Source organism: Barbus barbus, assembly GCF_936440315.1.
Source record: "Barbus barbus genome assembly, chromosome: 31".
Classification (NCBI taxonomy): domain Eukaryota; kingdom Metazoa; phylum Chordata; class Actinopteri; order Cypriniformes; family Cyprinidae; genus Barbus; species Barbus barbus.
This window is the reverse complement of record NC_136759.1, coordinates 9,801,208-9,945,386: the sequence shown is the minus strand read 5'-3', so window position 1 is coordinate 9,945,386 and position 144,179 is coordinate 9,801,208. Positions and strand designations below refer to the sequence as shown.

Below are 144,179 nucleotides of genomic sequence, written 5' to 3'. Positions count from 1 at the left end.
ATATGAATTAAAATTTCATGGAATTTTTTTGTAGTTATGTAAGTTTTTCTAGTTCAGTTCTACAGTATTTTTTGTGAGTTGTGTTTTTTTCAAATTCTTATACAGGCATCACCTTATACAGTCAAATGATTAGAAAATTCATAGAAAATAATTGAAATTCATTGTTTCGAGAATGTAGGGACCCTGGTTATTACCTTTTCTATTTTAATACACGTACCCTGTTTTTCCCCAGGCTCTGTGGTTTGACCTCAATGGGTATTTAGGTTAGAAGGCTTTGGGTAGTGCAATCTCAGCGAAACCTCACTGACATTTACCTAACAACACGCATGGAAATGGTGTCACATCAAGTGCACAGCCTTCATCCTGTTTCAGCACGAGATTAACACATGCTCTTCATATCCACAGGTAATAACAAGCTTGGAGGGCAGGACTTCACCCAGCGTTTGCTGCAGTACACCATCGAGCGAGTGCGGCAGCAGTACGGCATGCCTCCTACTCTTAAAGAAGACATCCACCTCCTCCGACAGGCCGTGGAGGCCGCCAAGCTCAACCTCACTCAGGAGCCTCACGTTCACCTCAGTGTTCCTCTTCACCTGCAGAGAACAGGAGCGAACGGAGCACAGGAGGAAAAAGTCCTGTTTCAGGAGAAGCTGACACGGGAACTCTTTGAGGAGCTGAATGCAGATCTCTTCCAGAAGATTCTGGCACCCATTGAGACGGTCCTCATAGAGGGCCATCTAGAAAAAGAGGAAGTGGATGAGGTTGTCCTGGTGGGAGGGTCTACGAGGATCCCCTGCATTAGACAGCTCATTAGTCAGTACTTTGGAAAGGAACCAAACACCTCAGTGGACCCTGACCTGGCTGTGGTGACCGGGGTAGCCATTCAAGCAGGCATCATGGGCGGCTCTTGGCCTCTCCAGGTCAGCGCAATTGAGATTCCTAACAGGCACCTTCGTAAGACCAACTTCAGCTGATTGGTTGAGAGACTTAAACTGCTACTTGGGCATTTGTCACGTGACTGCTATGTGCCAACAAACCAAAAACCGGTTAAACGATGTGCGTTATATGTTTTTGCTTCCTTAAACGCATTAGCTTTGCAATGAATTCCTGATTGGGCCAAACACAATGGTTACTGGAGCATTTGTACTTAACGTCTGGACTTGTTGACCCAAATTAAAATGTATACATTTATCTTAGCATTGAAAGAATATGTTTCCCCTGTTATCTTGAGCCAAGTGGCTGCTTGGGACCATATTGGTTAGTTTATTGCCATCTTTGTGCCTAACTGGTACTAACTGTGCAATAAGTCTTTGACAACTGGTTTTGGCAGGTTTAATGATGTTATATTCAGGGAAGCAGCTGTTTGTATATAACTGAATAATCATTCCAGTCTCAGCTATTTATTTATTTATTTATTTTGCCAAGGCTAGTTGTGATTTCAGCTAGCTGTTTCTGTCTACTGGAGTTTTGCTTGTGCCTTTTTAATAATTGCCACAGTTAAATGTGTACCGTAGACTAAGCATAGTCTGATTTGTACTTTATTTTTAAAGACTTGATGTCTTTTTTTGGAATGGAGTTGAGTATTAGTAAACCATAATACAACCTGCCAGCTGTTAAATATAAATAATTTTAAATGTACCAGCATGATCAATGTGGTATTTAGTTCAAGTCTTCAAACTGAAGCTTTTATAAGAATGTGAATGAAAAGATATTTAAATGTTTACATATATTTGTGTTTAGGTTCACATTTTTCTGCATATTAAAAAAAAGTGAAGTATAATTACCCACATGGACCAAAAAAAAAGATGTTGCTTTTTGTGTTGACCGGTCTTGTTTAAATAATGCTAAAAGCATAATATTAGAGGTGAAAATACTTTTTGCAAAGTGTGAATATAGTTTAATGCACTTCACATATACAGGAGTTCAGAACATTGCACAAAATCAAGTCAAAAGGGAAAACAATTATACATTTATCAGTGTCAATGTATATTCTGTAAAAAACATTGAATTCTATTTTTGTACAGTCCTGTTCCATTTCATTTGTTGCATTATGCACAGAACCTGGTTTGTGTGTGTGATTAAAGTCCTTTAACTTTTGCTACTGTGCAAAGAAAAAAAAAAATTGATCGACCTCTGAAACATCAATACAAAATAAAAACATCAAACAGCACAATCGTTCAGCCTCGTCCTCTGTGTGACAGCACAAGCCACTGTAAACAATGTCACATCTCACATTTACAATATTAAGTAAAGGGTCAGGACATCTCAGCAATGGGATGCCCTGTACAAAATATTTAATACATGAAAAGCTACTCAAACAAAAGGATTGAGGCTAAAATGCCAATGTAACAGTTTAAAAAATAAAATAAAAATCACTGAACAATATTCAAACACACTTTTTATTATAGGACAGTGTCCGAGTAATATTGCGCAGCACTGAAACTCCAAGCCAGCTTCCTTTATAAACAGTGTTCAACTATACAATACAAACTCAATTTTGGACAGACCCTTTTTCATGGATCTTTAAGTTTTGGTTTCTGTAATCCACAATTTCGACCTAACTAGGGGATTTTTTTTTCTTTTCCTAAATTAAACCACAGACATGTATGCCAAACATAAATATTCCATGTAATCTGGCATACCTACCAAGACGATAAGGCTGGGTGATTTCCTTCCAAAATAAAACTGAACCACATGCTAAATAGGTGGTATATTAAATACAGCAAATATATCTTGAAGGCTAAAGGCAGGCACTCTGTAAACACCTGTTTGAACAGAAGGCATCATTAGACTGTGAATATCACACCAAACCAAGGTCTAGAAAAAAAACAAAACAAAACTGGCATATTATGTTATACTCCACATTGGCTGGCTATGGAAAATTAGAAAAATAAAATCCCCAAAAACCGACAGATAAAATCCACTATATTATCACAGGCATGCTTTCAATACGAAGCAAGTAACGGGCATTCCAGGATCCTCAAGCGTTACGTAGGGGAAGAGGCCACAGATTTGGTAATAGTCAACAGAAGAACCGCACTTCCTACTTCTCTTTACTGTCCAGAATTTAAAACAAGCAACTTAATAGTGGAAGAAAAAAAGAATTTTCTGTACACGGGTCCATCAGAAACAGTAGGCTAAGAGTTGAGTCAGTAGTTCAGAGGAGACACCACAAGCTTGATCAGGATGTGATGTGATTTTTTTTGTTCCATGAGTCAATGAGCAACGTCTTAATTGGTGTAGTAGTTAAATCCATTTTCCGTATAGGGTTCATCGCTGGTGACTCCGTTGCTCACCTCTGTGGAATAAGACGACAGGAGGCAATACAAATTATACTAACGCCCACAATGTTTACAAGACCTCCCACTATGACAAACCACAAACCAAGGATCTTCAATCATACTGGAGATATACCGGCTCTGTTCCAAACCCTAGTGAGCTGCCTACCTAGACCGCACTTTATTAGGCATCACAGGTGTGAATCTAATATGAAAGCAGTTTAAAACAGTAAACCGCATACTTTTTCAACTATATAAGATGGATTTTTGTCTAGAAATCTTGGCCAAAGTCAGCATTGCACATTGTTTACAGCTAGTATAATTGTGAAAAGCAATTTATTCACTGAGGATATCAGAGATGGAAACTATATTTTATTATTACAATATCAATAGAAGAAAAAAAAGTTTCATACCATTTAAAAAATGACAATATTTGTGTTTTTGTGCCGAGTAGCGGATAAATTCATTAGCTTAGCTACATGCTAACGCTACTTTCAACAATCAACTTTCAATAGACAAGTCTCTCATATTCAAGATGGCAGACAAAGTTGAAGGAAACAATATTTCATTCAAAACCTTTATTCAGTAATAATCAATAGAAAAGTTCTTGATAAAATATTTCATTCAGTATTTATGTAAACTATCATTCCAGTGGGTTTTGGTTTAAGAAAGAGTCTTTTTTTAGCAAAGATGGGTGGAATTGATTAAAAGTGACACTAAAGATTTACATATACACTAATTTCTTATCAATGTTGAAAAGAACAGAATTCATAAGAATGATTTCTAAATGATCATGTGACACTGTAGTCTGGAGTACTGAAAATTCAGCTTTGCCAAAGGAATACATTTAATTTTAAAATATATTCAAATATAAAACAGTTATTTGAAATTGTAAAAATATTTCACAATATTACTGCATTTTTGATTATATAAATACAGCCTTTGGTGAGCAAAAGAGACTTTTTTCAAAAATAACAACACCCATTTCAAAAAATTTTAAAAATGGTAAGGAGTGTGTGTGAGTGACTGTTTACTAAGTTTACGCCTGTATAGAACATTTCAACTCCGTCATAAGGTTCAATAAATTAATAATACTTTTTATGGTAGCTATGTAGTTTGCACACTTGGAATAGAGCAGTGGTGAAAAAGCAAACTGTAGCTTTTAATTTCACAAGACATTACTTCATGGACTGGTGTTTCTGAGTCTGACTCATTCTGACGGCACCCATTTACTGCAGAGGATACATGTGAACAAGTGATGTAATGCAAAATTTCTCCACATCTGTTCCGATGAAGAAACCTATCTACATTTTGAATGGCCTAAGGGTGAGTATATTTTCAGCACATTTTCATTCCTGGTGAACTATTCCTTTAAAATAAATACTAAAGTCCTTCAGATTTGAGTCACAAAATGGCGCTATGAGCTTTTATAACTTCTTAGTAAAAAAAGAGAAACAATGTGGAGTAATACATGATATATTAAAAACAGCACCAGTATTTGATTGACCAATCAGAATCCAGGATTTCAGAGCACAGTGTAATAAGCTTACGTATAGCATTCTCATACACACGCAATATGAGAAACGTCAAAAGGATGTGGTTAGGTGGCTCTTACCAGAGAAGATGAGCTTCTCCTTCATGATGTTGACATCTCTGCTGGATCTCCTGACGGCTGCGCTCAGCATGATCTGCTCTGGGTTGTAGCTCCGCATCCCGCTCATTCTCCACCTGTTATCACATGCATACACAAACACGTACACAGACTGACCTTAGTGACATATCCAAACAGAGCTTACATTGATACTGCTGACTCCGCTAATAAAATCATTAATCTCACAGTGAAATACTAATGTAATTGGTAGTCTATGATATATACAGTGTTTACACTGCCTATCAAAAGTTTGGGGTCGGTGACTTTTTTTAAAAAGAAATTAATACTTTAAGAAAGGATGCATTAAATTGATCAAAAGTGATGGCAAAGACTATTATGACATTTAAAATTAATCTGTTCTTTAAACCTTCTATTTATCAAATAATCTTGAAAAAATATATATATTAAAGCTTCCACAAAAATATTTAGTTACTGTTTTCAGAACTGATAATGTTTCTTGAGCAGCAAATCAGAATATTAGAACGATTTCTGAATAATCAAGTGATACTGAAGACTGGAGTAATGTCTGGATAATATATTTTAATCCGACAACATCGTCAAAACTGACATTTTGGGGTGTTTTTTGGTCCAAAACAAAAGCATTTGAATTAAACTGGATAGTTGGTAGGAATATAGATAACCTTAACCTTAAAAGCAAGTTTCCATATAAGTGTAAACTGCTTTTGTGGGGGAAAAGCACTCTTCTGCAACAGTAGAAAATTATTCTCTGACTGAAACAAAAGCCAATTGAAAAACAATCTTTAACTGTTAGTCATGTGATTGACACCCCCTAGTGAATGACTTAGCAAAACCCTCAAGTCTTTCCACATTATGTACCTCAATTAAATATTAATTATATGTTAAATGATAAGCAGTGATATTAAAGTGTAATCGTGTGGGCTGTGGTTTAGTGAGAAGAGTTAGTAATAGCATTGACAAAATACAGGTAGAACGAAAGATCCAGGCAGACAGATTGAAACAGGGTTATACAGAGATAGAAGGGCAAGAAAGGGAGATATACACTGGCAGCATGGGCCAACAGCGCTGACCCAATTACCTGATCATGTGATAGCTGAGAGATGCCAGAATGCAGCAGAGAAGAGGAGCATGCACATCAGGCAGAGAGCAAGAAGAGGAGGAGGAGAGGTGGAAGAAAGGGTAAAAGAGTAAAAGAAAGGGAGAGAATTAAGAGGTCAGTTCAGAAAAGCAGATGCAAATGTCACTATGCCAAGTGCAGCAAACCTAGAGAATCCAGAGCCCAACATAACAGTTTTCAGTTCACACATTTACCAGTGATGCTGATCTCCAGCATTATGCAAAACAACATCAACGTAAACGCATTTTCTTCTTATCCTTCTTTCCTTCTCTTTCACGCTAGAGGTAATCATGTTTCAGGATGCATTAATATTTTGTTTTGCAAAGGTCAAACTGAATTTCCAATGGGAGGCTGTATTTGATTACATCTGATGAAACTACAACATATTATTTAATTGTGTGAAACAATCCAAGTGAAGTTATTTCATATTTATTTACTAGAATTTACAATCTAGATGTTTTAGGAGTGACTTTAAACAAACTTTAGCTTTCATTACTACAACATTAAGAGTCATATTTTCTTTCACACCAAAATTGTACTGCAGGTGAATTTAAGCAGTTAAAAATATTCAAGTTTATGTTCACACAGAACTTAAAATGATTAAATTTCAAATGACTTTATTAAAACATTTCTTTAGTAGAATAAACTAAAAATTTGCATATAGATACTAGCTTTCTATAAACTTTTTTTTTTTTTTTGCTAATACTTTGTTCATAATGTACACTACCGGTCAAATGTTTTAGAACAGTACGATTTTTTATGTTTTTTTAAAGAAGTCTCTTCTGCTCACCAAGCCTGCATTGATTTGAATGAATGAATGAATGATGTTTATTATTATTGTTATTATTATCAATATTTATTAACAGTTTTTTTTTCAGGATTCTTTGATGAATAGAAAGATCCAAAGATCAGCATTTATCTGAAATAAAAAGCTTTTGTAACATTATACACTATACCGTTCAAAAGCTAGGAGTCAGTATCTTTTTTTTTTTTAAGCTAACAAATGATAGAAATTAATACTTTTATTTAGCAAGGATGCTTTAAATTGATCAAAAGTGATGATAAATACATTTATAAATGTCACAAAAGATTTATATTTCAGATAAATGCTGTTCTTCTGAACTTTCTATTCATCAAAGAAATATGAAAAAAAATTCTACTCAGCTGTTTTCAACATAATAATAATAATAAAAAATATTTTTTGAGCAGCAAATCAAAATGAATGATTTCCGAAGGATCGTGTGAATGGAGTAATTATGCTAAAAATGCAACTTTGAAATCACAGGAATAAATTACATTTTAAAATATATTCAAATAGAAAACAGTTATTTTAAATAGTAAAAATATTTCACAATTTTACTGGTTTTTCTGTACTTCAGCAGAAGAGACTTCTTAAAATAACATTAAAAATCTTACTGTTCTAAAATTTTTGACAGGTAGTGTATATATCTTGAAAGTTTTTTGTTAACTACAACTAATATATATATATAAAACCAAAAAAATGTATAGTAATATTAATAAATACTAGAACAGTATATAAATAATCCAAAAATATCACTGAACTAGGTCTTACTTTGAATAAAACATTATCCCTATAATCTACAGCATACGTCAAAAAAAGTGGTCACTTACTTCTGTAATATAAATATTCCCACAACTACAGCAAAGGAAAGGAGATCAGTAGAGATCCATATCAAGCAGTACTCATCTGGACTCTAGAAAAAGCCACAAACGTTAATGAGGCACACACACCACTAGATGGCGCAAGAGAAGAGATATTACAGCCATTGCTTGATTATTTTTTTGACCATTAATTATAAAATATAAAACACACTCATTAATACTAGATTAAATAGGGTAATATTATCAACATTTATTATATAAAAATGACGATCTCAATCATGCATGTTTATCATATTTTTAAGTTATATTTGAAAAAAAAATTAAAGGCAGTATGCTTCTCAATTTGAATGAAGGCCAGAACAGCAGATGCTGACCAATTATATAACTTGGAAAAGCATGACGGCTCTGTACCATTGCTTAATGAATAATCTACAAGCAGATGAGGGTTCGTACCATGAGCCAGAGCGGATAGTGCATCTTCCTCAGCACCTGCGGGGCCTCGGAGGAGACGGACGGAACCCCACTGCACCACAGCAGGGAATACAGCCACGGCTCGTTCACCGAATACAGAGTCAGACTGATGTTGTTCTCATTAAACAGCCTATTAAAATAAACACACAGAGATATATGAATAGCTTTTACACACTTGACAGCGCAATTACAGGTTTTTGCATTTCCAGTTCATTATACTAGTGGCGCAGACACTCCAGCTTTTGTTCCGAAATTGTCCTTTATTGTGTAATGAAGGTGTTGTAAGCAAGACCAGGTGTCTGTAAATAGGGCAGTATCCTACCGGACGTCCTGCGCAGAGGCCTGGTTGTAGCGCAGCAGGACCCTGCTGATGCCTTTATGATGGAGTGTGTCGAGAGGCAGCTTCTGCACAGATGTCTGCTCTAAACCTGGAGCCACGTTCCTCACCATCTCCCTGTTACTGTCCACCGTCCACATCACCTACACATAACACACACACACAAAAAAAGTTTAAATGCGTTACATCTGACATTAAAGACTGGAGTAATGATGCTGAAAATTCAGCTTTGCATCACAGGAATAAAGTCTATTTTAAAGTATATTAAAACAGAAAACCACTATTTTAAATTGCAATAATATTTTACAATATTACTGTTTTTTTCTGTATTTTTAAACACATTTTAAATGCAGCCTTGAGCAGAAAAGACTTTTAAAAACATTTTTTTTTTAAATCTTACTGATCCCAAACTTTTGAGTGGCAGTGTACATAAAATATTTTGTTTTTTATAAAACCTGATTATATTTATACTTTTTATGGCCTAAATTAAAATTAAATTCTATTAGCCTGTAATGTAAATCAATGAGATTTTTATAACAGTATAGCAGACTAAAATAATGGATTTAAATATCAGTTGTCACTTTGTATCTCCCAATAATATGTCTTAGTAAGACAATATGTAAATATGATAAGACAATTTTATTATCAGAAAAAGTCTTACATATTTCTTGCGTGACAGTATTATTAAATGCTTGGTTTTATGTTGAAAGCTTTGTAGTTTTTATTGTAGATGGCAAAACATATAAGGCAATGCATTACAATGATGACTGAGAGATCATAATAACAAATTTACATTCCTCTAAAGCAGGGATACTCAAATCTGGCTCGCGAGATCCACTTTCCTGCAGAGTTTAGCTCTAACCCTAATCAAACACACCTGAGCATGCTAATCAATGTCTTCAGGCTCATTAAAAAAAAAAAAAAAAAAAAAAAAAAAAAAAAAAAAAAAAAATCACAGGTAGGTGAGTTTGATCAGGGCTGGAGCTAAACTCTGCAGGAAAGTGGATCTGGCGAGCCAGGTTTGAGTATCACTGCTCTAAACTAAGCATGATGATTTATGCAATTAATATTAGTCACAGCTAGGGGGCGCTACTATACAACCACATAAACCGGGAACAGATTTGTATCCTGAATCCTATCCCTGAACACATCTATTTCAACCCCTGACCAAGGACAATGAGATTTCTAGTAGCACATCAAACTGAGCATCACTCCCTCAATACTGACCTGCTGCTGTGGTATTCCTGACCTCAGAACAGTGTCCAGGGTGAGGTTGACCCAGTCGTGGTGGTGGGGGTGATTGGCCAGCGGTCTGCGCAGAGTGAATACGGCTGAGCTCTTTGACTTAGCTGCTAGTTTCAGCATCTGCTCCAAGCTGCAAACTGTCTGGTTCCCAACTGACCAGCGCTCGGATGTTGACATGTACTGCACAGTCCAGAAGGGATCATCCTGCGTTCAGTAAAATCAGTTAGTCCAGTTATATGCCGTTATACATACATATACAATAATGTAAATGTAAAGTCCTAATGTTTTGCACCGAAAACAGCTATAATTAATTTTTATGTAACCTTTACATTAAATTAAATACACTGTTTTTGTTACTGTACCTTTAAGAATTCTATGTTAATGTGCTGACATCATAACTGTGACATTTGCGTAGAAATAAATTTTCATTCAGAATTTGCTAGTAATTTTCACAAATAATTACAAAGAAATAGCAAATACCACATCGATTTAAACATGAAATTTCGAAGTAGAAAGACTGAAGTATTTTCTTTAAACATACTCTAATAATATTTATTTACAACTTTACGAAAATTCATTTTAGTGTAGTACATTGAACTCTTATAAATGTACTCTATAAATCTAAAAACACTCTTCAGTCTTACTATAAATAGATCTACATTACTAACACTATTACATACTATTTCAGCTGTACTGTAGACATAGTTTAGAGCCAAAATGGCCCACACCTTTAGAAACCACTGGCCAGCATTCAGCGAGCTCAAATCAGTCCAGTTGAAGAGTGAAGCATCATCATACTGTCTGTCTGGGAACACTCTTCTCACGTTTGTGGTTCTCCTCAGTGTCCGGTCTCTCATGAGGAACGGCACACCATCTAGACTACAGCCGAAGCCAGAGTTACACAGCAGTATATGTGATTAGACAGCACTTAGACAGCACCTGAGAAAATGCTTCCATTAGGGCTCAACCTGCCAGCACTGCTGGATAATATTCAATGATAAGACAGAGAATAAAAGTGAGGAGCTGACTTGCGCATCTGAAAAACATCTGAATGCATTTACTGAATGGTGGGGCTGTTGTGCAATAGAAGCAGTATTATTGCAACTCATTATTATTTATTTAGCAGATGCTTTTATCAACCCGCAGCCTGAAGTTAAATGCCTTACAAGAGCTATATGGTAGTACTTTGTGAACCACTCACTCTAAGGATTAAACCTTTAGGTTACCAGCCAAGATATTTAGCCTCTTAGCCACCCATTTAATTTTAACCCAACCATAGTAACATTTGGCATGAAACAACCAATCGCAAAATAGTAATGGCCCACAAGACTTCAATTTCAAGCATAGTGTTTCTCACAATATTTAACTGACTCCACTGACTAAAATATTTTTTTGGCAACACAATGATCAATATGGATGATCATGAGAAAACAGCCTCCAAATTTTAACCATTTTATTGTTTAAATGCTGCAATTTTATTTTAGACTAAGGGTTTGTCTAAGGAATACTTACAGAAATTTGCCTTTTTGAATAAGGTACGATTTGATTTTTATGTAATATTTTATTACATTATAAATCAATAAATTACAATTATACGGTCCTATATTTTAATATTTAACAATAATTATAATAATTTTATATTTAAATATAAATATATTTAGAAATATGTAAAAACAAAAAGAAAAAAAATACTCTAGATGAAGATGCTGTTCATAGAGTGTTGCTTGTATTTGTATACACAAAAGAAATAAGAAAAAACAACTAAATAGATAAGAGATGATATCTCAGTCTAAAAAAGCCTGAGTGATAACTGTCTTTAACCAAGATAAATTACAACCCAACAGATGGACAATTTCTGCTCCATTATCTAAAGATGCGTGTTAAGCAGGCAGAGTAGATTATAGCTTAAGGGGGCCTCTTTAGAAAGTCTTCCTGTATATCCCAGTGTTCAATTACTATGCACCCACTGGGCTAAGAGACGTCACGCCACCCTCTCATTACAGCAGTCTCACACAGCCACACAAGGATTCACACTTTGAAACACACACTGCGTCCACATGGCTCTGTACAACCTATTGATTGAACTGTACCAAGAGGAGGAGAATCAGACAGAATAAATACCTTATGGTCACATCTGCCTCCAACCCACTAACATTTCTCTGCAGTGCTCTGTTGAACGATAGGAGAGTGTTCTCTGGAGCGAGCTGAACAAGAAGGAAAAACACAGAATGTATATTTATTATGTTTTATATAATTACATAAAATATAAAAAAATATATAAAAAAAATAACATGTATAAATATTCATTTATTTAATTATTTTAGGTGTGTAACTGGACTCTCTATCTTCAAGCATGATGTAACCAAAAAAAACATGGAAACAGAGAATAACATATTGCATATTTGAACCCTGTGGAGTTCAGAATGGAAAGATCTTTGTTAAACCAAAATGTGAGACTCTTCTCACCCTGGAGCGAAGCAATAGCTAAACCTCTTTCTTGCTCTTTGGATATAAATCAATAACTCATCTCATGAAGGTTCACTGAGTGCTTGAGGGCCAGACACATCCACAATCTACAGCTCTTCTGTGGTTCATGCTTATGCAAAGGCATGCAAGCAGCAACTTGAGATCATCTGTACACTGCAGGTCTAGATATACTAGTCCATGTGACATCAATGCAAAATGAAGGACACCTCGTTTGAAGCACGAGAGGAGAGGAGAGGAATATATTAGGATCAGTATGCATGTGTCTTTGGAGAGCACTTATGGTTATCGCATTTTTGAATTCTGGCTTTTAAAGCCATGGTGGTTGATACTATACATACGATCTCCAACCAGCGCCTGCGGTGTTGTAAAGGCTCGTGTTTTCAGTCCAAGTTTGGCTGTTTACAACTGTAGCTAGGAGTGGTGGAGGACAATTACGGTAAGTTCTTCCAAAAAAAATTGTTCACTAATAGGCTAGCTGAAATGTTACATAACACTACTGCTATAGCATGCCACCCATAGGAATGATGGATGATTTTATTATTAATTTTCTTTCTCAATTATTTTTCTGTAGCTGTATTTAGAGGAGGACCAGCTTTTCCCAGAGGAAATTAGGCAAATTTGTTTTCACAGGTGATTTTCATACAGAAAATATACTTCTGATAAAGCTAAACCCATTTTTGAATAAATAAATCTAAAAATGTATATATTTATATATATATAGACAGATAGATATACAGACATGTATTTATTATATATAGATAGATAGAAATGTATTTATTATTAAATATAAACTTAAATGTAAATACAAAATTATTACATATAAATATTAAATATACAAATACATACAAATGCTGATTTTGACTACAACTGTACAAAAACATTTGCATTTTTTTCTGTGCTGCTATAAAACAGAAATAACATGCACACGTTAAAAGCGTATTTGCCATTTCAGAGCACAATACACCAATGATACACACGGGTGTACTGAAAACCCTTCATAACCACCAAACCTTGAACAACGCCTACACAGAGATTCGCAGCGGCTCTTTCCTGAGTTATATTTAGCTATGGACAAGCCAGGGAAAAGAAATATGAGAAAGACAAATGGAGGGAGAGAAAGAAAGAGAGAAAGATAGTGAGGGATGGAAAGACAGAGGAAAGAGATACAGGCACAGAGAGATGAAGGACCAAACTGCCTCCAGCGATTCTTGATGTAGCCTGAGCTTGATGTAGCATCTAGGAAAGACAGGAAGTGCACAGCACAATGTTGACAATTTAGCATCTCACCATTGGAGCTCCTTGATGGCCGATGATGGTGGGTGCTGCTTTGAGACTCCCACGCTCCATAATACAGGGTGAGGTGATTGACAGCGGAATGAAGTAAAGTGTGAGGAGAACACTCAGGTAGAGGAGGAGAACCATCACCTGAAACCCTATAGAGAACCAACAACTTGGTTATCTGAAGTTACAACTCCGGCACAGCTTCCAAAAAAGCCTTTTTAAGGCATACACTAAAAATGGCTATAAAATAGCTTTTTGAATCAGTTTGAATGGTGATCACATGTGTTATGTCATCTTTGTTGCAAAAGCTAAGTAGCCTTTTATTGTGGCCAGCCTAAGGCACACCTGTGCAATAATCATGCTGTCTAATCAGCATCGTGATATGCCACACCTGTGAGGTGGATGGATTATCTCTGCAAAGGAGAAGTGCACACTAACACAGATTTAGACAGATTTGTGAACAATATTTGAGAGAAATAGGCCTTTTGAGTACATAGAAAAAGTCTTAGATCTTTGAGTTCAGCTCATGGAAAATGGGGGCAAAAACAAAAGTGTTGCGTTTATAATTTTGTTCAGTATATATTTAAATAGAAAACAGTCATTTTAAATTCTAATAATATTTCACAATATAACTGCTTTTACTGTATCTATTTATCAAATAAATGTAGTCTCAAATGTCTGAATGGTAGTTTATGCTCAGTGTATAACCCTGAGGAATGAAGAGAAAGTCTTCTGATTAACTAAATAAGATAAGCCAGTTAAATCTGTGCTTAGTTGAATCAGATGAGCTTGGGAAAAGTGAAATGAGGAATCAATAGCAGTATATTAATTTTCCCTCTAATGCTGCAACATGAAGCACCAGCACATTGAGCTAGTGGAGATAGTAATGTGTCTCTGTGTGACAACAGGAATGCATCAGGAAAGAGGATTTCTCTGTGTATCCCTTTAATAATTAACATCTAGTTAATAATGATGCTTAACAGAGACTGATCTTTAAGCAAGGAGGTGGATTCATCTTACTGGTTTTCTCTGCTCGTGCCACCTGTCCAGCCACCAGCCAGGCCAAAGCGGTAACAGCAGCTAAAGCACCAATGTGCAGGAAAGGACCAGTAGCCTGAAAACAAACAGAGCCATTAATTTGTGCTTAATACACAAACATACAGAGAATAAGATAAATGTGTAGACAATTTAAAAAAACCTTAAAGGGTCTGTAGAAAAAAGTAACTTCGTTGATAAAGCCCTCACACACAAGAGAAACTTATAGCCTAAAGGTATACCTTAAAAAGCACTATTTAAAAGTTTGGAGTAAGATTTTTAAATGTTTTAAAAAAAATCTTTGCTCACCAAGGTTGCATTTACTTGCTCAAAAATACGGGAAGAAATGGTAATATTGTGAAATATTACTACAAGTTAAAATAGCTGTTTTCTATTTTACCATATTGTAAAATATAATTTATTCATTTGAAGGCAAAGATGAATATTCAGCTGCCACTACTCCAATATTCAGTGTCACAGGAGTTTTTAGAAATCATTCTAACAAGCTTCATTATGTTTTTTTTTTACATTTCAATGTTTCAAAACAGTTGAGCTGCTTAATATTCTTGTGGTAAACGTAATACTGTTTTTTTTTTTCTTTGATGAACAGAAAGTTAAAAAGAACAGCATATATTTTGAATAGAAATCTTTTGATCAATTTAATGCATCCTTGTTGAATAAAAGTCTTAATTTCTTTGGAAAAAACTCTTACTGACCCCAAACTGTAGTGCAACTAGCAATATGTATATAGAAATTTCCCTGACATTTTAATATTCTCCATATCTGACTTTTGAAATCCCTAATATTTTCAGGTTTTCCAGGACTGTGGGAAACACGACATCTAAAAAAGCATACCTGAAGAGAAATCCAAACTACATCCCATTCCTCTCCCCACATCTGAGTGACCGATATCACACCAATAATTGTAGTCAGCAAAGCAACTGTCACACCAATCTAGAGAGAAAAACACAGACCACTTCATTCAGTTTCACTTCATTTTATGCAATTCCATTTAATTTATTCAGCAAACTACACTGAAAAAAACCAGCACTCCATTTCTATTCATAAACAAACAGGAAATACTACTTTAACTCTGCCAACAGGGCACAAGGTGTTTGTGACAATGTGTCAAGGTTAATTTGGTTTGTCTCGCACAAACGGACAAGCTTTTCTTTTTCTATTCTAGGAAAAAAGCGTTTCAGAGGTTGACGAGTACCTTGTGGAGCCAGTGGAGGTTTAACTGCTGCCCAACAGCCACATGGCACAGGGCTAAAATCTGGACCGAAAAAGACAAATATGACATTCAGTGAAAAACTGTATGACTGTTTAGAATGGTTTAGATGAGGTGATAACAGGGGGAGGAGCTAAAACATCACAATAATGCTAAATGGTGACATCTACACACATGTCTGAGAGAGATTGTTAAAGCACTAATGGTTTTGGAGAGGTTTTAGTATGCAAAACCACAGTGCAGTATCACTGCTACAGAGCAGTTACAACTCACCATTAAAAATGTAATATAGGTGAAACCAGCTGCCGTAGCGGCCAATATGGAAACGGTTCCATCACTCCATTCCCCTGAACGGTTATATAAAAACCTGTGGGAGCACAACATCGAGAGAAAAAAAATGTTAGCGGTTGATTATTCAGCATTAGAATTCCTGGTTGTCTTATGTTCTTCATAATGGTCAGACTGCATTAAGGCCTAATCAAATAACCAAGCCCCTGAAAAACAAACAGAAGCTACTAATCTTTTGACTGGCTACACATTTCTCTTACTCGCTTTTATGAGAGCTCAGGATTATATAAGTATACTTTTCCCAAAGAGGTGGATGACAGAGGCATCTGTTTTGCAAAAAGTATCATCTGCCTAGTGTTTATCTTTGAAACAAAGGGAGATAAAACACATGAGACCATAGGGCACAGTATCAAGGTCAGTATTAGCTTTCTTCAACATCTAAACTCAGCGGCTGTGATCAGAATTGAACACTGGCTTGTGTTTTCCTGAATACTACGCAGTAAAATTCTCTATACTGTTTAGTATTTTATAAAAACGGTGAGTGTAAAAGTACATATTATTCCTCAATATGTTTCAAACAGTAGTACGCTACATATGTTTATCACATGACATCTTCACATACATGTTTAATTTAGAGAGAAGCATAAAGCAAGATAAAAGTGAAATAAGAAAAGATCAAAATTGCGTAGTATGCAATTAAAAATTAAATTAAAAAAATTACCTTTTCCAATCTGATAAACAGAAATGGCTGAATATAAGATAGTCTTACTTTTGTAATTCTTTATTGGTCACACTTTATTTTAAGGTCCAATTCTCGATATTTATAAACAATTAACTATGACTTTTGTCTCAAAGTTATTAAGGTAGTTGTTAAGTTTAGGTATTGGTAGCATTAGGGATGTAGAATATGGTCATGCAGAATTTGTTTTGTGTACTAACACAGCCAAAATATGAATAATAAGCATGCTAATAAGAAACTAACAGTGAGAGTAATAAAGTGTTAATTATTTTTTGTAGAATTTTTTTATTCAGCAAAGATACATTCAATTGACCAAAAGAGGCAGTAAAGACATTTATAATATTACAAAAACATTTTATTTTAAACTTTCTATTCTTTAAAAAATGTATCAGTTTCCAAAAAAATAATATGAATTGCCAACACAGTAATAAAATATATTTAAAAATAATTGTAAAATAAATTAAAACAGAAAACAGTTATTTTAAACTGTAATAATATTTCACAGTATTACAATTTTTTCTGTATTTTTTTTATCAAATAAATGCAGCCTTGGTGAGCAAAAAAGACTTCTTTCAAAAGCATTTAAAAATTCTTACTGATGCCAGATTTTCGAATAGTAGTGTACAAAACACACATGTACTTATATACTGCAGCAATAGTAGTATGTTAGTATGTTAGACTGAGCCTAGGATCAGAATGGAAACATGGGGCGGGCAGACTATAGATCACCCATAATCACTCCTTCAGAATTGATTGGCTAAATGCAGCTCAGTGGGTGGAGCCATATCAAGGGTTTGCCTGCTAGATGCATCCCCTGTCTGATCACAGATTCTACATGCACAGTCCCTCAGGGCAATAACTGGAGATCGTTGTGAATCAACTCTCTTGTCCTCTACAGTAACATCAAGGACACATGTACCTCCCCTGAGACCGTGCGGGGGGGAGGTGTAGGCCACAAAAGGGAGGAGAGAAGTGACATTGAAAAGAAAGAGAAAACAGGAGATGAAAGAATTATAAAGATCAGGAGAAAATAACCTTGAAGGACAAAGCAAACAATGGCTTTCATTGTCACGTTGTTTATAATGTCCTCAACCAGTTTTCCAGAGCGTGTGGCTCCTGGAAAATAGAAGATTATGTAGCAAAGGGTACTGTAAAAACGTCAGAGCATGATTTTATAGCTAAACCACAAAGGTTATTTTAGTTTAATATTACACAGGATTATGCAGATATATGTTATAGTTTAAAATGATATATAAATGAATAAATATTATATATTATATTAAAGTAATATATATTATAAATGTATGTTTTAGCTCTGTATTTTACGCATACTACATTTAGTATACAAAAGTGAGCAACAGACAAAAGAAAACATTGCATTTGGTCCTAAATCCCATAATCCACTCTACTCAATTTGACCTTCCATTTAATGTTTAACTACAAATATCAACATCCTGCATTTTCAACATCTTTTTCTTGACTTATTGTTTAATTGGAATCACAAAAGCTAATACATTTTGCATTCAAACAACAACACTCATCTTATGAATCATTTGCATACTGCATACTGTTTTACATACTAAAAGTACTATGAAGTATGCAGTAAGCTATTCCGTTCTGAATACTAGCCAAAACAGTCCAGTCTATCTATTAGAATGACATGCAATCTGTTCTATCAGAGAACTTTCCATGAACTCTGGATTACTTTGCGCGTAGGATTATGCCAAATTTGTTTTTGGGAAAGCTGATGAGTTTCTTAGATACGTCTCTTCACAGAAACAGAGATTGTGGGATCGTTGATGAAAGAGTGTGATTTTATAAGGCCTACTCACCAGTTAAACTCGCTGTAGTCATTGTGGGCCTCGCACCAGAAGTAAAACCATACCAGTAACAAGGAGAAAGTGCAGAAGAGAATGAAGGACCATAAACACTCCCACTGGAACAAAGAAACCCAACAAATAAAAATTGTTTAGTTAAAAGTTCAAATAAATCCGTTACATAATTTGTCTATCGACATGAGTATTATTAAATGTGTTGGTGCCAGCATGAATTAATACGGTCACTGTGAGAAACCATGCCAAAAGATAATCTCAAGAACAATTATTTCAAAATACTGTTTAAAAATTGAGTGAAATTTAATATAGAGTTTTCATAGTACCTCAGGTCATGACTGCATATCACATTAAACTCAGTTAATATGAATAGAGCTGCTTCAATAGTGAGATCTGCCTTCATCACAGATTCATTAGGGAAACATTAGTTCTGGTCTCTGCAGGGTAAATGAAAGGGCCTTTCTGTTGCCAGCATTCAGCTCTCACTTTCTCAACTAAGTCAACTAAGAGAAGCATCAAAAATGTACAGGAAATACAAAAACTAAATTTACTAATCCAAAATGTAGATGTGTTTGTTTCTTCATCAGAACACAGAACAGACTTTTAGAAATGTAGTAATACATCACTTCCACAAGTAATTCACAAGCCATTAACTGATGGACTGGAGCTGTGTTGATTACTTGTGGATTATTGTGATGTATTTATCAGCTGTTTGGACTCTTATTCTCACGGCACCCATTGACTGCAAAGGATCCACTTGTGCGCAAGTGATGTAATGCTAAATTTCTCCAAATCTGTTCTTGGATAGCATGAGGGTGAGTAAATTTTCAGCAAATTTGGTGAGATAATTTTGTAGGCTACCATGTAAACCTAGTACATACAGCCACAATGCTATTTGTTCTCCAGTTCAAATCTTCCAGTGACTAAAACTGGCTCTCTATTAGCATTTCTCACACACAGACAGTCAAGTATTCCAGAATATTTTCTTTGAGATAGAGTTTCTTTTTTAGCATTTCACTGGCACTTCCCACACATTTTGTTTGCACATATATAAAATAACCAATGTACCATGAATAATGGCCACACTTAAAATACCATCATTTATTCGGCTCAATGATGACCAATTTTTTCTTCTTTTTTTTTAAATAGTGTACTGTCTATATGACACAATGAAATTGGGTTTGTGGATTAATGAAATGGCTAGTGTGCAATTCCATAAACCATGAAAAACAAATAAAACATTTATTTTTGAATAAAACTAATGTTACTATAATTTCATAGTCATTTTCTTAACGGTTTTCCTCTTTAATCCATCCTAGGGATTTTGTGTCAGTCCTGTATATGGCCAACAACTTCCTCTAACTTGATCCAACTTCCTGCACATGATTTGCATAAGCTTTTTTAGTTTTGGAAAATTGACTAAAAGTGGACATAAGATTACAAGTATAAACCACCCACAATAATAAAACCCATGACCAGTGTGGTTAAATCAAATCCAATCAAATTCTGTTAAGAAAGATTACACCTGGTTACATAAAGAAATTCACGGTTTGCACTGCACAATAAAGAACATGAATGTCGACAACTCTTATTTAAAAAAAAAAAAAAGAAAAAAGAAAAAAAAAGAATGAAAACAGCAGGTAAAAAAAAAACGGTTTCATTCAGAAATTAATGATCAGTTAGGCTCACAAAAAGCAGTTAGAAAGCATGTATTAATTCTTAAGCCCCATCATCCAAAAATGCCTAAATATAGATGCATAAAGAGGATTATGGGTAATTCTGAGAAGAAAAAATAAATTCTCCTAAACCTGAGATCTCCCACCAGCGTCACAGACTGTCTGAATGCACCAAATCAATATCACACCATAAAACAGGTCAAATGTCAAATGCAGTATTGTTTTTCCAAATGATTTTTCCAACGACTTTAAAAATGGCACTAGACTGAGAACAGCAGAAATGTTCAGCACTTACATCACCTGTCATTACCACAACAGTACAGTGTTGGTGGTTGCAGGGCATACGATGCCATTATCTGATTGGCTTTTAGCATGATGCTAAGCAGTTGCTAGGTAGATGCTAACAAAGGAGCCCCAAGTTATGATATGGCTCAGGTCCCTTGTTCAATGCAAGTGTTGTGATGTCCAATATTTCAATGGTTCATGGCATGACTTATCCTTCATAACCTTGAACAAACAACCTTAACGAGATGACAATAGTTCAGCGCATGGATTGATAAACATGGCTGTGTTTTTGGCACTCATGTGGTTATAACAGCTGAACAGATTACCATGACATCATCAGGGCCAATGAGCAACAAGCAGCATAAATCTTAACAGGACGGATTCAGAGCAGAGCGGCAAACTGTGTCTCCTCTAAACGAGAACATTATCTCATCATTAAGCCTCAAAAAGCTTATTTTCAAAAGCCTTGTTTCATCCCTTCCCACTGATCTGAGATGACAGCATGACTCCACCACTTACCAAAGTAAACTCACTTTTTCCTGAGTCGAGTTGAATTTGTATTGTGCGTCTATGACAGCGTTTCAAATGTCTGAACCTCGAACGTCTCGTAACAAATCACAGAGTTATCACAGAAACACTTCTATGAAGAAAATCAAAGTAACAACTCTCTTTAACACGATCCCGGCAAAGCTCTGCATGGCACATTTGTTTTAACGCTGTAAAGACTCTCGCTAATTGGTTAAGGTGGGGTGAAATGGCATGGTTACAGTGGCTGCCTTTAATTACCTTCATTAATTTAAATAGGCTTATCTGCTGCTGAAATATGGGTATGATAACAATATCTCAGACTAAGATCTGCCAAGCACTGGCTGCAATTATAAAAATTAGCCAACAGCTTTTTTAGCATTTCCTGAGCAAAAAACCAAGCCAAGCTGAACCACTGCCCAAAAAGCATCTTTTCCTTGGAGTGCCTTGACTTTGATGCCCCAGAATCATATAATTTATTCATACTGTAAGTATTTGCCGTGCACGTCTGCTCCCTTGAGGCACCAGCTGGAGTTCAAAATCCCACTGACTGCTAAATATCTATTCCACAGAGCCAAAGGGCAAAGAACACGGGGAGGCCAGCTTCCCAATGTGAGAGAGTGAAGGAGAGGCAGTGGGTGGAAGTGAGCGGATTGAAAAATGGAAGTGGAAAAGTTAGGGGAGTAGCTGAACAACGTCCTTTCATAACAGTCCCTCAGCAGTAAATCCCAACAATATGCAAGGTGCAAAATCAGGTTCCATTTGTACAAAGTGGACTGATCTGGTCTGGAACAGATGTCACGTAATCCATTAACAGAACTTTTCAAAGAAAAGATGTTTTATTCATAGAGTGATTATACTGGTGTACAGTAGCACCTTTCGATATGTGACTACACAATTGAAAATAAAATGTCACTGGAGGTAAACTTCAGGTGGAATTAAAATGCAGCTGTATAACAAGGACTATGCAAAAATGACCTTTACTAACCCTACTAGTGCTTAGAGCTTTTTGGGTTAGTTAGATCATTTCTACTGAATAGACCAGTTGTATAGTGGTGTGTGATGTACAGTAGGCCTACAGTACATTCTCATAGTGTTGGTATTTACATAAGGGTATTTTTGGTCCTGAAAGTAAAAGGGTTGGACTGGATTATTTGAATATTCGTTCGGTGGGTTGGCATTCGATTTTCAGTTTTGAGATTCGAACATCCTTTTTTTTTTTCTCTCGAACACCTGGCATCCCCCGCGAAATGGTTCTCAACTTGTCCGCCTGGCTGAACATCTGCACCAGCAACAGACCGTTCACCGATGAAAGACGTTCATCATGACCTATAGCATGCATATATGAGCCTGCGTCTATTATGAGCGCGCTTGCAGCACATCTACATTTGAAATAATGAACTTAAGCGCGCAAAAGACGTGACATGTGAACGGACCCTCTGCTATTACAAAACCGAATGCGATGCATGCGTTTTCTTTTTGTCAACTGTCCCGAGATGCGAGCGAAAGTCTTTGGTCAGCGTGCAGTAGCTCTTGTAGTGCAGACGAGATGCGCCTATGTGAATCCGCTTTGAGAGAGTGAAAGAACTGCGGTCAGGCCAGCCTCCACTTTGAAAAACACGGTCATTCTAGCCGCCAAGTTATTTTTTGGTGCGCGCATATACTAGGCGTTGCGGTAATAGCGTGTAAAAACTCAGTACAAAAGGAAAAACGATCTCAGGCATTCATTTATTAAGCCAGTTTCTCTGTCAATAATAAATGAATGAATGAACGAACGAATAAATAAATACATTTTAAATAATACACATTCAAAAAACGGTCTGATAAAATGAAAATGACTTCAAATGTTGAGTAATATTAAAGGTACAATTTCCAAATAATATGAAAATAACTGGCTGATGAGAAATAACAAAATAAAAGCCTTTCATTAACTTGCATATAACCATATTTATCTGTAAATTCCCATAGTTATAAAAAGAAAACCTCCCTGTTTCCACAGACCAGTTTCAATTCAGATTAATAGTCCACTGCCCCAGGGTGTCACTCAACCAGTTTCAGGACGATCTGACGTTGCAGTACAAAATAAAAGCCCTCCAAAAACTCATATGACCAGTTTTGTCTTGGATAGCTCTAAAAAGGAAACTCTTTCCACAGAACATTTTCAATTCATTTTAATAGTCCACTGCCCCAGGGTGTCACTCAACCAGTTTCAGGACGATCTGACGTTGCATTACATAATAAAAGCCCTCCAAAAACTCATATGACCAGTTTTGTCTTGGATAGCTCTAAAAAGGAATCTCTGTTTCCACAGAACAATTTAAATTCAGATTAATAGTCCACTGCCCCAGGGTGTCACTCAACCAGTTTCAAAACGATCTGATGTTGCATTATATAATAAAAGCCCTCCAAATATCATAACCTACATGCTATATTCAATAAATTTGTTTGCAGGAATTTCCCTCATTATAAAATCGAAAGCTGCGGGAATGAGTAAAACTATGCGATATACACAAATTCAAGATCTGATTAAATATAACTATTATACAGAGATTTGTGAAATAAAATTCCATGACTTTTACAAAACTTTTCCAGGCCTAGAAATTGCTGTTTTAAAATTTCATAGCTTTTCCAGGTTTTTCATGACCGTACGAACCCTATAAAAGCAACTGCACGCTTTCAATCACTAAAGATTGGTCCTCTCCCTCCTCTAATCACATGCCGGATCAGTTACCCCGCTTTATTCCGGGACCTCTCAATTTACAAATGAAGCACTGGGCTACCTTATTAAAAGTATTGCTCTTAACAGACCTGTGTGTGTTTTGTATCACTGGTGCAGTGCCCATCCTCGGAGCATATAAGCCCTGCCCGCGTGTCTATTAAAAGTTTATTAATGATTAATGTGTCGCGTGTCCATATTGCACCAAAATGCAACACTGCACTCCCTTGAGTTCACAGCAACACACCTGCCACGCGTGAAGTCATTGGATGAACGGTTCTCGACGCAATAAAAATGCACAGACAGACAGACACACAGAGATTCCTGCCTTTATTAGAGAGAATAATATGTTCAGCCCCTCCGTCCGAAGCTTCAAATTTTGTTCTTTGTTTTTCTCCAATGTAAGCATAACCTAATAATCTGAATGCTGATAGACAGGAAAAAATTAATTCTGACAAGAACAAGCATTGTAGGTCACCTTGTAGGAAATGCTGGCACTAGATAACATACCCATAGATAAATTCAAAGAATGCTGTAAACATGAGCCCTGAATGACTGCAGCAGCACTGGAGTGGAGAATCTTAAAACAATGTCCTCCTAATGTGAATCCAAGTAAATGAAGAACATCGCAATGAACAGATTACGATGTGCAATACAGCGTCTAGAGAACAGAATGTAATCACAGACATAATCTGTATTCCTGAGGGATGGCAAGTGTTTAAGAGCCCCAGTCTGTTGCTTATGTGGTCTAAAGATGCATGTACATGTCTGTGAGTTTCTTCCAATCGACTGGAAATGGCAGTCTTCAGCTTGAGGGAAAACACTGATTGGGTGGCCTCTAGCTGAGTCTGTGGTGGTTTTGTATATGCTGTAAACAGGTGCACGGGTAGAGTCACCATCTGTCATTTTCAGTGCATCATCCAGAATTTTCAGTGTGAACACACTACTCACACTATTTATACTACAAATCGCCATAGAATAGTGCATAAGTATGCGATTTGGGATGCACCTAGAGACATTTCTCAAATTATCTTTTTTTAAGGAAAGGACTTTTTTTTTATGTTCCACAGTACTTCAGGTTGGACATGAGAGTGAGTAATTGACAGAATTTAAATTTTGCGGTGAACAACCCTTTTAAAATGGTATTTTTAGGGATGCACCAAAAACTTGAATGCCACATGCACAGAAACAGTAATATATTTCCAAATTTAGGGTATCAATATAGGGCATCATCAAGGTAGTTTTTTTTCCAAAAATTTTTTTTAATTATTTTTCAAAAGTAAACTAATTTAAAAAAAGTTTGCTAAACACTCAAACACTTGCTATGCTCATACTGCAGCAGGATATGACAATCAGTCCTGTTTGGAGGCTTACTATGGCTATGTTTATAGACAAATTTGTTATGAAAGAGATTGACAGCCACATTCTATAAACAGTGACTCACATCGAATTTTAAGAGTGACTGCAGTTGATGTGTGCTGTATGAATGGAAGCAAAGTCAACAACTAGCTGTACACTCTGTCATTGACGCATGTGTACCACACATATGGCAAGCCGATTTGACTTTTATTCATTCTCAGGATATGAATTCTTGATATCAACAATTCAGTTTAAATGTAATTACTAGTTAAAATGTTAATTCTTGATATCAGGAATTAGTTTTCCAGTAGTAACAATGTTAATTCTTGATATCAACAATTAAATTTTCACTAGTTAAAATGTTAATTCTTGATATCAACAATTTAATTCTTGATATCAAGAATTAAATTGTTGATATCTGTAATTGTATTTTCACTAGTTAAATGTCACCATAGGCTGCCATTCAAAATCAATTGTTAATATCAAGAATTAATTTCTTACTATTTGAAATTCTAATTTCACATATCAGAAATACAATTCTTACTAGTAAAAATGTCTATTCTTGATATCAACAATTTAGTTCTTGATATCAACAATTTAATTGTCACTAGTGATAATGTTAATTTCTGATATCAAGAATTCAATTGTTGATATCAGAAATACATGTTCAGATATCAGAAATGAAATCTAATTCCTGATATCAAGAATCAGCATTTTAACTAGTAAAAACTGAATTGTTGATATCAAGAATTCATATCCTGAGAAGGAATAAAAGTAAAAACGGCTTGCCATACCACACATTGTGATTTACTACTTTCTGTCAATCACGATAGAGCTGTCAACCTCTCTCAGATGAAAAAAAACTTTGAGAAAAGAGGGGAACTGTGTAAGTGTTTGGGTAGAACCTGAGAGCTTTCAGCAGCATCTTTTTAAAGAAATTAATACTTTTATTTAGCAAGAGTGAAGAGAAGAAAAAAAAAAAATGTATCAAAAATATTAAGCAGCACAACCATTTTCGAATGTGATAAAGTCATTTAAAGTTATCTTTAACAAAACTACTGTTTTAACTGCATTTTTGTATCAAATAAATGCAGCCTTAATAAGCATCAGAGACTTCTTTCAAAAAATATTTTCAAAATCTTACCGACCCCAAACTTTTGGACGGCACTATATATAATGGATCATAGTTATTCCACTACATACCGGTTGCTGCTGGTATTGTGTTTTGTGAGCTATATGGGTTTGCACAGACCACACAGGGGCTTGTGGGAGAAAATGACACTCCTGGACTGTAGTGGACTGTCACGTGCTCTTTGTGTTGGGATACGTTAATGGAAAAACTCTCAATTATTACTGAGGAGGGATCTCTTTTCAGTGGAGCCCAACTTACAGCTTAAACAGGAGACAAACACACATTTCTCTCACAGACATACACACTCTTACACAAAGACAGGCTTCATATAGAGTAATTCAGCAGAACTACTAGTCATATTAGAGCACTGTACACCATGCTCTACTGGGGTTAATGCCACAAAGGCTTTGTATTGAGTTTGAAATGCCAAACAGAATCTCTCTGCTCAAATGATTCCACAGATTGAGTCTGGAATCATGAAATATGGATGCGCTTCGCATCATCCCTGGTCTCTCAGCTCAGAGTTTGGTATGTCATATGAGGGCGAGACCTGTGGCAGGATGAGACAAAGGTCAAATTTTTTATGTATGAGTAAAGACAGCATATCCTGTTTCATTTAAGAGTGAAAGGAAACTACATTAGTTGTATTCATTAAGAATTGACACCACAGTGCATTCTGGTCTGGGTAGCTCTCTCTCTCTCTCTCGCAGACAGCTGAACAGGCTGTTTCTGTGGACAGGGTCAGGCCTCCCGCTGCGGACAGTCAAGACTGAGCCAAAATCGCTGACAGCACAGTACAAGCAGCTGAGAGCCAGAGAACAACAGGAAACCAGGGCAATGGCTTAGGCTTCTTTTGTGGAATTAAAATGGAAATATACATCTTATCTGATACAGCTTTATATTATAGTAGGCATTGATCCAACTGCACTCTGATTGTAGATGTGATGCATATTTCCATAGTTGACTCACGTTCTGAATCCGAAAAAGGTTAAAAAGCAAGCTCATACACCTACCCTGAGCATGGTACCATGAATGCCAATAGTTTCGACTAGAAATACTACAGAACTTTGATATGAAACAGAAAGGGATGATTTTCACATGCAATTATCATGGTATTCACTATAAGGCATTTGAATACCATAGTACGTCAAAAAATGGATAAAGAAATAAATACACAAAAATCACAGTATTATCATATTACCATGTTCAAACTAAATGTATATCTATCTATCTATCGATCGATAGATAGATAAATATAATTATTAATTATATTGAAAATTTTTATATAAAATGATTAAGTGTGTGTGTGTGTGTGTGTATATACACACATTTCTTTACAATTATATATTTTATATTATATATATATATTATACATTTTATATACATAAAAAACACTTTAAAATTATATTAATTTAAATTTTAAAATATGCATGCAATTTAAAATTAAACTTTTTTTTTCTTTTTCTTTTTTTTAAGTAAAAGTAAAATATAGTTCATGTTATAGTTCATGGATTCTTTCACCCATTTTATTGTCTGCCAAGCAAAAAAAAAAAAAAAAACCTCAGATCCACTGGAATAGTTCCTGCATGATTTGATTTCTGTATTATGAGTAAGCACCAATAAGAAAGGATGTACTTTAAAATGAAGTTTGCAAATGATTATCGAAGTTACTCCCAGACAAATTCTTTAGAAATTGATGTAGTTTCCCTGGTGCTGTGTGATGATCCTCCTTTCATTATCGACATGCATCTGTACTGATAGGCCTCCAACTTTATCTTGGTTTCTCTGACAACCATCTCTCCAGCTCTCTCTTAGCAACATGAACACGGTTAAAATCTGTGTCACTGTTTTTCAACACAAAGTCTTCTCCTTTCGCTTGCGTCTCATCTTACAGCCTGATTCTCTGACAAGCAATTGTGTCCTAGCTCTCTTCTCCCACAGGGACCTTTACGGAGTACACATCTGAAAACAGTAATGCTCAAAGGCAAAACTCCCTCTGAAGGAAAGCAAACATTAATAAATAAACCTTCAGGGATATTTGATTAGCAAAATTTAAAAAACACTGAATGAAAAGACAGGCCTATATGTTTTCCATTAACACTTGTGTGTTTATGAGCCACTGCAACTATTTGGAGAGACCATGGAAAAGGGAATAAAACTAGAGGATGTTTATTAGCGTTACACTTACAGTGGCAAATGAAAGGGTATGTACAACATGAAAGAGCACACATTCCCATGACACACACAAATTCACAGCCGCTATTCTAGCTACATATTCCACTAACGTAAAAAATTATACAGACCTGCAATGCTTTGATTAAAGTCTTTTACTAAAGCAGAACATCCTCCTCATGGACTCTTGGACTTGCTCACTGCATTAAGCAATGAGGATAATACCATTTATTGGCAGTCTGGAGACAGCTCTTTCAACACACATAAATAACGTCACAATTCCCCTGATGCTCAGCGCATGTCCTTTAATTAAATGCAGGGAAGCAGTATCCTAGACAAAAAGTACTTTTATGCTTAAAAGACTGATCGTTACTTACTTATACTTGACTCTATTGAAGCAGATGTGAGCAAACCCCAATCAAAAGACCCTTAAACAAAAGGACTCAATTTCTAGAACATCATTAAATATAGTAAAATCAGTAATGAATTGCTTCCATCTCACTTTTATGTTTTATTACTGAATAAGGTTGGTAATTCAATATGTTTACAGAGCAAATGTTGATTCAAAATACACTAAGAACATTTTTAAATGGCTGGCCATGTGATCAGATCTTCAGCTGACCTCTTAATGACCTGGAGTTCCTTAAGCTTGTGTTCTCTTATTGACACGACATCATTATGTCTATGCACAAAAAGACAATGACAGATGTTTCACATTGATCTGAGTGACAAATAAACAACACAAGGAAACACAGAGTTTGCGATCAGTTCATGAATTTCGAACCCCATACTGAACCGTGACCCTTGACTAATCGAAACTTTGATCTTCTCAAAATAGTTTTCTTGGAAACTATGACTCAACATGTGACCCGATTCATTTTCAATCCTAGTTAACCTACACATTTAAAAATAAAGCTTCCAAAAAGCGGTTTTAGTAACTATGCAATAGAAGAACCATTCTTTGTACAGTTCTAAAATAAGCTTTTTTTCCCTAATGTGAATAATATTTTAATAATTTGAAGAACCTTCCATTGTAAAGAACCTTTTCCACAATAGAAATGGTCCACAAATGTTAAAGGTTCTTCATGGAATGTCAAGAAGAACCTTTATTTTTAAGAGTGTATTATGCTTTCAAAACCATATGCATATGTATAGGTTGTTACTTAAACGTTATGAACCTAAGTGGTTTTCTAAAGGACTCCACACAACAACAAACATGCTGGATTATTACAGCAAATGAATCACTTATGTGATTCAGACTCTTTTCAGTCAGTTCTTTTATTGAATCAGTTAAAATAACTCTTTATTGGTTTTGAATCAGTCGGATCATTATGAAAAGACAATGTTTGCTTGTTTGAAAAATTGCATTTTGTTGGGACAGTGTGAACCTGCCATAAATACGGTTCATGGAAATCTGTCCCGAAACGCTTCACATCACAGCAAGATGGTTTGGCGACAGGACAACTCACCTTGGTGGTGTCATCATGTGACCGCTGGTAGCGTTTCCAGCGGCATCCGTAGATCCCGGTTAGACATGACAAACACAGCTGTCTCTCATAGACCTGTAATGGTTGATGCTTCACCATGCTCCTTCAATCCAGACTCCAACCCGCCTCACTATCATCCCACTGATCGCCAAAGACCCTGTATAAAAACACACACAGAGCACTGCATAAAACAAACAGCATATTAGCATTAGCACCATGTGATACATCAAACGGCTGACACATCCATAAATCTTATGTGGGGAGCAGTGAAGAAAGAGTCGATTTCCAACATTGTCACTGCTCAATGTCATTCCAGATCCTCTGAATATAGCAGATGCACAATTCAGACCATTCAATTTCACATTTTATGCACAAACTTTGGTTATCAATGTTGAATCTGCCGTTCAAAGGTTTAGGGCCAGTAAGATGTTTATTTAAAGAAATTAATAATTTTATTTAGAATGCAATAAAATGTTAAAAAGACGTTTATACTGTTACAAAATATTTCTATTCCAAATAGATGATGTTCTTTTTAACTTTCTAGTCATCAAAGAATGCTGAAAAAATCATTTATTATGGTTTCCACAAAAGTAGTAATCGGCATAACTGTTTTCAACACTGATAATAATAAATGTTTCTTGAGCAGCAAATATTAGAATGATTTCTGAAGGATCGTGTGATACTGAAAACTAGAATAATGGCTGAAAATTCAGATTTTCCATCAAAGGAATATTAACAGCATTAAAACAGCATTTTAAATTGTAATTATATGTCACAACATTAGTTTTTACTGCATTTTAGATTAAAAAAAATACAGCCTGGGTGGGGATAAGAGACTTCTTTCTATCTGTGGATCCCATAAACACCTGAAAACTGCCAGCGTAACAGTAGTGGACCCTCAACCGTTCTCGCGTTCATGTGTACCAGTCACCAGATCGGCACTGTGTCTGTCGTAATCATCGCTGAATTGCCCAAGAGAATAAATTCATCTTCTTGCAGCCTCAGCTCGGAGATTTTCCCCTGCTTATCAGTCTCTGTGAGCGAGGGACTAAGCCTCTGGAACCCTTATCAGAGAAGCCAGGGCGGCCTTGGCATCAGCCAAAACACTGTCATCTAATGAGGCAGCTTTTCATTTGCACAAATCCAAGCACTGTGAAAAAAAAGCTGACAGAGAAGTGCTTTCACTGTTGTCCATTGTAGGATTTCTGCTACAAATCTGCTTAAAAAAGTTTAGAATTTAGAATTAAAAAGTTATATTTAAGAAATTATGTTTAACATACAAGTGTTTAAAAAGTTTGGGGTCAGTCTTTAATTATTTATTTTAAAAGAAACAAACTGATAATTTTATTCAGCAAGGATGCATTAAACTGACCAAGAGTGACAGTAAAGACTTTATTTATTAAAGAATCCTGTTTTCAACATTGATAATAAGAAATGTTTATTAAGCAGCAAATCAGTATATTAGCATGATTTCTGAAAGACCATGTGATACTGAAAACTGCAGTTATGGCAGAAAATACAGCTTTGCATCACAGGAATCAATTACATTTCAAAATTTACTAAAATGGACACAGTTATTGTGTAATAACATTTCACGTTATTACTGTTTTTACAGTATTCTTAATCAAATAAATGCAGCCTTGGTATGCATAAGACTTGAACCCAACCCCAATCTTTTGAGTGGTACATTTTCAGAAAGTTAAATGAAAACTTGCAAAAATATGACATAGGCTGATCCATATGGAAATAAAGTTCAAGAAACCAAGTCGTGTTGACAAAATACACAAGAAAATTTTCCAAATTAATCTCCAGTCTGCCTCTCATGAGGGCTCCCGTATTTATAAGCATGGCACATCATATCTCTGAATACCTCCTTTGCTTATCTTTTCTAAATGAATCATTGCAGAGTGTACCCAAACAGCAATTAGGGACATCAGGGACAGAATAGGGACCACCAGCAGTCTTTCATGTGCATTACGCTGGTGGGTGGTGTATCCAGCATTTAGAGGACCCAACAGAGCAACGGGAGTTAGTTTACGTCACCAAGGTCTCATGTGAATGCCCACTTCAAAAATAACCCAAAGGCTCATGAAAAATATTAGGATAGATTCTTCCATAGATTAGCTGAACAGAACAGGCAGCACCACAGTTAACATCACCTAATTTCAACAACAGTGATGAACTTGCAAAGGCTGCAATGTTGTATTAGCATTAGCTAATCTGCTTTAGCAAAAACAATCCATGTTGTTGGACTTAATGTAAAATCTTTTTAGCTCAGCTTTTACAATGACAGACAGAAATACGCTTTTTCAAGGGTGGGTTATAAGTCATAAATGACTTCTTACATAACCAAAACGAGTTTCAATGAGCTTGTGTTTCTGTAAATTAGCTGTCACTGTTAGTTCCTGCACTCCCATGAAGAGAAGAGAATCCATTTTGGAGAACTGCTGAATAATTAAGCATCTTCTGTATTTACTGCTGTGCGTCTGGCAGATCTAGGAGGGGAACGGTAATCTATAGACCAGGTGGCTTAATTATGGGTTAATTTGATCTGGTCGTGCCAGACATGGCTGACACCAACTTTTTACATTTTTAATGTTTGCATGCCAGGAATATCTATGTAAAGATGAATAAATCATTATGTATCCATTTTATTCATTAAGATCCAAACATTAAATGGCACAACAAATAAACACAAGCAGGAGGTCAAAATAATTATGATTAGTCATTGTTGTTATGAACTAGTAATGAAATGCAGCCGTCAGCTGTTCCTGGTGTCAACAGAACTCTCAGAAAAGGAAAACATGCTATTACACAAGACCACGGTCAAGTCACATTGCAATAGAAAACTCTACAGTCTCTTTAAATATAACAACTTTTTGCTGGGTCACCAGTTCATTTAATTATCAGTTGAAAGGGAAAAGGTAAACATGGTTAAGCACTTGAGAAGAAAAAAAAAACACTTTTTAGAAATTTTCAGTGAAATTGTGCATGGATTTAGAATATACCCTCAGAAAATGAGTCTCACATCTGCATAAAATGAAATGTCTTCCAGTAAGGTTCAAAGCCAGTTTCTGTCAATTGACATGAAACTCACTCAGACGCAGAAGGAGTTTCACGTCTAGCTGTACCATATTTTTAGGGCTCTGATATGGGTGAGAGTTTAGGAATAATATTATCTTTTTCTGCTGCTTCATTTCCTATTGAAACGGTTCAGCAGTTTGCATCTCAGATTAGTGTAAAAGGGAAAGGTTGACTTAAAAAGGAACCTCCTATAGCAAAAAAAATCCTCAGTATCGTTGACAGTCTCGAGGTGTGGTCACAGTGAAATTTAGACTAAATTTTGTAGACAAAAAAAGTTTCATTGTCAATAGCGTAGCAATGCATGATCCTCGTATAGAAGTTACTTTCAAACCAAGCAGCTTTTTCTTGGTCAGTGTGGCATATCTGTGTGACCATCTTGAACCTGTTGTCAAATCTGCTTGGGATTCTTCGCCCTCATGTGAAATTCCCATTTGGTGGATTATTTTTAAAATATGATTTAGTTGAATAATGCTAAAATTGACCACACCTATCGGCAGAAAAGGCCTCTGTGGAGTCAATCTACTATTAGCGTCTTAAACATGTTTACTACATACTAAAGGTCAAACTACCAGTCACACTGAGAAAAAGACTAAAGAGTTAGACCATTACAGCCTGGTGACAAACTAAACAAGCCCCTGAGTCATTTAAGATGTCACTGCATTACGAGACATTCAAAGTAAGCTCAGGCAATCAAGGGCTCCTCAAACTGATGCACTACAAATGACCACCATCGGCCCTTGACAAGTGAAGAGGCAATTGCAGAAAACGATAAAAATTGACTCTTTGCCTTAGGGAAAAGTTGCAGATATTTTTTTGCTTTTATTCAGTGGTCAGATGTCAAAGCTGATCAATTTTCAGGACAAAGGTGTTGCATTTATCAACAGGAGGAGACAAATTGCTTTTTTATAAGCTCGTCTTCACTTGTATCAGGTAAAATATTCCCTTTAAGCATCTGTTATTCCATCAATCTGAACTGGAGCAAATTTCTCCTTGAAGAATATTTTGTTTAATATCCTTGAAATATTTTGTATAATATCCACAACACCATTTGTACTGTTAATTACCAGAGAAAATAATATTTATTAGCATGAAGATTCAGCATGAAGACAATAACAAAAACTATTTTACAGCCCAGCTGGCATTTACCTAGTCTAAATCATGTTGTTTTTATTTTAATACTAAACCACAGTGACTAGACGATGCACCATAGACAATGTCCTACATAGAGGGGTGGTGTTGATGAAGATTAACTCATATTAGCAGGTTGTTTATGTCTGACTCCCTCCTAAATGGAAGTGTTCCAATGCTGTGTCAGCGCATTGGAACACTTCCATTGGAAGTTTTTGCCTACTAAGCAAACCGAAAAGGATGCATTAGCTCTTTTTGTACAATGAAAAACTTCTGTGGTTGTGCAATGCATGCTACTTCTACCCATCAAAAAGTTTTATTCTACTTCAAGTTTTATAACAACCCTACTTCTCAATGATTAGTATATAAACCTTCCTGGAAGAGCTTGGAATTCATCCAATATAGTATAGCCTCCAAACACCGTACTAAGACCACGTCCGTAACCAGGGTTTTAAAATTAGTGAGGTCTTGGGTGGGGTTAAAGGGTCACTCCACCTCAAAATGAAAATTTTGTCATTAATCACTTACCCCCATGTCGTTTCAAACCCGTAAAAGCTTTTGGATGAAAATCGGGAACTTTGTGACTGTTCCACTGACTGCCAAGTAAATAACACTGTCAAGGCCCAGAAAAGTATGAAAGACATCATCAAAATAGTCCATCTGCCATCAGTAGTTCAATCTGAACTTTATGAAGCGATGAGAATACTTTTTGTACGCAAAGAAAATAAAAATAACGACTTTATTCAACAATCCGTTTCACCGTCACCGTAGCGCCATTTTCGAGAATATACGCTGGACACAAATAGCGTATGCTGGTCTGTGTCAGCCGCACCACACTGATACGTCTTCTACGTTCTTTACGCTTTGATTTGAACGAAAACAGCATAACCATGTGGTGCGGCTGACACAGAACAGCATATTTGCGTCCAGCGGATATTTAAAAAAAATGGCGCTACGGTGACGCAGATGAGACGAATTGTTGAATAAAGTCGTTATTTTTATTTACGTTACTTTTCTGGGCCATGACAGTGTTATTTACTTGGCAGTCAATGGGACAGTCACAAGCCTCCTGGTTTGCATCCAAAATATCTTAAATTGTGTTCCGAAGATGAACGAAGCTTTTACGGGTTTGGACCGACATGGGGGTAAGTGATTAATGACAAAGTTTTCATTTTGGGGTGGAGTAACCCTTTAAGAATTGTGTTGTAAGGCAAGGCAAGGCAAGGCAAGTTTATTTATATAGCACATTTCATACACAGTGGTAATTCAAAGTGCTTTACATAAAAGAAAGTGAAATAGACATTAAAATCAATAAAAACATGGAAATAAAAATAATAAAAACAAGGAATTTTAAAATGATATAGAAAATGATTTAAAATAAATTTAAAGAAAATGATTATACATAAAATTTATTGCAGTCAGTTCGGACATATAGCACAGTGCTCATTCAACAAATGCACAGTTAAACAGATGAGTTTTGAGTCTTGATTTAAATGTGGCTAATGTTTTAGCACATCTGATCTCTTCTGGAAGCTGGTTCCAACTGCGGGCCGCATTATAGCTAAACGCAGACTCCCCTTGTTTTGTGTGAACCCTTGGTATTTTTAACTGACTCGATCCTCTCGATCGAGTGGTCTGTTTGGTTTATATTCAGTGAGCATATCAGCAATATATTTAGGTCCTAGGCCATTGAGTGACTTATAAACGAGTAAAAGTACTTTAAAATCAATCCTAAATGTAACTGGAAGCCAGTGTAAGAACCTGAGGACTGGTGTGATATGCTCAGATTTTCTGGTTCTAGTCAGAATCCTGGCAGCAGCATTCTGGATGAGCTGCAGTTGTCTAATGGTCTTCTTGGGAAGGCCGGTGAGGAGACCATTACAGTAATCCACCTGCTGGTGATAAAGGCATGAACAAGTTTCTCCAAGTCTTGATTGGAAACAAAACATCTAATTCTTGCAATATTTTTGAGATGATAGTATGCTGATTTAGTTACTGCTTTGACATGACTACTGAAACTAAGGTCTGTCCCCAGAATCAGCCCAAGATTTCTGACTTGATTTTTAGTTGTTTGACCCCTAGAGTCAAGGTATGCATTCGCCTTGAGAACTTCATCTTTGTTTCCAAATGCAATGATTTCAGTTTTCTCCTTGTTTAACTGAAGAAAGTTCTGGCACATCCAACTGTTAATTTCATCAATGCATTGGCAGAGGGAGTCAATGGGGCTGTAGTCATTTGGAGATAAGGCTAGGTAAATCTGGGTATCATCAGCATAGCTGTGATAGGCAATTTGGTTCTTCCTCATTATCTAACTTAGTGGGAGCATATATAGGTTAAACAAGAGCGGTGCAAGAATTGAGCCTTGTGGGACTCCACATGTCATGGCCGTCCACTTAGACTTATGCTCTCCTATACTCACATAATAACCTCTCCCTTCTAAGTATGACCTGAACCATTTGAGTGCCATCCCAGAAAGCCCGACCCAGTTTTCCAGTCTCTCTAAAAGTATGTTATGATCGACAGTGTCAAACGCAGCACTAAGATCTAGTAGTACCAGCACTGATATTTTGCCAGAATCAGAATTGACGCGAATATCATTTATTATCTTAATGAGTGCTGTCTCTGTGCTGTGATGTGCTCGGAAACCAGATTGAAAATTGTCCAGGTATCCATTTGACTTTAACTAGTTGTTCAGCTGATTAGAAACTACCTTTTCAATAATCTTACCTATGAAAGGAAGATTTGATATGGGTCTATAGTTGCTCAACATGGTGTTATCAAGATTGCGCTTTTTCAGAAGGGGCTTAACAACTGCAGTTTTAAGGGAGTTTGGAAAAGTCCCAGAAAGAAGTGAGGCGTTCACCACTTCTAAGAGATCAGCTTCTAAACAGTTAAGCACATTTTTGAAAAAGGATGTGGGAAGTGTGTCAAGATAGCAGGTTGAAGATTTAAGGTGCTGTACTATTTCTTCCAAAATTTTGTTATCAATTTCTTTAAAAACACACAGTCACTTCTTTTTGAAGTTACGGTCGAATCTGTGTGACCTCTGCATAACTTGAGGATGTGCCAATCTCCTTTCTGATATTATTGATCTTCTCAGAAAAGAAGGAAGCAAACTCATTGCATTTGCTGTCGGAGAGCATTTCACTGGGAATCTGACTTGGGGGGTTTGTCAGTCTCTCAACAGTCGCAAAAAGAGTGCGGGTGTTGTTTAAGTTACTGTTTATAAGGTTTGAAAAGAAAGTCTGTCTAGCTGTGGCTAGTTCCACATTGAAAGCATGAAGGCTGTCTTTATAGATGCTATAGTGAATTTCGAGTTTCGTCTTCCGCCACATCCGCTCAGCTTTTCTGCATTGTCTTTTCATGCTCTGAACTGCTGTTTATTTTCGCCAAAGTGATTTCTGTTTCCCCGTCTTCTTGCTGACCTTTATCGGGGCAATATCATCAATAACATTCTTAATTTTTGAGTTAAATGACTCCAGGAGAAGATCAACAGAGTCTGCAGAAATGCTTGGTGTTAATGATATAGCCTTCATAAATAGCGCACTAGTGTTCTCGTTAATGCATCTCTTTCTGATAGAGACAGATCTAGATTCAGTGGTGACTAAGATCAATATATCAAACAAAATACAGAAGTGATCAGATAGTGCTACATCCTTGATTACAATGGATGAGATGTTTAGACCTCTACTGATGAGTAAATCTAGAGTGTGTCCACGATTGTGTGTGGGTCCGTGCACATGCTGACTCAGGTCAAAAGTGTTTAAAACAGTTATAATTTCTTTTGTAGTTTTGATTTCTGCATTATCTATGTGAATATTAAAATCCCCTGCAATAGCAAAACAGTCAAACTCTGAGGAAATCATTGATAACAGTTCAGTGAAATCATCAACAAAGGCTGGAGAATATTTTGGAGGCCTGTAAATAATGATAAACAGGGTGCGTGGAGCACCTTTCAGCACAATACCTAGGTATTCAAAAGATGAATACTGACCAAATGACATTTGCTTGCACTGATAAACATCTTTAAACAGAGCAGCTACACCTCCACCTCTCCTAACAGTCCTGCAGACACTTATAAAATTAAAGTTAGGAGGGGCTAATACTTAAAGTTGTAATAACCCCTATAGAAATAAACTGAAATTAGTTCAAATCTTTTGTAAATAAGATAAGATAAAGTTGTAATAACCCCTATAGAAATAAACTGAAATTAGTTCAAATCTTTTGTAAATAAGATAAGATAAAGATATTGCTAAACTGCAACTTCCCACTTTATTAACTTTCTAAAGTGTCAAATTACGTGAAAGTGACAAGTCCATAGATGCTTATAATAGCTGGATCTGGCTGCGATCTCCCTCACTTAAACTCAACTCTCTCAAGCCTTGTTTACTCCACCAGTGTTTCACAGTGATTATTTTCATACCAGACCACGGAATCTAAACATTCTTGTCTAAACTGAATTATACATGCAGACACCCATATAAGGAGTTTTAAACAACAAATTAGTCATTCAGAGAACAAATTTTATTTTTGAACATGAAAAATTTACCGAGGTCTGGACCTTGGTGACCTCATAGCTGGCTATGCCTAAGACAAAAGATTTAGCAACTTCAGGAAATCATAAAAGAAAGACAGAGATAAATCAAGGACATTTGCAGGACATTTAACCTGTGTAACCAGTTAAACCTTTTTAAACCACAAAACAATTAAACAACCAGCATATCTGGCGCCCAGCATGGGCAAAAATATATAACAACTAGTGAAAGACTGATATTTTGACCAGGATATACTGACCTTACATTTTCCGATTTTACTCTACTTTCTATACGTCCGTATTGCCATCAGTCATTAAAAATATGTATTAGTTGATCAGTAATCAAAACACTGAGAAGTACCTACTGTCAAAAGTAGATCTGACAAAGTTACACTGACCGCAAGAGCTTTTTTAAAATATGCTTGGTTGCTATATTATTTATGGAAAAACAGCTCAAGTGCAAATAGGCTTACTCTTGGTGACAGAGCTTTGACAAAAGCTCCATGTTTGATTGATTTCAGACATCGATCTATTTCACCCAAGGATTCTGAAAGAAAAAAGGTGTGTCGACTTCACAGTGCACAGCCCACTCAGAATGCTAATGAGAATGACAAAATGCTGATGTGGAAATCCGTTATTTCAGAGGGTCCAAAATGCAGACATAGCAAATTTATGACTGTGCAGTATTTATGCAGTGTTTTCAAACCTTTTTAAAGGCAGCTCATGAAACAAATATTGCAATGGAAAATGTTTATGTGGCAACAGAATATGTTGCTTGTGAAGCTCTGGGCCAATAAGTGACACAAATGACATATAAACACCCAAGTCATTTTTTAAAAGTCATTACCTCACATCAGATATGAAATGAGCCTGAAGAGAATGCATGGGGATTGCAATCTACACTGGCACAGAGCAAAAATGTCACCACAATCAAATTGTATGGAGAGGGAGGAGAGGCCACAATTCTTCATAATGTCAAGTAAACAATGGACCTCTCTTACTGTAAGTCATATATGTCATGTGGCCAGGTCCAACATCATTTGTGAGGACTGTTAAATAGATGTATGAATCAAACTATGGCACGTTTTGAATCAGATGCTTTAATTGTCACATTCTAATTTATGCAAAATGTTAGTGCAGGTAAAAATTAACTGCATTATTTATTGATCAGCTTGGGATGGGATTTTTGAAAAACATAAACTGTAAATTACACTGGTTTTGTGAATACTTTATTCCAATTGGTCAAACTCAAAATTAAATTGTAAACTGCACCATTGTCGTTTGACAACATACTACTTTTGCATATCAGTCCACAATTTCTTTTTTTATTTTTTTAGTTGCTAAGATGACGGATTGTTGTAATGAAGCAAAAATAAGTTGAAGACATAAAATTAAATTTTCAGGGTTCTGATTACCCTGTCATGGTTTATTTTGCGATAATGACTGACTGTACTTCTTGCATTACATGCCATTCCCACTTGTTTCTTATATAAGAGCTTAAACGGGAATAGACTTTGAAAGTGGAAAAAAAGGCTAATTTAATCTGTGTTTTTTTAATCTTATTAATTAAAAGGCTGGTTTAGGGACACATGGCAATCAAAAACAAATAAGCAAGTCCTTCATTTCCTACTACTAAATGACTAATAGACTGCCATGCCATGACAGCTATCATAATCATGATAAACCACTCATGATCGGTGAGGGTATGAACTGGGTCAAATGTCCGATGAGTTTCCTTGTTCATTTTTCACTGAGGGCTCTGTCCTCTTGGGTAGAGAGATCAAGCAAATAAGTTTTTGCAGGCCAAGGAGAGGACATCTTCACTGGAAAACCACAACAGAATGCTGAGCCACGAGCATCTAAGGAAGACCTTGTTGTTCTGATTGATCGAAGACACTGTGATAGATTTGAGTTAAATATAGTTCCTTTCCTCTATTATACAAGCTACTGTAGCCTTGAACACGGTCGTTAGATGCTGTCATTTTTCCCACTTGATGTCTTTTTAGAAGAAACACTTGCTGTCAGGACAATGTGATTTTTATAAAAAAAAAACCCAAAGGAAATTATACAATGGCTCTAATTAAAATGACAATTTTTTTTTTTTAAATCAACAGGCTATTAGTTTGTGAATTGTGAATAAGACTAATTTATCTGACAGCTAGTTTCAGAAAGCAAAATTCAGCACCATAAACTGGAACCAATTAAAAGTAGGCATTATTTAGCAGTTTGTGACAAATGACACAAAGCACTTTTCACAGAACTACCTTCGTTTTACAATGCTAAATGCCCATCAGTGTAATTATAAGGCTAGCAATATAGTATTACAGACGCCTCCTTCCTCCCTGACTGGAGACGATCTATGATTTAAAATGCCACAGATGAGAGCTGAGCTGCGTCTGTGGACTTAGGATATTTTAGTTACAATCTGACACTAATTAAAAGCAGCAGGTGGTGCCATTTGGGAAAAAAAAGTGAGACAGTAGAGGAACAAAAGCCAAAATCATGACTGACCTGCAATACACAACATATTTTTTCCAACACAAGTCTAAGCAACAACATCCAAAAAGAAATTTGCTCAAAGATTTTTGAAATGACAATATTACAGTTTATTTTCACCATATCAAGTTAATTTTAACATATGGGAAGCTCTTCACACATTTTGACACATGTGACCCTGGACCACAAAACCAGTCAAAAGTGTCACTTTTTCGAAATTGAGATTTATGCATCATATGAAAACTGAATAAATGAGCTTTCCGTTGATGTGTGGTTTGTTAGGATAGGACAATATTTGGCCGAGATACAACTATTTGAAAATCTGGAATCTGAGGGTGCAAAAAAAATCTAAATACTGAGAAATTCCCTTTAAAGTTGTCTAAATGAAGTTCTTAGCAATACATATTACTAATCAAAAATTAAGTTTTAATTAATTTACGGTAGGAAATTTACAAAATATCTTCATGGAACATGATCTTTACTTAATATCCTAATGATTTTTGGCATAAAAGAAAAATTGATAATTTTGACCCATACAATGTAGGCTATTTTTGGCTATTGCTACAAATATACCCCAGCGACTTAAGACTGGTTTTGTGGTCCAGGGCCACATATTACAATCTATTAAGTTATTATGATCCAGATTAGCTCCGTTACAAAACCTAGTGAGCTGCCTAGATACCTACTGCCTACATAGACAGCTGATGCCATCCTAGTCATGTGACCTCATCAGCAACTCCAACATTTGCAATTATGATACCATTTTGCTAAACTATTGAAGTGATACTCTAATATGCATAAGTGTATACACACAAATAACAGATACAATTATATAAATTATATAAAAATAAATAAAAAAGGCATTAGTTTCCTTAAGATTTGCATTTCAAACAAATGCTGTTCTTTCATTGAAAGAATCATGAAAAATGCATCACAGCTTCCACAGGGGTTTTTTTTTTCAGTACTGAATGAAATATATAATGGTTTAATTTATAATCTACATTTTTTCACCTCAAGTTTTGGAACTGTGCAACAGAGTGCATTCAACAGTCATGTTTAAACAAAACAATCTCTCTAAATACAGATTTAATTACGAGCAGAAAGATCAAAGATGACAGGACACCCAACCTCACGACACATATCATTGTGCTAATGTGGAACAGTGCCATTTTTGAAAGATCAAACGTGGTTAATTTAATGCCCCATCATTTATTCAGGAGAGTAATGGAGCTAAAGACATAACACTGCTCAGTGGTGTTCTTTAAGTAATCATTCCTCCTTAGACATCTACTTGACTGCCTGCAATCGACCATCATTGGTTCGAATTTACTCCTATGTCAAGCTTTTCCAGCTGTGTTTTGAGAGCCTTTTAAGGCTTTGTTCAGACAGGCAGGAAAAATCTGGCATATTTTTTGGCATACTGGCCAAAAGAGTCCATCCAAAAATCAATCCAATCCAAAAATCCAGATATTTGAAAATGGGTTCCAATATGTTCAGAATGAATTACACTTATTAGTTTTACAAAAACAAAATTAGTTGCAATATGAGCAAAGCCTTGATGTTAAATCTCAAACAGGATATTTTCAGGATATGTATTGTTTTATCTCTAAAGCAATTCTCAATGCAAATGAAATCCAAATCAAATACAAAATCAGCGGACAAACTTTGCCATAAAAATATTTTTGGAAAAAAAAGATCTTAAAAGAGTGAGACAAAATGAAGGACTTCACACCTCCTACACACAAGGGACAGAGCAAAACGAACAACAAACCAGGATAAGCATACTGTGCTCAGATGGCTCCACTCACTCCAAACAGAGGGATGCTGAGCTTGGCACGTTCTCCATCCAGCTGAACCCGCTGCCCTCCTGAATGTTAATGCCGAAAGCACAAGAATAGCCTAATGGAGTAGTTTGCAACAATCCCTGGTGATTAAGTAGTTTGCAACAATCCCTGGTGATTAAGTCCAGTGCACTGGTGAGAAGAAAGTAATTCTGGATCAAACTTTAATCATACAGTAGGTGCTGAAACATTTCCCTGGAAAACCAGCACCTGACAAAGGCATCTGAGGCATGTAGTCACAGAGGGAACATTGTTCTGGCTGAAACGAAGGCCATCAAAGCCTTAACCCTTCCTTTGCCACCTGAAATCTCAGAGGCAGTAAGCACAGGTGGCATCTGTTTGATTGATCAACATACAATACATGATCAGTTCATAGTTTCAGTCATATGACTGGTGCAGAGACCTTGAGGGCAAAACAGCCATTGAATTACCACACAGACCTGTCAATTTTGGGCACCTGTCAATGTACAGCACCTTCTGCAGTATTTTAATAACAAAAAAACAGCAGGAATTAACAGATATTAAAGATATCCCTATCTTTTGCTGTAGTGTGTCAGTAGGAAATCTGTTGCAACATCTTCAAGAAACCTACCTGCAAAGCTCCCTGAGAAACTATGCACAAGTGCACCTAGGGCAAAAGCTGCTTTAAACGCAATGGATGGTCACACCAAATGTTGATTTAGTTTAGTTAATAGCGGTTAATTGATAGAGAAAATCTATTTATGACATAATTTTTTGACAGCATTCTCATTTTACAGACCCCTTATGCAAACATAAATCTCACTGAATTATTACAATTAATGGCAAAATGAATGTTTGGAAATGTAAACTGATATTTCCTAGTAACATCCTACAGCAAAAGATATAACTGACTTAAAACCATTTTTAAATGGTGAGTGTTCTAATAATTTTGACCATCACTGTATATATATTTTTATATTGTGATGTACATCTGAGTGTAATGGATTATCAAAAGTGAAAAACAAGGAAATGGCTGTATGCATTAGTTGTTGTTTGGATGTCGAGATGAGGGCGAGGTGTCAGTATACACTTTATTGATGATTCACTGTATGTGATGTACAACCAAACAGATGTGGCCAGAGTCCACTTTTTCTGTGGCGTCACTTCTGGGAGTATTTTGTTCCATTAATTTTTCGCTTTAGGGATTTTAAAAAGGTTTTGCTAAACCATTATAAGCCATGAAGCAAACCGACCAGCTACGAGGTAAATCACAACATTAAAAAAAGTGCTTCATGGGAGCATGGTTCCCTGCCGAGCTCTCTGGTGGAATTTTCTTCACAGCATCAAGGATAATGTACTTTTTCACCTTGAATTTCATGTTCGTGTTGTGTTCATATTCTTGGCACATCTACTTTCCATATATAGCCTGCATCATTAATAAGGTGCATACTGAAATTAGTCTTCTAATATCAGGTCGTAGTACAGTAGTACTTAGTACAAACCTGGTAAAAAAAAAAATAACTGGCAGGCAGTGGAGGAAAGTCTTGTTTTGCCCACCAGGTAGGCGTTCCTATGAGGGTCTAACATCATTTTAAAACTATGAATAGATGTGTAGCAGTACGCCTCAATTTGTTTACTGACTGATGATATGATGCAAGCCAGTACTTAATCTTCAAACACTACATCTCTGCTTTGCCTCAACCTGTGCTCCAAAATTAGCTAAATTTGACAACCTAGTTAAACATGCCATAGCCAATAAGGCTTACAATTCATCTAAATAGCTGCTATTTAGTAAAGAAATCCTTACTGATCCTTACTGCTTTAAGTAAATTTCTTTTTAAGTTAAAAATCACCCAACATCAAACGCAATGAAGGTTAAAGGTGCCCAAGTACTGAAGCGGACCTCATCAGATGCGGGCTTCTTAAGAGGGTAGACGTCATTTGTTCCACTAATGATGCAACGCTGTGCTTCGAGTCTCAGAGTCTCGTCCATTATTCCTTGACATGTGGGAGAGGGGTGTGAACTAATCAAAGACAGCACATGGCTCAGCTCCCACAGGACTGACAATAATAATAGGTCATCTCACAGCATCACCCGGCTCACTTACGATAAGGAGGGATAATTCAACGTTACACCCGCCACGCTAGATAAATGAAGACTGTTTCCTTAGAGATGGGCAACAGTGATTCTTGTTACTCAGCTAACAAATCTTTATTCTTCAGTGCAGATGAAAGCTTATGTAAAAGCCAGTATGAGTGTGTTTCACAACATGCAACACCAGCAATGGGTTCATTTTTAACTTTTGGTCTGGTTTTGTTTCTAATGGCATTTAGGCATGTCAAAAAAACTGGAAAATATTTGAAAATATAAAAAAATGTGACTTAAAGGGAAAGTTCACCCAAAAAAATTAATTTCTGACATCTTTTACTCACTCTCAAGTTGTTGCAAACCTGTATGAGTTTGTTCCCCTTTCTGTTTAACACAAAAGATGATATTTTGAAGAATGTTGGTAACAAAACAGTTGACATTAGCCATTGACTTTCATTGTGTTTTTCATACTATGGCAATCAATGGTTACCGTCAACAGTTTGGTTACCAACAATCTTCAAAATATATTTTGTGTTCAATAGAAGACATTTGTACAGGTTTGGAACAACCTGAGTGTGAGTAAATGATGACAAACGTTTCATTTTTGGGTGAACTCTCCTTTAACTGGTAAATCGTCATTGATATCAAACAAGTCAAGCAGATTACAAGATTAAACGAAGCAAGATTATCTGGCTCAACAACCAGTAATGCAGGTTATGATTGTACGGATTATATAATCTAAAGTGATTTACCCAATTAAAACATTTTCCTGGATCAACATCCTTTGTTGGACCTACAACAGCGTTTCTATTAATGCTGACTGATTCAGTGTTAGTCAAAATATGACCAAATTTCATGTAAAATAATTAACTTGCCAAAACCAGAGTAAGCCGATATTCTGGTTTCTTGAAGTTTTCTACTCAACTTTGAGGAGATGCTTACTGCTTAATTTATTGTGAATATGGAAATTACATGTAGGCCTACAGATAAATATCTGTTAATGTTCGAGCTAAGCAAAATGTATTTTGGCGTTCCTTGCACAGTATGCAAAACCTACTCTTAAAAGCTCTCACGTTTTTGTGACATACTTGTAATGTGTAAATCTTTACTAAAAAGACTTAAGTCTAATGATAATCCTAACGAAAAGTGAGAAAACGCCATACTGTTGCTATGGTTACAACGCGATTCGTGTTATGAAAGCTTTTACTGACCTTGTAATCTTTTATAGTGACTGAAATATTTGAAAGCATGAAACCCCCTCGAACTTTTTGTTTCACTTGCTGGGGATTTTGAAGACCCCTACCGCACCCTGTCAACTGCAGAAAACCCTCTGCGTCCTTGACTGATTGCCTTTTAATATTAGCCTACATAAATGATTACATTAAATTAATAGCCTTATATTAACTTAATACCACACATTAACATTTAAACTGTTCATTCACCATCTAATGGTCATCGATTAAACAAACCATTTACAGAAGAAGCAGGTCACAGGTGACAAAATTCATAAAGAACAAGTTCTTACCTTATCTAGACGCGTTTGCCCTGTTCAGCAAGTGAACTTTGGAGGAACGTTCCCTTCCACACCTAACGGGACAGGTAACCAACAACTGGCACAGCAACTCAACCAAAGGATATTAAAAGAATATGAAACCAAATTAAAAGGCAATCTCACTGGCAGACACGACAAGCATATTTAGAAGCAATAAAAAGTGTCTAAACTAAAAGAGCAAGCTGTTTGTTTGCTCGGCTCCAGGCGTTCTTTGTGTTGTCAAACGAGTGCTGTACCTGCGCTTGTGCCTATGAGAGTGAGACACTAGTGCTGTGCCGATTGCTTATGGGCGGGGCTGATACCATGTGGGCGGGGCCAAATTATGCTCTGTCTTATTGTGCTCCCTACTGACCAGTATGTAAAGGATAGAGACAATTTTTTTTCAATGCCGAGCTTGAAATACAACATTTGTTATATTTTAGTGTATTTAACATTTATTTGTACATTACTTGTCAAGGATGAAACCACAGTGTGCACTGTGCATAGTTTAAAAGAGAATTTGACCAATATAGAGCTAGAAAATCCATACATTAGTGGATTTTTACGAAGAATCCTTATTCAATTTTATTCAAACTAAGACTTTTAATGTTATAGGCTACTCATATATACGGTTATTTCAAAAGTTCGATCTTTTTCATTTTTGTTTGTTCACAAATTAAATTTTTTTAATTAAAAGCCATTTAAAGTTTCCTTCTACTCGTGAAAATAAATAAATAGATAAATAAAACTAATAAATTAAATTGTGCTTTCAAATGAATAGTAGGACATACTGCATTAAATAGTGGCAGCAAAGAACCATACGACTAAAATCTAAAATACAGCTGAAAAATATTTTTATATTTTATTATATTATTTGGCCTTTAGGAATCATTTTTGAGAGGGAAAACAATTATATTTGGAAGCCTTGGAATGCATTTTAACGTTTAATTAAGACTGATAAATCATCATACAAGCAAACTTTTGTCATCCCCAGTGCTTTTGTGTGTGTGTGTGTGTGTGCATGTTTATGTGGTTTATGAGGAAACAAATTTGTATAATGACATGGGTATGACAGAGGTATTACAATATGAAGGTGGTTTATGAGGACACTGCCTATGTCCCCGTAATTCAAAAGGCTTAAAAAACATACTAAATGGTGTTTTTTTGAAAATCTAAAAATGCACAAAGTCTCCTAAAAATGCACTAAAGCTAAGTTTAGGTGTAGGGTTGGTGTAGGGCAATAGCACACACAGTTTGTTCAGTATAAAAACCATTACGCCTATGGAGAGTCCCCATAAACCACAAAAACCAACATGTGTGTGTGTGTGTGTGTGTGTGTGTGTGTGTGTACGTTTGCTTAGGTTGCAGCAGGATAATTGCATCCCCTGACATTTCGGGCCCTGTGAAAATAAAGTGGACACCTATTCTCTGATCAGCTGTTGGTCACAGCATCCAGCTGCTCAGATATCTCCAAACTCCCATATTTGTCTTTTATACTTGTGAATAGCAGTCATGCATGTTTACTCATGAGATAGTTGTCATGAATCTGGAGTCGGAAAGGTGCTGTTTTCAAAAAGGATAATAAACAAACATTTTGAAGTACTGAACTCCAAATTAAAATTGTATTCTGTTTAATGAAAGAAAATGAAAGGAATAGACTACCCCTAAATTTAGGAAAGCCATCACTGCTCTGTTTGATCGCCATCTAGTGGTCAATGCTGTGAACAAAAAGGTGGCAGGGTGAAAAAAAAAGTTTGGAGTTATGCAACTTTTTGTTCCTAATTCAAGAGAAAGGTTATCTGAATAATTACATCGAAACTTTAAACATACCAAGTCAAATCTCGAGATTAAAACCTTAAGAACTAATCATCATGCTTTCCATTAGTAAAAGTGACTTAGGTCACAGTCAATTACTCCTTGATCCACAATGACTAAACGTCTGTTCATTAATGCAACACACATAGGCTCAGATATGTTGAAGGGCATTGCTCCTCATCAGCCAGAGCAGAGATCGTTCTCCCTTTAGTCATGACAGAGACAAAATCATACTTAATATTTCTGACTTACTGTGCAAATGAACTGTCATACTTGTTGGGGAGGTTATGCCTATACTTTGCTTTTATTTTCCAATGACATGCATCTTACGGTGCTATAAAAAAAACTTGTCTGATTACTGCGCCCACCCTAAAAGATGTTCATTGTGTCTTGCAAAAAAAGGACTTGTGCCTTTTAAAATAAAACTAAAGAGGGGTTGCAGATCAGACCAACTACAGTATATGATGGAAAATTCTGATTGCTGCAGTGGTAAAACAACACAATTACATTTGTGATTTATGAGTTATGTGAATTCCGGTATAAATAAACTAATTTGTTTTGCACATAAACCATTTATAAAACCAACAGTACCGTAAATTGTTTTTTCTCACTAAATTCTCTTTTTCTCACTTCTTAGATAAGGAATCAAAGACATGCAATGCTGCACTAAGTTACATCAGCGTTTTAGAAGTAACTTTGCTCACATCTTACATCATACATGTTTGGCACAGCCCCCAGCTCAGCCCATAACTCAATGACAGCTTTGTGCAGATTTTTTTTTTGCAGAAGTTCAATGAACATATATGGATATATTCTTAAAACATTTTTAAACAGAACAAAAGTTTGAGTGGTGTGCCACTGTAGCAAGTAAGACATCTGCCACATACAAGACTGAAGTCTTGGGAGAACTGAGATGTTTAAAGATACTCTCCGGTAAACAACAGGTTGCCATTTGCAACAGAGCTACATGTTTGGACAACACATACCACACACAGGTGGTTAATGCACAAAACACATGCTTTTGTGCTTATAAGACATTTAGAAATTTAGCTAATAAAAATATGAACTTTTTACAGCAATTTTTTTTTTTAGCTTTTTATGGAGCTCATTTGATGCACATTTGACGCACAATGGACGCATAGAAAGAAAGAAAGAAAGAAAGAAAGAAAGAAAGAAAGAAAGAAAGAAAGAAAGAAAGAAAGAAAGAAAGAAAGAAAGAAAGAAAGAAAGAAAAGGCTTGTGTTTCACTATTGCAGGGGACAGAAGAAAAAAACGACTTAAAGAAAAAGTGTATATTCAAAAGAGCTCAAACCAATAGGCTTAACAAAACAAAACAAGATTATAAAATTCAGAAAAAAATACTATATTAAGTTCAGTAAAATTATAAAAGTTACTTTCAAATGCATATAGCCATTCCTGCACCACACCCACAGCCTGAAAAAGAATTTACGCTTTGACGTGGCAGTGTTGGGGGAGGATGTGAGCTTGGGGAGCATGTCTCTACATCCCCCCACAGATCTAGAAGGAATGTTGACAAAGACAGAAAACTTTGTGATTATAATGGTTACTTCATATATCCTGGGGTCATTTATGTGATTTATCGACAAACAGTTGTTTCAAACTTTATATTTTAGCATAAAATGCACATTCTGTTCTGCAAAACACTGCCAACTCAGCAGAGCAAATCTGGGTTCAGTGGTCAAATATAATACAGGACAAAACATTATCATCTTCCATTACACATTTGATGCCAATGTATACAATTTTATATTTACGACTCATAGTTTAAATGAAGATGACACTAGTTTAATGGCAGAGATTAACTGATTTTTTTTGCAGATTTCAGAAGGCTTTAGGACCTTGCAGAGGCTGAATCTTGTGGTCATTGGATCCAGAGGGAGGGCTCTCCCAGCTTCCCTAGGAAATCCAAACATCCTCATTTGAATAGCCCGGCTCCAGCTTCTAGAAGTTTCTTTCCTGGAGTATAAAGGCCTCTGCTTCAAGCACTCTGCAGCAAAGCAGCATCTGGGAAAAGAAGAAGAGAACATCTGAGAAAAGAAGAGGAGAACATCTGAGAAAAGAAGAGGGGAACATCTGAGAAAAGAAAAGGAACACATCCAAACAGCTTTCCAAGGTAATTATTGGAAAAAATGCTTTAATTTCACAAATATTTATTTGGAAATATTATATATTTTTTTGCTTGCATGCTGCTACTGCACACAGGGTCAGAGAATCCTCTTCTTTCCTCTCCTGCTTTTCAGTCTTTTGCATTTTTTAAAATGCATTTACAGGCAACTCAATCCAAAATCAAGTATAAGGTTATTAATGTTTTTGCTTTTGCTTTTTCCCCCAAAGAAGAAGGGAAAAAACTTCTAAAAAATGATATATTATATATATATAACACCTACAGGTTAGTTTACATGTTAGGTTCTTTTCAATGATGCATATTTTTTTTCAGATTTGTGTACATTTTTTTTATTATTTTTTACCCTATATTTAAAAGAGAGAGAAATCCTTCCATTCGGGAGTGATTTTATGCTATCACTTAATCAGTACTACCTCTGGAATTCAGATGTGGGTCCGCTGTGGAAGTTCTGAGTGGTCAAAAGTTTCCACCATAGATCTTCTAGCCAATAAGAAGAGGCTACGTGTCTTTCTTTCTCTGTTTGCATGCAGTAGCAACAGACTTCTGCTCTGCTACTTCTTACTTAACCTTTGCTTAACTATGAGAAGAAGAAAGGAGTTCAAGTTTTTTCTGCACATTAACCAATGTATATAAAAATATTTTTGTATAGATTACCCAAATACACCTCTTGTCTTTCAGAGTGAAAATCGCAATCGTTGACAACTATGAATATGAAAACATATCAAGGTATCCAAGATGTTAAAAAGCAACAAAAAGCAATATGTGAATGAACAACCATTGCTGACTTACATAAGCTTCTATCTTGGTTTTTAGTGAAAAGGGACACATAACATCTCACAAGCTTATTAAGCATAGTTTTAAATCACACTTTCAACATGCAATGTAATCTCTATATGCAGTATAGTGTTTTAATATGTAATTTAAAGTGATTTGGCACTTTTCATAACTGTATAAAATGAGCAGACTCACGTTAAATAGTGCATTCCCGTCTGATTAGTCATTGCCATTGCTTTTGTTTAACAGTTTGACCTAGAAAACATGGCCTACAGGCTTTATTTCTGTAGGTTAAACTATTAAGGGGGCATACATTACAAAAACCTAAAAATTCAAACACAAAATGATTTAAATCTCATATAAAACACAAGATCAAGGAATTCACTAAGCAGCCTTTTGTTTCTAAAACAGACACTGAAACATATTAAATTAAATTAGTGAAGAATTGTTTAATTTGCACCCAGTATCACTTGTTGCCTCTTTTCTCTTCTAGGCTTTCATTGCTACCCAAAAATACAGCAAGCATGTTGGTTTCCAACCTCATTGCTCTGTGCCTTTTGGTTGTGGCTGTGTCCGGGGAGGACAAAAAGCTGAGTCCCCATGCAACCTCCATGGCAGACACCAGCAATAACCTGGCCTTCAATCTCTACCACAATATTGCCAAAGAAAAGGATCTTGACAACATCCTCATCTCTCCTGTGGTGGTGGTTTCCTCTCTGGCAATGGTTGCCATGGGTGGCAAATCCTCCACTGCGTCCCAGGTGAAGAGTCTCCTGAAGGCTGACACCCTGAAGGATGACCATCTGCACACAGGCCTGTCTGAGCTTCTGACTGAGGTGAGAGACCCCGAGGCCCGCAACATCACGTGGAAGATCAGCAACAGGTTGTATGGCCCCAGCTCTGTCAGCTTTTCTGACGACTTTGTCAAGAACAGCAAGAAGCACTACAACTACGAACACTCGAAGATCAACTTTCGTGATAAGAGAAGCGCCATTAACTCCATCAATGAGTGGGCTGCCAAGTCAACTGACGGAAAGCTGCCAGAAATTACCAAGGATGTGAAAAACACAGATGGGGCTATGATCGCCAACGCAATGTTCTTTAAACGTAAGTATTAAAATTAAGATGTCATATAAATTGCATTTAATTTTTCATCCCGGACGAACCCCCAATTCATATTTACTTGAATAGTTCCTAGAATGTCTGTTTGAATTACTTCTAAATCATTATATTTTATTAAATTATATTCACACAGATCTAGTCACCCTATCCTGACTTTTATAGATAGGATGAATATTTACTTGAATAATTACAGGAATCACTATACAAATCATATTTAATTAATAATTGTTAAATTCTATTTAATTATTGATCTTGGCAGGCCCCATTTTTCATGTCCTGTTTTTTTATGTTTTGTTATGATGGATATTTACTTTTGACAGTTCCTGAAATGTCTATAAAAAAATTATACTTTTATTAAATCATATGTAATTATAGATTCAAAAATAGTTGCCAATTGTTATTCTGGATTTTTCCTCTTTTTTTATTAATATTTAAGTATTAATTTAAATTATTTATCCTGAAGAGAGCGAGGCCAAAATGAGAAACACAATACTTACTAGAACGCAAACGTAATTATTAATATCAATGGCTTATTTCTGTTCCACAGCCCACTGGGACGAGAAGTTCCACCACAAGATGGTTGACAACCGTGGTTTCCTGATTTCCCGCTCTCACACGATCTCTGTTCCAATGATGCATCGCACAGGTAAAACCAACAGCTTGTTTTCAAATCTCTTACTCAATATCTTCTATACCTACAAGTGAACTTAACAGTATTTATCTTTACCCTTTACAGGTATCTACGGCTTCTATGAAGACACACAGAACAAGCTGCTGATGGTCAGCATGCCTTTGGCACATAAGAAGTCCAGCATGATTTTCATCATGCCCTACCATGTGGAGCCTCTGGAAAGACTTGAGAAGCTGCTCACTCGCCAGCAGCTGGACAGCTGGGTCAGCAAGCTCGAGGAGAGAGCGGTCGCCATCTCTCTGCCTAAAGTTAGCATGGAAGTCAGCCATGACCTTCAGGTAAATAGCAGATTTTTGCTATATAGTAACTATATAACCACTTCTAATAATTTCTGCATGATATATGAGGCTCTTTTCTCTTGATTTGCAGAATCATCTTGCAGAACTTGGTCTCACTGAAGCTGTAGATAAATCTAAGGCAGACCTGTCCAACATTTCTGGCAAAAAAGATCTTTACCTCGCCAATGTCTTCCATGCCTCTGCCTTGGAGTGGGACACAGAGGGAAATCCATTTGACGCCAGCATTTATGGTAGCGAGAAGATCAGGAACCCCAAGCTCTTCTACGCCGACCATCCCTTCATTTTCCTTGTGAAAGACAACAAGACCAATGCCATTCTTTTTATTGGCAGGCTAGTTCGGCCTAAGGGTGATAAAATGAGAGATGAATTGTAACTTTTAGGCTATTTGAATTTTCTGATGTTTTAAAATGGTATTGTTGTTATTAATGATTTGAATGTTTCCTCATGTGGCCATTCCGATGGATTATCTGTGTATGGACAATCTCATTGAACCTGTCAGTACAAAAACATATTTTGAGACTGGTTATAAACATCAGGAGCAATGCAATCCAATAGGTGAAGAATTAGACCCCTACAAATGCAACCAGAGATTTGACATCAATTTGTTCACGTGTATTATTTAATCAGACACTATGCTTATATTAAGTGTTGTGTCATTGATGTTAAGCTGTGGTATTTAAGACTGTGCTTGTAGAACCGCTATTTATGAGTATGCGACATCTATGTAGGTTTTGCCTTATCTTTAATGTTTAAAGGGAAAAGGTAGTCCTATTGAAGTGTTTCTCAAGCACAGTTTGTAGGTTTCTATGATTTCACATCCATCCAACAAAAAAACTCTTGGCTCCTGCAATGATACCTGTCTCCAGTTTCTTAGATGTTATGTTTAAATATGTCTTTACCATATAGTATCTTTTGAGAAAGTGTGCTTATTTTTTCCTCCTTCGTTTCATTCTGTTGTATGTTTTTTTTTCTCCAATAAACTGAAATTTATGAAAATATATATTGTCCTCTTTTTTATTTAAATAAATGAATAAATCCATAAAATAAATGAAAACATAAAATTAATAAATCCATAAACATAAATGAATAAACCCATGAAATAAATGAAAACATAAAATAAATAAATACATAAAAAAATATGAGATCTAAAATAATACATAAAACAAATAAATAAATCTAAAATTGAATCAATTCTATCCTGAATAACTGACAATAACTAATAATGACAGATAAAAGCACAGCACATTGTCACTGCTCTGTCATTCCTAACAGTTTAATCCCAGTCATTCCACCTGGTTTGTTGTGTCAACCCTCTGTGGACTGGAATGTGAAGCTTTAGCTGTGTGTTTATTCCACTGAGGGAATAAAGTGTCGTCTCACCTCCTCACAGATTTCCCAGACACCCTGCTGTCTTTATGGCACCATAAACCTCTAAACCACAAAGAGGAGTTTTGACATGACAAAGTAGCTATTTCCTTTCATACCAGCAGATCCATCCTGCAGGCTGAATGAGCCAATGAGTGGACATATACAATAGAAGGATTAGCAGCTGGAGTCAAGGGTTAGCATGGTGAGATGGGCAACTAGAAGAAGCTAAGAAAATAGTCAAAGAGGAAATCGTCCCAAGATAAATAACCAACTTGTAAACCTTGCCAGGATAACCCATAATGTAACATGCATAATATTTATAAAATGAAAGCAACTGGTTTAAGGATTATGATTAAAGAGAATACTGAATGTATGGTATCAATGCTTTGGGTTGATCCACAGAACAAAACCTTTATAATAGGACCATCTTGTGGTAAGTAACAAAACTGCAGAAAAGACTTCAGGTTCTCAAACGTTTGGTCACCTTTGAGAAATGATTGAGAATAAAGAACAAACCAAATACAACTTTAAACTTTTCGACACATTTCAGATTATGTAGGGCCTATATTTACACACCACACACTTATGGCACAACACCTTTTTTACTTATATTTACTTTAGGCTAGCTAACTATTTACTTTTATTAAAAAATAATAATAATGATAAAATAAAATTAGCTGTCATCGCTTAAAGCTAACAAGTTGCCTAACAAATTAGTGTCGCCAATTCTGCTTAAATACTGTGCTTGTAGCTACTTGTGAAGTTGAAGTCCTCACTTAACAACTTGTTTGCAATATACTTACGTTTTTAAAGTACTTTGTGTTGTAAAACAAATCTTTGACGTTAAGTATACTTTAGTTTTTTCATAAATCCAAAAATATCGCCATATTAAAACCAAATAGGAAATAATCTTGAGGGGAGCTGAACGCAAGTGTTCATCAAAGTGACAAGAACAATGATGATTGACATCGGTAGTCTTAAAAAAATGGTAAAACTTAAATTAACTTAAACCTTTAACAATTTTTCTAACTGCTGCTTTTCTTGTGTAACATGTACGCCGCTAAGAAACCCTGAATGACTCCTCTGTTTTGAAATGATGGAAATTATTTACATTATAGCCTATAATGTAAGAAGAAACAAAAAAAGCATGGCAAAAAATGACTTGTTCAACTATGTTATTGTCTGTATGGAGCATCAGAACAATTGCTAGCATGAAATTGAACTTTTTCTACTGCTATCCTTATCAATACAATTGCTCATGAAAAGTAACAATTATAGTACAATATCGTACAGTACGTGCACATGTTTAACAGACAATTAAAAATGCTAGAAGTGCAAACCTGAACTATTACAGAGAGGCCTGTTGAGATCTGACTGGCATTGACTCCCAGAAAATGAGATCAGTCAGAAAAAAATGCACTCAGACTGTGCTTGATAGGTTTGATTTACAGAAAATGCAAGTTATCATTTCAAACAGCTTATGTAAGGCAGTCAATCCCTCTCAGACAAACCCAGCCTACATGTTTAATACAACTTAAACTGCACAGCATCTTAAACATTTCACTTTATATCCAGTACAAGCACATGTGCTTCATCAGAGAGAGACAGGACCCTTTATTAAACTGATTAGTCTGATTTCATATGTAATTGAAAAGCAGCATCAGTTTTGCCCTGTTTTCTAAATATATTGCAAGGTACAACTAATAAATATGCTGCATAGTATAAATAAATATCTGCATAAATGATCAGAATTCACAGAATTATTGCATTCCATTTTGTAATTTCTCTTAAGCATCTTCTTACTCAGCATAAACAATCATATTTTCACAAGTCCTTACATTTGCAATCGCTTGCTATAAACCAACCTCAGTCGATTTGGCTTTTGCATAAACATTGCTAGAATATCCCATTTGGTCTGTGCAGCAGATGTCCACTAAGCCTTGCCAAATCTGATTATGTCACTACATTGTTTTTGGTTAGAGAAGATCAAAGAAAATCAATTAAAGCTCCACCATGAGTAACAAATATGTGAGAACACAAAATGCGAAACATCTGTGAAAAAACCCCCAAATGTGAAGTCGCCTTTGGTACGAGACGCAAACTGAGCCACTCTGTTACCAAAACAGAGAAAGTGTGACAGTGTTAGAATACACTTTCACTGACTACTTGTTCTTCAGCAGCCATTTCATTAGCGCTGTTGTTTCTGCTGTGCTGGGCAGAGTCGGATTAGACAGACGACAACCAATCCTATTAAAGTAGTCCTTGTAAGCTGCAGTGAAACACATATGCTTGTGTTGTCCTTTGTTTCTCTCCCATGCAACTTGTCATGTGTCTTTCCTTCTTGGTCAGTTTTAACATCCTTGGGCTTCTCAGATTTTGGGCTTGTCCACTTGTCTGTTGGCCTTGCGAAATAGTAACTTTATCTCCTCAGTCATCATGTCTTGCCATTTAACTCTAAAAGATGAGAAATAATTTATAAAGTTATCAATGACAACAGAATTGTAGATCTTCTTTTTTGGAGCTTGGTAAGTAATGCATTTCACAAAAACTGCAACAATACACAACATGCACAAATAATCGGATAAGCAGAAAGTCCAACACCACAATAACCACCATCACAGCTCAAATAAACCCAACAGTAAACACCCTAACCAAATGACAAATACAGCACAGCATGCAAGGTACTACCTCCTTGCAAATGTCTACAGGTTCATGCCTTTTTCTCAGCTTTCCTTCTCCTGTAAGCTTCAATGTCCTCAGGTTTCAAACCATGGTTGTCTTCCCTGATGCATAAATCCAATTATCCAATCCGTAAATAGTATCCCATTCAGAAGTACAAAGAGAATTAATCTAAACCACAAAATTAATCTAAAAGTACAATTTATTTGGAAAGTGGTGCAGTAAAATACAATTTATATTTAGTTAAATAGATCTCAAAATAGTTAAATAAAGTGCAGTATAATAAAAAGGACACTGCTTTACATTAAATGCTAGTTCATTTACCTATCTATATGTTTACTTATATATATATGTTTGTGTGTGTGTGTGTGTGCATGCAAAATTTATATTTGTTTAAAATAAATGGTAAAATACTATTAAATTCTTACCCTGGTTTGATCTCTGGTGGTTTTGGCAAAGGCTTTGTAAAATTAGACTTTCCAACAAGCCAGTATGTTTCTTCAATGCCTTTCCCCTAAAAAAATAATAATAATCCATAAACATGAATAAAAATGAAAAATATCCACAGTAAGTTACTGCAAATGTTTGGGGGTCAGTAAGATTTTTTAAGGTTCTTGAAAGAAGTCTTTCATGCTCACCAAGCCTGCATTTATTTTATCAAAAACAGAGAAAAAAATAGGGTTTTGTTGTTGTTGTTGTTGTTGTTGTTTTTTTGCTATTTTAAATGATTGTTTACCATTTCAATACATTTTTAAATCATTCTAATATACTAATTTGGTGCTGAATAAAAATTCTCACATTTAAAATAGAAATCTTTTACATTATAAATTTCTCTAATGTCACTTTTGATCAATTTAATGCATCCTTGCTGAATGAAAGTATTATCTGACCACATATATTTGAACGGTATTATTATGTTAGTACCTTAAGCTCAGTTTGTCCTCGGACTTCTATTTTGTAGCCATCGTTCAGTGAGCGGAGAATATTCACTGTACTAATGTTCACATGAATTCTGTAAGCTGAAGGAAATAATGTTTATTGATGTATCTTGTCATTACAGTACATCATGGATTAGTATATCACAAAAATATCTGAATGGAACATACGCAACCCTGTAGATTCCATACGAGAGGCGGTGTTGACTGTGTCTCCAAAAAGGCAGTATCTAGGCATAGTTAGACCCACAACCCCAGCAACACACGACCCTGGACAGAGAAGAAACATGATAGGATGAGGGAAGAGAAGTACAAATTTGGACATCAAAAGCTTACATGAGCATCACAAGAGGGGTTTTTTCAGTACCAATAAGTGGATGAAAACAGCTGGAGATTGAGAGCTCACCTGAGTGAATGCCGATCCGTATTCTGACCGGAACTTCTGGCATGTGCCGCATCTTGAAGGAGCCCACGGAGCTGAGAATGTTCAGGGACATGTTGGCGATCTCGGCTGCGTGCTTGTTGCCGTTCCTCTTTGGCAGCCCAGAGGCCACCATGTAGGCATCTCCAATAGTTTCAACCTGTGATGAAGAAGAGTTAACTGGCTTTTCATGGAAATCAATTTCTGTTCGGTTCACTCAGACTTCCAAACGTACCTTGTAGACATCGTGGCTGCCAAGCACAGCATCAAATAGGGAGTAAAGGTCATTGAGCAGGTCTACAACCTCAATTGGGTCACTAAGGGATGAGATGGTGGTGAAGCCTATAATGTCACTGAAGTAGATGGTGACTTGATCAAAGTACTCTGGCTCCACGGTGGCACCGGTTTTCAGAGCTTCTGCCACAGAACTGTGAATGAAAATTGACATGAAGCTTAATTTGACATAGATGTTGATCCAGGAACATGTCTTACTGGAGAAAATAAAATGAAGTTTGTGAAAGGGTGTGTTGGTGTATGAAAACGTATACTCACGGAGGAAGCATCTCAGCCAGAAGCTTCTCTGTCCTCTGTTTCTCTACCTCCAGCTCCTCTGTTCTTTCCCTGATCAGATCCTCCAGGTTAGAGGAGTACTGCTCCAGCATACGCAGCATGGAGTCAATAATATTGGTCTTTTTGCCCTTGTTGATGAGCTTGAACTGAGAACAGAAAATAAGGAACCATTATCACTGAATATAAGAAAAAAATCAATATATAGTTGTTAGACCTTTGCCAAGAAACTTTAACGAAAGTGTTTTTAATGTAAAATTTGGAATTAATACAGTGAGTTGGGGTCAGCAAGATTTTTTTTATAGACTCTTATGGTCACCAAGGCTGTATTTGACTAAAAATTAGTATGTATTTGATTACAAGATACAGTACATCAGTAATATTGTAAAATATGTTAACTATTAATGAACTTTAAAATAACTTTAAAATAAATTTAATTTAAAACTATTTTAATATATTTTAAAATGTTTTTTATTCATGTGCTGGCGAAGCTGAATTTTCAGCAGCCATTACTCCAGTTTTCAGTGTCACATGTTCCTTCAGAAAACATTTTAATATGCTGATTTGGTGTTCAGATGTCAGACTTTCCCTGCATCCCAATGTACATACTATCCACACTATTTGCTCTAAATAGTATTGAAAATTACTACTATCACATAGAATTTAGGATGGATAGTATGCACATTGGTACGCAGGTTATGTTTCCCTGTGTCTTGTGTTTCCACATGCTCCCTGTGTTTCCTTATGCCCTTATTTGGACTTCCTGTTCCTTTTCTCGTTTGGTGTCATCATTAGTTTATTAGTCTCCAGCTGTGTTTCCTTAATTATCTAGTTTTCTCCTCATTTAGCTTTAGTTCCTAAACCCTGTGTTTCCCTGCCTCTGTTCCTAGTCTGATCGTCATTCTGTGTTTATCTGTGTCTCCAGCGATCCCTGTGTTTGGTCAATAAATATCTGAGTTTGTTGAAGTTCCTCGCCTCCTCGGTCCCTTCTCCTAAGTGTAGTGTGACAGAAGACCGGACCATAATTCAGTTACCTCTGCGCTGTTTCCGCCCGTTTAGTTTTTTTTTGTTTCCCAGTTTTCTCCCATGGCATGGATGTCACCACTCGATTTGCTGCCTGTCGAGATCTCCCTTTTTATGATTATGCTGGGGAGTTCAGTAAGCTTGCGACGGCGTGGGATGACACCACGCTGAATCGCCTGTTCTTGCTTGGGGCCAATTACCATCGAACCGTGAACCTGGGAAGTGTCCAGGCCCGAGCCAGAACCAGCCCGACGTCGTCCGTGGCTCCCTCTAGCACGCTGCCGCTCGCGGCCAACGCAAGCCTGCCATCTGCGGGGAAATTAACGCCGCCATCCGTGGGAAAATTCACGCAGCCGTCTGCGGCTCTTCTAAGCCTACCGTCCGCAGCCCTCCCAAGCCCACCATCCGCAGACAACGTAAGTCAGCCACCTGTGGCCAACCCCAGCCCGCCGGCAGGGAGTATGGCAAGCCCGCCAGTCACAGTTTCCTCCTAACCTGTGCCCGCTCCTCGTCAGCGCTCTCCAGGGCCAGTCCCTCCAGTGTCCGCAATTCCAGAGCGCCCCCATGAGCCCACGCTTCCAAAATACCAAATGCCATTCCTTATTTGGTGTCATCATTGGCTTATTAGTCTCCAGCTGTGTTTCCTTTATTTAGTTTCTGGTCTGATCGTCATTGTGTCTCCAGCGATCCCGGAGTTTGGTCAATAAATATCGGAGTTTGTTGAAGTTCCTCGCTGCCTCGTTCCCTTCTAAGTGTAGTGTGACATCAAGTAACATTTCTTGTTGTTACCAATATTTTTGTGGAAACCATTACTTTTTTTTTTTTCTCAGTATTCTTTGAATACAAAGGTCAAAAGAACACTATTTGAAATGCTTAATCTTTTGTAACAAATGTTTTGGTCACTTGATCAGTTTCATGCATTCTTTTTGAATAGGAGTATTTATTTAAAAACAATCTAAATATAATACATCAAATAACACAAAATCAATTTTATGCAACAATGGAATACAATAAACAACAAAATACAATGAAATAAAATGACTGGCACAATATACTGTAAAATCATTACACAAAGTAAGCAACATTCTAAAATCTATAAAGTTCCTTAGATCCTATGTTTGTTACTCTGTTAGCCAATGCACTCAAACTCCAAAAACAACTACACTAAACTCACCTGATCAAAGATCTGCTCAAAAGGAGGCCTTCTATCAGGGTGTTCACTCCAGCACTGCTTCATTAACTGGATGCATTCCAGTGGAGCTTGATCTGGAGCGACAGTGGGCCTGCACATAGGCGGAGGTTTCTTCACCTTCCTTATTATCTCTGTGGATACAATAAACATGCTGTTGCTTATAAAGAGATGCCAAATTTCACTTCTAATACCTGCCCAGTTACTGTTGTAACACCCTGTTTAACTGGTTTGTCAAACTAACACTGTAAGAGAAATAATATTGTAGATTTTCTTTATAACCAACCTTCAGCAGACAAACCGAGCATGCAGTACGGTGTTCCTCTGACCACCACTTCTTGAAGTATAATCGAAAAACTGTACACATCTCCTTTATAAGTTCCTTTCCGTGGACTTTCAGGGTCTCTGAGGAATTCAGGAGCCGTCCAGAATAGATCTGAGAGACAAAGAATTGCCTTATATTTTTGTTTAATATCAGAGAACTGAATGGAGATTTGCATTGTAAATAAAGCTAAAGATTTTATAAAAGTAAACACCCATACCCTCTGGAGGTGGGGTCTCCTTTGGAGCTTTCTGGGTCTCAAGAATCTCATTGTATCCATAATCAGTGATCTTTAAGACAAAACGTCCATCTACTACACAATTATTAGACTTCAGGCGCCCATGAGGAAATTCCCTGTGGTGAAGATATTTCATGCCCTATTGGATGGGGACCAGAAACCAAAGACAGACATTATAAATGCATTGGAAAATGATCTGGAGATCACTTTTTCTTTAATTAATATTCATTATAATGTTCAAAAGTACCTTGATGAGATCCAGCACTAAAGAGGATTTAAACATCCAGTCCAGTTTGACATCTTCATTGCGAAGGAGATCGTGTAGACTCCCCCGAGAACAGTGTTCAGTCACAATAGCAAACATGTCACAATCGGTGAAGAACCCCAAAAATAGATTGACATTTTCATTCCTTAGATCCTTCATCTGGGAATTATAAAGATGATAGGAAGTGTCACTCAAAGAACAAGCTCATACCAAACTGTTAGTTTTAAATGAAGTGTTTTGAGCCAATACCTTGGTGAAGATCTTAGTGGTGCTCTGTTTAACCTCCTTGAAATGTCCCTCCTTAAATTTTTTTAGCCACACCCAGTCGCCCTGCAAAGATCAAAATGATTTCAACTGTGTCAAGTTGAAAAGACATGTATTCACCTCATATATATAAATACACATATAAATCACCTCATATACAGCCACGTTTGAAGTTTCATGTGTTGCTGTTGCCATGCTATTCATAGAGCGGGAACGTTCACCTGTGCTCTTTTCCTCAATGTAACTTTTTGAGTCGCTAAGATCCTCAAGGGTGATTTTCTGTGAGAAAAGAGATACATAGAAAATATAACATTTTCCAAAAAAAAAAAAAAAGGCTTAATGTTTAAAGAAAGCAGTTGGTTGGGTGACGTATACCCTCTTGCTCAGCTGAGGGTTGATGAAGGTCAGGTCCTCAAGCGTAAGCAGGATTCTGTTGGGCCCTTTGATCAGCTGGATTTGTTGGATTCGCCTCCTACAAAGATCAGACAAGATCACACACAACTTCTTGCACCTTCTATATATTCATGAAATGAAACAAATATCATAGGATCTTATCAAAACCACAGCAATATTACCTTATGAATAGAGTTAGACCCATAGAACCAAGAACCATAATGAGGACAATCACAAACGCAATGATGACATATGTTATTTCCACACCTATATCACAAAAGAATAAATTAGTTAACAAATACATAGCATATAAGTTACTAATTATATATACAATGATATGCATCAATTAACAGTCATCATATAAAAATTTCATATTAAAATGTAAATTATGGCTTAATATAATAATAATAATAATAAATTATACAGTCATGATGTGACAGTGACAATAATTGTATGAAAACAGCAATGTCATTTGTTAGCGTGATTAAAAATATTACCGTTTAATTTTAATTATTAAATGTAATTGTAATTAATTCGTTTTTTGAAATTATTTGGCTTTGAATAATAAAAATAACAATTTTTAAAATTGATTATTTACAACAAAAAAATTCAGCATAAAGATATTCATTTTAAACTATAATTTAATAAATATTTCTTCACAGAAAACTTTTCTTTAAAATATTTCTTCAAAGAATAATAATAAAGTTTGATGTGGATCATTAAAATAAAAAAATATTGAAGATAAAATACCAAGTAATATTTCTTAAAATTATTTTAATTTGAATGTTATTATTTGAATAATAATAATCATAATAATAATGAAGGTGGCTTTTAAGCAGAAAAAATACAACTTTTAAAAGTCAAATATCTGTTCCTCATTAAGTATGCTTTTGTGTAGGTTTGTTGTACCTCCTGCGCAGATGGCATTGGGGTCAAACCAGCAGCTGGAGTCTGAAGGTGGAGGTGAACCTGCAGGGAAATTAATGTACGTGCCGGCGAACAGCACCTTATCTAATGTCAGGTTCACATAAAAGCAACGATACAGTTCAGATCCCCAGCCATCAGTGTCTAAGATCACGTAGTCGGTCTGCCCATTCCCTTGGGCGTCCGTGCGAATCTTCTGGTTGAACCCGGAAAATGTAATGTTCCTCGTGAAGGAGGCCAGGTTGGACCCGGAGAACCACTTACCAGCTCTTCTGGTGTTGTGCATGGCCTTGGCAAGGAGGTACAAACTGTTGTAGATTGTACCAAAGAGCGGAGAGACCTGAAATGTAGCAGAACCTTTTAATATAATGTTTTATACATGTGTACAAATAAGACTCGTAAATATTTCAAAGTGCACCATGCACACCTGCTCTGGCTCTTGTGGCACCATCATTTCTCCGAATCGTTTGGCCATATTGTACGCTTCGTTGAATGACATCAGGTCTGACTCCATGGTGATGGTGAGTACAGCGTCGTAGGCTTTGCGCAGTTTGGTGTTGTTTTGCAGTGGGAAGTAGGTGGTGTTGGTGTAGGGCAAGCTGTACAGGAGGGTGTCGTACGGTATAAACACATACTGGCCATTCATCAATCCCATGTCATAAGCCTTCATCAGGAAAGACGTTTGTTGATCTCCTCCAATAAGCGCTGAGTGCATGCACATAATAATGACTGAAACACATGAAAAATAAATTTATTTGTGTTGAATCATAATTTAGAAAATATAATGTACTTTGTACCTAAACATAAAATATTTTACTTAATTTTTAAAAAGGAAAGTTTCACATAAATATCTTTAATTGAGCAACAAGTAGTGCATGCATTTACACACAGGTTTAAATACAAGCTTTTTTGTTAGTTTGTTAAAGATAAACCTCCGTTTGACCATTGTAACAAAAGAGAGTGAAATGATGAGAAATAAAGCAAACTTTCAGCTGCCATCTGTTTAATCAAAATATATATGATCTATTACAGGATTTTGAGTCCAATTATAGCAGTGGTTTTTGTATGTTGGTTTTAAATTTTCTCTCTCTTTAAAAAAGTATAAATATATTAGTATGATAATTCTAAATACTGTATAATATATTAAGTACACACACACACACACACACACATATATAATTAAAGGTTGACAAGGGAGAGTTGTCATGTTTCTTAAATTTTAAATGCATCCAATTTATTAATCATTATTAATTGCTTAAAACAATGGTTTGTGCTTTGATATGTTGCCTTTCACATTTTTTCTGTTTCCTGAATTGTTTTGTAGCGTAATCTTAAAAAGCATTCAAGGTCTGTCTTTCAGAAATACTGAGAAATACACATTGACAAACATTCAAAGTATATAATCATTTGAAAAGAACTGTAAATATATTAGTATGTATTATAATACATTTAAATATACAAGAATATATACAGTAAAGTGTAATTATAATATATAAATTATAAAAAAAATAATTTAATTATATACTGTACAATTATAAATAATAAAATTATAATTAAAAAAAAGTGAAAGGAAAGTTTTATATTAAAGTAATCATAACATTTATTGGATAATACAATTGTTTAAGATTTACATGATACCTTTTGTTTTACTGGTTAAAATTGTCATCTTAAAAAGTCTATACAGAAATTGACCTTAAAAATATTGAGAAAAATGTATTGGAGCAAAAATCTCTTAATGTTTATGCAGACACTGCAAATCGATGTGTCCAAAACACTTTACCTTTTATCGCCCCTGCGTTTCTTATGCTCAGCAACGTGTTCTCCAGCATGGTGTCATTGTTCCCCATGGACACAACGATGCCAACTGGAAGCCCCTGGTTTCTGAGAGCACTAGCCAATTTGGCAGCTGTGTCGATCCATATATCCTCATTAGAAGACACGATGGCTATGTTAGCCAAGCTGAAAAACCTAAGCACACTGAAGATCACCCGTGTCGGGGACGGTAAAGTTCGAGCAAATGTTGGGTAGCCCTGGATCCGGTCTAACTCATAGTTAATGCACGCCCATGAAAACATAGACTTGTCCCAATTCTTGCCCATGAGCGCCGCAGCATTGCAGTATCCTGGATTTGAAGGGCCTACAAACGCATCAACCGTATTCTCATATTGTACAAATGAGGTCAAGGCTTTGGAAGTCTCGCAAGCCTCTTGAAGGATGACGAAGTCCATCGTACAGCCCAGGTCTAAACCAAAATCCTTGTTTATGCGGCCAACAGCCAGTCTGGATGCAATGGCAGGAAGTGATTTAGCATAATAAGGGTCACAGTTCCAAGGCCCCAGGACGCCTACTTTGAAAATTAGGCATTGGACACAGCATGGAAATGTCAAAACACCAAGAATAATCCATAGTGTAATGCTGTAAAATGGGAGCGTAGAGAGGCTGTGTCTGCTCCGGAGGACGGGGCAGCAGAGGTAACTAGATAAGTCACATAAAGCACCTCCGAATAGGAGGTGAATATGTTGCATTGTCCTCCGTCAGAAGACGTTATGAGAGATGGATGTTACAAGGAGATACCTAGAAAACAGAAGATTTGACATGAACTGAAGTCATGGCACCTGTTGATCAACTATAGGCTTATCTGTTATATCCACAGCTAGGTTGTATATTTTATGAACAGTGTAATCAGTTCATCTCACCAAAGTTGATCAAAGTAGTTCGAAGTTAATTAAATTTAAAATTCACTGCAGATTGTCAGAGTTGAAACATACGATTCTATCTAAAAGATTAGAACATAGTGGATCTAGAAATTACATTAAAGTTTTGTGACAAGGGGTAAAAATTTATTTTTGACAAGTTAAATATTTCATACACAGTTTTATCATATTATTAACTGTTAAAAATAAAACAGGATGTTGGAGTGATTTTACAAGAAAATAATACTTCAGTCTTTCTACCTTTACATTTCATGTTTATTTCAATGTGTTACTTGTCATTTCTTTGTAATTAATTGTGAAATTCTTTCACTACCAAATTTTTTGATGCACTACAAATGCAAAAAGGAGTAAATAAACTACACTTATATTTATGCTAGTGAACAAACTGAAACACATTGTTACATAAAATGCAATTGAGAAACTGAACTTACCATTATTTATATGGGCCTCTTGATGCATGAAAACATCTCCACAAACTTTTACCTCTTTCCTCCAGTGTTTTCTTTAATAACGTAGATTTATATCCTTCATATGGTTAGACGGTCATCTTTCACGACGGTTTTCCAGCATCAGTCACGCCGTGGGCATAAACAAATGTTGAGTAGGTCTCAGATCACAAACAAGAGTTTGATGAAGCTCGTCAGTGGTGTTGAGAGATTCAACTTCAGCACCCTGGAGAGCTACTTAATGCCTGCAGTCATCAATCCAGGTGCCCTTTTGCACCTTCACAATTCACACCTAATGTTCAGTAACATTTTCCAGCTTCGCTGTTATGAATATTGCAGTACAGCTACTCGATAGTGTTGTCAAGATTAGTTAGCCTAAATGTTTTACCTTATTTCCTTTACATCACAGTTTCTGAAATCCTTGACGAGCTTGAAAATAATTAAATGCATCCTTATAATCAAATCAAATAAAAAAAGCGATTTGCGTTTTATATATATCCACTAAAAATGATCTAGAGGCCTAGATGTTTCTCTATTCAATGAAAGTCCTTTGAAAGTGACCCGTGGATGAATCTAATCCATACTTGGTCAGGGACAAAATAAGAGGATTGCAGACATACGTTGCCGCTTCAGATCCATCTTTACTGACTGAGCTAGCCATGAAAGCAACTAATTACTTTTTAGACAAACAAAGGAAATAGAAAATAATTTTAATGCGCGTTATGGTGTACAGTCATCATAAGCATAAATTGCACACTAGGAAGACATCTTGATGGGCCAAGAAGAGTAATTAAATGCAATGAACCAATCAGATAATGCCATATAGTCATTAAATTCCATTAATTTTTGCATATATATATGTATACACACACACACACAACTTGACACAGTGTTGAGAGAACTCTGGATTGTTTGTTTGTTTGCTTAATTATTTACATAAGTCAAATACATTTTCAAACATGTTTTTAATATGTATATGTGTATGTATATAGACACACACACACACACACACACACAGTACATACATGCAAACCAAGTTACATATGCCAACATATATATTGTGACATGTGTCCCGGGCACCTATCAGCGTCGCCCTGGCTACGAAGGAGATGCACCTGCTCCCAATCACGGCGGGCTGATCGAACCCAGCTGAAGAGGATCAGGAGAGGGCTACAAAAGCCGCGACACAACAGACGCTGGGGAGCTACGACTCCAGGAAGAAGCCGACTAATGTTGTGTCTTTCATTCCCACAGAAATCATTTCATTTCATTCCCGCCACACCAGCACAGGACACGGAGCACCCTGCACTCAGCCGGCCGGCAACCTTGATCACCGAGCACTGGGGACGGACATCAAACACGTTGGCACTTCCACCCATGACTTTTGCCTCAATAAATACACCCTCCGGGGTCTTTATTGCACTGCAACCTGTCGGTGATTCTTCAGCCCGTTACACTGGTGGAGAATGCGGGCAGATTGCTGAAGAATCACCGACACTCACCAAACCCCGTAACCACAATTTTTCTCCTGTTTTTTCTTTTTTTTTTGGATTTATCGTCAGGCGGTGACTCCTCCCCAGACATGGAAGAGCTCCTAAAGCACCTGACGGAAGTGAGCATTCAGCAGCAGCAAATCGTCGAGCACATGGCGGCGCGGCAAGGGGAAACAGAACGTGAGGTCGCCACTCTCCGCGTAGCTGCTGCCCAGCGGGTTCCGCTACCAGACCCCCGTGTCCAGGCCACCCAATTCCTGCCGAAGATGACCGTCCACGACGACGTGGAAAATTATTTACAAATGTTTGAGGGCATCGCTGCATGGGAAGACTGGCCACGGGAGGAATGGGCGCAGATTCTGGCGCCGCTGTTAACCGGTGAGCCTCAACAAGCTTATTTTGCGATGCCCGTGAGACTGGTGGATTCCTATGACGAGCTGCGAAAAGAGATCCTGGGTCGCGTGGGTTTGTCCCCCATCTCCGCGGCGCAGCTGTTCCGAGCCTGGGAATACAACAGCCGATCGCCAGCCCGCGCCCAAGCCGCCGAACTCTCCTGCCTGGCCCACCACTGGTTACTCGCCGGGGATCCCAGCGCCGCCCAAGTGGCAGAACGCATCGTCGTGGATCGGTTTCTGCACGCACTACCACGCCCTCTTCGGCAGGCAGTCGGTATGCGGAACCCGCAAACCATGGGAGAACTAGTCGAAGCTATTGAGTTGGGGGAGGCGACGCAGCGATGGGAGGCTGGGGAGCGAGCACCGCCTTTTCCCCGGAGGGTGTACCAGGAGCGACGCTCGCCGGAGGGCACCCAGCGCGCAGTCAGTAGGCCAGCGGTTCCCGGCGCGCAGGAAGAGCCAATGCCCACCGAACCACCATCGCTCGCCTAATCGTGCCTGGCTGGCAGGCTGTGTAGTGCACCAGGCACCACCGCGGGAAGCTCCCCAGGCTGAGGTAACAGTGAATGGCCATCCATGCCGTGCTTTGTTGGACTCGGGCAGCTCGGTGAGTTTAGTTCAATCCTCCCTATTTCTCCCGCGGGCGGGAACCAAAGCCCGTCTACCTATCACGTGCGTGCACGGAGATACACGGAGCGTGCCGACACGCCAGGTCACCATCTCTGCAAGCCCAGGCACCTGGCCCGTCAAGGTGGGCATAGTTAAGGATCTGCCGGTGCCCATGCTCCTCGGAAGGGACTGGCCAGGGTTTGAACAACTGCTGGCCGCGATCACACAGCCTGCCAGGCCAGCCGGGAACCGCCAGAAGAGAAGACCCACCCGAAGTCCCCGACAGCGCCCCGTCCTCCTAGCATCGGACAGCGCACAAGATGGTGAGTCCCCCTCCCAAAATTCTAACCCCTTTTATGATATCTTCCAGCAGGTTAGGGGAGGGGGCGATTTCGCGAAGGAGCAGGTCGGGGATGATCGGCTGAAGCACTGCTGGAAGCAAGTGAGGGTGATCGACGGGAAGGATGTCCAGCCGCTACCTCATCCGACCCCTCACTTTATCGTTCAGAATGGCCTGCTGTACTGCATTGCACAGCGGAGAGGGGAGAAGGTGAAGCTGCTAGTGGTGCCCCGGTCTAAAACAGAAACCGTGATGGAGCTCGCCCACGCACATCCTATGGCCGGCCACCTAGGGGCGCAAAACACAGTCCAGCGAATCAGAGATCGCTTCCACTGGCCCGGGCTGGACGCCGAGGCCAAGCGGTTTTGCCAGGCCTGCCCGGAGTGCCAAAGAACGTCGCCACGAACCCCTCCACCCTCTCCGCTGATCCCACTGCCCATCATTGAGGTGCCCTTCGAGCGGATAGGGATGGATTTAGTAGGGCCGCTGCCGAAATCTGCCCGGGGACACAAACACATTTTGGTCATTGTGGATTATGCGACCCTGTACCCCGAAGCCATTCCCCTGTGCAAAGCGACGTCCAAGGCCATTGCCCAGGAGCTCTTCCTGCTGTGCAGCCGGGTCGGCATACCCCGTGAGATATTGACCAACCAGGGCACCCCCTTCATGTCCCGGACGATGGCTGACCTCTGCCGCCTCCTAAAGGTAAAACAGCTTCGTACCACCGTCTACCACCCTCAGACCGATGGGTTGGCCGAACGATTCAACCGGACGTTGAAGCAGATGCTCCGTCACGTGGCTGCGGACGACCATCGGAATTGGGACCAAATGCTGCCGTACGTCCTCTTCGGCATCCGGGAAGTCCCCCAGGCCTCCACCGGATTTACACCATTCGAACTCCTGTTCGGGCGACAGCTCCGCGGCCTGCTCGATGTCGCCAAAGAGGCCTGGGAGCAGCAGCCAGCCACCCATCGGTCCACGATCGAGCACATGAGAGAGATGAGGGAGAGGATCGACCGCATCATGCCTCTCGTCCGGGAGCACCTGGCCGTGGCCCAAGAAGCGCAACTTCGTCACTACGACCGGGCCGCCCAGCCACGGGAGTTCCAACCCAGTGATTATGTCTTGGTTCTCGTCCCTACAGCAGCCTGTAAATTCCTGGCAAGTGGCAAGGCCCCTACGTTGTCATGGAGAAGGTGGGGCCCGTGACCTACCGGGTACACCAACCCGGACGGAGGAAGGAGAGTCAACTCTACCATGTCAATCTCCTAAAACGCTGGAAGGGGACGAGAACTCAGGTGGCTGCCCTGGCCACCGTAACTCCCGTGGTCGTTGACATCAGTCCCCACATGTCGGCCGCCCAGAAGACGGAGCTCCAACATCTGGTCGGTCAATTCTCTGATGTGTTCTCCCCACTACCCGGGCGGACCTGTGTTCTCCAGCACGACATCCGCACACCACCAGGGACTATTGTGCGACAGTGGCCCTACAGAATCCCAGAGGCCCGGCGACACGCTGTCGAGGAGGAAGTTCAGGAGATGCTGAAGTTAGGAGTCATCGAGCCCTCCCGCAGCCCATGGTCCAGTCCAATAGTCATGGTCCCAAAACCGGACGGCACCCTCTGGTTCTGTAATGACTTCCGCCACCTAAACGAGGTCTCCGAGTTTGACGGATACCCGATGCCCCGCGTCGATGAGCTGCTAGAACGGCTGGGGAGAGCCCGGTTCATATCCACCCACGACCTCACCAAAGGTTACTGGCAGGTGCCATTGACGGAAACCGCCAAACCAAAGACCGCGTTCTCCTCCCCCAGTGGCCACTGGCAGTACCGGGTTCTCCCCTTCGGGCTGCACGGGGCCCCAACCACCTTTCAGTGGATGATGGACATCCTGCTGAGGCCCCACAAGGCGTACGCAGCGGCCTACATCGATGTCGTCATTCACTCGGAGACCTGGGAGGACCACCTGGAGCGGCTCCGGAGGGTGCTTCTCGAGCTGCGGCGGGCTGGGCTCACCGCCAACCCCAAGAAATGCCACCTAGCCCTGCCCAAAGCAAAATACCTCGGCTTCCAGGTGGGCCGGGGTCTGATCCGTCCGCAAGAGAAGAAGGTGGCAGCAATTCTCTCGGCCCCAAGGCCCACCTCTAAAACACAGGTACTTTTTGGGGTTGGCTGGTTATTACAGATGTTTTATCCCTAACTTCTCCTCCTTAGCGGCGGCCCTGACAGACCTGACCAAGAAGGGACAGCCAGAGAAGGTGAAGTGGGGACCCAGCAAGGAAGACGCGTTTAAAAGGGTGAAGGCAGCGCTCACCTCCGAACCGGTACTGCGCGCTCCCGACTTTAACTGTCCCTTCTTGTTGCAGACGGACGCATCCGCAAATCACACCGGGTTGGGAGCCGTGCTGTTCCAGGTGCAGGACGCTGAGGAACACCCAGTAGTCTATATCAGCCGAAAGCTATATCAGCAGAACAACGATACGCGGCGGTGGAGAAGGAGGCGTTGGCCGTCAAGTGGGCAGTCCTGGAGCTGAAATACTATCTCCTAGGCCGGAAATTCACCCTCGTCACCGACCATGCCCCATTACAGTGGATGGCCCGGGCCAAAGACACGAACGCTCGTGTGACCCGGTGGTTCCTGGCGCTCCAGGACTTCCACTTTGACGTGCGACACCGGGCCGGGACCGCCAACGCCAATGCGGACGGACTCTCCCGCCTGTGGGCAGCTTTCGCAGGTCTGTCAGGGTTTTCCCCTCCTCCAGCCCCCACCTCCCCCCTCGCTCGGGGGACCAGGACGACGCTTAGGGGGGGGAGTGTGACATGTGTCCCGGGCACCTATCAGCATCGCCCTGGCAACGAAGGAGATGCACCTGCTCCCATCGAACCCAGCTGAAGAGGATCAGGAGAGGGCTACAAAAGCCGCGACAAAACAGACGCTGGGGAGCTACGACTCCAGGAAGAAGCCGACTAATGTTGTGTCTTTCATTCCCACAGAAAGCAGCTGATCGACCAGACCGCCACACCAGCACAGGACACGGAGCACCCTGCACTCAGCCGGCCGGCAACCTTGATCACCGAGCACTGGGGACGGACATCAAACACGTTGGCACTTCCACCCATTACTTTTGCCTCAATAAATACACCCTCCGGGGTCTTTATTGCACTGCAATCAGCCCGTTACACTATTTCAAGAATTACAGTCTCCAGTCAATTAAATCTTCACAAATATCAAAATGACTTTAATTAAAATATCTTTAATTAAAAAATTTAAGAAAAAAACCCTACATTTTATTGTTATTTTTATGTTTTTGAGCTCTCATCTTCAGGTTCTTATTTATGGTTGAGCAAGTTCTCAGCAGCCTCCACCTCGCCATGGAGACCCCTTTGTGCATGAGCGTTTATGCAGTGTAATTAGGCATTTGTTTGGTGTAGCTGTGATAGGCTCACTTCAATTGAATTTGCACAAGGTGCATTGGGTATAATTAAAAAGTTAACGAAGGGCGCTCCCTTGGATGATCCCTAGAGTTCTCTTACATTTGCCTGCGTCAGTTAAACCTTGTGTTTTGAGAACTCGTCTGAGGTCTCTCTGAGCTCATTTGAACTATTAGCACAGTGTTTATGGTTTACAGAGAAATACGAGCCCAGGTAATGATAAAACATTTTTCTTGTGCTCAAACAGTTTTACTGTTTGATACACATTTTCACTGCATCTCATTTGCTGGCTATTAAAACTTTAAATGGTTGCATAAGTCTTGACTTTCTGATGGATGACTTTTGGGATTTCTGATGTGCTTGAGGAGCTTAATGAAGCTGGGCATGGGTGCAGGCCTGTGTACATTTGCCTTCAGGTTACTGTAGAGATTTGGTGATATGTGCAGTGAGAGTGAGAGAGCGGGAGGAGGGCGAGAGAGATGTGCTGACCCATATCCAATAAGCCTCTGAGCTTCTTAAATTTTACACCTTGACACCTCTACCCTATAACCAGAAACAGAGGATGCAAACTCAGCAAACAGCACCCAAAGCACTTACTGGTAATATTACAGCACTCTGTACTCAATAACCAATTCTAAAGAAAACAAACCAAGTGTTTTCATCTTTGAAAAATGTACAGGGTTTGAATTGACATCTGTATAGATATTATTAGTTAACCGCTGCTCTAGATGCACTTAATATACTTTTTAATGTTTGTGTTACAATTAATAATATTTGTGAATAACTAAAATGACTCTCTTCATTTAAATGTTTTCAGGCTTCCTGATGACAACTATTTTAGTTTTATTGTACTGCCATCAAGTGGATGAAAAAAAATCTGCACTCTTTTAAACATGCAAACTCATTCATAATCAACAGATTAGAGGTTGTTTTCAGTCCCTGCATAATCATCGTCATCCTCTTTCTTTCCTACCTGAAAACCATGAGCCAATAATAATATGAATACAAATAATATTACATGCATCTTTCGGTCTTTTTTTATTTCTTAATTTTAGTAAACATTTACCATTACAGATGTAATTTAAACTCAAGTTATGACTTTCAACATTAAATTGTAGAATAAATAAGATTATCGTGAGTTTATATGTTAACATGAATATATTAATCGATTTTATACTATTCGAGTTTCTACAGACTAATGGGAAAGTACAAGATTAATCATGATTATATTTATTCTGTTGTTTGCAGTCTTCATTTTTAACAGTGAAAAACAATGTGAAAAACACTATATAAATAAATTTGATCTAAACTGGAAATCTCTCTTTTCAGTATAGAACCCACTGACACACATCAAAACTTTCTTTTATTATTAGGCTACTATTTTTATTATAGATTTTTCAAAATGTCGCAAATACACAAATGCAACAGGAACATGGTGCATAAATAATAATTAAAAAAAGAGCATCTTCTTTGTGAATGTGCATCTGTAAAGGCCCTACAGGGCTGTTCAAACAGTCAAAACAAGAATATTTGTTATGGTTACACACATAGTTATTTTTCACTCTAGACTTGTCCTTAGGCATGCCTTTCCTTTATTATAAAGTAAATATTTTTCAGCTTTATTTTACTTCAGTACAGCGACAGTATAAAAGCTATTGTTTATTTATTTAATTTAAAAATAAAAACATTAACATATTCGGTTGCACTTAATAAAGAATTCAACCCCCTCGTATACATTTAAATGTTCTGTAGTGTTATATGTTCGCCGCTAGAGGGCGCTGTTTGATGCTCGCTGCGTCTAGACGCTGGTGGGCGCGGATTATCTTCAGTGAGTGAAACTCTAGACGAGACTGTGCTGCTTTGCGGTGGCGTTTTATCGCTCCATCTTCTGTGGCCAGTCTGTAACCGACAGATCGACGAAGTCACAACCAAGACAATACCGCAAACGTGCTCATTCTCCCAGGATATGACAATCCCTAAAACTGAAGTCTTTTCCGATTTTGGCCTGGAAAAGTAAAAGTTCTCCGACAGACGAGTCGCGACACATGGTAAGTTTGACGAAAAAGAAAAGTTTTCTCCTGTAAGTTATCTCACAAACGTGTCTTACTGTTGCAGTTTGTTTATATTGCCTGTTTTACTTGACAAAATCAAAATGTATGCTGATTGCTTCATCCCTAGAAGTAGTTCGCGTAATGAAAGACACAATGGAAAAGTAACGTTATGACTATGTTTTTTTTTAATTATTATTCTGGTTCAGTGAAAGTCACACATTTGTTGAGCATTGTTAAGTTTTTGCATTTTTTAGCTGAATACAGATGTGGATCAAACCGTCAAAGCAGAGATTTTGTCTGTGTCTCAAAACCTAGTGAGCTGCCTACCTAGACAGCATGATTGTAACTTACAATGATATTACTGTAAATCAACCAATATTGTTTTGATAATTATTTCTTTAAATAATCGTGCATTTTATTTCTGCTGTTTACAAAATAAGTCAAACATATTATTAAAGAAAAAGAATATATAATGGGGTCATATGCATGTAAAAAAAAAATTACTATTTATTATTTAGTCTTTAATGTATAAATTAATCTTTGTTTTGGGTTCTATTTGACAATTGTTTTTCACACTTGAATGTAATAATGTTGTATCCTTTACTACTGGAGGAAGAAGCATTAGCATTAAGTTCAATGCTTTAGACACCCACCAAATGGTGCCATTTGTCAGTAGACTTGAATAAAAAAAAAGCAGCCAAACTGATTGTCTCTTTACCATTTTGGTGGGTACTATACCCATCAATAATGGTACAATGAATGTTTACTTATGACCCACAATCTATCCCTGTCTTGATATTTTTTTAACTTTTTTTTCTTCTAAGGATCACAAGTGCTTTATTGCATAAGAATGAGATAAAGCTGTGTGTGAGCTTTCTAGGATATGGGTGGCAACCTGCATGGTGTCAGCTCTACTGTTGACAACACCCATAAACATTTTGTTGAGTACTTTGATGCATGTCTCTAGCATGTAATTCAAAAGTTACGAGCTACTGTGAAATTGGCATCACAAAAAGTACCTGGCATTCAAAAGTGAGCTGTTTGAGACGTTAAGCTCCCATTAAATCTGACCCCCCTTAAAGTACTACATTCTTTCAGCTTTATTGGATTAGGATGTCTGCAAATTAAATTGGTTAAGAACTGACTTTAGTTCTCTTGTACTGTAGTTCTCGTTTGGCTGTGTTAACTGCAGAAGGCTAAAGTAAGTTGAGAATGATCTGTGATCTAATAGACCGTTTTCATGCAGACTCACGAGTGAGTCTCTCAGACTCACTGAAAGGGAAGGTGTTAGGGTAATTTCGCACATTTAGGAGAAAGATAAATGGTTTAAATATGTAGCTGTTAACCACTTACAGCGATTGCTCTTAAAATACATTCCACTTAAGCCCGGTACACACCAAGCCGACGGTCGGCCGTCGGGCAGTTTTTGTTCGTCGGCCGACGAAGTCTTCTCAGTGTGTTCCACGGCGTCGGCTGAAGTTGGTCCTTGTCGGCTTGTTTTCGGCCGATTCGACATGTTGAATCGGCGTCGGGGCTTGTCGGTCAGTCGGGCCATCTGATCATTCTGATTGGCTGTTCAGCTGGCGAACCAGTGGCCGAGAAAAAAAAACCCGGAAGTGACGAAGTAAACGACGAAGTCAAGAGGGAATACACAGAACGCTCATTATTTGTTTGCATTTCTCATTCCGATACGTGAATATTTAAAAAAGATATGGCTGTCTGGAACGAGGCAAGTGAAGATGAATTGATTAGCATGATCCAGGAAAGGCCATATTGTAAGCTGATTTGTTAATATGTTATGCACAGTTGTAATTTACATTATAGTTCTTGCAGAATTCTATGTAGACTTTAAAGTATCTATTGATTTTTTTTCTTCTTAAATTTTGAAAATCTTGGATTTTTTACTGATTTTAGTATCTAAACAGATTTTTTATCATATTGTAAGCTGTATTGTAAATATGGCATGCACAGTTGTAATTTATATTATAGTTCTTGCCGAAATCTGTGTAGACTTTAAAGTATCTACTGTTTGTGTTCATTTTATATCATTGCCTTGTAGCTAATTTTTTGCCCATTGTACTGCACATTGGAAAATAAAACACTTTTGACTTTGGGTAAAAGGTACTTGCATTCACAATTCTTTATGTAAAAAAGGATCACAAAACACAATTTTGTAAAAACCTAACCTTTATTTAGCAATGTCACACCATCTTCATAAAACAGAAACCAAGGTTTTTATCAAAGACTGGAAACAAACAAGGTTGTCACATGCTTATAGTTTGCCCCACTGAAAGGGCACTGCACCAATGTCTGAATTAAAATACTGGCACAGTTTATCCCTGAGCTGTTTGGCGTGTGTTGTACTGTTGGTTTAACCTGTTAAACTGAACAGGAAAAAGATGAGCGAAATTTTTAAAATCAGAGGTTTCACCTAACTCGAGCTCGCGACACCGGTTCGGGAAAGCCCCTTGAGCCTGTCTCTAGAGTATCCATGGTTTCACCCATTTAGTGCGCTTTCTCCGTATTTTTCGCGGCCGCTTCTTCTTTTCCTCTTCAACAAGCAAAAGACCAAGGGCTGACAACGCCAGTGCCATTTGCAACGTGTCAGACATTTTCGAAATATCAAGATTCCGTCTGTGGTGAGCGAGATTCTGATCTGATTTCAGGCACATTTGTTTATGTTTTGTATCCCTTTAGCTCTTCCGGTTTCCGGCTTTGAGTAACAAACACAGACTACTGCCACCTGCTGGTACGGAAAGGAATTTCTTCTTTACCCAGGCGCAGAAGGACGTGCTACTTGGCCATCGGGTGTCGAGCGTCGGCTTGGTGTGTCAGGGCAACTTTGGACCCAGACGCTGCCGAAGTCGGCAGACGTCGGCCGACCCAGCAGTCTGCTTTCGTCACCACTAGTTTCGTCGGCGTTGGCTTGGTGTGTACCAGGCTTTAGACTTTAGGCATTTTAAGAAGGGATTTTACGGTGGGAGGTGCACAACACCTGGAGAGTTCATAACCCCGTCACACGGGCAGATGTCTACATAGGGTTACTTAGAAACATGCAACCACAAGCTTGGCAGAAGATTCCATGGCACCAAATTCCATTCTTTTTGAATGTTCTAAAATTGTTACAAATGAGTAATCAATCTGATAATACAGAATTAACTGGTGGGGGGAAATGTGGCAGAATATCGTTTTTAGCTGAGACTTTCTCTTAAAGGAATAGTTCACCTAGAAATTAACATTTGCTGAATGTTTACTCACCTTCTAGCCAACCAGGATGTGGATGAGTTTGTTTCTTCTTCATAACAGATTTAGAAAAATTTGTCATTGCATCAGTTGCTCAACCATTGGATCCTTCTGCAGTGAATGGGTGCCATCAGAATGAGAGTCCAAACATCTGATAAAAACACTAATAATCCTCAAGTAATCCACATGACTCCAGTCCATCAGTTAACGTCTTGTGAAGTGAAAAACTGCATGATTGTAAGAAACAGTTCCATTATTTCGATGTTTGAATCACTTTTCCTCCTGTGGAAATGTCTATCCCCAGTTGTCCTCTCAGATCAAAATCCACTGACTTTAGAACTGTTTTGGACCGTTTTCTCTTGTAAATGGTTTTTGTGGATTACTTACAGAGGATCCATTGGTGAGCAAGTGAAGTAATGCAAAATTTCTCCAAATCTGTTCCAATGAAGAAAAAACTTGTCTACATCTTGGATGGCCTGAGGGCAAGACAATTTTCAGCAAATTCAAATTTTTGGGTGAACTATTCCTTTAAACTGACGATCTGTGAGAAGAGAGTAGGACTTGCAGTTTGAGAAGGAACACATCTGCTGTCTCTCTTTGTCACCAGAGCAGAAAAGGAAAGACATGTCTGAGCCTATAGGTCTGTGTCTATATCCCTAACAAATACTCCTATTTAAGCAGATTCATCAAGTTGAAGTAGCGTTTGGTTGTCATACATATACATAGATTATGTGTGTGTGGGGGTGTGTGTGTGTGTGTGTGTCTGTGTGTGTGTGTGTGTGTGTGTGTGTGTGTATGTATGTATGTATGTATGTGTGTATATATATATATATATATATATATATATATGATTAATATGATAAAGTAATGATTTTGCTCTTTGATTTCTTTAGCAGTCATTAAGTTATTTACAATTTACATGTGTAATTCAGGTTTATACACACGCACACACACTACTGTTCAAAAGTTTGAAACTTTCTTCTTTTTTTGGAGAATGAAGAATTTTGTTTAGCAAGGGTGCAACATAATATTTAATCAAATAAAATAACAGTAATTCAAATAAATGCTGTTCTTTTGAAGTTTCTGTTAATCAGGAGTCCTGGAAATATGAATTATGATTTCCACAAAAATATTAAAACAGCACTGTTTTCAACACCGATAATGTGAAATGATGCATAAACACCAAATCAGCATATTTCAATGATTTCTATTTCTATCATGTGACTCTGAAGACCAAAGTGATGACTTTTTATTGATATAATTTATATTGAATAATATATTGTCATATTGAATAACCTGAATTACAAATTTGAATGTGTTAAATTATTACAGAATTTACTATAAATGATTTAGATTTAGACTGACAACTTTTATTATTCATTTATTTATTTTACAAATAAACCTGATAATGAAGATAATATTTTAACTTAATGTAATATTTTCAAATACCTGTTTGTATAAATTAAAGCATCAAAGTCTTTGAGTTTCTCAATAGTCTTTAACTAAATAATGTGCTAACCGTTCTTAAATTCTCCATGAGAAAAGCTTTGCACCCTTCTAATCATGACAAGTTGTTGCTGTAATTAAGAGAGTCAAATTTAATAGGCTCTTTGATCATAAGAATTAGGTCAAATCCTTTGAGTGTGCGTAAAAATTAGGACTCATCGAGTTGCACTAGAAGAGAAGAATATTTATACTTTTAGCGTAACGGATGAATAAACAGACCCAGAGGACAAGCATGTACGTGCAGCTGTAAATGATTGGCTGCATAGATTTACACAATTACCATATGTAATGAGCAGCTGCTAATCTCGTCAAACCTTTCAAAGACCCCTGAAATTGGTTATATGGTTCATTTTTGATGATAACAGGGTAGTTATAGGAACTCCGCTATAGGAACTACTAGTTATAGGGAACTAAAGATGAATTTTATTGGTTCATTCTGTTTTGGGACTTTTATGATTGTGAAATTAAACCCTGCACTGTGTGTTTTTGTTTTGTTTATAGCTCACCATGGCCACATTGCTGTGTCTCTTCTTCTCTTTGCTTGGCCTGGCTGTCATGGGAGCGGTGAAGAACTGCCATCCACAGTGTCGGTGTGAAGTGGAGAGCTTTGGCCTCTTCGACAGTTTCAGCCTTACCAAAGTGGACTGCAGCGGAATTGGCCCTGGGAACGCTCCTGTCCCCATCCCCCTGGACACGTCCCATCTCGACCTCTCCTTAAACTCCATCACCTCCATCAGCGACTCGATGCTCTCTGGACCGGGTTACACCACCTTGGTTAGTCTGGACCTGAGTGGCAATCTAATTTCACATGTCAGTCCCAAAGCGTTCTCCAAACTTCGCTACCTTGAGACGTTGGACCTCAGCAATAATGCTCTTGAGGATCTCGGCAATGGCTGCTTCACCGGTCTCCCTCTGGTTGAGCTGGACCTGAGTGAAAACCGATTCAAAGAGTTCAGTCTTGATCTCTTCACCACCAGAGCACAGGATGTACCAATCATGGTGGACCTGTCACAAAACCTTCTTACCTCCGTTTCCAGGAATACCCCTGGCCATCCATTGAACATCAAGAGTCTCGTGCTGGCAGGGAACCAATTGAAGAAGGTGCCGATGCTTAATGGGATCCCACTTCAGTATCTGAACCTGGACGAGAATCTCATCTCCAGCATTGATGCAGGGACATTTGTTTCGATGACAGAACTGGTTCACCTGTCTCTCAGCAGCCTGTCTGACCTGACCCTCATTCAACCAGGTGCTTTTAGAGGTTTGAAGAACCTTCAGGTCTTAGACTTGTCAAACAACAGCCAGCTCAAGACGTTGAGCCCAGATGTATTTAGTGGACTCATCTCTTTACAAGAGCTCAATTTGTCCAATACTCCAGTCACACCATTATCAAGGACCGTCTTTACACAGATGCCAAGCATAAAGAGCATAACTTTAGGTCCAAACCTGCATTGCTGGAAGACACACAAGCAAGGACAGTTTCACAGACAGATTGGACAAGCCAAGCCTAATGATATACTTACCTGTGACAATGCAGGAATGATCTTATGAGCCTGAAGTGCCAGGAAAGACTCCTTTTCTCATCACTGTGCCTTGTTATATCTCATAAGATCTTTATTTTTTGTAAGTCAAGATTGCATCATATTTGCACATACTATGCCAACTAAGGTCCCTTATTTCACATGTGTTCATCACGTTTAAGCACGCACAGTACATCGCAATGACTCATGCACTTTAGTTACCACATTTCTGTTCTTCTACTTAATATGTAACCTGAGATTTGCGGTGTGATTGTCAGCTCTGATGTGATGTTTTTTTTTTATTAAACACTAACAGTCTTAAAGGTGCGTAACAAACACTTTGTACAAGCACACCAGTGTTGCAGGTCAATTTAGAAGACATGGTGCCTTAAATAGTAATTCATTTAACTGTAAGGATTTTGGAATTATACGTTTCTAATGTTTGGATGCCCCCTTATGATCAATTTTAAATGACTGTGATGGGCAATACAATTTGGTGTGTTTAATTTAGGTGTTTTACTTGGTTTAAAATGGGAAATTTTTAACTGAAGCACAAAGGAATGGAATTTAAGAATTTAGTTGTAATTTATTAATTTGTCAGTGAAAAGTTTTCCTAATACTGAACCTAAAATATGATTTGCAAACTACAATTTTTTTTTTTTTCTACACATCACTCAGACTGCTACTTGGCTGAAATGTAACATGAGTTCACATCTCATCTTTATAATTCCTAAATTGTCATTTCACAGATGTTTACTTGATGTTACTCTGAAATTTTGCACTTTTTATGAGATTTGTATGGATTTAAAAAAAAAAATGCATGATGATTGTTCATCATGTGAGCTGAGGTATGTTTTATGTTTGTACAAAATTTTACTCCTAATAAAAGATAATCAACTTTACACATAACAGTGTGTTTATGTTCAAACATGCGATTTAATGCTCATTTCCCCAAACTGTATCAACACTTCCAAAGTTAAGCCAGGGCTGACGTGTCTTTCGGCACATTCGGCAGTGACACAGTGCATTTAGTCATAATACAGGCCTCGCTAATGTGGTTCTCTTCAGTTTAACACATTCAGACAGCCATGATTTGTTTATAAAAAACACACTCAGTGTTTTCTCCCACACTTTAATTTTTTGGTTTTTTTTTACAAGAATAAGGCATTATCCATTTGCTCAGACTAACCATGGACAGCAGTTCTAGGCGAACAGAAGACTTGATGGCTGAATTGGAACAGATGACTTCAGCCTGTCAGGTTTTAGACTTGTAGGCCTCATAGACCGAGTATTCATATATCCCCTTAGCTGCTCTGAATTATTGCCAAGATCCAGCTCTTTGAAATTCTAGGAGACTAATGCCAAAGACACATCCCCCCTCTTCTTTTCTACACAAAAGCTTAGTGGAAAAAAGGTTTACTTAACGGCTAAACTTTCTCTTCATCAATTCTGCACTCTCTGCCATGCTCAGGATAAATAAGTAATGTAAATAAACGCGGGCCAAAGAGTAACAGCAGTCAATGAATGTTATCATGAAATCCTTCTAAATATTAGCATTTCCTGAAGGAAATTGCTGTGAGGCAGCAAAAGAATCGCTTTAGTTCTGTGTAAATAAAAATCACAATTTAGTTTGCAAGTGAAAGAAAAGACAATATATAAGACCAATTGCAAACCAGATATAGGGAGGGTTCATGCGGTTTTTTCATGTAAAAACACCAGACGCATGGCATGTCTAGAGACTCATTTTTAAGTGGAACTTTTAACATGTGCAACAGACAGGCGTCCATCATGCATGTTTACATAGAAAAACTGCAGACGCTTTTAAACATAAACGTGTTCTGTGTGAATGATAATATTGCTGCTAATTTTGAAATGTTAAGATTCTAGCAATCTCTTTTAATAGAAGATATTCAGTGTTTATTCTAACATTCTTTGAAAAATTATAGCTTATAAAAAGCAAAAAGGTGGAGTCGTTGATTTCTTATTTGTTGACATTGGTAAGTCAACTGTACTGTAGTAACTTGCTTAAATCCAAACAAACCAGCATTAACCTTTATTTTTCGGTTAACATTGCACATAGTCACAATGAATTGCTAAATTTGATTTTTAGATTGCTTATCTTCCTTGTCTTTCATGAGCTTCAACTTGCCTTACCATGTGAGAGGTTGCACTAGACATGATGATGTAAGCAGTTATGGGACACAGTTCATTGGGTTATGAACTACTGTGAATTCTCCTACTTGTGTGTACTATACTGCATGTAAGCCATCATAAATCTATTAATGTCTCATATCACTTGTTCTCACTTTAGATAAGGACAGAAATGAAATGGGCCTTAGGTGAACCATCTGATATGGCATAATCAATCCAAGCCACAGTTCATTAGGGACAGAGCCAATGTTGACATAAAAGCCCTTAAAAAAAACCTGTCTCCACTTGTAAACACCAACAAAGTTAAATCCTGTAATCTTAATAAACCCTCTCAACCAGATTTCCAGTGTCTGGTTAATTCAAGGTTAAAAGTTCAATATTTATAGCTAGGGCAAAGACATTGGCCCAATGCCAAACACCTGACACAAACTAAAAGCACAAGGGAATCGATACAGAACGGGCAATCACATTTGAGTCAGATTAAAAGGGTTCAGTGTCTGGAAACAGAACACAAACAACAATGAAATGAAGCCAGAAAAAAAAAAATGCAACCATGGTCACATTTCACCTATAAAATCTCATGAATTTTTCATTAGAAAAGCATTCTTACTATACCAGTGCTCGTTTCAGACAGTGTGCTGCTTTTGATGTCCAATTTGGATTCAGAAAAATGTGAAAATATGAAAACTATTTCATAGTTGCAGGTTTAAAATTAGTCTTGCGCAGAAAAACTGCACTACACATAAAACAAGCCACATGATCCACTCCAACTTCTTGTTTTTATACAACGTGTATGATTCACATCATATGAATTTATACAAAATCCCCACTGTGCAATATTGTTTTATTTCCCAGGAGATCAGGTTGTGTACACAGTGCAAATAAATTAAAGTTCTCATGTGCTTCTTCGAATAAACAAAGGCAGGCCTGTAATTATCCTTGGCTGATATCTAGTTGATCATGCTGTGTTTTTTTTTTTTTAAAGACACCAAATAAGCAAACAACATCCTTCTCTTGATTTCACATCCTTAAAACAGTATGCCAAGTTTTTTTCCTCCTCTAAATATTCAGTATGGAAGCCCATTTCTGCCACATGAATAATTTAATCTCATAATTCTGACTTTTCTTACAATTCTGACAAAAAGTCAGTTTATATATCTGAATTGAATGATGATGAATTTTTTGAGAAAACAGTCTGAATTGTGAAATAAAAAGTACACAATTACTTAAAATGGAAATGGGCTTCCATACTTGAGTGCGAGGCAGCACACAGAAGTTTCATTTTCAAGCTGCTGCTTGAGTCATGCACAGTACAGTTGTTTTCATTCCTTTTTGTTAAAGACCCAGCGTAAGTCTCACAGTATCAGAAAACCAGCACAATAGAAGCTCTCACACATTAATACCGCGTGCAAGAGAAAAGCTTTATTGTGCACCAGAATAGACACCCCAGGCTCTGTGTTCACTCGTCACACTCAACCGGGTTAGTATTTTGTGTCAGAACAGAAATTTGATGTAGCTAAACTCCCTTGAGAGGTGCTGACCACCTAATGATGTTTTCATTCCATGTAATGCATTAGTGTAATACCATCAAACACTTGTAATTTTTTGCATACCTCTGTAGCATGGATTCAAGAAACCTCAGAGGGCCTGTTCTCATCACTAGAGAAAAAAAAGAGCCTTGTTGCACTTTCAGTGAAGGCTGAGGACGTGCCTACGGAGTAATCTGATCATGGCGCAATCTGTACTGCCAAGAAACCATCCTTTCTTGGGACTGAACCATTCAGAGGACACTAATCTGCCTTTTCATTTGTGAACAAAAATGATTTGTACAGTACATGGCTTTGAGTTGAGCTAATTCCTTTGTCCTGTATGACACAGTATGCATCAAAAACATGGACAAAATCGCCATTTTAGTCAATTATACACTGTTGTTTGCTCCTGAGCACAGACCTGTCAGTGTTAGCTTTTACTTATCTGCTTTAAACCATGTGAGTTGACCAGCACGCACTCATTCCTGCCCATTCCTGGGTGGTCAATGCCCAATTTCCTGTTTTGACTGATAACAAAACGAATTGGAGATCAGATTCACTTTCAGGCCTGTAAAAGGGACATTTACAAAAGTTCTCCTGCACGTACAAGCTTATATTAATATGACTCAACTAAATGGTTAAATGATTTTGTTAGCACTTGCGTAACTTAGGGTTGGTGTTGTACCATGGGCTTTCCAAGAAAAACAGATATATCCTGAGATTTTAAGCCCACACTGACGTCCTACACATCTGGTTACCATTAAGGTCCGTTGACTCAAGTTACTCGCTGCAGGAAACAATCGCACAGCTCAAAAGAACCTTCTGGGGGAGCCTCCCTTTGCCAAAATGCTGCCCGAGCCTCATTTGTTTCTTCAAGTGATAGTTCACCCAAAATAGTCAATTCTAAACCTGCATGACTTTCTTCTTTAGAACAAAAAAAAGATGATATTTTGGAGATTCATTCCATATTACAGTTAATGAGCATATTTGTCACATAATTAACAGAATACAGGTTTGGAACAACATGAGGGTGAGTAAATAATGACAGATTTTTCATTAAACATTTGATTAGGGTTCTACTCAAAGGATCTGAATCTGAAACCTTAAACTCTGAAACCTTAACATTCAAGGCTCCTTTCTAGGTCGTATGGATTTGACTTGTTTTAGAGATCTCTAAAGTAAATTTATCAAGTGTAATGTATTGCATATCAAGACAATGTAAAGATAATTTGTCTTAAAGCAACAGAGCAGCAGCAGCAGGTTCTATTTAAGCTTGGCTTTTATCTGCAGCAGCTGTGTAATTGCCTGCACATGCCCCTTTTTTGCCTCAACCATAGGACAGATTTCCCAGCTGACTACTGAGAAACTATTTTACTTTGAGCACCACCTTGTGGCTATACGGCAGAAACCATGATTTAAGTTAACAAACTTCTCTTCTTTTTCACTGTCAGAATGCCATATAGGTAACACTTTACAATAATGTTCATTAGTTTAAATTAATTAACTACATTAGTTAACATGAACTAAGAATGAACAATACTTATACAGCATTTATTAATCTTAGGTAATGTTAATTTCAGCATTTACTAATGCATTATTAAAAGGCAGCGGCTACTTGCACTAAATGCAAATAACAATGGATTCTACTATGTTGAAATAGCAAGATTTTCTGCTATGTATACTACTTATTGCAAATGGTGGCAATTATCTGCACCTCAGTATTTTAGTACATTATAAAACTGTACGCAATAATAACGTATTGAGTGTAAATTAGTTTTAATTCTAATTTTTAAATGGATGCCAGCTTATTGGGACAATAAAGCCCTCCCTACACCTACCCTAGCCCTATCCGATACTTTTATTTGCAACTTTTTGATTATTTCCTTCATTTTTATTGAAAATAAATGCCTTTCTGATGCAATATGAGACTTAAAAAGGGAGAAAAAAAGGTTCGAAAAAAAAGGCTCGAACTTGAGTCTATCGCATCAAAAAGCACGCGCCTTACCATCTACAGTACCACTGAAACTGATGCTGAATGAGCGTCTTTTTTTAACCCAATCACACGTTAGTGGGTGGAGTTAGTGTAAATAGCCTTTGTATAATTTTATAATTTGCCAATGGAGCAGGAAAAATATTTATAGGCCTATTCTATATTTTCTCAATGTCTCTACTTTTCCTTTTTTCTTCTCACATAAATACATCTTATTTTAAGAATGTTCAGATTTGAAGAATCTGATTGTATTTTTTTTTAAATACAATCAGTATCTCATAGTATTTTTCATATAATTTTTTTGTATCTCATAGTATTTTTAAAAAATACTATGAGATAATAAAATTATTATTGTTATTAGTAGTAGTAGTCGTAGTATGGTAATACAGTCTAAACAGCATAAACATCAACAGAAAGAAAATTAAATATCGACTGCATTAAAAAATAAAAAATAAATGGGGGGAAAGCCTTTTATACCTGTTCTTGGTTGTTTAATTTCCTTCCCAAAGTGCCCAATGCAAAATTTGCCATATCACAGCTGGACAGACCACACAATCACATTACAAGGAAATATTCACATTTTAGCAACATTTGTCTATCTAAATCCCAACATTTTTATCCTAGTCTCAGTCCATTTATAATGGAATGTCACCAGTGATTGGGAGTGAAATCCCCTCTCTAACAGGAAGGATATGATATAGGTTTCGCTCTAGCTTGTGCAGAGCTTACATTTCCTTCCTCAAATCCACGCTTACAACAGGGCGGGAGTTGCAGTGAATAAAGAGAGTGGGTGTTTACAGAGATAGGAAGAGTTTAGAAAAACTTAACACACCTTTTTGTTGTTCTGTCCCGGAAACTTGACAGAAAAGTCGCCTGTTGACTGTAAAACTCTTCCGAATCTGTTCATTCGACAGATAGTATGGAAATAGCATAAAGGATGAAAAGAGCAGGTGTTTCTTTACGTTACTGGCATTTTTGTGTATCTTAAAAGGTAAGTCACTTCTCAGATTCATAGTTAAAGCTGCCACACTTTCAAAAGCACTTAAAATAGATGTTTATTTTCATGACTCTAAATAATGTTTTATTTAGACATTCACAATATTCTCGTGTTATAGTTTCCGGTTTATGTTAATATTTTGTACAATTTTCTTGTTCACGCGCGTCTCACGCGATTTCAAGTCACTTCAAGGTCTCCATAATAAGACAGTTTGTACAAAGTCCAAAAGTGCTTTGTGTAACAAAAAACTCTCTTCTCATTTCAGTATGTGAACTGTGTTCATCTGTTCGAGCAAGTCGTGCTACAAAGTTTGTGGCGGAGGGCGGCAGTCTCCAGTTGGGCTGTGAAGTGCAACACTGTGGGCTGGATGGCTGGACTGGAGGATGGGTTTTCCAGAAACTGGACACAGTAGGATTTACTCCCCTCATTCCCTCTGAACGAATCGAGATGTCCAGTTCCAGCTCAACAGCCAGTAGCACACATCTGTTTCTCTACATTCACAACATCAACCAGTCAGATGCTGGAGCTTACAAGTGTTTGATATCCTGGCCTCAGAATACCACTAGCAGTGGACATGTAACACAAGTTATTGTGACTGCAGGTATATACATATGCATGCTGTTGGTTTGAAATGATTAAAATTTTTGGTTTCATAATTTGCACACAACATATTGTTATAATGAGAAAGTATCTATCTTTATTTTTGGCCAGCAGCAGCAGCAGACTCATCAGGCAGAAGCCTCTCTCATAGATTCCTGCTTTGTTTCGGTGCCTTGATGTGTTTCCCTGTTGTTTTGGGATTTGTTTGGTGTCTCACCAGGGATCATCTTCCATCACCACCACCCCCTGTTCCGCCTCGCCCCCGCACGTCCTGTAAGATTCAACTCCATATTCTGCAAATATGTCATATATCAGTCAACTTAGCCATTTTTAAATGTATAAATTTGATTTAATCTCAAATTTAAATTATAAAAATTTTAAATTCAGATTTTTCTTGTTCTAGTTGCAGCTAGTAAGTATCTCAGTATATTGTGTGTTTTGATAAGAGTCTGATTTGTTTAATCAGTCAATATGATCAATTTCTTTACTTGTCATTATTTGTGCAGTTGGTGTATGCAGAAGTTGCCATGAACGATTCAAGGTGGCAGACTGATCATCCAAAACAAGCGTCTGAGCCCACTGTCTATTCCTCTGTGCGTTTCTCCTGAACACAAAGACATCTTGCATTTCTATCTCTCATGTGGCTGTGGGTTATTTTCAATACCAGAGCAAATACGACTGTAAACATAGTGGCAGTACAGTTGCAACGTTAGACTGCAAGATTGAAAAGATATCAACTTGACTTGGCATCCTTCGAAATGTGAATGCTAGCAATGTTACTCTTTGATTTAATATACAGTAGTTGTAAAGCCATATGAAATGTTATTGTTCTTCCAGATATGTCTGTATAATGTGTGCATTTTGTATATAAAATGTCCTTTTATTTCAGGAGACATAGCTGAGAAAATTGCATTGGACTCATACTTCAAATATTTTTCACAACAGACAGGTATTTGACACAAAATACATTTTATTTTTTATAATAAATTCTTAATGGCACATACCATAACCAAATATACATATACATTATCTTTTAAATTATTTTTATTTGACTCTGTGTATTTTTTTTACGTAACATCAATAATTTTTAAAAGCAATAAATTATGGCAGTACAAACATATATGCTAACACATTTTATGTCAAAGTTTGTCACTATTGTACAAGAATATTTAACTCGCTCTCTGCAGTCTAATGCCCTCACTAATGAGTACCGCTGAAAACTAACAACTGAATCATGAGGAATGAGGAAAGACACATATGTAAATAAATAGCACATAATTTCAAAAGAAAATCCTTCAAAAATGATTCTGCCAGCCTTAACTGAATAACAAAGCATTTACAAAAAAGGACCCTTTTCTACATCCACAAGTCTGAAAGTAAGAAAACATGTTTATGTGTCTGTGCTTTCTCAAGTGTGTTTGAGAGCTCGAAATGAAATTTAGTGAAGTATATAATTTCATTTTTTAAGTTAAACTGTGCAAATATATGTTCAATAAAATTAGCATTGAACAAATATACTGAAGTCTTTATTTAGAGAACTACAGGTACATCTAAAAAAATTTGAATATCATGAAAAAGGTCAATATTTTTTGTCACTCATTTCAGAAAGTGAACCCCATATATTATATAGATTCATTACACAGAGTGAAATATTTCAAGCCTTTATTTCTTGAAATTTTGATGACTATGGCTCACAGATAACGAAAACCCGAAAGTCTCAGAAAATTAGAACATTACATAAGATCAATAAAAAAGTATATTTTAAACAGAAATATCAGGCTTCTGAAAAGTATGTTCATTTCTATGTACTTAATACTTGGTTGGGCCTCCTTTTGCATGAATTACTGCATCAATGCGGCGTGGCATGGAGAAAATCAGCCTGTGGCACTGCTCAGGTGTAATGGAAGCTCAGGTTGCTTTGATAGCGGCCTTCAGCTCATCTGCATTGTTGGGTCTGGTGTCTCTCATCTTCCTCTTGACAATACCCCATAGATTCTCTATGGGGTTCAGGTCAGGTGAGTTTGCTGGCCAATCAAGCACAGTAACAACACCATGGTCATAGAACCAGCTTTTGGTACCTTTGGCAGTGTGGGCAGGTGCCAAGTCCTGCTGGAAAATGAAATCAGCATCTCCATAAAGCTTGTCAGCAGAAGGAAGCATGAAGTGCTCTAAAAGTTCCTGGTAGATGGCTGCGTTGACTGTGGACTTCAGAAAACACAGTGGACCAACACCAGCAGATGACATGGCAGCCCAAATCATCACTGACTCTGTAAACTTCACACTGGACTTCAAGCAACATGGATTCTGTGCCTCTCCACTCTTCCTCCAGACTCTGGGACCTTGATTTCCAAATGAAGTGCAAAATTTACTCTAATCTGAAAAGAGGACTTTGGACCACTGAGCAACAGTCCAGTTCTTTTTCTCTGTAGCCCAGGTAAGACGCATCTGATGTTGTCTCTGGTTTAGAAGTGGCTTGGTAGCCCTTTTCCTGAAGACGTCTGAGAGTGGTGACTCTTGATGCATTGACCTTGATGCACCAAGTGTTTGAATCAGCTTTGCTTGACAGTATTCTCAAGCTTGCAGTCATCCCTGTTGCTTGTGCACCATTTCCTACCCAAATTCTTCCTTCCAGTCAACTTTGCATTTAATATGCTTTGACACAGCACTCTGTAAACAGCCACACATTTCAGTAATGACCGTCTGTGACTTACCCTCTTTGTGGAGGGCGTCAATGTTCATCTTCTGGATCATTGCCAAGTCAGAAGTCTTCCCCATTATTGTGGTTTCAAAGAACAAGAGATACCCAGAATTTATACTGTAGGCATGGTCATTAATTGAAACTCAAATGTAAATATTCTAATATTTTGAGATACTGATTTTTGACTTTCATCAGCTGTAACCTGTAAACCCTTTTACTTTACATGTAATGAATCTAAAATATATGAAAGTTTCACTTTCTGAAATAACTTTTCACGATATGCTAATTTTTTTTAGATGTACCTGTAAATGTATGCTAAAATGAACAGCCAGATTTTACTTAAAAAAATTAAATGTGTTTTCGCCATCCATGAAATATGTTTTTTGTTAAAACCTTTCCCCATTACCACAAATAAATCATGGCAATCTTCATCTTTGGTTACCCTTGGGAAAGGTGAATTTGACCTTTCGACAGAACTCAATCCTCAGCAAAGCATAGTTCTCTATAGTATTTTAAGGCTTAGACTGATGGGCGATGTGCTACAAGACTACAAATGACCCGTAATCTCTGCAAAAGACTGAGTACAGTACAGGTGCTTATAATGCTATTTTGTAGTCCGTATCTCTTGTAACATTTAATGACTGAGCACTCTTCAAGTATTTCAAGTGGCTGTGTTAATATTGAGCATCTGTCTAGAAAGCAATTGCAGTTAAGCAAGGACAGTTTTCAACACTTGTTTGAGCACTACATTTAAAATGTTGGTAAAACAGAGACATTTGTTGCTTTTTCTACTAAGACTGGTGTTCATTTCTGTCTTCTGAACCATGTTTGTGTGTTTGTAGAATCAGTTCTTACAATAGTGTTCAGTTGTGTTGTATTATGTTGAACAGTGATAACTGTTGCGTTGGCAAGAGAAAATGGTCCCTTTTTCTTCCAATCTAAAAATCCATTCAAAGTCACTGCCTAGAAAGACAAAGAACAGACACACTGGGTAAACTATATAGTTTTAAAAGTCCAGATTTAATAAAGTACATATAACATTAAAATGGGGATAGGTGAACCCCTTTATTTTCTTTTGATCTGACACCAAGTACTATGTATAACCCAAGCGGCAACCTCCCCGTCTCTCTCTTGAAACCAACACGGAAGTGAGTTAAACTGCAATTCGTTGACTGGCCGCTTGAGGCTGGTGTCAGAAGTGAGTCAAATCTGTATCTCCTCCATGTTAAAATGCCAACTTTTACAGCAGAAAAAAACGTGTTTACAGCCTGGTGTCTGAATGTGTTTTGGTCTATACAGCTAATTTTGCCCTTCATGACAACTGTGAAGGGGGGGGTGAATTTTTTTATAACTCATCCGTTTAGTTGATTAATCCTTAAAGTTCTGCATAATTAAGGGTGTGTCCACGTTTGAGTGACAGGTGGATTCCCGCTGCTGTGGTCATTAGCCATGTGTCTGCTGTCTGTTAGCCGTCACGTTACCTCAGCTAATTTATCGTAAAAATAAATAAATTCCAGCCACGAATCTTAGCATTTCTGCCGTGTTTGCCGTGTCGGGATTATTTCACTGTCATAATGACTTGCTGTGGGGTTAATTGTATTAACAGATCGTCCCAGAAGAAGCCTGGACTACATTTTTTCCGGTGAGTGAAATTCTAATATAAATTAATTTATTCATTTTATTTCGAATAAATTATTTATTATTTATAATTGCATTCGCGTCGAGGTAGGTGGGCGTGGTTTCAGCACCAGGCACCTCAGCTCCACCCAGGTACCGCTTCTTTGCCCATTTTCGTTTATCCGGGAGTGACGCGCTGCCAAGATGGCGACGGTCGGCTACGCCCACTTTAGGCTTCAAAAACGGTCTTCAGAACTCTACGGGTGACGTCACGGACACTACGTCCATATTTTTTTACAGTCTATGGTATAACCACTATTTCTGACACAAATATAAAAACAGATATATTTATTTTTAAATTAAATTTTAATTAATTTTGTTATTTGCTTTTGTCATTTTATTAGTTGTTAATATTTCTATTTAGCTATATATTATTAGCTATAGGCCTATATATTTTATTTTTTGTTTTAGTCATTTTAGTATTCAAACTTATTTAAGTTACTTGCCAAAACAACATTTTCATCTAATATTTATTATTTATATATAGTAACAACACAGATGAAAATCCTTTGTGATGTCTTAGAAAAAAAAGGTAATTAATTTAGCACCATTTAACATTCCTTTATTAGCATTAAAAGGGGCTAAACTGGAAATGATGACTCATTTATTGCTGTTTATTTATTAACAACATTTCAGTTTTTCTACTTATTCTGGTGAGTAAAAGGATAAATAGTTACTATTATTTATATACAGTGGGTACGGAAAGTACCAATATACTGTATATAATATATATATAAATATATATACTGTACTTACTAACAAAATTTATTTTTTCACTTCAATCCTCGATTCGGATTAATTTTTATGCTAAATAATTAAAAGGTAATAAAATAAGTACCAAGAAAAACTTTCGATTTATATTTTATGCAAGTTTGTATTTCAAGATGCATCTATACCTAGCTTAAAGATATGTAAATACAGTCATATGCAAAGTACCTTTTGTCCATGCAGTGTCTTCTGACCTAATGACCCTGAAAGAAAAGGGAATGGTTATTCTTAGTAAATTAATTCCAATATCATTATTCAGCTTACAAATGGAATCAAATGTACTGTTGCAGACTTATGATAACAAATGAACTTGCACTTCAAAAACCAGAGTAACATACACACTGTTATCATTTCAACATCACCATTGTTGATAATCTGATCTACCATAAAACAACTGACTTTGAAAACGTTTTCAGAATACGCCCTGTCAATATTAAAGTTATTCAAGTACACAATACTTACAGTGGAGTGGCTCAGTTTGTCAAAGCGGAATTTCAAGTTTGACCTCGGTGAAGTTTTGCTCTTTCCATCTAAGAAAAACAACAGATGAGATTGTTTTTGTGCCAAATGCAAGCATTTGTGTGTGCATGCAAGTATACTCATGTTTATGCACATCTCATAGTCACAAATATGTGGCCACCACCTTTCAACTGATGAGCTATAACTATTTTAATTGAGAGTCTATTTCAACTATTACCAATTTCCTATTAATGGTTTTAATGACAAATGTTCAACAAGCATATATAGGTCTGGTTTTCAAGGGTTCAATTACTTTTAGCCAAATACTTGTGTATTTTAGTAAACATTTTTAACATTCTAATATTCAACATTTCTAATTTTCAAGTAATAGTTCACTCAAAAATAAAATTTTGCTGAAAATGTTGTCACCCTCAGGCCATCCAAGATGTAGATGAGGTTGTTTCTTCATCTAAAGAGATTTGGAGAAATTTAGCATTTCTTTACTTACTCATCAATGGATCCTCTGCAGTGAATGGGTGCCGTCAGAAAGAGAGTCCAAACAGCAAATAAAAATCACAATAATACACAAGTGAACCACAAAACTTCAGTCCATAATTTAATGTTGTGTGTAGCAAAAAGCTGCATGTTCAAATCCATCATCACATTTTTAACTTCTGTAATATCCATAATATTACTTTGTTCAGTTAAAAAGTTGTCAGATCTGAATGACGAGAGAAATATGCAGATCAAGCACCAAAACAGTTCTAAACAAATATGTTGGTGAGCAAGTTATGTAATGCTAAATGTATCCAAATCTATTCCAATGTAGAAACAAACTAATTTTCATCTTGGATGGCCTAAGTGTGAGAAAATATTCTGCTAATTTTTATTATTGAAGTTTTTCAATATCTATCTTTTATTTCATCTTTATTGCAATTACAGAAAACAGTGTTCTAAAGAACTAAAGATTAAATAGTTCCTATCCTCTTTCAACTATTACCAATTGCTTATTGATAAAATATGTTGATTTTCAGGTGTCCACTTAGTTTTGGCTGTTCAGTGTATGATTGCTTCAATTTATTTTTATTGTGTATGATTGCTTATTTCACCTGTGGGACTGCGGCACATGATCAGCGGCGTTCCGGAGTTCTGGCTTTCCACGCTGAGAGATGGACTGTACACAGATGAAGCCGTGGACGGGTGACAGCTCTACAGGACACAACACACACCAAATGACAGTCTGAGTGAACGGCAGAGGTAATGTTGATACTAGTTCTATCGCGATAGATTGTCCTAGAACTAGCTGTGCTGCAGTAATTAGTCATATTGACAGAAGTCAGGCTGAGAGGATCAATGCAAAGGGCCATTTAGTGTGTGATGTTATCTGCAAATCAGCTGTATACAGGAAGTTTCTGAAGCATAATTGAATTGTTTTCATAGTGACCGTTGTTTTCAAGAGAAAGAAACACACTGCAAAAATTATTTTCTTAATCATCTTAATCATTTCGTCTTTCTTTCCAATAAAAAAAAACATTTAAACCACCTAGATGTGACTGAAGCATAAGTGAATTGTTTTCACAGTGAGTTTATGTGAGGAGCTTTGCTAGAGTAAGAAACACACTGCAAAATCATTTTCATAATCATTTTGTTGTTTTCCATCTTAAAAAGAAAAATATAAACGTCCTTAAAAATGTTTTACTTTTCATTTGTTCCTTTTAAAACTCAAGTTGTCAAAATCCTGTTGTAAGCATAAACTTCATTAAATGTTGTTAGACTTACATTAAAGCAAAAACATCCAGATATGTATTTTGTTTTTGTTTTTTACAAAAAATATTTTGTAACAAAATACACAGCAATTCAAAATTTGGGGTCAGCACATTTTTTATTTCGTTTTTTGAAAGAAATTAATACATTAATTCAGCAAAGATGTTACACTGAAAAAAAGTGATAGTAAATATTGTAACAAAATATTCTATTTTGAATAAATACTGGCAGCTGGCTTATGATGGTTTCCAAGACTAATAATAATTTAGCATATTAGACTGATTTCTGAAGGATCATGTGACACTTAAGACTGGAATAATAGCTACTGAAAATTAATCTTTGCCACCACAGGAATAAATTATATTTTAAGGTATATTACATTAGGCAACTGTTATTTTAAACTAATAATATTTTACAATATTTTTTGCATCATCATATTATGCTAAATAAATGTACATGCAGTACATTAAAAAGTACTAAATATACAGTCATGGCCAAAAATATCGGCACCCTTGGTAAATATGATCAAAGGTGGCTATGAAAATTAATCTGCATGGTTAATCCTTTTGATCTTTTATTTAAAACATTCACAAAAATGTAACCTTTCATTGGATAATACGAATTTAAAATGGGGGAAAATATCATTATGAAATAAATGTTTTTCTCAAATACACATTGGACACAATTATTGGCACCCCTAGAAATTCTAATGAGTAAAATATCTCTGAAGTATATTCCCATTCATATTCACAATTTTGAGCACTCCAGGGTGATTATTGTTGAAGAAATTCATTTTGGTTGATTTTAAATGATTTTCTATATGCTCATGAAATATAGTGGAGTGTTTCTTTCTAGTTTCTTACCATGAGTGGAAAAGTACAGCTGCGAGCTTGTAACCTTGAGTGTCTAGAATGTGGATATAAGGTGGAGGAGCACACTCCCCGGGTTGTCGCACTCTGCAACAACCCGTGTGTCTGTATGACTGTTGACCTTCTTTGCAAAGAATAAACCTTTTTAAAGACTACTGAGTTTGTCTCTTACATGGTGAGAGTGATTTTTAACTTGCCACGACATTATGAACATGAAATTATCCAGCCATGGCTTCCTGTTTCACAGAAATATAAATAGGAGGGAAAACAAAGCCCAAATTCCCTTAATCATCCATCACAATGAGAAAAATCAAATAATATATTTCTAATGTGCAGCAAAAGATAATTGAACTTCACAAATTAGTGAAGTGGCTTTAAGAAAAGAGCTAGAGCAGTGAAAATTCCCATATCCACCATCAGGGCAATAATTAAGAATTTCCAATCAACATAAAATGTTACGAAACTGCCTGGAAGAGGACGTGTGTCTATATCGTCCTAATGCACAGTGAGAAGGAGAGTTTGAGTGGCCAAAGACTCTCCAAGGACCACAGTTGGAGAATTGCAGAAAATAATTGAGTCTCAGGGTCAGAAAACCTAAAAAAAAAAAAAAAAAAAAAACTGTCAAACAGTACCTACATCACCACATGTTGTTTGGGAGGGTTTCAAGAAATATTCTCCTAGCTCATCCAAAAACAAACTCCAGCATATTCAGTTATCAGACACGACTGGAACTTCAAATGGAACTGGCTTCTGTGTTCAGATGAAACTAAAAAATTAGCTTTTTAGCAGCAAACACTCAAGATGGGTTTGGTGAACACAGGGATAAAAACGTACCCCATGTGTACAATGAAATATACTGCTGTATTTTTAATGTTGTGGGCCTATATTTCTGCTGGAGGTCCTGGACATCTTGTTTAGACACATGGCATCATGGATTCTATCAAATACCAACAAATAAAAAATCAACAAGTGACTGACTCTGTTAGAAATGTTATAATGGCCCATGTTTGGATCTTCAACTGTACAATAATCCAAACACAAACCTCAAAAACAACACAAAAATGGGTCACTGAGCACAAAACCAAGCTTCTGCTGGCCATTCCAGTCCTCTGACCTGAACCCTGTAGAAAATGAGTGAGGTGAACTGAAGAGAAGAAGCACAAACATGGAGCTGTGAAACTGAAGGATCTGGAGTGATTCTGGATGAAGGAATGGTCTCTGATCTCTTGTCAGGTGTTCTCTAACCTCATCAGCCATTATTGGAGAACATTTAGAACTGTTAAACTGGCAAATGGAGGTTTCAAAAAGTATTGAATAAAAGGGTGCCTTTAATTGTGGCCAATGTGTTTTAGAGAAAAACATTTATTTCATTATATTTCCCCCCATTTTAAATTCTTATTATCCAATGAAAGGTTAGATTTTTGTGAATTTTTAAAATAAAAGATCAAAAGGATTAACAATGCAGATTCATTTTTACAGCCTTCTTTGATCATATTTACCAAGGGTGCTGATATTTTTGGCCATGACTCTATATATATATATATATATATATATATATATATATATATAAATAACACCATAAGATCTTACGCAGTTTTGCTTCTGAAGTACTCAAGGTTTAAGGATGCTGAGATAATATATACTGTTACTTTTTTTTTTTTTTTTTTGCAGTGTGTCTCTTGAATCTCCTGAAAGGTCAACAGAGCTCTTCTGTCTGTGTGTGTAAGTATGTGTCACCATTTCCAGCTCCTCCAGTCCGTCTCCCTCCCCTGCTGTGCTGCTGAAGCTGCTGGTGCTGGAGGAGGATCGGGAGATTGAGATATTAGCTCTGCCGCTACACTCTTTCAGCTTCACAAATGGCCTGCAGGACCAAACCAACGGGACAGAGATTACACAACAGAGATCCATAGTTTTTAGTTTACTGAAGAACTACGAAGGAGACAGGAATACCCTTTAACATACATTCTAAAAGTGAAGGTGCTGGTAAAGGATTTAAAAATGAAGCCCGACGACATATCTGATTCATCAAATGTCAAAAAACTCCAACAGTGCACTCACATCTTCTGTACCTGAGGAACTGGTACTGTGAAACCGCAATGAAACCCACCTCTCTTTATTTGGGCAGATCTCTGGTGAACTTGGATTGGAGGACGTCTCTGACCTCACATTCTGTGATTGAGGTAACACTTCTGTTTTTTGGTCACTATAAAAACACAGAATACAGTTTATGCTTTTCTGAAATACTGATGCACAAAAATGTATATACATACAGACACATTCAGCAGTCATTACTCCATTCTTCAGTGATCCTTCAGAAATCATTAAAATACACTGATTTGGTACTCAATTATTATTGGCACTCGATTTTTTATATTTCCGATTATTATAAATGTTAGGATTTTTTGAAAGGATTCTTTGATGAATAGAAAGGTCAATGAACAGCATTCATTTGAAATAGAATTTTTTGTAACATTAGGAATGTCACTTTAGATCAATTTAATGTATCCTTGCTGAATAAAAATATTAATGTTGTTCTCTCTTTTTTAAATCATGCATATCCAGACTTTTGAATGGTAGTGTATTAGTTTTCACAATAATTATAATAAAAAAAAAGTTAAGCAGAAAAACTGTTTTCAACACTGATAATAATAAGAAATGAATCTTGATCAGCAAATCAACATATTATCATGATTTCTGAATGATCACGTGACACTGAAGACTGGAGTAATGTATAAATTGTCTGTATATTTGTTTACCTGTGAGATGGATGTTTCTCAGTTGGACTTTCTGTGCTGGAGTGCAGTCTGGGGAACAGTCCAGAGCGCCGCTTTACTGGACTCTTTAAAGGAGATTTTGCAGACAGCGCTGGAGGCTGACAAACACAAATATCACACTGCTGCACTGCTTTATAATAATAAATGACTTCATTATGTTTATACACTGGATGAGATAAGAATTTAATCGGAATAAATAAAAATAATGGAAGTACAGTGAAGGTGCTCTTGGTGCACTCCATGCTGTTCTGCTGGAGTCCTCCACCGCTCACGCTGGACGGGACCCCTGCCGCCACTCCAGGAATCTTGTGTTTATGAGTCACCATCGTCTCCATAGAGTGGCTCCTCACACGCATGGCCCTCTGACAGAGGAAGAGGGTAAGAGAGGAACAGAAAATGCTAAACTGTACAAAGCATGAGCACAAATATATTTGTATTGGCAAAAAAGAGAAATAAGAGCTTATGTCACAGTTTAAGGCTTATATGTGCATTATTTATATTAGTTGGTTAATAATTGATCGTAAATGACTTATTTTATTACTTTTATGACATTTATTTTTTATATTAGTCCTAAAACTACCTATAATAATGATGATGGAGTTTGAAAAATGGAACTGTATTACCATGAACAACCAGTAGGTGGAGCTACACACCAGCTTTATACTAAAGCCAAAGGTCAAAGAACAGTTAGAAAGCACTATTCTGTTCTATTTTATTCTGTTATTTCTATATTTTTTGTCACATTTATATTTTTTCTTGTAAATTTACAAACTTTGCTACTTAAAAAAAAACATTTTTAAATATACATTTTATAATATAATATAATCATTTCTTCAATATGAAATTTTACCTCTTAAGAACATTTAAACTATTTTATATATATATATATGTATATGTATGTATGTATGTATATATATATATATATATATATATAAAATAAAAAAACACAATAAAAGTGAAAAAACTTGCACAAAGGTACAAACAATCTATGAAATAATCTGGGAGTTTTGTGTTGTATACATGTTTAATGTGCACTGGTCATCTGCATCAGTTCGGCTTGGTAATGATACGCAGTCACAGCTGCTATGCAGATCAGCACTGCAGTGTATGTGTGTGTCTGCAAACCACCCCACACACACCTCCACCCTGCCTGAAAACACCCACACACAGCAAAACCATGCATATGGTCACTAACACACACAGGCCTTCTAAGAGCTTAGTCCAGGGCATATTCAGACGAACAGAATCATATGCACACATACAGACAGACAGACAAGTAAACAGGTTTTAAAAGGTTTTGGGTTAAAGTCTCTTATGCTCAACAAGGCTGCATTTATTTGAGATCCTGTAAAATGAGAAATTTTGTGAAATATTATTACAATTTAAAATAACTGCATTCTGTTTTAAAATATTTTTAAATGTATTTTATTCCTGTGATGTCAAAACTGAATTATTCTTCAGTCTTCATGGTCACATGATCCTTCGTAAATCATTCTAATATGCTGATTTGCTGCTCAAGAAACATTTCATATAATTACCAGTGTTGAAAACACTTATGCTGCTTAATATTTTGGTGATACGTTTTTTTCAGGATTCTTAGAGGAATACAAAAGAACAGCATTTATCTGAAATAGAAAGCTTTTGTAATATTATTTGTCTTTGCTGTCACTCACATCAAGTTAATGTATACTTGCTGAAAAAAGTATAAATTCTAAATAAATAAACGTACTACTGACCCCAAAATGTTAATTGGTAGTACATATTGTATAATATTTTTTTATTTCAGAGGGAATTGAAATTACTTCACTGAATAGAACAAATGCAAAGAGCAACAACATTCAGTAAAATCTTAAATTCTCTGGGATTTTAAGTGGTCGAGGACAGGACATCTCACCTTAAAAGACTCCAGCAGCCCTCCATGACCTCCATTTTCTAGCTTTTCTTCATCTGTGGTTGAGTCCAGTCCTACTGTGGCCTGTGTCTGTCTGTGCAGTTCATCGTGAAGGTTATCTAACAATGCTGCCCGTGTCCTCTCCTGTCTCACACACACACACATACACACACACACACACACACACACAAAACGACAGATGATAATGCAGATAGGCTAATTAAAGCAATAGTTCACCCCAAAATGAAAACTCATTATTAAATAATGACAGAATATGAATATTTTGGGTGATTATTCTTTAAAATTTAATTGTTTTTAGTGAATCGTGGATCTCTGGATTTTTTTCTCACCTCTAGCTTGGCGAACTTGTCTGACTTGCAGCATGCATTTTCTGCGTTGATCAATTTTGTCAGGAGAAATTCCCGGAACTCGGGACCCTGGGAAAGAGTTGATCTCCATCATCTCATGATACAAATCATCATCTCCTTCAACATTTAACGGAAGAAATCTTCTGTATTACCTTCTTAAAGACCGCAGGGTTTGGAAGAGGGGGGCCGAATGGAGGGACATCCTCTCTGGCTGTGACGGACACCTGTGAACACCGATCGATACCGCAGATCAGTGGGATTGATGGGATTGATGGGTATCTTGAGTAATTCAGAGAGGTGTTTGACAAACCTTGTACATGGTGTGATCAGTGCAGGGGTTTTCCGCCTGCACTAACACATAGGCATGAAGGAAGTTGGATGCGATAATATCAGGAACGAATGGTGTGGGCTCTTCCTGGAAGACGGCTGCGACAATGTCATTGCCAATATGTCTCTTCCTCTGGAGCTGAGAGAATATGGCACAAGAGGAAAATATTTATAAATGTAATGGATTCGCCAACACAATTGAATTTAATCAAGATAAACCTACAGGGATTATATTTAAATATAGTTTATTTTATTTTAATTTGAAATTAATTGAATTTAATTCATTTAAAACTTTTTTTTTTTTTTTTGCAATATGAATTTCGTTAAGTCAATTTTTCCGTATTTTTTCATTTTATCTCCGCAATTTCAATTTCAAACAAATAAATAAATAATGGTAGTATCTTAATTAATCATTTGATAAATACAATTTTATCAAAGAATTGATTGATAAAAAATGTGTGAAGAATTGCAGTCAGGATGTTTTTTTTGTTTGTTTTTTTTTGTCCATTACAGCAATTAAGATTCGGAAGCAACATGAAGACAATATTTTTTCCTGGTTGATTTTAGAGTGAAATATGAATATAAAGAGTGTATAAAATCCTTGGGAAAAAATACATAAATAAAACAATATTACAATAAATAATAAATAACTACAAAATATTTAAATAACAGATATTAATTTAATTTTAAAAACAAATTAAGTAAAATTTAAATAATATTTACAAAATCATTTTGATTATTAAACATTAAAGAAACACACCTGCTGAATGTCTCCTTCTGTAAAGGGGAGTTTTGTGGAAACGTGAAACATGATTTCTCTCTGACGGAACGTGGTATAGACAGATTCAGATCCAGTCTGCCCATGAGACACATCCAGACCACCTCTGAACCTGAGCAGCACAATATCACACACACCAGTCAAATTAACTCTGCAGAAGCACTGCTTAGGCAGATCAGTCTTGATTACCGAGAGCAGACTTCCAGTCAGAATCATACACAATGAGTAAATTAAATATAAATTATCCACAAATGCACACTTTGAATATTGTTTAATATTAGAACAAGCCTTTTATGAGTGCGCAGGTGAACCTTGGCAGCAGTTTTCAGAGCTTAATCTCCATCTCTCACCCTTTAAAATCCTGCAGTTCAATATTGTCTCCTAAAACACTGAGGAATTCCGTAAAGGCTGGCGTCTCCTCATTGTTCCCGAACAGCTCTTCCTCTGTCGTCTGATGTGAACAGACAATCCCAGTGGGAAAAAGAGAGGGAACTTCAGTGAAAGTATGTACAATGAAGACAACAGCTCTAGACTGACTCTCACCTGACCAAACTTCTGATAGATGACTCCAAACTTGAAAGTGTTGTTCACTTCGTGCTCATCAAAACTGATGATCAGTTGCGAGGCCTTGGGCAAGAGAAAACAGAAAGTGAGCGAAAGCGCCTGCAGGGGTAAATATGTGTGTCAGTGCCTTTCCATAATTCAGACGTTTGTGTTTGCCATGCCTGACAGACCATGCAAAGCCTTGAGATGGTCAAGGCTCCTCTCAAACACACTATGTGGCTCAGGCATGCCAGGCAGTGTAAGGCAGATGGATTTGTGACTCCCCCAGAGCAGAGGCATATTAATTCAGATGACTTGGGTACTAGGGTGAAACAGAGCAAAGCCCAGCCCTAATTTCACCCTGATGCCTGGAGTAGGTAAGTCACAGATGGAGTGAGAAACAGAAATGCTCACCCTAGGGTAGAGGACGGGGTTGAACTTCAGACCTGTGACGTCATCGCAGAGCAGCTGAAACACACAGGACACATCTGATGTGAACGGATCTCACATCTTTTGAGTGGATTGAGAGAAGTTCAAAAGAGGTCTGCTAAGTACTTGAAGTCTTGAGAGACTTTGTGAGAGAGACTTTTTTTGAGAATTTGTCCTCATACACTTCAAAAGTTTGACTGCAGACCTACATAATGCGATTGTAGTCTATTAAGATGCCTTTATCTGGATAAGTTTTGAATCCTAGTAGCTTTTACTGCCTATGATATCCCACAATCCTATTAGGCTTAGTGCTCAGTTGAAAGATATTTAAATACTGTTCAAAATGTTTTTTATATATATATATATATATATATATATATATATATATATATATATATATATATATATATATATATATATACACACACACACACACACACACAACGAAAATCGAGAATTCAGCTTAAATTTGAGTTTTTTGTCCAGGGGTAGAAAAATGAATAAACAGCTTGAATATTCAATTTCTACATGTGTGTGGGAATTAAATGCCCCTTTCTGCTGATTGGTCAGCTGAAGATCAAACAATGCCATCATCAGTTCTTTCACAGTTTTCATGCAGCAGAATAATAGTCCTCATCTTTTTTTCATCAAACAAACAGACTAATAGTAGCTCGACACAACTTGTACCGGTGCAGAGCCTAGACAGGGCTTTCTTCTTTTAAGATATAAATTCTATTTTTTGCATCATTGGGCATGGCAGGGTATGCTATGATGGCTACCCTACCCTGTTTGTTTAATTAAGTAATTAATTAATTAATTAATTAATTAATTTGTTTCAATATAAATATTTTAAACACTAAGACAAGAAGGAAAGAATAATAAATTGGCTTGGGTATATATAGGCCTATAACATTCACACAGGAACTGTCATTCTGACTGACAACCGGAGATCGACAGATATTAAATAGCGTACTGTTAGAGATTTATAATGTAGTCTTGTGTTTTATTAAAATTGATTATAATTGATATCTCAAAAGGATATGCACTCGCACACAGGACTATTTTCATAAAATGTAATAACTTGCCATTTCGGTTTGTTTCTCACCACAGTATACCTTCAGAATGCTTGGAATATACGCCACGAGATGCATATAATTATATTCATATATTGATATGAATCCGTTTCAAAAAAATAAAGTCACCATTCTCTGCCATTAAATTGGCAAGTGCGAGCAGGACATAAGCCTTTAGAACAACATTAAGGTGAGTAGCTACTCTAGTTCACAAATCAGTTCCAATAAATTGCGATGGGTTAAATAAACTCAATAAGCAGACAGACGTGACTACAGTCAAGCACAGACCAGTATTAAAATGCACAGGAAATAAGCAGCAGTCATAAATAAAGCAGTTTAACATGTAGTTTAAATTAATATTGAGTACTGATTGATGTTCACTTGGACGAAAAACTAAAATTTAAGCTGAATTCTTGTTTTTTGTTTTTTGGAGAAAAATGGAAAAGGAGCCGTTTTCTAATTTTTATACTTTCAGTATTAAATCAAAAAAGGAATGAACGAATGATACACGGATTAAATTACATTTGAAAACATATAACAAGAGAAATCATTTATTTTTAAATATTTCACAACATTGCTGTTTTTACTATATTTGTGATTACATGCGTAGCCTTGGTAAACATAAGAGATGTCTTTAAAAATTTTGAAAACGTACTAGGTTACGTATGTAACCCAGGTTCCCTGAAGGGAACGAGAGCTGTGTCCGAAAACGCTATGGGAACGCCTTCAGCGTGACCACACTTTGAATATCACCTGTAATCAGTCAAAATAGAAGGGCGAGGCGTCACGGGCGGGGTCACGTCACGACCAGGAAGTATATAAGCATGTGCGGTGGAGCCGGCGTCAGCTTCAAGTCATGAAGCAAGCGCTGGCAGGGATGCCGGAAGTGTGGCTACGAGACGCAAACTGCGAGCTGCGTCCGAAAACGCTATGGGAACGAGATACCAACGCCGCCAGACTGACAAGTCCCTGCCTGGTGTCAGGACGAAAGGACGGAGGAGCCTGGAGTGGCTCGGATGTCAAGGTTATAGAACCTGGTGAATGTCAGGGGCGTGGACCACCCAGCAGCGTTGCAGATGTCCTGCATAGAGACACCTGCCAAGAAGGCCTTGGAGGCCGCCACACCTCGTGTTGAGTGTGCTCTGACTCCCAACGGCGGGGGATGCTCAGAGGCCTCGTATGCTAGATTAATGGCATCCACTATCCACCTACTAAGAGTGGGCTTCGTAGCAGGAAGACCCCTCTTAGGCGGACCAAAGCACACGAGCAATTAGTCTGACTTTCTCCACAGGGCAGCTCTGTGAATGTACGTGCCCAGTGCTCGCACTGGACACATACAGTTGTGCCTTTCCTGGTCTGGCTCCCTGAAGGGAGGAGGACAGAAGGCCTGGAGTACGACTGGCTGTGGTACGACCGTTGGAACCTTCGGCACGTACCACGCACGGGGGTAGAGAAAGACTTTCGCCGAACCGGGCGCAAAGTCAATACACGAAGGGGCCGTAGACAGGGCCTGAAGGTCACCCACCCTCCTTAGAGAAGTGATAGCCAACAAGAAAACGGTCTTAATGGTGAGGAGTCTGTCCGATATCTCCTCAATAGGCTCAAAAGGTGCCCTGCACAGAGCCTCCAGTACCACAGCCAGGTCCCACGTGGGGACACGTGATCGTACAGGCGGCCTGTACGTGTAAACGTGTAACTAGGGGGCGTCTACCCACTAGCTGGCCACTACTAGGGGCGTGGTATGACGAAATAGCTGCCACGTAGACCTTAATAGTGGAGTGGGTTACCCCTGTGGAGAAACGGGCCTGCAGGAACTCCAGGACTGCGCGAATCGGGCAGTTGACTGGGTCGAGCTGGCAGTCTCCGCACCAAGAAGTGAAGAGTTTCCACTTCAAGGCGTACAGTTTCCTCATGGAGGGAGCTCTGGATTGGAGGATGGTCTCGACAACCTCGGTTGACAGACCGGAAGCTATGAGTTGTGCCCCCTCAGAGGCCACACCCACAGCTTCCACAACTCCGGGCGAGGGTGCACAATGGTGCCCCTGGCCTGTGAGAGGAGATCTCTCCTGATTGGCACCGGCCACGGGGTGCCGTCGAGGAGAGAAATCAGGTCCGAGAACCATACTCGGCCCGGCCAGAACGGCGCTACTAACAGTAGACTGACCTCGTCCCAGCGCACTCTCGCCAGAACTCCCGGGAGCAGAGCGATCGGGGGGAAGGCGTACAGACGAAGCCTCGGCCAAGTCTGTACCATAGCGTCCAGTCCCAGAGGAGCTGGAGGAGCTAGAGAGAACCAGAGGGGACATTGTGCTGACTCTCGAGTCGCAAAGAGGTCCACCTGTGCCTGGCCAAAAACCTTCCAAATCTGCTTCACCACCTCGGGGTGAAGCATCCATTCCCCGGGCCTCGGCCCCTGTCTCAACAGGACGTCTGCTCCCACATTGAGATACCCAGGAATGTGCAGAGCTCTCAGTGATAGGAGCTTGCCCTGGGACCACACAAGGATCTGGTGTGCCAGCTTGTACAAGGGCCGCGACCGCAGACACCTTGGTGGTTGATGTAAGAGACCACTGCCGTGCTGTCGGTGTGGACCAGCACGTGGTGACCTCTCAGGTCTGGGAGAAAGTGCTTCAGTGCACGGAACACAGCTAGGATCTCTAGCCAGTTGATATGCCACGTCAGGTGGCGACCACTCCACAGACCGCGGGCAGGGTGGCCACTCATGACCGCACCCCAACCGGTGAGGGAAGCGTCTGTCGCAAGCGACACGCGGCGACAAGGAGCTCCCAGCACCGGGCCCTGAGACAAGAACGTATGTACATTATTATTATTCTTTAGCTTGGGTTGAACAATTCATTTTTGCTTAGATGGAACAGCAGCTACGCTAATCATGTCTCTGCTTGTCTCTCCGTTTCTGCCGGAGTTACAGGAATTACAGAACTTCAGTCTGGATCCAACCATTACATGATCTGAGATGACCGAACACCTGAGATGGAGGATCAGCGCCGGGAGATGGCGTATGTGGCCCTGATCGTAGGCGGAGGCCAGACACCTGGATGAGCGCCAGAGACAGATCCCCATTGAGGACCCCGCCACTTAGACAGCCATCGGGAAAGACCACTGGAACCAGCTGAGCCCTTACAATCTGACTTGCTGCAGTTTGGAATTGAACTGCTGGTTTGTTTGGCCAGAGGAGAATTGGCCCCCCGACTGAGCCTGGTTTCTCCCAAGGTTTTTTCTCCATTCTGTCACCGATGGAGTTTTGGTTCCTTGCCGCTGTCGCCTCTGGCTTGCTTAGTTGGGGACGCTTCATTTCCAGCGATATCATCGACCTGATTGCAAAGACACTATTTAAACTTATTGACACATTATTTTCCTTTTTTGATATTGTGCAGTTGCTTTGACACAATTTGCATTGTAAAAAGCGCTATATACGAACGAAACCACGTTGGACGCAGCTGCCATGAGCCCAAGCAGCCTCTGAAACTGCTTGACAGTGGATGGCTGGCCCTCTCGCACTCTCATGACTGCCGTGAGGATCGACTCGATCCGACCAGGGGTCAAACGAGCCTGCATCGTGGTCGAATCCCACACCACGCCTAGATAAGTGGTTCTCTGAGCTGGAGAAAGCCCACTTTTCTTGGCGTTTAGTCTTAACCCCAAATCTTTCATGTGGGCGAGAACGACATGTCGATGCCGAATCGCCAACCGCTCTGATTGAGCGAGGGTCAACCAATCGTCGATATAATTGAGTATGCGGATGCCCTGCAGTCACAACAGGACCAGAGCCGCATCCACACACTTGGTGAAAGTGCAGGGTGAGAGTGCTAGGCCAAAGGGAATCAGAATCAGAATCAGAATCAGAATGAGCTTTATTGGCCAAGTATGTTTACACATACAAGGAATTTGTTGTAGTGACAGAAGCTCCACAGTGCAACAGAAAGACAGTAACAGGACAGGACACAGGTAATGAAACAAAATAACAGGAAATAGCCAATAACCAATGTACAAAGCAGCAAAAAAAATAAAAAATACACAATATATAATATATAATATAGGCGACTATGTATGTACAGGTGAAGTATGTGCAAATTAGAAATGAGAAAATAAAATAAGTGAGTGTGGTGAATGGATAATGTATTAGTTGTGTGTTCTACGTTTATTTATTGAGTGTTCATGAGATGTATTGACTGAGGGAAGAAACTGTTCCTGTGTCTGGTCGTTCTGGTGCTCAGAGCTCTGTAGCGTCGACCAGATGGTAACAGTTCAAAGAGGTTGTGTGCTGGATGTGAGGGGTCCAGAGTGATTTTACCAGCCCTTTTGCTCACTCTGGATAAGTACAGTTCTTGGAGAGTGGGGAGGGTTGTACCAATGATTCGCTCAGCAGTCCGGACTACCCTCCGTAGTCTTCTGAGGTCAGATTTGGTAGCTGAGCTGAACCAGACAGTTATTGAGGTGCAGAGGATGGATTCAATGATGGCAGAGTAGAACTGTTTCAGTAAGTCCTGTGGCAGGTTGAACTTCCTCAGCTGGCGAAGAAAGTACAGCCTCTGCTGGGCCTTCCTGACAATGGAGTCAATGTGAATATCCCACTTTAGGTCCTGAGAGATGGTGGTGCCCAAGAATCTGAATGACTCCACTGCAGTCACGGTGCTGTTCATGATGGTAAGTGGGGGGAGAGCAGGGGGGTTTCTCCTGAAGTCCACGATCATCTCCACAGTTTTGAGCATGTTAAGCTCCAGGTTGTTGAGACTGCACCAGACAGCCAGCTCCTTAACCTCCTGTCTGTAAGCAGACTCGTCACCGTCCTGGATGAGGCCGATCAGTGTGGTGTCGTCTGCAAACTTCAGGAGCTTGACAGAGGGGTCTTTAGATGTGCAGTCGTTGGTGTAGAGGGAGAAGAGCAGTGGGGAGAGTACGCAGCCCTGAGGAGCTCCAGTGCTGATGGTTCGAGTGCTGGATGAGAATTTGCCAAGCTTTACTAACTGCTGTCTGTCTGTCAGGAAGCTGTTGATCCACTGGCAGACGGAGGTGGGGACGGAGAGCTGAGTTAGTTTATTTTGAAGGGTTTCCGGGATAATGGTGTTAAAAGCAGAGCTGAAGTCCACAAACAGGATCCTCACATAAGTCCCTGGTCTGTCCAGATGCTGCAGGATGAAGTGCAGTCCCATGTTGACTGCATCATCCACAGACCTGTTTGCTCTGTAGGCAAACTGCAGGGGGTCCAGTGAGGGTCCAGTGATGTCCTTCAGATGAGCCAGAACCAGTCTTTCGAATGATTTCATGGCTACAGACGTTAGTGCCACAGGTCTGTAGTCATTTAGTCCAGTAATTTTGTGTTTCTTTGGGACGGGGATGATGGTGGAGCGTTTGAAGCATGAGGGGACTTCACACAGCTCCAGTGATCTATTGAAGATCTGTGTGAAGATGGGGGCCAGCTGCTCAGCACAGATTTTTAGGCAGGCTGGTGACACACCATCTGGACCAGGTGCTTTCCTTCTTTTGTTTTTCCTGAAGACCTGGCACACATCGTCTTCGCTGATTTGAATTGTAGGTGTGGGGGAGAGAGGGGTTGCTGGAGGTGTGAATGGTTGTGTGGAGGGGTGTTCTGGGCGGGTGTGGGGTGATCGTTCAAAACGACAAAAGAACTCGTTTAAGTCGTCTGCCAGGTGTTGATTCTCCAGAGTGCTGGGGGGTGGTGTTTTGTAGCTGGTGATGTCCTTTAATCCAAGCCACACTGAAGCCGGATCGCTGGAAGAGAATTTGTTCCTGAGCTTGTCAGAATAATTCCTCTTTGCCACTCTGATCTCCTTTTCCAGTGTGTATTTGGCCTGTTTGTACAAGACTTTATCCCCCTTTCTGTGAGCATCTTCTTTGGCCTGACGGAGCTGTCTGAGTTTGGCAGTGAACCATGGTTTGTCATTGTTGTAGAATAACCTGATACTGGTACGCTTTACCCCCGAAAGCGAACCTCAGGAACTCCCTGTGAGGGGGAAGGATGGGTACATGGAAATAGGCATCGTTGAGGTCTATCGTGACAAACCAGTCCTCGGACCTGATTTGAGACACGATCTGCCTGACAGTGATCATCTTGAACTTCAGCTTTCTGACTGAGCGGTTCAGAAGACGCAAATCCAGTATGGGCCTCAGCCCCCCATCCTTCTTTGGAACAATGAAGTACCGGCTGTAGAAGCCGGTGTGGACTTTGTGAGGAGGAACCAACTCGATGGCCTCCTTCCTCAGCAAAGTATTGACTTCCTGTTCCAAAACCAGAGCCTGCTCGGGGCGGACCGCAGTCACAACAACCCCGTTGAATGGCGGAGGTGGCCCATCAAAGTGGATGCAATAGCCATTCTCTACCGTCTGCAGGACCCAAAGAGACACATTCGGCAGTCGCTGCCAGGCTGCCAAATGATCTACTAAGGGAATCAGTCTTTCGAGACTGACCTCTGGTGTCGCGCGATCTGGCGGCTGAGGCGAGTCTCTCTGGCCCGCTGTATTCACAGGCGGAGAAACCTGAGGAAGATACTTGCTGGGACCCAACGGCAGGGTTGGCAGACAGGTCCCCGGAGGGCACCGAGGGGAGACGGTCACCGAGTACCGCGGTGTAAGCCGCTCCGCCCCAGTAGGGGTCGCCCATCAGGACTTCTTTGCCGAGGACCTCTTGGCCGACAAGACAGCCCTCAGATCTGCCTTTGGCCGTGAGGTCCCCGGCGCAGAGCGCCGCCACTTTCGGCTCCGCCGCGGGGGAGCACGAGAGGCGACGCTCTGCTTCTGCGCTGCCCTGTGTGAGGAGCTGGCATGCGGAGGAGGCTGCTCCTGCCCAGCAGCCTCCAGAGTTAGAGAGCGGCGGGGGAGGAACCGCTGGAACGCCTCCGTTTGCTTACGAGCCTCCTGAAACCTGTCAACGACAGAGCTCACAGCGTCGCCGAACAGGCCAGAAGGCTGAAGCGGGGCGTCCAGAAGGCAGACTCTGTCCTTCTCCTTAATATCGGACAGGGTCAGCCATAAATGCCTCTCCGCTGCCACCATAGCTGCCATGGAGCGGCCGATGGCACGGGCCGTCTCCTTGGTGGCACGGAGGGCAAGATCAGCGGTCCTCCTGAGCTCGGAGATATCATCAGCTCTGATATCCCCGCCTTCATCTAACTCTTTCAGCAGTTCGGCCTGGTACGCCTGCAACACTGCAGGCACGCAGTGCAGACACGCACCGGCCTGACCTGCTGCCGCATACCCCCTGCCCACTAAAGATGACGTAGTGCGCAGAGGCTTAGTGGGCAGAGTAGGAGCCTTCAAAGACGATGCCGCGGAGGGAGACAGATAGCTCGAGAGCGTCTGCTCGATCCGGGGCATCGTCCTGAACCCGTGCACATCCAATTCCCGCACATTACCGTAGTAGTCTGAAGCGGGAACGAATGGGCGGGACGAATAGGGTTTAACCCACGATCTCGACACCTCGGTGTGGAGATTGGGGAAAAACGGAAGGCTCCTGCGTAGAGGTGGCGGCCGCGAGCGTAGAAAACGCTCATCAAGGAGACTATAATGCGGCACAGATGTTTCCTCGGGGGGCCAACTGATGTCAAGCTTGGCCACAGCCCGAGTAACCACCTCTAACAGCTCCTCATACTGGGGCGAGAGAGGCGGCGAAACCTCGTCAACGCTCATCACATCAACCTCCTCAGAGGAAGAGAGACGAAGCGTTGAGTCCTCATCTCGGGGGGAAGGAACCGCTTCCCCGAGAGACGGGACACCAGATCTGGCGGATACGGGAGGAGATAGGGACATGCCCGTCTCACTCTCGCCAGCTAGATCAGCCTGCGAGCCCCACGAGTGCAGCCGCCGCTCTGCCTCGGCAAAAGTGGGACCAGCACCGCGTGGGGTGCTCACAAAGGCTCCCTCCTCGAAGAGAGCCCTCCGGGTGCGGAGTGTGTGCCGCGAGAGCTGCTCACAGTGTGGGCAATTGGCTCCCTCGAGAGCCGACGCCACATGCTCCGCACCCAGGCAGACCACGCACAGATTGTGTGTGTCCCCACTCGTGATGTAGCGAGGGCAGGGACTAACACAACCTGAAACGCGATCTGGTATCGCCCATCATCTTGGCCTTGGATTTAGGCATCTTTTAGGACAGACAACACTAAATAAGACTCACAAGACAAAAATCGGACTGACAACATACAGAGCGCTTGCTGAATGACAGAAAGCTGACGCCGGCTCCGCCGCACGTGCTTATATACTTCCTGGTCGTGACGTCACCCCGCCCGTGACGCCTCGCCCTTCTATTTTGACTGATTACAGGTGATATTCAGAGCGTGGTCACGCTGAAGGCGAAGATCTTTTTTCTACTTTTTCTGATCACTTTTTGATCTTGCACCTGATCGAGATACTCTTGGATGTGTGTACCTTCTTCTTTTTTTTTCACGCTGAAGGCGTTCCCATAGCGTTTTCGGACGCAGCTCGAAGTTCCTGGAAGGGAACTTCAAACATTTAAACAGTAGTGTATATAGCACTTCCTATTTTCTATAAATTAAGTATTTGCTTGGATGTGTAAAGCTAACTTATACTTGTTATAGATTATTAGACATTACATGAAACAAGATTCATCAGAAGGTCACAGAAAATGTCTCTAAAGTCACTGACACTTTCGCACACGTTTCTTATGATCCTTTCATTAAAAAATTGTTATTAAGCCAGTAGACAGTTTTGATTTGTTTTGTCACTGCATCATTTCCATTTGTGTTATTTAGTAGCAATGACTTTAGTCTGGTGCTGTGTGTCTTGCCAATACACACCTTGGCTATCTGTGGTATGCTGGGTAGCTGGAGGAGGCCTTCAAGTGGGATTCGCTCATGAAGGGTCTTTGTTTTTGACCTAGAAAGTGATATAAAAAATAATTGCTCAGCTATTTCCTATGACACTACAGACCTACCTAGCAATGACTATACCAGAGTTTCAATATGTGCTGGACATGGCACCTGAGCATGATGTGGAGTGACTCCTGTCCCTCTGCCTCCTCATACTTCAGAGACATGATGAGATGTCCCATACTACTGCCTGTGCAGTAATAGTTCATATGCTCCTGAGAAAGAGAAAGGTGTTTCTACAGACGTAATTTCACAAGTCCCTCAAATATTTTGATATGGAGAGGTTCATTTTCCAGTAGACTGAGTTTGCATTTTTATCACTCGTGTGGCTCTCTGTCGTTCCATTCAAGCTCTCTGTGACACACAACTGATACCAAAATCTGGCATACAAAATGTTTGTTCAAAGAGGCGCCATCACACATATCGAAGTGTTATGAAGAACTGTGAGTGAATAAGCTTCGGGCACATGAGATATTACCTCTGGGCATACATGGGTATTTCTTCAAATATGGATACTTTTGGCCCTGTAAACATACAGCATAGAAATTAAATATACTGTTAGCATTAACAAAAGAATTCTCACCTTGCCCAGAAAGTGTTTGCGATAAGCCCGTGAGATGCTGTTACACTCCAGCCTGTAGCCTCCTCCTCCTCCTCCTCCTCCTCCTCCACCGGGACTCAGACCATCCTCTTCCTCCTCCTCACAGAAGCTACTGTCTGAGGACGTGGGCGTCCCGACTGGAGCCTCGGGATCCTCAATCCAATATCCACCAAACTGAGGTAAGATCACTTGAGGGTAGGGACCACCCTTCTCCAGGACCTAGACAACAAAGCCAAAAAAAACATAAATGGTCAGCAAAGTCATAATTGGTTTCAATTATATATTTCAGTTACACTTAATAATAATTTTTATTGTTAACAGGCCCCACAGATCAGCAACTATAATCTAACTATTGTACACACTTATACACATTACTTTTCAAAAATTTGGGGGTTGGTAAGATTTAAAAAAAAATAAAAATTTAAATGCTCACCAAGGCTGCATTTAACCCTGTGGGGTCTGAGGGGGTTTTGGGGCCCTGGAGAAGTTTTGACATTCCCTGATGTGTTTTTTCAATATCTTAAAAACATATTAATGGCTAAAGTCTGCTTACACTGTAATCAGCAAAAACTGGGCTACAATCATTTGTAAGAAGCATGAATATAATATGTAAGAAGCATTATTTGTGTTTTTAAGAAAAAAAAAACGTTTATCCATGGTTAGTAAAAAAGTACCAATTTTTAAGTCACTGAAATAAGGCCATAAAACTCACAGAACATTTGTTCACAAGACTTTTGAGAACTGGATGTTGTAGACTAGAGTTTTTGCTACAAAATGATGTGAAAATCATCCTGTTTACTATGTTTAGTAAACAATATACTAATTTAACTTTTGTAAGACATGATTTGTGTTAGAAAGGCTGTATGCAAGGGAGTGACAATGGCCATGTTTGAAGCTCCATATTATAATATATTTTAAGATGTAATTTATTCCTGTGATGGCAAAGCTGAATTTTCAGCAGCCATTACTGCTTCAGGTTTCAATGTCAAATGATACTTTAGAAATCATTCTAATATGCTGATTTGGTGCTTCTTATTATAATCAATGTTGAAAACCATTGTTCTGTTTAATATTTTTCTGGATGTATCTCTGCATTCATCTTGATGTATATTTTTCAGGATGCTTTGATGAATAGAAAGTTCAAAAGAATGCCATTTATTTAAAATACAAATCTATTGTACCATTACAAATGAAATGTCCATATGAAAAAAATTTTAATCAAACTTTTATTACATTTATAACTATTACCTTTTAACAATAGCAATGCTGAAGTTATTAATGAAAGCTAATGGCTACCTATAAAACTATGGAAAAATAAATAGCACAGTGTATGAGATTTGTTGACAGGGATAACAGTTTAGCGATCATTACACAAACATCTGCATGCAGTGATTAACCAATCAGAATCAAGTATTTCAAAGAGCCATGTAAGAGACTCTGGAACAGACTCTGTAAGAGAGTCTGTTCCATTCAGCCTTAAAACACTTGAACATATTGAAAACCCTCTTGTGCTAAATTGCTAATATATAACAAAAATACTATAGAGTACACAGAACTAGGCTTGATTTTTAATGTTTAATTTAAACTGCTGTGTGTTTTGAAGTATTTGTTTGTTTGTGTGTGTGTGTGTGTGTGTGCGTGTGTGCGTGTTCTTGGACTCACATGATCAATCCGGGGGTAAGGGATGTAGTCATCCTGTAGGAAAGAAAAATAAATCATAGGATAACATCGAAAAGTCAACCACATATATCACAGTCTGTTTATTGCAATGAAAAATCCCAAGAGCAGGATAGAGGAATAATATCTACATCAGAATATGAATGATAAAAAATAATAATGGCAACAGCAGCAGAAAAGGCATCTTGATTATTCTCTGCTTGCATTCAAATGACTATATATTGGATATAAAGGTTTTTAGTCTGTTTTTGGTCTCTCTGGCAGAATCTGAAGGCCATCGTCACTGACCTTTACGTCATCAAATATAAAAAGTACTTGATGTTGATTGATGCTGTAGAACTCAAGACTGTGGCTGATTTTTATCAGAATATTAATAGAGAAGAAAAGACTCCACTCACAAACATGCACTTACAGACACAATATACACATACACACATTCACAATACCAGCCAAACCTTGTATTTCTTAGTCTCCTCAGATTTGGGAATCTGCCATGTCCAGGAAAGCAGAAGAGGGTTAAAAGAGGAAGAATAAATGACAAACTGAACATTAAACGTTATTATTCAAATGAGCTCCACAAATAAAGCAGCTCTGTTTACAGTCAATAAAGCCTCCAGAACATTTTTATCCTTTTTTAATTTTATTTTATGATTGCTGGCTAATATCAAGTTATTTTTATTTTATTTGTAATGCTTGTTGTTAACTTCTACATCTGAACATTGTGACACCAGTGACAATTATCTATAACATGAATACAATGTCAGATATTAAATGTAGCTGATATTTATCAACAATATTGCTGTATAACACTGTATGTAAGTCAATCTCTTTATTTTAGCTGTTAAGTACAGAGAATGTCCTACATGACAGTATTAACAAAAATGATGTATAAATTACCCTTATGAATGGTTTTGTTGTCCAGGGTCACATTGTATGTAAAATTAAAAATATGTTTTATCAGAGTTTGTTCTTGTTTTCTTTTAAGTTTGTGGGATTGTTTCCCTTTCATAAACATTAGGCATGAAATTATAAACTAAATTAGGCATTAGGCATGCTGTTATAAACTGATAAAGAAAATAGGAAATGCCCAATTCCCTGGGCACTGTAAATGCTACAGAACTAGGGAGCTGACTAAGGCACACCTTCATCTTTGATCAAAAACACCACAAGTACATGTGATCCATTGGAGAGAGACATCAGCCCTCCAGACAAACCCTTGCATTGATCTGTCACTCATACTGAGGTCTGGACAAGAAGACCAAGGGCTTTAATACCACCAATGCTCCAGTCTCAACATAGTATTGATCAGCTGATCTTAAGCTACCTGCTGCCCATCATCTACACACTCTCACAAACACACACACACACACACACAATGACAACAACACCATCATGCTGATGTTATATAAAAGGTCAGAATGTCCTGTTCCCAGTGTCTTGCCCCTGTGAAGCTCCTACAAAACCCCCACCAAAGACCCACCACAGAGAAAAGTGCTGACTAAATCAATCAGTTTGAAATGAGCTGGAATGTGTAATTATTCATTCAGATTAATTGAGGGCTGTTCCACTGGAGAGCGAACACTTAGCCAGCACTCAAGGGCAAAAAAAAACGTGCTGTGATTTTTATATTATTATACAGTAAAATGCTCTGCAGCTTAAGCACACAGTTATTGGAAGTCGTGGCCTAATGGTTAGAGTGTCAGACTCATAATCCAAAGGTTGTGAGTTCAAGTCTCAGGTCTGGCAGGAATTGTAGGTGGGGGGAGTGAACGTACAGCGTGCTCTCCAGCCTCAATATCATGACTTAGGTGTACTTGAGCAAGGCACCGAACCTCCAACTGCTCCCCGGTGCCACAGCATAAATGGCTGCCTACTGCTCCGTGTGTGTTCACTGCTGTGTGTGCACTTTGGATGGGTTAAATGCAGAGCACAAATTCCGAGTATGGGTCACCATACTTGGTAATATTTTTGCACTCTTACCTGCATCCTTTCCAGCATGTCGAAGAACTCCGCCGACTGGAAAAGAAAAGAAGATTGAGATTTATGGTTTTGTGGTGATATCTACACCAAACAATTTGTTTTATTATTATTACCTGACAGTAAATTTTATAATCAAGAAAGAAACAGAGGTTAATACATTTTGACAACAAAAAACGTACCAAAAATTATATTATTATAAATAAATTATATTATATTATTTTCTATATTGTAAAATAATAAAAAAGCTTGTGAAAAGTCTGACCAATACCAAGAATCCAATAATTCGTTTCATAACACATAAATGGCAGATTAAAATTCGATACACTTTTTCTAAATAATTAAAAAACAAAACACTAAATCCCAAAATCATTGCATTGTTTTAAATGCTACAGATGAAAACGAGCATCAAAACATATGAAAATCTGAATATTTATTCTGAGATTTAGAATATTACATTTAACAGTGTTATTAAATTATTAGTTTTAAAGATCAACATTAAGTGAGCACTAACAACATAATCTACAAGTAAAAATGAGTAAAATGAGCATGCATGTAAGAAAAATAAAATAAAATAAACACAAAATAAAATAAATAAATAAATAACTGATATGGAACCAATTTACTGAGTATCCCTTATCAAAACCCAAAGTATACAGTACAAACTAACTTTCATTTTTTTATTAAATTACTTTAAAAATACTAAAAATACTAATAATAAAATTTAATTTAATTTAATTTAAACCTATAATCGATATGGAACCTAACTGAAACCCAAAATATACAGTACAAGCTAAGAATTTTTTTTTTTACAGTTATTAGAAAAGCTAAATAAATAACTAAATCACTTTAAAATGACTAAAATACACTTTAAAACTACTTTTAAAATGCTAAACTTTCATTTTAAACTTTAGCCCCCGGTTTCACAAACAAGGCTTAAGCCTAGTCCTAGACTAAAATGTAAGTCTGAGCTGTTTCAACTGAAAGAAACTTGCACTGACTGATCTTAAAACATATCAGTGCCTTTGTTTTGTCTTTAGATGCATACCAGTAATGTCCTAATTGAACAATGGCCTAATCCTAAAGCCCTGTCTGTGAAACCGAGCCTAAGAATATTAAAATATAATAAATGACTTCAGTATGATGAGAAAACAAAACAAATCTTACATTTCAGTCTTATATTTCCTTTTGGTCCCAACCCTTTGTCTATAGATTCTCTGCTCACGCTAGACATTCCCTTAATCAACATGAGGTGCATCCTGGGATGCTTTTTAAACCATACTAAAGAAGTTCCCATGTATATTGGACTCTCAAGCCTACACACCCAGCTCCCACAGCCTCACACAGCAAAGTCTGATCGTATCGAAAATCAAGTCAACAACTATACAGACTTCTCTGCAATCCACTGCACATTTGTTGCAAAAATATGGAATGTGATATAGGTCAAGATATGCTCCAGTCATTGTAAATAACTTCAAATGGCTTTTTCCATGCAGACTTACAAACCATAATAATACTTCCTCGCTCTAAATCAAACATGCAGCTGCATTTAGTTTATGGGCTGTGCAACCATTAGGGATTAATTATTAGTTATTTAAGAAATACAATAGAGGTTTAAAGCACAATTTGTAGTCTAGACCTGAGGGGCTTATAATAAAAACAGCTCTCAAATATTCTTTGCACAATATTTCTGCTGAGCCCAAAGTCTCTTACCTTGACAGAGCACCCCTGCTAGTTAAGAGGAAGTAGAACAGAAAAACATCTGATATTTGTTCAAAATAGATCCCCTGGGTTAAAGAATATTCCTGTGATTGGACGGAGTGTAACAGATGCAAGTGGGACAGAACAAATGCAGATCAGTTAATGTTTAACCTGCCATGGATCCAAGGGCAACTCACTTCACAAAGTCAACAGAGTAAAGCCCAGCTGAGACATAGTTGGCCAAATAACCTTGAGGAACTGAGACCACAACATCAATAGGACACATGAGGGTAACTCCTTAAATGCTAAAGAGGAACACGTGGCCAAAGAAGGAAAAAGTGTGCATTTTTGGAAAGGCTTTGAAAGTTTTGCAATGCAAAGACCTTTTGACATTTTTTGCATATATATTGAATATTGACTTTTTTTTTTGTTTTTTGTTTTTGTCCCACAATCAAACACTCATGAGTCAGCAGTCCAATGCCTGAAGCAGTTTGCGTGAACGCATCAAATCAAATATAAAACATAAGAGCTACATGATAAAAAAATTAACATAGGTCTTAAATTATGTCGTAGTGTCATAGCAAGGTTATGAAGTGACAGAGCTTATCTCTCAACACAACCTGTTGTCTCAGACAAGATTATCGCTTAACTCTGGATCTTTGAAGTTTCATCCATATTATAATGAAGAAACAATACATATACATATATATACATATATATATATATATATATATATTCTGTATAACATACTCCGTCTGAATATTATAATTGCATCCAAAATAAAACGTTTTTGTGTACTGTGTATATTTATTATGCATATATAAATACACACACATACAGTATATATTTTGAAAATATTTACATGTATATATTTATATTCATATAATTTATATTAAATATAGGCTAAATATATTTAATATGTAAATATAACATATTTTCATAAATATATACATGCATGTGTGTGCATTTATATATACATAATAAATATACACAATACACACACATGTATTATGTAAATAAAAAGTTTTATTTTGGATACGATTAATCACGATTAATCGTCTGACAGCACTTATATATATCTCAGTTGTAAATAAAAATTAAATATTATTACAGTATGTCTTACAAGAAAATACTATTTCAATCTTTCTACTTCAAATTTCACATTTAATTCAATCTGTTAATTGTGTCAGTCGTGTGTGTCATGTGTTCCTGCCTCTTGTGTCCATATTTGCTTTGTTTCCTGTCCTTGTTATATGTAATCATTAGTTAATTCTTGTCCAGCCGTGTTTGTCTAATTGTCTGATTATCCCTTGTATATTAGTCCTGTCTGTTCAGTTAGAATTGGTCTGGTCTACTCGTTACCCCCGGTGGTTCCTGTTTGTAAGCCTTGCCTTGCCCTGCCTTGTTTTGCCCTGCCTTGATGTGAAGTAAAGACTATTATTTGAGTTACATCCTCGTCTGCGTGTCCTTGTTCCTCCCTGCTGTGTGCACCATGAAAAATTGCTGTTTCTTGGTAATTATTTGTGAAATTTCAGAGTGAAAATATTAAATATTACAATAAATATCAAGTTCATTCTACATACAGTATGTTACATTTACATATACATTTGATCATTTATAGTTACATAAGTCCCCATTACACCATAAAATAAATGAACAATAAACAATACTATATTCAAAAATAAATAAATAAAAAATAAAATGGAAGTGAATGTGGCCAATCTGTAAATATTAACATACTTTTTCAATAGCCACAAGTCATGTGTATTAATATGAATTTAGTGTGTATTTTTTTTTTTTTTTTTTGAGTGAAGTTATTTTCATTTTTACAACTCTGATGCATGACAATGCATGCCTAAAACACTAAAATGACAGCTGAAATGAGAAGAAAAACATTACAGCTCAAATAATACACACATGCTGACAGAAGAATTCATGTAAGTGCTTTTATAAATCTGCTTTTAAATCATCCACATATTGGCCTCGTTTACTTTCATTGTACAGTAAATACCTCACTGTAACATTTATTTTGAGGGACGTATTGAAATAATTTTTGTGGTAGTCAACATTATGCACAAATGCTGAAGATTGAGCTTAACTAAAAAAAAGTTGTTCATTGTTAGTTCATTATAATAAATGCATTAGCAAATGTTATCAAATTGAACATTACTGTAAAATGCTGCCATTTCTTTAATAAAAACACTTGAAAGTATTGTTTATTTGAATATGCAAGCAGTTATAGGTAGAAATAGACACTGATATAAAGGCAGTGGGGTAATAAAGTGTGCATCTGGGACTCTGTCCAGAACTGGCTGATAAACAGATATTACATAAAGACTCAAGACGCACTAGAATGAATGAATGAACTGCAGCGGTGCAGGAGGTCAATGCTGTGTCAAATACACGCTAACAAGATATATAATTATGTCATCAATACCCCCATCCCACAATAAACACACAGCGAGTGGAATACCTCTCACATTGCGTTTCCCCCCATGCAGGCGCTCATACCTCTCTCCTCTGATTAGCTGTGCTCCTCTATATAAACACTTTACAAAACAGGAAGAGGACGACCAAGTCCACTTGGCAGTGTGCTCTAGCTCCACACCCTAAAACTGGTCTTACCAGTGTGTCTGTACTTATGAGTTATTAAGTTCTCCCATTCCCTCTGCCTTTTGTAGTTCTACTTTGTGTATGACCAACAGCTGTTTGAACCACAGTTCACGAGAGCTTATCAAGTCCACACACTTGCTTTCCACCCTTTCCTCTTTTCTTTTTTAGTCACTGGGTTTACATTGGGAGTGGCCACCAACTGTGTGAACAACACATCATTATATATCTTAAAGGACAAGTACACATACACATTAATATGTCCTTACTAAATGTTTACACTCAAACACAGGTGTTAATGGAGTCTTTGCACATCGTGGGAGTGTTTTGAGTGGGTGAGTGCGTGTTTGTGTGTCAGGTTTTGGCAGGTTTGGGCCAAACGTCCCCACAGGAATAGTTAAACCTGAAAAGAGGTACAGTACATTGTGTTATGTTCTTTGCAATGTGTAAAGTGACTTTAAGGACAAAGTTGGGAACTGGAAACTTGTTATGTGAGTTTTTCAATGACAAGTTTATTTTAGGATTGGTGCAATACAAACTAATATTAGATTTACACTTTTTTAAGTATATGCGGTGCTAACTAGTCAAAATACAATGTTATTTATAATATACACTATTGTTCAAATGTTTGGTGCTATTTATTTATTTTTTGTTTTTAATAGAAGCCTCTTATGCCCACCAAATCTGCTTTTTGTTTAATCAAAAATGCACAATAAAAACAACAATATTGTGAAATATTATTTCAATTTAAAATTACTATTATATATTTTAATATATTTTAAAATGTTATTTATTTCTGTGATGGCAAAACTGAATTTTCAGCAGCATTCCTCCAGTGTCACATGATCCTTCAGAAATCATTCTAATATTCTGATTTGGTATAAAAAATATTTATTATTATTTTCATTGTTAAAAACTTACTTACTATATTTGTGGAAACCATTATTCATTTTTTTTTTTATTATTTTATGAATACAAAGTTGAAAAGAACAGCAGTTATTTGTAATACTTTATTTTGTAACTCTATAAATGTCTTTACTGTTGCTTTTGAACTTTGTAATGTGTCATTGTGAAATAAAAGTATTTAGTTCTTAAAAAAATACTTTACTGAAACAAATACTTTACTGAATTTCAAACCTGTATAAATACAACAACACACAAAAAAACAACAACAATGGAACCCATGGAACCCGTGTTCTGAGGTCCTGCGCCGATCAGCTCGCTGGTTTGTTCACTTCCATTTTTAATGAGTCCCTTGCTACCTCCGTGGTTCCCACTTCATTCAAAAAATCCATTATTATCCCTGTGCCAAAGAACAATAAACCCTCTTGCCTGAATGACTATCGCCCAGTTGCCCTCACATCTATAGTCATGAAGGTTTTTGAGAGACTTGTAAAGAGCCACATCTGCTCCTCCATCCCTGATACTCTGGACCCTCTTCAGTTTGCCTATCGCCCAAATAGATCCATGGACGATGCCATTTCTCACGTTCTCCACTCTTCCCTCACACACTTGGACAGCAACAATGGGAATTATGTAAGGCTGCTATTCATTGACTATAGCTCAGCTTTCAACACTATAGTCCCCATCAAGCTAGCTTCTAAACTCATGGATCTCGGCCTAAACTCCTCACTCTGTGACTGGATTCAAGACTTCCTCACCGGCAGACCTCAAGTGGTGAAAGTTGGCCAGTTCACCTCAAACTCCATCACTCTGAACATAGGAGCCCCACAGGGCTGTGTCCTGAGTCCCCTGCTCTACTCTCTCTACACGCATGACTGCGTGTCCTCTCACAGCTCCACATCTATTGTCAAATTCGCTGATGACACTGTGGTTCTGGGCCTCATCTCCAACAACGATGAGACCGCATACTTGGATGAGGTAGAGAGACTCACATCATGGTGCCAGGACAACTGTCTCTCTCTGAATGTGGGGAAAACTAAAGAGCTGATCATGGACTTTAGGAAGAGACAGCAGCAGCCCTACTCTCCTCTCAGGATCAGTGGGACCCCTGTGGAGAGGGTAAGTCGCTTCAAGTACCTCGGTGTAAACATCTCCGAGAACCTGACTTGGACTACACACATCCAAACACAGGTTAAGAAAGCCAGGCAAAGACTGTACCATCTGCGACAGCTGAGGAAATTCAGGGTCTCACCAGCAATCCTGAAAACTTTCTATTCAGGGACCATAGAAAGTGTATTGACTCAGTGCATCTCAGTGTGGTATGGAAACAGCTCCAATCAGGACTGCAAAGCACTACAGAGAGTTGTGCGCTTAGCTGAGCGCATCTCAGGGTCTGCTCTCCCCTCTCTGCAGGACATCTACCTCAAACGCTGCAAATATAGAGCTGTTAAAATCTTCAAGGACTCTAATCACCCTGGTAACCGACTATTCACTTTGCTTCCATCTGGTAAGCGCTTTCGTAGCCTGAAGGCAAAAACTGAGAGACTTAGGAGGAGCTTCTTCCCCCAGGCCATCAGGCTCCTAAACTCTAACTCTGTGTCATAATATCACTTGACTCCATGTAATATCACCATATCAATAAGTTATTCATAATTTTTCTCTATGTAAATATCATATATCAATAAGCTATTCATAAATTTTCTCTACCTCATATTGCTGCTATTCAAATACCTGTACAACTTTTTGCACATTATTTTTTGCACATTCCTCGCATTACTATTTGTCAACAACATACTGACCTGCACATTTATATTTATATTTTTTTATCTTATCTTATCTTATTTTATCTTATCTTTTATTTTATTTTATGTTTGTACTTCTTCTTAATATTTGTATTCTTTATAATTGCACTGTCCTTGGAGCGGACCTGACCTACATTTCACTGCTGGTTATACCCTGTATAATTGTGTATGTGACAAATAAAACTCTTGAATCTTGAATCTAACTTGCATAGTATGAACAAAAAATTAGGCATTCTTCAAAATATCTTCTTTTATGTTTCACAGAAAAAAGTAAGTCATAGGTTTTGGAAAAACATAAGAGCAAACAAATGATGACAGAATTTACAACAGCTGCTCACGAGAAAGGCAAATCCTATTTAAGCTATTCATAAATCCTCAAATCCTCCAACAACAGGTACTAACTAAGCAAAAGCATGATGGAGAGTATGACTTTTCCACAAGTGCTGTGTGCCATTTAATCAGTCCTTATGAGAAACGATATTCATAACTAAAGCGCTGGCTAACAGGATCATGACCTCTGGGTTCGACTTCATGTCTTCTCATCTTAATATCACACCTGACGCCTCGGCCCCTCACCCTCCCTTCCTGCATAAACACCAATCTCTCCATCCTCCTCTGATTTTTCGGCAAGTGCTTCTCATTTGAAGGTGACACCGACTGTGCTTTCGCTCACGCCACACAATCCATCTCTGAACTCAGTGTACCACTTTTAAACAAGACAGAAAATCTTTCCAGCCCCTCTCGAGGCTGTTGCAGATAAAAAGAGATACCGATACCATGTGAACTCAATGGGACCTTAATGCTCGGAAGAAAATGGATTTCTCAGTCCAAATGAATTAGAATTACATTTAAAGGTAACCTTGAATGAAGAGCTTTACCTCAAACACACCGCATGCACCTTCACAGACAGTACCGCAGGTTAATGTGCATGTCTAAATCAATTGGAGGCATTATGTAAGAGCATGTTGACATTTTGGTAGTGAAAGGAAGGTCATTTTATATGGCATGCTACAAAGGGCATTCTCATGTTCTCATGCTATCACCACTAATACAGGTTAATTCAGTGTAAAGGTATGTCTGGGAGACGAATGCAGCAGATTTCGGCTAACAGAAGCTATTAGAGCAGTGTTTGTGTGTGTTTATGTGTGTTAATGCATGGCCAGAACACTCACTTTCATGGTGGGTGGTGCAGTGCGGGGAGGTGAGGGTGGACATTCTCCCAGAGGCACACTGGAGATGGTCAGCAGCTCTTGTTTCCTGCAAAACACACACACACACACACACACAGTTAGCCAGGCAAATGGTCAGCACACAAGGTAGTAGACTAATCAGATATGGTGAAGTTTTGCCCTAAAAATAGGAAGACTGGCCCTCAAATGCAGAAGCAAACAGACATTTCAACATATTTGTATGCATTGCATTGACTATTGCTTTTGTACATAGCTAATGATATTTATTTTGCATATTTGGGTAAACGAGTGGCACTACAATAAAAAAAGGTAAACATAGTTTAAAGGAAAAATATAGTTTAGAAGGAATGTTCCAGCTTCATAGAAATGCACTCTTTGTATTTATGTAGGTTTAATATGGTTTTGAAAAACGTTTATACCATTTTCAGCATTCTGGTTGCACCAAATGACTTAAATTTTCTAGACAAAAGTTTTGTTTTAAATATGACTGCAGTGTTAAAATATTTTCCATATTTATTGAAATAAATAATAAATAAATATCATACATAAGCATGTCTCAAAATGTATACTATTTCAGAAATTTGGTTTCCTCAAAATAACACAGTTAGCTGGGTAGAGCAACACACTTTTTAGCTGAAGACCAAGATATGGTAGTTTTCCACTAAATCAGAAGACTAGCCCTCAGACACAGATGTATACAAACACACACACACACACACACACACACTCACAAACACACTGAGGGAAGAGGGTCAGTGCAGTACCCTTTGAGAAAATATACTGAAAAGAGCCTGGTCTCCAGAGACTAAGGTGAAAGACTACAGGAAAGAAAACCTCAATAACAGACCTGAAGACAGAAGGCTGTAGGTAAAAAAAAAACGTAGAGAGGAGAGGGGTAAAAGAGGGGGGACGAGGCGTACAGAAATGTGTAAGGCTTCAAGCAGGAACATGATCACATTTTAAAAGCATTTCTTTCAGCCAAAGACAAATGAGAAAGGGGCTACTTGGAATCAGAGGTTAAAATTAGTCAGGCAGACAAACTCTGGTCTAGAAATGAAGCTCCTTGCAGACAGTCTCAAACGAGGGTCCATTAAAATCTTTCCTTACATTACACCTCTGAGGGCCATTAAACTCCAAATTGATTGAACACATGAAGATCTATAGCTGGAAGATGCCACAAAAAATACATATATGAGGATGTGAAGGTTTCAATGAAAGATAAAGGAGAGTCAATCTGTGAGAATGGAACCAATGACGTAAATACATATTATTTATTATTTATATCATATCAATGATACCACAATAAACATGTCGTTTGTTGTAGGGGCTGACCGATTATTGGCCTGGCCGATTATCTGCAGCTCTCCCAAGCCTGCCGTCCGCGGGGAAGTTCACGCCGCCGCCCGCAACCAACCCCAGCCCTCCGGCAGAGAATGTGGCAAGCCCTCCAGATGATGCCCTCTCCAAACCAGTGCCTGCTCCAAGTGTCTCCGCTGGTCCCGTCCAGCTCAGCGCTGCCCGAGCACCCCCAAGTGTCTGCGCTTCCCGAGCGCTCCCCAAGTGTCTGCACTTAGAGCCCTACACGGGCCTCAAATTTAGGCCCTAGCCCGGCCCTGGCCCGAGACGCTCAGGCCCTAGCCCGGCCCACGTCCGACAGCTTATCAGAATTACCGGCCCGAGTCCGACTGGAGCCCATCTTTTTTTCCCCCTTCTCCTAAAACAGTTTATACTACTGTTTCGGCTATTAAAATAGTTCAGTTTCGTGTGTAATGGCAAAATTATTATATTTCGTTTTGTTTTTTATTAAGTTCATTTAGAAAAACGTTTGTAGCATTTTTGTTCATTAAATAGCCTATAAGTTTTCGTTTTTTTTAGAGTAGGGACCAAGCGGCCAGCTGCATGAGCTGATCATAGCCTATGTTTGATCAATTTAGCCTTCTCATATCATCACGACTTGCCTAAAATAAAATCTATAGATATACTAAAACAGTTCAAGTATATAACAATGTTTAAACGTTAAACCTGCGCTATAATAATAATGTGCGCAGCGCGCTCTGCAGGACATGGAGACACCAGCGCAAACACTTGCATTGTTTTCAGTGGAAACAAATTAAAATAGCCTACGCCGTCTTTTTTTTTTTTTTTTTTTTTGATAAAGGTAAGAGTAATACATCATTCGGACCTGTAAATGGTATAATTGTATTTGTGTGCACTCACAATACCAACAAAAGGTAGTTATTTTATAAAACAAAGAAAACAAACATGATGCGCTTTCTGCCGTCTCGTCTTGAACAGGAGCACTTCACAAAAATGAACTGAAGCTGAGCGAATACATGCCTCACAGACATGATAAATATATCTATAGAAAGTTTTAAATTATCACTTAACGAAATAAAAAAAATTGAAAACAAAAACTCTTTTATTATAATTTTAATCATAATCAATAAAGATGCATTTCTCTCTAAAGGCGCGTCTAATGAGGAGACGGCGAGTCAGGATCAGCAGCTTCATCCTTGCGACACAGACTCAGAAAACATTAGTTTATTAGTAAATAATTAAAATATCTCCTTAATATTTCCCGCAGACACATTCATGGTTATGTTTGCTGGGGTTTTTCAGCAAGCTTTAGCCTATTGCATGCATTTGAACGCAGAACTATTCAGCTGCGCTGAAGTCACTTGCACTCGCTGCTGCTGCTGCGAGACACAAAACACCATCGAGCTGCTCTCAGACGCGGCACGGTCTCGTGTTGTCTCCACCAGCGCAGTGATTTTTTTCATCGCTAATCAATAGATGTCTACAATATAAAATAAGGAGAAACCCAAAACAGGCCTGATGCCCGGCCCGCGTCTGAACTATGACGTGGAAATTGGCCCGAAGACCGGCCCTAGAGGCGTAAAAAAGTCGGGGCCCATCGGGCCCGGGCCGAAATGCAGGGCTCTATATGCGCTTGCCGAGCGCCCCCAAGTGTCCGTGCTTCCCGAGCGCCCCCAAGTGTCTGTGCTTCCAGAGCGCCCTCCATGTGCATTTGCATCTCCAGCGATTCCTGAGTTTTGTTAATAAAAGCCTAAGTTTGAAAGAAGTTCCTCGCCTCCTCGTTCCCTTCTCCAGAATGTGTCGTGACAATATCTTACTAATCATCTCTTAAGACCCGACTGTAAATTATGAATGAAACATCCAGCACTCTAATGCAGTGACCAAGCACATTTTCTGTTTTGTTCTCTAGAGAGTTTCAGCATGGGTAGGTGACCTGGACATTACTAAAATATCACATTAGGTGGAGGGACAAAGTCAATGTTAATGTACTTTGCTGATGCGCATACTCCCTGTTTTCCTTTCTGAAATACATCCAGTGCACAGAAACAGTTCACTTAGACCCCAAAGCCAAATGTGAGTGCATGTCTGGCTGCCAGTCTTTCCATTCTTAATAGGAAACACTGAGTAAACATCTATTTGATCTAGCCATGACTGCTGCTGCTTGAGGGGACATGCTCCAGAACACCACGACTCTTGTTGAAAACGACCAGTCATGTTCAAATTCACCTCTATACTCCAACAGCACCTTTTTCCCAGCTGGGTCACCAGAACAATGCCAGCTGCTGCTGTGGGTCTGAAGTCAAGAGCACAAACAGATGGACAACAGTAGATGCTGACGTCAAAGGTCATGGGGTCGGTCCAAGTCCACTACAATTTGGTACAGATTCATCAAATTAGACAGATGCCAACATGGGTTGGGTGACATTCCTCATACTTAAAAAACCAAGCAAAAAACTAAGTAAGGTTAAAGAAGATACAACCCAGAATCCATTAAATATAACTATTAAGCAGCACAACTGTTTTCAGCATTGATAATACAAATATTTATTGATTAATAATATTATTAATCAGCATTTTATGATTATATCTGAAAGATCATTTGACACCAAAGACTGGAGTAATGATGCTGAAAATTCAGGATTGCATTTACAGGAATAAATTACATTTTAAAATATATTTAAATTTAAAACAGCTATTTTAAATTGCAATATTATTTAAATTTTTTTGATCAAATAAATGCAGCTTTGGTGAGCTTAAGAGACCTATTTCAAAAACATTTAAAAAAATCTTACCAACCCCAATCTTTTAAACATTAGTGTATAAATTAGAAGTTATTTTCATGCAATGTGAATGCTGTTGCCTGTTAATATGGGCACTGTAATACATATGCGCTGCATTTATATGCAGTCTAAAACCACTATGGCTTCAGAGACCCAATGTAATGTGTTTTGCTAAAGGGAGTGTGATCAGCATTTTGACCGTCTAATGACACTCATTGCTGATGTAACTGCATCACTGACTACATCACTCTCACTTAGCATGAAGGGACGGTCCACAGACACAGCAATACAAAGACCATTAAATGCTCAGCATTCAATCAATATACATTAGTGGAAGATTTTCAACTGCTAATCTTCTTAAATCTATATTACAAAAATAGATAAAAACCCTAAAGGAACGGTTTACCCAAAAATTAATAAAACGTTCAAAATGTACTCACCCTTAGAATGTAGATGAGTTACTTTCTTCATCTAAACAGATCTGGAGAAATTTAGCATTACATCACTTGCTCACCAATGCATCCTCTGCAGTGAATGGGTGCCGTCAGAATGAGACTCCAAACATCTGATAAAAACATCATAATAATCCACAAGTAATAAACATTATTATGGATTATTGACTGGTATTTTGGTCTGAATTGACAGTTTAAAGTTAAAACGCCTTAATGAAACAGTTGTTTGAACTCTTATTTTGACGGCACCCATTCACCGCAGAGGATCCATTGATGAGTGAATGATAAATTGCTACATTTCTCAAGATCTGTTCCAATGAAGAAACACACACATTTACATCTTTGATGAACTGAAGGAGAGTAAATATTAAGCAAATTTTATAATTTTTGACTGAACTATTCCTTTAAGACTAAATGAAGGCTTAATTCATTATACAAGAACAAACTGTGATCAAGATTTCATGTGTTTAAATTCATAAAATGTAAATGAGGGATGTGAAAAGAGGCTGAGAGGTTTGCTGTGCTGCGCACAATGGAAAGATGAAGTCTTATAAATAGGATTATTAGAAAGCTACATGAAACTTTTTCCTGGAACTCGACTGCAGAGTACGTTTATGATGCTTACTTATGAATAAAGCCTTACAGCAGCCTTGAAACACAATTTACAATCACAGTAAATCAAAGTTATTGCTTCATTAGAATCTTATCAGCTCATAGGGAGAAGCGGGAAGCTGCGATATCTCTAGTTGTCCAGCACACGCTGTCTCACTTCATTTCCAGTCCACAGTTTCATCACAAGGCTGTATATCTGCATCTTTAATTAGGTCTGATTCAATACTAATCACATCTGCCCAGTGATTATGATTATCTAATGTTCCGGCAACATGCCTCATGCTTTGAATACACTCTGAAGAGAAAAAGACAACATACAGACTGAGTATTTATTATGCAAGTTATGCAAGTGTAACACAGCTGTCTTGATTCTGATTGGTCGAAATATTTGGCAGTGACTAATTTCCTAAATAAATATGATTTCGTAAGACTCTGTGGTCTCTTTCTTCTCACATAATAAAATAATTTCAACTTAAAAGTTTAGGATCAGTAATTACAAAAACAAATGATACTTGTTTTCATTGCATTAAATTGATCAAAATTGACAGTAAATACATTTATAATGTTACAAAAGATTTCTATTTGAAAAAAAATGCAGTTCTTTTGAACTTTATATTCATAAAAATAAAAAGATCAGTTTTTAACCAAAAAATTAAAAATGAAAGAACACAACTGTTTCAACATTGACAATAATATGAAATGTTTCTTGAGCACCAAATCAGCATATGAGAATTATTTCTGAAGGATCACGTGACTCTAAAGTCTGCTGAAAATTCAGCTTTGCCATCACAGGAATAAATTACATTTTAAAATATATTCAAATAGTAATAACTCACAGTAATATTTTTAAATTGTAATAAAATAAAATAATGAAAACAAAATAAAATAAAATATTAGTGTGTTAATTTATTCAATTATTTATTTATAATTAAGCTCGGTTACTGTTTACCCTGTTGGACTTTATTTTGTGATACTGACATGCTGACTATACATTATCACTAACAAATGAAATAGGACAGGCGAGGACACCAGACTACAGGAAAGGAGATATTGCCAGAGGGTTGACAATTAAATCCTAATTATAAATGTTATTTTTGACCCATGAAAACCAATAATGAACTTGATTATTCCCTCTTTGATAATTTCAAATGGGAAACTTCAGCCACATCACTGCAGTAATGAACTTAATATTCAGCCAATTAGATTGTTACCTACCAATGGCAGTGCGTATTTGTTCTGCTTGCATAAACTAATTCAATACACTCCTGCAGGTTCATTGTTTTACAGATACATTACGCTCATCTGAGTCTGCGGCCTAAACATTATCTATATGCTTACACGATTATTATGACAGTGTCAAAGCTCTGCTTGTCAGCTAAACTGACAGTCCATATGCTGAGGTAGTCTTTTATCATTCTTCTTCCAGCAATGGATTATGGGAAGCAATACCAGTGTCTTTTAAGGACAATGGGTCTCATTCACTAAACATGCGTATGCACAAATCTTTGCGTGAAATGTGCGTACGGACGTTTTCACGAATAAATCATGATTCATCAAAAACTTTCGTACTAAAATTTATTCTAAATGTACGAAAAAATTCAAGAACAACTTATACCACACGTACGCAATAATCATGTACGCCCAGGGCCTTATAAGCATGTATAAAGAACCCCACATATAATTAGATATGTTATGTACAGGGTGGGTGAAAAGTAACTAGACATTAAAATTGATAATAAAGAATAATTAGAGGTCCAATTATATAAATATATATATATATATATATATATATATATATATATATAAAATTAGAGGTCCAAGCAACAAATCACCTGATCTATGCTTATATAAACGGTGATTATTGTTTCTCACCTTGTGTTTGGAGGCATGGCACACTTGGTACTGCTTGAAGACATTGCGGCGCGTGCTCTAAGGAGAGAGCGCACAGCAGGGCCGGCGCCAAGGGGGGCACTCGTGGGCCGTGGCCCCCCAAACGAGTTACTGTGCCTCCCCACTTTCCATCCTCTCCCCTCCTTGCTGAACGCGATCGATTTTGAAAGCGAAAGTACCGATAAAACAGCGCACATAAGAAAGCAATTGAACTCAGCAACTGCACGCGATCACAGATTGCATGCTCTTCACGAATAACCCCCCACCCCCCAGAAATTTAAATGCCCCCCGATGGAGGTGCCCTGGCGCCGGCTCTGGCGCACAGATGTGTTTGCTGAGAGTGATGAATGGCTGTTCAGTTGCTTTTAAATAACACATTTTTTCTGGCTTCCACCTCCGATAGCAAAACCTCACGTTCATTATCGTTAAAGTTATTTTTCTTTGTCTTTTGTTTCGATGCCATAATTGTCTTTCTCTAGACGAGTGCCGCTTTGCGGAAAGCCCTTATATGGAGTTGGTTTGGGCGTGTATTATGCTAATCACTAACCTTGTGCACGCGGGCGCTCTTTTAGAAGACTCCAGATTCACTAAAAGAAGAACGAGTTTAAGAACAAGCTCATGTGCGTACGCACGTGTTTTGAATTAGGCGGAAAGTTTTCGTGAGAAGTTCAAATGTGCGTATAAATACGAAAAACGTACGCACTTATTAGTGAATGAGACCCAATGTCTTTTCCTCAGATAGCTGTTGGAGTGGTCAGAGTGCTGCTTCCTGTTGTACGATGATATGTCGAAGCTATTTATAGAAAGTGAGAAATGTGGACAGCGGTCAGTGTCCCAAACATAACATAGACTTGTTCAGTCACACACAAGTTGTGTACACAAACTAACACACTCACAAATGAAAATGGCTTGTACAAAGGTAATTTGGATGAACTCCATATGGAAATTTAATTAAGAAATAATTGCTGCTGAAACAGAACGTTTCAACATAAAAGGAACAATCGATAATGAGTGCTGCTAAAACCCTCTCTGCTTTTAGTCCCTGTTGTGCTAACAAGAATTAGGAGGGCGTGTAAAAGTCACTCAATAGGGCTCAATTAAAGCATTCAGTCTTTTTTCTTTAACTTTTGTAAACAAACTATTAAAGTAGAGGAATAATGTATTGTGCTAGGATTTTTTTTATCCTTCTGCACACATACTGTTAAATAACTAGTTCCAACAACAACAAAAAACAGCTGTTCTATGATCACTTAATGACACAATATATAAATCTGGCCATTATAAATCTCTACAAAGAGCATTTTTTTCTGAGAGGAAATCGATTGGCCTTTGACTCTGCACCTGTTCTTCATTTTACTCTACCTGTGGTGTACCAACACCGTCTGTAGACAATCAATAACTCAATTAATAAAGCCATTCAGTCGCCATTACACATTAGCAAGACTAGCCTCGGTACTATGGCAACTGCTCTGAGGCTTGACACCCTATAGAAGCAGGACTGGCTAATAACTCTCAGCAGGACGAGAATAGCAGTGAAGCAGTCAGGAATGAAAAAGTTTTGCTTATGATCATATTTAGTTCCGCCTGCATTCTCTTCCATGTTCATAATACTGAGGAAAAATAAAATAAAATAGAATTAAATTTAAAAATATTTATATATGATTTACAGTATATACAGTACAGTATATATTACATATATGTATATTTTTAAGAAATATATATAGCAATATATGCAATATATATATTGCAAAAAATATATATTATATTGTATAGACACATATACATATATATATACTTTTATTTTGGATGCGATTAATCACGATTAATCTATTTAAAAGCACTAAAAATAAAATAAAATATATAAAGTGTCAAATTTACACAAAGTAAATATTTTCCAGATAATATTTTATCATTTTTATAACAGTTCACATAACAGTTTATATATGTAAATATATACACATATTTAACTTAACTTTTTTATATTTATAATACACACACATATATATATATATATATATATATATATATATATATATATATATACTTCAAAGTAATTCCTAAATGAAATTAGAATAGATGTTGCTATTGCTAATGAGGACCCACACAGTAGGATCATCATAGGAAACAATGGTATCAGTACCATTATGAATAGTATCACCATGTTACTTTTTGGTAAGTGATTCTAGCACTTGAGTTTTATCAAATCAGATAATACTCAAACAAAATAAGAAAATAATAAAGTCAAGAGAGCAGACCAAATCAGAGTACAAAAAACAAACATGTTCATACGTAATCCCTCTTTCCAACTGTCTGAATAAATTAAATTCATTCTCAAATCAGCAGTACCTTCCTTCACCCGCTTGACAGTTTTCAGTCGGAGTACGTTTTTGCCTCCAGCATGACTATGAGAACAGCTTGTGTTTATTTGCCCTTGAACAAATTGGACAGTTGTTCATTTTTGAAGGTTTACTGCATCCAAAATGTCCTAAAGAAGCCCTCTTCTGCCTAAACAAACTCCTGGACTCTGGAGGAGTCTCAGCAGACCATCACAGGGGCCTTAAGGGGGGCCGGTGAGACGCTGGCATTGAGCAGGCCTTTTGATATCACTCCCTCTATTAAAGCAACCTGTGCTCCTCTGGGGTTTTTAAATGCATTAATCCTTTGTCCATATCACTAACTCAACAATCTAACAGGAGACAAAGAGGATGCCACAGGGTTTTGAGAGCGCGAGAAAGGGGGAAAGAAAAGTGACTTCTAAAAATACCCTCCTCGATTCAACTGCTCTGTAAATAGGCTCTATACAACCTGTCAATGAAACCGTCTCAGAGCACTTGTTAAGAGAGACAGGGTCACCTCAACTATTCCACTTACTGATACAGTTCTATGGACAGATATATGCATAAACACCAGAAGAGCTATTTTTATTTTGATAATGAGTGGCAACTACACTACTTCTCTATAAAAGGTAAAATGTAGTAACTACGGCAACAGTGAAGCTGGGAAAATTTTTTTGATTGAATTTTGATTGATTTGGTATCTGTTTTCACACTCTGTTTTCTCTGAATCTGAGCTTAGAGCCAAACACATCTGTCACACGACAGATCATATTCTAAAAGATTTGATTTTGCTTATAAATCAATTATGAGGTTGACATGATGCTTATTTATGTCCGGGATTTATTCATTTATTAAAAAATACTCTAAAAGCAATGCAAATCTCACATAAAATGACTTGAATACACAACATATAGTTCATGATCAACACATATCTGTTTAATTATATGTATGTTTCTGGATTAATTAATTTTGACTCATTGAGGGTAATACAGAGAAAAAAAACAACCTTATTTAGTATTTTGGCATAATTTCACAAGCAAAGCATTAGTTAATTAGACCTTTTCATGACATGCAAGGATATTCAAGGTGCAAAATGGCATGTGATACAAAAAGCATCTATGATACAAATTAATAATCATATTACATATGGAATATATATGTGTATATATATATATATGTGTGTGTGTGTGTATATATATATATATATATATACACACTGAACAAAATTATAAACGCAACACTTTTGTTTTTGCCCCAAGACTTTTTCTATGTTCACAAATTTGTCTAAATCTGTGTTAGTGAGCACTTCTCCTTTGCCGAGATAATCCATCCACCTCACAGGTGTCGCATATCAAGATGCTGATTAGACAGCATGATTATTGCACAGGTGTGCCTTAGGCTGGCCACAATAAAAGGTCACTCTAAAATGTGCAACAAACTGCAGTCAGATGAGGACGACGAGCATGCAGATGAGCTTCCCTAATGTACTGCCAAATTCTCTGAAACGCCTTTGGAGACGGCTTATGGTAGAGAAATGAACATTCAATTCACGGGCAACAGCTCTGGTAGACATTCCTGCAGTCAGCATGCCAATTGCACGCTCCCTCGAAACTTACGACATCTGTGGCATTGTGCTGTGTGATAAAACTGCACATTTTAGAGTGGCCTTTTATTGTGGCCAGCCTAAGGCACACCTGTGCAACAATCATGCTGTCTAATCAGAATCTTGATATGCCACACCTGTGAGGTGGATGGATTATCTCAGCAAAGGAGAAGTGCTCACTAACACAGATTTAGACAGATTTGTGAACAATATTTGAGAGAAATGGGCCTTTTGTGTACATAGAAAAAGTCTTAGATCTTTGAGTTCAGCTAATGGAAAATGGGGCAAAAACAAACGTGTTGCGTTTATAATTTTGGTCAGTACTGTATATATAGAATACAATAGTTATATATACTAATATACTAATTTATAGAATAATTATTTTTGGTCCTCGAATCTGATTGGCTGATAAGAGTGCAATATTAGAGTGATATCTGAACGCCAGCAGCCGTTTCACAGTTTGTAATTGTATCACTCCGCTTGCGGTAATTCTTACGAGTGTCATGGGGGACATCCAAATCCAGTATCATTTTATAAATATTACAGTTTTTGTGTCACGGAATGTAGTTTTAAGAGGTTTTCAGGCGAGAATGTTCTTGTTTATAGTTGAAATATGCAGTTTGTTAATAAAGATAACTTCTATTTGAAAACTTCAGATGGTCAGAGGCCGTTCTGCGCTCATGAAGTCACCCGAGAGCGCCTCACCTCAGCCAGATCTTTTGTAATTTACAGCTGGCTCAGATGTCTCTGTAGTGATTAAACATGAGATGGATTTCTTTATGGGTAAATCTAACGGTTGTCATTGGTCTCATTAATCTATAATTTGATCCAGAGAAGATAAGTTTTGGCAAAATCTCATGTTTATGTCAATTCAATGCTGTATATCACAGCGCTACCTTTGTACTTTTGACTGAACGGCCTAGCAACTTTTATGATGGCTGTTGTTGTTGTTGTTGTTGTTGTTTATTAAATATTATTATTCAATAAAAAATATTTTATATAAATAAATAATAGTGTTTAGTATAGAGAAGCGGTGTGTGTTCGTGATGGTGATTTTAGTTACATTGTTCTGCCATTAGAAGGCGACTAAAGACTGTTTTTATGAGTGAGTCAGCAGTAAAGACTTTTACATTGAAAATTTATAAGCGCTATAAACGGAAGATATTTTTAGTTTCAACAACAGCTTGATGCAGCGAAAAAATGCATTGAGCAGCAAAATCACCCATAACAGATGAAAGGATAGTAACGTTACAAAAAAGCTAACGCTTTCCTCAGCAGATTTCCAAACTAATGTTTATTGTGAATATGAGACCAATCTGAAGAATGAATGCTGTATCAGCTGCAGGTAATCACACTCGCCCAGTCCATCTCTTTCTCTCATAATACTCTACATAATACAGTGAGCTTTTAAGAGAGTAATGCAATAAGCTTTCAATGAAGTAACTCAATGTTCCTTCGTTAATAGTTCTAAAGTAACGTTTTGGAATTAGTAACGGATGCTTGGACTCAGCTGTTAAACTGTTGACTTTAGATTTGAATTCGTGGCTGAAGGAAGTGGTTCTACACAAAAGAGGGATTTTAAAGACACTCCGTTGTAATTTTGTTAATATATTTACACACTCATGCCGTCAAACTGTTGTATAAAGGCAATATCACACAAGTAGACGTGAGATATTGCTGTATATTGGCACGCTGTGATTACCTACGGCCGAATCACAGCCGTGCCAATATACATCCAAAACTCAAGTCTACTTGTGTGATATTGCTTATATATATATATATATATATATATATATATATATATATATATATATATATATATGTATATATACACACACACACACACACACACACACACACACATACGTATCTTTTAAAGAAAAATGTAACAACCTTCACCACAGACACATATTCAAGGTGCAAGAAAAATGTTATTTAAATGTTATTTGATACTTGGTACACCACAATGTTTAGAGTTATTAAAATTAAACAAAAAAATCTAATGAACATTATCAATACAAAGTTAAATAAAAGTTTTGTTTTCTTCATTATGGGCACACTTACTTGTTATTGACTCTAAATCCCAAAATGTTCAAGGAGTTTCAGAAGCAACATTCTGTCCATTTAATGTTTCCATTTAGCAGGACTGATAAAGAACATGATTATATCATAATCCATCGCTACGCCATAGTGCTGCCATTTGAGCCTTTTACTTTGAGTTTTTATGACATACTGTGTATATATCACTGAGTGTGCTTTGCCATTGTGCTGGCAGTCAGAGGTCTGTTTTACGGCCTCTTCTGGATGAATGAGCCGCATGTTTTTTTCCAGGTACTCACTATGACTCGCTCTTACAGTTACAGACGATGATGCATCTGTGGTTCTGAATGAGGAACTGAACTGGAATCTTATGCTAGGAATCTTATCCTTTGACCTAAAGGACTTGAGTCTTTGTATGTTTATATGCAAGAGACAGAGGGCAAAAGGTGACCTGGTTTAGTTTAATTTCACATAGCTACTAATCAAAATGCTTTATCAACAACAGAAAGAGAGAGAGGGGGCAAAACAACTGAGCAAAGAGGAAGTAATGGGGGGAGGGCACAGCGGAGGTGCATAGGGATAAAAATCACACGTGAAGAAACAACGTGAAGGAGAAAAGAGAAAAAGGCTGAAGGAAAATAAAGTGTGATGGAAACAAAATGAGTCAGGAGGTGAAGGCAGTTCATGTGAGCTACAGGAGACAGGATCATGGGAGAAATGATTGATGAAGGTGGAGAAAATTTGATTTCAGTAAATGAAACAGGAAACCAGAAAAAACATTTGCTTTGGTGCTTAATGAATTTATGAAGAAATGCTTTCGCTGCTTCTCTCATCTTACAGCACTTGCCAAGATGAGGAACATTATGTCAAATAAAGAATTATTAATAACCAAAATAAAACTAGTCAAGCTGGTAGAGAGACTGCAAACAACAAAAAATAATGCAAATATTATCTTAAGTGTTTTTTCTCTTGTTTTCCAGTAAAAATATCAAGAGATAACAATGAATAAAATAAATTTACTTGAGGAGCAAAACTACATTAAAACTAGTTTTCAGAAAACATATAATTTAACCCACTTGAAAATAGTATGCAAAAACTGTTATTTATTGATTTATGCGTGCAACAAGTTCTTAAAATCTGCCATTGGGGTAAAAATAAATAAATAAATAATTCAAGATTAAATATTATTAAAAATTTCATTATTTAATTTTTATAAAATTCAAGACTATGTTATATTAATACTATATATAATTTTAAATATATTAAATTACATTAAATATTATATCTATTAAATATTATATATTATATAAAGCATTAAACTCACAGTTGTTTTATGCCCCAAAAATCTGCCAATGAGGTAAAAACATAATAAATTAAATGTTTCTTTTTGTTTTTTGTTTTTTGGTCATACTTTATTTTAAGATCTAATTCTCGCTATTAACAAACCATTAACTATGACTTTTGCCTCAATAAACTCCTAATTTGCTGCTTATTAATAGTTAGTGAGGAAGATGTTAAGTTTAGATATTGGGTATAGGATAAGGGATGTAGAATATGGTCGTGCAGAATATGTGCTTTAATAAACAACAAATATGTTAACAAAATGCATTGTAATGAGCGACTACTTAATAGTGCGAATTGGTCGCTATGTATAAAGTGTCAGCATTTTTTTAGGTTAACAATTATTAAATAAGAAATAATGCAAGATTAAATATTATATATTAAATAAATTTATTCAAGGGATTCAGTGGATAGTGTATTGGCAAACAACACAAACATACTTTAAGAAAATGCTTTTTAAAGATCTTTTTACCTACTCAAACAAATCTAATCTGAGAACAAATTCTACTCTGAAGTGTTCTCAAATCTGGTACCAAACCTTTAATTTTAAGATAAAAGAACACAATTACTACACCAGTCAACCTTTCGATTAAAACAAGAGGGAGCAATAACCTTCCTCACAGACCAAACTTGAAACACCCAGCCATCAAGGTGAATCCCATTATAACGTTTATAAATATGCCCCACTTATCACTCTGAAAAGCCTGTTTGATTTATAGACTCTCCTCTGCACATCTGAGCTGAAGAACAGGACAGAACTGATCTAGAGGGAATAAAAGCGGTGACTCCAGCTGGGCCGTCTCGCAGTGATGTCAGTAACCATGCCAGTTATCGATGAGATCTATGCAAATGGATCTGCACACACGGCGCCTGAGAACACAAATCGTATTTTGTGGTTCCAAGCGGCACAACACCTGCGTAAAAGAGTGTGTTTGGGCGTGTGCTAGTATGCAGTCAAATCAGTTTATAATGAATGATTAGACAAAGTTTACACTGGGGCCACTGTTAGCGATGATGATGCCAGATGATATAGAGCAACACGGCTACTGACCAGACAGCAACTGGAGAAGCTGAGTAAATGATAGCTGAGAAATAGTTTCATGGTCTCATCCTCAGAGATTAACTTCCACATACTGTACGATCTGACCTGGATGACCCTGACCAGGAGAGATTGGTGAAAACTATGTGCCTCTCTCTCTCTGTTTACTCTCTGTTTGTTTAACAGTGCTGTATTTGCTTGGAACTCTTTGTACATGGGCGGTTACACAAAGTACATATGAAAATACATATGCAATCGTCTTATTATCGTAATTGTTTCTCTTAGACAGTAATGAGATTACACAGAGAACAAGGCAGATTTGGCTTTTTCTAAAAAAAAAGAAAGACCTCAAAAACCAACAAGTGTTTCAGGAGACTCTCAACTATTATTTAAAATTAAAGCATTTTTGTTAATTAAAATAAAATATACATATTATATGAAAAAAATAGAGATTTTTCCAAAAATCTGAAAAAAAACCTAAAATTTAAATAAAAATAAATTGAACCTAAATAGTGAAATAAAAAATAATACAAATGAAGAAATTACTAAAATAACATGAAAACTTAAAATACAAAAATAAATAACAGTCAAACAACACCTCAAACTGTGCTGAGATTTCTCAAATTTGTGATTAAATTAAACATTTCTCTTTATATTCTTTCAAAACCAAAAATGCAATCCATGTTAATTTTATAGAAATATACTTTTACTGTATTTCAACAATTGTCTTATTTGTGTGTTATGTTGTTTCTCCATCACAAACAGTTGAGATTTTTCAATGGCACATAATTGAGAGCTTGCGTATCCTGAGCTATGAACAAGAAATATATTTTGCTTTGGGGCATATGAGGAGAAAGACAAGCTTGGAAGTTGCAAACGAGAACATCCTCAAATGAGCCACAAAAAAGGGTCCTTTACTATACACTGACCCAATTACAACACATTCTGGGACGACAATAAATGTATAAAGTGTACATACGATGACCTACATAGCCAGAAACCTCGTACAAAAACGCAGGTCAAGCAGAGCACCCAGGCCAATAACAACAGCCAGATCTGAATCACAGGTCAAACTAGAGGGTGGGAAAAAGAAAAGTTCACCCACCGCTCCTCGTCCCTTTCTTTCTCCCTCTGCCGTCTGGACTTGTGCAGTAGTCCGATCAGAATGACAGCAGCCCGAATGCCGGCTTTTTTGGAGTTGACTTTGGCTTTGGAATCCGACATGCTGTCCGGCTCACACTCCGAAACAGACTTTGGACCAGGACTGTCCTGCGCTATTCTGGTGCGACCAAGCTCTCTGCCATGGGCTGAGGGACTGAGAATATACATCTCCCTCTACCTCTCTCCTTCTCATGCTCTCGCTCTCTCTCTCTCTCTCTCTCTTTTGTCCTCTCACTCGCTCCTACACCAGTTCTCATTGCCTGCCTGTGTCTGATAGGCTGAACAGAATACAAGCCACGCCCACTTATCCCCACCCCCTCCCTCTCTCCAATTCCTCTCTCACTTTTCCATCTGCTCTGTTCCTGGACTGTTTGGTTTTCTTTCTTTTTTCTGTTTGGTTTTCTGTTGCCAGACCTTTCCGCACTTGTTCAATCAATCAATCAAAAAAAAAAAAGTCCTCTCCTGCCCTCTCAACACAAATATAGTCAGACTTAATTGCATCTTGCATCTTTCTGAATCAAAATGCACCTTTTGATCAGCACAGAAAGAAACTCCATCACCTGTCACTCCACCCCTTTTCGTGTTTTCTTTGGCAAAATGCTTTCAGAATATTCAGGCGTATAACAATAAGGTGGTCAATATTAGTGACCTTCTTCCTGTACCAAAGTAAGAATCTCCTTTATATTGTTTCAGTATATTTGCGTTTGCATGTGCCATGGTCCGGCGGTTCGCTCGTCTGACCTGTTCTTCATTTCTCAGTCCTGTCTCTGTTTGTCTTTCATCTTCTCTTTCTGTTTGCCTTTTCCCAC

At 37.8% G+C, this 144,179-nt stretch overlaps 7 protein-coding genes across 10 annotated transcripts in view; 4 read left to right on the top strand and 3 right to left on the bottom strand.

The window, feature by feature from the left end:
- LOC306851023 (heat shock 70 kDa protein 13-like) overlaps positions 1-2,175 on the top strand; it is a 4,984-nt gene extending 2,809 nt beyond the window's left edge. Inside the window, exon 5 of the mRNA XM_079387061.1 lies at positions 406-2,175. Within this exon, the coding sequence (XP_079243187.1) occupies positions 406-974 (569 nt within the window). The 3' untranslated portion in view covers positions 975-2,175. The remainder of the gene's footprint in view (positions 1-405) is intronic.
- LOC306851022 (glycerophosphodiester phosphodiesterase domain-containing protein 5-like) lies at positions 1,880-46,905 on the bottom strand. 2 transcript variants are annotated; one of them, XM_079387059.1, is made up of 16 exons: positions 46,605-46,905; positions 29,929-30,103; positions 18,595-18,698; positions 16,009-16,102; positions 15,721-15,780; positions 15,360-15,458; positions 14,490-14,583; positions 13,476-13,621; positions 11,823-11,905; positions 10,430-10,580; positions 9,684-9,905; positions 8,442-8,599; positions 8,102-8,249; positions 7,658-7,740; positions 4,894-5,006; positions 1,880-3,298 (listed from the first exon to the last, which is right to left on the bottom strand). In XM_079387059.1, exons 2-16 carry the CDS (start codon positions 30,043-30,045, stop codon positions 3,231-3,233), a joined length of 1,740 nt encoding a protein of 579 aa, XP_079243185.1. In that variant the 5' UTR covers positions 30,046-30,103; positions 46,605-46,905; the 3' UTR covers positions 1,880-3,230. The 2 variants fall into 2 exon arrangements, with proteins under 2 accessions (XP_079243185.1, XP_079243186.1); XM_079387060.1 differs by lacking the exon at positions 18,595-18,698 and having other exon boundaries at positions 46,605-46,889.
- A 2,983-nt stretch (positions 46,906-49,888) lies between these two features.
- Positions 49,889-54,449, top strand: LOC306851635 (serpin H1-like). The gene is made up of 6 exons (XM_079388023.1): positions 49,889-50,559; positions 51,250-51,297; positions 51,839-52,452; positions 53,015-53,113; positions 53,204-53,436; positions 53,528-54,449. The coding sequence occupies exons 3-6, from the start codon at positions 51,870-51,872 to the stop codon at positions 53,828-53,830; spliced, it is 1,218 nt and encodes a 405-aa protein (XP_079244149.1). The 5' UTR covers positions 49,889-50,559; positions 51,250-51,297; positions 51,839-51,869; the 3' UTR covers positions 53,831-54,449.
- A 28-nt stretch (positions 54,450-54,477) lies between these two features.
- On the bottom strand, positions 54,478-67,763 carry LOC306851136 (retinal guanylyl cyclase 2-like). Its single transcript, XM_079387252.1, has 19 exons — positions 67,191-67,763; positions 65,826-66,619; positions 64,473-64,774; positions 64,031-64,385; positions 63,304-63,388; positions 63,104-63,200; positions 62,879-63,007; positions 62,714-62,794; positions 62,447-62,623; positions 62,182-62,338; positions 61,926-62,075; positions 61,625-61,773; positions 59,413-59,576; positions 59,096-59,288; positions 58,846-59,020; positions 58,611-58,709; positions 58,429-58,523; positions 57,933-58,018; positions 54,478-57,279 (listed from the first exon to the last, which is right to left on the bottom strand). Exons 2-19 carry the CDS (start codon positions 66,568-66,570, stop codon positions 57,195-57,197), a joined length of 3,324 nt encoding a protein of 1,107 aa, XP_079243378.1. The 5' UTR covers positions 66,571-66,619; positions 67,191-67,763; the 3' UTR covers positions 54,478-57,194.
- A 7,519-nt stretch (positions 67,764-75,282) lies between these two features.
- Positions 75,283-82,691, top strand: LOC306851442 (tsukushi-like). 2 transcript variants are annotated; one of them, XM_079387673.1, is made up of 3 exons: positions 75,300-75,520; positions 78,221-78,452; positions 80,774-82,691. In XM_079387673.1, the coding sequence occupies exon 3, from the start codon at positions 80,780-80,782 to the stop codon at positions 81,821-81,823; it is 1,044 nt and encodes a 347-aa protein (XP_079243799.1). In that variant the 5' UTR covers positions 75,300-75,520; positions 78,221-78,452; positions 80,774-80,779; the 3' UTR covers positions 81,824-82,691. The 2 variants fall into 2 exon arrangements, with proteins under 2 accessions (XP_079243800.1, XP_079243799.1); XM_079387674.1 differs by lacking the exon at positions 78,221-78,452 and having other exon boundaries at positions 75,283-75,520.
- Positions 82,692-85,672: 2,981 nt separating this feature from the next.
- LOC306851282 (uncharacterized protein) lies at positions 85,673-89,497 on the top strand (the record flags this gene model as incomplete). The annotated part of the gene is made up of 4 exons (XM_079387440.1): positions 85,673-85,684; positions 88,381-88,453; positions 88,725-89,060; positions 89,171-89,497. The coding sequence occupies 4 exons, from the start codon at positions 85,673-85,675 to the stop codon at positions 89,410-89,412; spliced, it is 663 nt and encodes a 220-aa protein (XP_079243566.1). The 3' UTR covers positions 89,413-89,497.
- Positions 89,498-90,007: 510 nt separating this feature from the next.
- LOC306851441 (rap1 GTPase-activating protein 2-like) lies at positions 90,008-143,623 on the bottom strand. 2 transcript variants are annotated; one of them, XM_079387671.1, is made up of 23 exons: positions 143,315-143,623; positions 126,782-126,866; positions 118,597-118,632; positions 116,602-116,634; positions 114,922-115,158; positions 114,450-114,553; positions 114,267-114,345; positions 104,390-104,443; positions 103,976-104,059; positions 103,783-103,883; positions 103,415-103,544; positions 102,638-102,793; positions 102,480-102,551; positions 102,310-102,396; positions 101,963-102,103; positions 100,284-100,430; positions 100,051-100,166; positions 99,402-99,497; positions 99,032-99,155; positions 95,762-95,870; positions 94,665-94,732; positions 94,371-94,405; positions 90,008-92,720 (listed from the first exon to the last, which is right to left on the bottom strand). In XM_079387671.1, the coding sequence occupies exons 1-22, from the start codon at positions 143,536-143,538 to the stop codon at positions 94,397-94,399; spliced, it is 2,292 nt and encodes a 763-aa protein (XP_079243797.1). In that variant the 5' UTR covers positions 143,539-143,623; the 3' UTR covers positions 90,008-92,720; positions 94,371-94,396. The 2 variants fall into 2 exon arrangements, with proteins under 2 accessions (XP_079243797.1, XP_079243798.1); XM_079387672.1 differs by having other exon boundaries at positions 90,015-92,720; positions 95,771-95,870.
- Between the last annotated feature and the right edge of the window lie 556 nt (positions 143,624-144,179).

Coding starts and splice junctions, on each gene's coding strand:
- LOC306851022 (XM_079387059.1), bottom strand. CDS start 30,045: ATGGTGAAGCATCAACCATTACAGGTCTATGAGAGACAGCTGTGTTTG. Junction 15,459..15,720: donor ACCTCCACTGGCTCCACAAG/GTACTCGTCAAC, acceptor TTTTCTCTCTAG/ATTGGTGTGACAGTTGCTTT. Junction 13,622..14,489: donor GGCACGAGCAGAGAAAACCA/GTAAGATGAATC, acceptor GGTTCTCTATAG/GGTTTCAGGTGATGGTTCTC.
- LOC306851635 (XM_079388023.1), top strand. CDS start 51,870: ATGTTGGTTTCCAACCTCATTGCTCTGTGCCTTTTGGTTGTGGCTGTG. Junction 52,453..53,014: donor CAACGCAATGTTCTTTAAAC/GTAAGTATTAAA, acceptor TCTGTTCCACAG/CCCACTGGGACGAGAAGTTC. Junction 53,437..53,527: donor AAGTCAGCCATGACCTTCAG/GTAAATAGCAGA, acceptor CTTGATTTGCAG/AATCATCTTGCAGAACTTGG.
- LOC306851136 (XM_079387252.1), bottom strand. CDS start 66,570: ATGCAACATATTCACCTCCTATTCGGAGGTGCTTTATGTGACTTATCT. Junction 63,201..63,303: donor GGTCTAACTCTATTCATAAG/GTAATATTGCTG, acceptor TGATCTTTGTAG/GAGGCGAATCCAACAAATCC. Junction 59,577..61,624: donor TTGAGCAGATCTTTGATCAG/GTGAGTTTAGTG, acceptor TTCTGTTCTCAG/TTCAAGCTCATCAACAAGGG.
- LOC306851441 (XM_079387671.1), bottom strand. CDS start 143,538: ATGTATATTCTCAGTCCCTCAGCCCATGGCAGAGAGCTTGGTCGCACC. Junction 114,554..114,921: donor GCAAACACTTTCTGGGCAAG/GTGAGAATTCTT, acceptor TCTCTTTCTCAG/GAGCATATGAACTATTACTG. Junction 102,552..102,637: donor CTGATCACACCATGTACAAG/GTTTGTCAAACA, acceptor CGGTGTTCACAG/GTGTCCGTCACAGCCAGAGA.